The sequence below is a fragment of the Xenopus tropicalis genome, chromosome 6 (assembly GCF_000004195.4).
Source record: "Xenopus tropicalis strain Nigerian chromosome 6, UCB_Xtro_10.0, whole genome shotgun sequence".
In the NCBI taxonomy this organism is placed as follows: Eukaryota; Metazoa; Chordata; class Amphibia; order Anura; family Pipidae; genus Xenopus; species Xenopus tropicalis.
In genome coordinates, this window is record NC_030682.2 from 58932195 (window position 1) to 59076373 (window position 144179).

Here is a 144179-nt window from a genome sequence, read left to right on the forward strand (position 1 = left end):
GAACATTTTGTGACTTTTTCGTATTTTTTGCGATTTTTCGTCGCCGTTACGACTTTTCGTAAATTGTCGCGACTTTTTCGTAACCATTACGACTTGCGCGAATTGTCCCGACTTTTTCATAGCCATTACGATTTGTTTTCGTATTGAGGGCTCGTAAACTGCGGGCAAAACTTTCAGACTTTGCATGATTTTGGAAGCCTCCCATAGGACTCAATGGCACTCTGCAGCTCCAACCTGGCCCAAGAAAAGTCACGATACTGAAGCTTGAATGAATCCGAAACTTTCGTACTCGGCGCGAAGGCTACGAAAAAGTCGTAGCGCTACGAAAAAGTTGCGACAATTTACGAAAAAATCGCAAAATACCGATCATTACGAAAAAGACGCCTTCGGACCGTTCGTGGATTAGTAAATCAGCCCCCTAGTCTGGGCCCTCATACCCCCATCACCCACTCTTTACTTGACCCCCCTCCTCAGTTGTCACAAAATGCTGCTAAACAGGAAGGTAATAAAGTGGCTGGCCAGGTTGCCAAGGGCCCGGCATAGTCTACCATTGTTTTGCACTCTCTCAGGCTGCCTTGTGTCTTTCTGCCACTTGGGAGGATTGGTGGTAGAAAGTTGATAGGAACTTGCCAAATACCTTGCCTTCTCCCACATGCCAAGGCACCTCAGCTGCAGGGTCAAATGTACTAACCCCTACTATAATCTTACTGTTTTTATTTTGTTATTATAATTATCCTTTATATAGAGCTGAAATATTCTGCACCACTTTTTACAGAGACAATTATCATTATTCACATCAGTCCCTGCCTCAGTGGAGCTTACACTAAGGTCCTTATCACATTCATACACACAATAGGGACAATTTCTTATCAGAAGCTGATTAACCTGCTTTCCTGTGGGAGGAAACCAGAGTGCCTGGAGGAAACCAATAGTCTCACCGTTTTACATTTTACTTTAGTATATCTATACTTTTCTGTGGAGTTAACTGGATCCCATTTGTTACAAATAGTATTTTGCACATGGGAAGTCACATACATGCATTAATATCCCATACGCATAGGTATCTTAGGTCTAAAATGGCTCTGAACTAGTCCCTTGTTTTTTTTTAACATTGTTTATTCTAGCTTCTTTGATGTTTGGATGTCTTGATCTCTAAAAAATGAAAAGGAGGAGGTAGTTTCCCAAGCTCAAATTATAACCTTTGCATATTACCTCTTTGAACTAATTGTCTGACGTAGTTTGAGCCCAAACATTCTGGAAATGAGAAAGTCTCCCACTGCCAACTTCAACGCTAGGAAATCTCTACAATGAGTTATTTCTGCCTAAACTTTCTTCTGAGCCTTGCTGTTCCATGAGGAGGGCCCACTGAAACTTTGGTGATACTTGTCAAATAATAAATCTCCTTTTGCACAAAAATCATTGACCAGCTTAATATATTCAACAGAATTAAGCACCCCCTTTCAACTCACAATCTTTTTTCAATTCCTCTTCATTATTGGATAGCAGATCTTATTGGCTTGAGAAATGACAAAGAATTAATCATTGTCACGTCTCAATGAGATCTCTAGGAGACACACCTATTTCATTGTTGGTAATGTTGTTCTTTTTGCCACCCTCGTAAAGGCATCGACATTTAGGAGGAGTCTTATTCTCTGTAAAAGGGTACATCTTCCTTGTTCTCTTAGAAGAGAAACATTTCTTATCCAGCACGTCAAATTCAGATTTAAAGACTTAATCACCTCATGTATGGGGATACCTTACTTCTTTGCTGGTTTATACATCAAATGAGGTTGAAAAGTTGGTTCTCCGGTTATGTTTAAATTTCATGGCAGAAATTCATGAATCAATAGTGGACATGTTAAACATTTCTTCTTCAGAATCTATTTCACCCTCATCCTGGGAATTAGATCACTCTTAGAAGACAGAATATTAATTGTCTGATTATATTGATAGTCTGAGCTAAATTAACCATACAAGGCTCAGACACTGATGGGGTGTCAGTGATAGATTGATGAGAAAAGAGGTTAGAAGAAACTTTGGACAACACATCATTCGTAACTTTTTTCACCATATCAGACATGGATCTGTTAAAGGATTCCTTCATGCAGGTACTAAATATGTTGCTCAGAGAACTGCATAAAACGACTCTCATCAAAGCATGTTTGATACGCTTTCTTGTCATGTACAGCTGGTTTAGAGCAGAAACTGGATTTCCTTCTGGACTTGTGAAAAATTAGTCAATATGCAGGTTATTTACAGAATTAACCTTGAACTTGGGCCAAAGCACAAAACATAGACATCCATGATTCACCCACTGGCAGTGGATCTAGACTGTCTACAACTCATGGTCCGCTAAAAATAAGCAGAAAAATCATAAGCAACATGAAATGCATTTTAAATGTTATAGCAACAGCATTTACTGCAGTGTAGGAGGTAAAACACAGGCAAACTCAGGCCCAAAAAGGCGCACAGCATCAAGGGGGAGCAGCAGGGAATCAGAAAAACACTGGCTTTTTAAAAATGTGTGCCAAGAACAGGCAAAATTATGTCATCAGCAGGTTACTATAGTAATTTCCATGTGAAGTACAGGAAATGTGTCCAGGGTCCATCTGCTATAATTCCTGCTGAAGCATCCTTCTGACCTCTTGTTTTAATTCACTGGGAGAGCTCTACAATGCACCATTGTAGTTTTTGCTTTTTATTTTTCTTCCCCATTTTTATTGTACCCATGACTGTTGGTACAGAGTAGTGCAAATATATACTGTACAAGAAAGGCCATCTCCCATAGACTCCATTTTAATCAAATAATTCACATTTTTAAAAATGGTTTCCTTTTTCTCTTTAATAATAAAACAGTAGCTTGTACTTGATCCCAACTAAGATAGAATTAATCCTTATTGGAGCCAAAACAATCCTATTAGGTTTAATTACTGTTTAAATAATTTAATTAGCAGACTCCTTATCCAGAAAACCCCATGTGCCAAAAATATAAATGACAGGCACCTGTCAACTTGGTGTGTTCCTCAAAATAGTTTCCAGAGTTGCAACATTTGCTCCAGTTCTCCACTGGGGGTGCCACAACCCTTAGCATCAGGTCACAAGCAGGTGGGCAGAAATCATGTGATTTACAGTGTTATAAATCATATGATATGTCACAACTGAGGCTGAAGGAACTTCCTGTGGGACTCGTGTTATTCTTTGAAAAAGCTGCTTTCTGCTTTTCATCTCGTAATAATAAACAAGAAGTTATATATTAAAAATGTAGCCCACCTCCAAGACACTTGTTTTTTGAGGCACAAAGAATCAAAATGCAGTGAGAGGGGGAAGAAGGGGGGAGGAATACATGGCTGCCCAGATAGATGTGTGATTACACAGTAGTGTTTTGAAGAAGAGACTCAGAGGGCCTGACCTTTGTTTGTATAGAAGCTTCATTTACTTTGTTATTCTGAGGAACTACTAAAAAAGAAAGAAGAAAGTTGCACATCTTCCAACATTTGAAAAACTAAGAGAGGGACATAGTTAACTGTTTTGAGTAGTGGGGCGGTGCATATTTTAGCCACACCCAATGTGTAACCACACCTCTTTTTACATGTTTGGAAAAACAGACACAGTGGTGGTCTCTCGAGCATTTCATGCAGCAAGCTGGACTCCACCTACTCTCTAGGCAGCCATGCTTTATATTGTATGGGGAGTGAGGTCAAAGTCTCAGCTTGTGGGGCTTTGATGGGCTGACAAGAAATTGGGACAATAAAGTTGTTGCTGTTATGGCCTCGGTTAGCAATTTCAGTAAACTTTTTTCACTGAAGAAAAATTGTTCCCATTAATTTCCAGAGGAAGATGTGTTACATCAAGGCCAGAGTTGTAGGATCCATATTGATAAGCATATTAATGGCACCAACTGGCAGCTAAACCCAAGTAGCAGACACCAGACCAGCAGCCCCCACTTTATAAACTAATGTAAGGAGCAGAGCGTAACCCCCAGAATTTCCCCCCTAAACCCACTGCATACACTGATATGAGCAGTAAACCCCAGATCAGTGGCCCTGCAGAATGCACTCAAGTAATTAGCAGAACCCAAACTAGTGGCCCCCACTACATGCACCGATGTAAATAGCAGATCCCAGAATAGTGGCCCCCCACTACATACACTGATTTAAATAACAGACCCCAAACCTGTAGCCCTCTGCTGTATGCAATGATGTAAGTAGCATACCTCAACCCCTCCATATTAGTAGCCCTTGCTATGTGTATTTGCATATGAATAGCAGACCCCATATCTATGACCCCTGCTGAATGCATTGATATTGATAGCAGACCCCATACCTGTGGTCCCCACTACATACACTGATGTAAGTAGCAGACCCCAAACCAGTGGACCCCACTGGATGCATTGATGTAAGTAGCAGACCCCAGTAGTCAGACTTCAAATTAGTGACCTCCTTCCTATGTGCACAAATAAATGGCAGTGACAATTGAATAATGGTTTGTACTAAATGTAACGGCCACTTTCTGCTTCTCATCTCATAATAATATGTTATGAAATGCAGCCTACCTCCAAGGCACACTTTGTTTTGAGGCACGAAGAGTGAAATAGCAGTGAGTGAGATTGAGCAAGGGAGGAGGGAACAGGAGAGTCTGGCTCTGCTTCCCTATACGAGGGGGTGGAGGACACTTGTTGGAAGTGCCTGCTTGGGGGCAGAAAGGAGGAGGAACACAAGGCTGCCCAGATAGACGTGTGATTACACGGTAGTGTTTTAGAAAACTCCCGAATCTAACAAGGGAAATCAAAACAAGAAGCACTAATTTTCATTTCTCTACAATGTACGTTGGAGTTATCCTAACTGGACGGAGCTTTGTGGATTTCCTGATTTAAAGAACTAAATATTTCAGCACCTCCTTCCCAACCTGGCTGATCATTTACAGTGCTCCAATCTCCATTGCCTAGAGCAATTCCCAGTTCCAGCTGCTGGTTTAAGGTAACATGCTGTTGTTTAAAGTCATGCCCTAGGTTAGGTAGTGCAGGGAGAGAGACTCATGCCTCGGCAGGGCCTGACCTTTGTTTGTATAGGAGCTTCAATCACTTTGTTATTCTAGGGAACTGTTAAATTCCTGTGTGGAAAAGAAGGAAGAAAGTTGCATACCTCCCAACTTTCGAAGAAGATATTGGGCCCCCCGCTGCATGCGTAGATATGTGTAGCAGATACCAGACCTGTGGCACCTACTGCATGCAGAGATATGAGTAACAGAATCCAGACCAGTGGTCCCAACTGCATTTATTGATATAAATAGCAGACCCTAGACCTGTTGTATCCGCTGCATGCACTGATGAGGAAAGGACCAGTGGCAGCAGCGGCACACACTTATGTAAGTAGCTGACCATAGACTTATGCATGCAGTGGCCTCCACTGCATGCACTGATGTAAGTAGGAGACCTTAGACTAATGGCTCCCAATGCACTGCTGTAAGTAGCAGACCCCAGGCCAGTGGCCTCCCCAGCATGCACTGATGTAAGTAGCATACCCCAACCCCCCCTACACCATATGACTAGTCCTCCTATGTGTATTTGGATATGAATAGCAGACCCCAGACCTGTATCCCTGCCGCATATGAGGCCAAAGTAGTCAGACCTCAGATTAGTGACCCCTTCCTATACACACAAATAAATGGTTATCACATTCCTATGCCAATGGTACCCCAATATCAGAACTCAGATCAGAGGGGGGCATGAGGTAAAGGAGATGTAATCAGTGTGTGATCAACAAAGGAATGTGGCAGCTCCCCATGGTAATGAAATGTAAGAAGTTAGCCAATGTCTAGATAATGTGCAGGCAATGATCTATATAATCTATAAATCCAACAAAACAGAGGGGCATGCTATTTTATAATATAAAATACTTTTTAAAATAATACTTGGTGTTTTACACTATGGGAGCGCATTCCAGTTTTGTTTGCTTTATAATATGAAAGTAAGCACGCACCCAATACACTGACCACACCAGGTTTATTCCAACATTGCAACACACATCATATTTAGGATGAATCCGCTTCACTTTATGTTTTATTTGTGTCCAACAAAGGTTATTCTGCTTAAAAATACAGTGCATCCTGCAATGTTAAACCTGTTAATTTTTACATCTGTAGTGTGTCTCCTTTCATACATTTTGTGAACTGCACAAGTAATTTAAAGTAAGCTCACAATGACAAACAAGGCTATGGCAAAACAATGCAACAATGCTCTCTTTTTAAATTCTAGCACTAATTATTATGTAATATATAATATGATGTTTTCATATTATTTACATGCTCTGATTAAATATCATCCTAATTTGTTAGTTGGCAACTTCTGTAAAAATTTGCTCATTTGGTGATATTGCCAAAGGGCCAAGTAGTATCACTAACCTTCTATTGCTGATAAAATATCCATGCAGTTCAGGAAAGACAACTAAAGCCATATCAGTAGTCATGAGTGAATCTGTCCCATTTCGCTTTGCCGAAAAATTCGCAAATCTTTCGAAAGATTCGCGATACGGCGAAAAGTTCGCAAAACTGCGAACATGACGCACGTCAAAAAAAACCGTCGGCAGCAACTATTTTTTTGTCGCCACGGCTATTTTTTTGTTGCAAGGCTATTCTTTTGTCGCCTGCGGCTATTCTTTTGTCGCCTGTGGCTATTCTTTTGTCGCCTGTGGCTATTCTTTTGTCGTCCGCGGCTATTTTTTTGTTGCGCAGCTATTTTTTTGTTGTGCGGCTATTCTTTTGTCGCCCGTGGCTATTTTTGGATGCTCGACGAATTTTTCCTCGGCGAATTTTTTCATCGGTTTCGCGAAACAATCCGCCAATTTGCCGCAAATCCAGACTTGCTTACATAATAGAGCTGCGGCTCTACATTGGATCCTTGGAGCATTGCAGGCAACACTGCTAGTAAGATGGGTAATGCTGGTTCACACAACTAGACACACTGAACTATTTTATGTTTCATTTCTCCATTACATCACTGAATGGAAGGATAATAAATAAACTCTAGCAGTCAAATCTTTGGGAAACCCAAAGGGGCACATTTACTAAGCAATTATGAGATAAAGTTGGATTTTTTCTCACTTCTAGATAATTTCGAGATTTACAAGTGGGTTTTCACCAGAACTCGTTTTTTTTTTTTATTATTCCCAGAAAAATTTGAGTTGTTCTAAAATAACCCCCATAATTTGAGTTATTACTGTTTAGTTAACTTTTTTGTAAAATAAAAATTTAACAGGTTTGATCTGTTGAGTACCATTGAGTCCTATGGAGGCTTAGAATAGTCCCCTCATTGTTTTCCGTTTCACCCAGCTTCAGAGGGGAACTTAATCCTCTCACTGTTTTCAGTTTCACACCTTTAAAGGGGAAGTTAATCCCATAATCCCATCGCTGAATTTTTTATATTAATATTTTATTTGTGCTGTCTTTCATGTTCATTGTGACCAGGTCAAAACCCAATAAGGCACATTTACAAACACGACCACAACTACTCCATGCAAAAGCAGATGCAAAGTTATGTGTATATCTGTACCAATCATAACAGGTACCTGCACCGATTTAGCTCCCTTCACTCCCCTGTACTTGTCCTGAGCGTAAATGCATCTGCCAGCCTGCTGAGAAATAGTGCCTATTGATGCTAGAAACCCTGGACTGACCGCTACCCTCGATGTGGTGGTAATTCCAGGGTTCCCCCAGTAAATGTTGCTACTAACATGCTCCAACATGGTACTGATGTTAATAACCACCATGGTGAATTTGACACCAATGCCACTATCAAAATGCTATGCGCAATTAGTTCCTGATTCATTTTAAGCTGCAAGTTTTAAGGTTATAGTATAACTAGTGTACATTTTGGTGCTTTGTGTGCAATTGCATAGGCAAAACTGAGTTTTTGGCAGCAATGACTCTAGAATTGTAAGAAAAAAATGCTGCATTGTGCAAAAAAAAGTGGCAAATTGAATCTGAGAAATACACTTTGCATACTATGCTATATTTGTAAATAAGCCTTAATATCATTAATATTGTTTTATGATATTGTCTATTGATGTAACTTTATAAAATATTTTCTTTACAGGTCTCTATGTACTGTTTGCTACCTAGTGGACAGGCAGAGGGTAAGTGGTAGTAATCATTTTGAATTGAAGCTATTTCTTTTAAATAATTACTGTAGAACCCCTGTTTTTCAGAGGGAATGTGTAAGTAGTCAAAGGATATAAGCACAGGAATCAGTTTTCTTTGTAATACAATGTATATGTGTTAATGACAAGGTTTAAGTAGCATAAATGTGACTCAATCATCATGATACAAACACACTTATTTCAGCCGCACACCCTAAACTGTTCAATCCACTGCACTAGTGGTGCAAGTCTTCCGTAGGACTGGCAGGTCCTTATCCTCAATAGAACTTTCTTTGTAACGGAGCCGCACACACAAATATATGCAGTCAGGGAGCTTACCCATTTATTGTGACCACCTTGATCAACGTTTCGGGGGGGATACACCCTCCCTTTGACTCAATCATCATGAGACATCAACGCGGACCGAAAGGGATTTTGGTGTGTCTGGTCCCCACCCCCTTCATCTTTACCCTTCCACAGCCATGCCCTCATTCTGCCCTTAGCTGCTTTACTCAGGTGCATTTGGGAAGATAATGCTTTCTGGCAACATGCTCAAATACCATGTCCATTTTACAAATCACACCCTTACTCATGTTTCATGACAGAAAGATCACTTCAGAAATGGGCAGTCAGCACTCTGTCAACCCGACTTGCCAATATGATCACTGGAGAAATGGCCATAAAATCTCAGGTCAGAATGTCAGTAAGATCAGTCTCAGCCAACTCCTAAACCCAGACACACAGTCAGAGTGTTCTTTTCACCCAGACCCATCATTCAGTCCCAGAACTTTTGTGCAGGCATGCAGCCAGATGATAATCAAAATGAATAAACTAGCAAGTAGATAGCATAGGCACAGACAGGCAGGAAACAACAGAAAGGCCGCCTGCCCACACGCAGCGCTGGTTGCAACTCCGCAGGCTTGACGTGCTTAAAGGAAAAGTAACACTAACATTTTTTAAGTAAAAAAGCTATTCTACCCTGCACCAATAACTGCCCTATCCTGCAAACCACTTAGTATTTTAAATGCTTTAATAGAAAAAACCTGCTAAAACTTGGCTTCCTGTCAATTGAACTACGGCGATACGGCGAAGGAAAGCAGCAACCACTATGCGACAATCGATTGATCGAGCCTAGCCTTCTTTCTGTATAGGAAGGAGTCAGGCTAGACTGTCGCATAATGGATGCTGCTCCTTCCTTCGCCGTATCGCCGTAGTTCAATTGACAGGAAGCCAAGTTTTAGCAGGTATTTTCTATTAAAGCATTTAAAATACTAAGTGGTTTGCAGGATAGGACAGTTATTGGTGCAGGGTAGAATAGCTTTTTTACGTGAAAAAATTTAGTGTTACATTTCCTTTAAGAATTTGCCTGCTAATGATCTGCCCGAATCCTACTTGCCCCTATGCCTTTTCTATGCTTGGCCACCCCAGCCTTTTGTGACGTCATTACGACGTCACCATGCGTGACGCATCATCACAACCAGGAAGGGGAAGCTGGCACAGCAGCGGGGCCAGGCCCCTAAAACTAATGGGAAATCTAGCCATGGTGGTAAGGAGGGTGTGTGATGACAGAAGAGGGCCATAAACATTTTAAAGTAAACCTTTTTTTCAGTCTCTAAAATGACTCTATACACCCCCATAAGCAGCTTAATTCAGGTCTCACTGCTACTTTCTAGTCTAGAGTGAAGCTCCACCCCCCTCTTCTAAGTAAAAGATTAATTAAGTCAATTTCACCCAGTATTCTCATAAATTAGCCCTTGTTCTGTCCCTAAATTGTGAAACATCTGCTCTGTTTCCATAAAAATACTGGGATCCTGTGATGCCACTTAGAAAAAAGAAAGAGCATAAAAACTTAAAATTACTGTTTGCCAATTTTGACCACTGTCTTCTCCTAAATGAACCACTAATTTGACTCCACAACGTGAACAATCCTACCCTTGTTTATTATCTAAAAAAAATCTAAAAATAAAAATAATAAAAAAAAAACAAGCTAATTGTATCTTGCCATAGTTTGCACAAAAAAAGCTTTCCTTTTTGGTCAAATTGGATGAAAAGTTTTTTGTTCTAAGGGAGCAGAAAAAACAATCACTACAGACTGCCTCGAATAACCAGCAGTTTCTAACTGTGCAACACTGAATCCCCTCTGCCGATACTCGCCCCTCCCACAAGGCGGCTCCCTGGCGCGTCACGGCTCTACTACACACACTCTCGCGAGATGAGATATTTAACTTTGGTACTTACTGTCCGGCGGGATCCAACAAGCTGGATATTAATGGCGTTGCGGGACTTTTAAGCAGCGATCCGGGGTTGCGGGCTATGTTAAGAAAAACGGGACTGTTGAGCGGTATGAAGTTGCCTAAAGTTATTCTTTATGGTTGTAGTGTCCATTGTTCAGTTACAGTCTCCAGAATGAGAAAAAAAAGACATTCGACACCTTCATCTCCTAGTTCCTAAAAACTAAAATTGGAACTTCTTTCTCCCGTTAATTATTTTAAGTTAAGTAAAACATATCTGACATTTTTTTCCCTTGCATGTATTTATTAAAGAACAACGTTTGTATGTATTTAGTAAAGAACTACTTTGCATTTGCAGTCATTGACTACATTTATGTGTGTTTGGAATGGTTCCCTATCAGGATGTTGGCAAGTGATGTGCCCAGCCCAGGAGTGCAGTGGGTATTTGGCAGAAGTGGTAGGTAGCCATGCTCTGCGTTTCATGTGATTCACTTCCACTGTGGTTAGTGGCTTCTTTTGGGGCTGCAGTGGATAGCAGTGAAGCAGGAAAGAAAAGATGTGAAATAAAATTGGACCATTTGATATATTTTGATACTCTTTCATTTGCCTTTGGTATTTGGCTTTTCCAGACGTTTATGGTCCCTGTTGACCAAAGTGTATTTGGCAAAATTTGTATGTAGCCATGCTCTGTCTGCTGTCTGCTGTGTTTTAGCTCATAGTGATGAGCAAGTTGTCTCTTTTCGCTTTGCCAAAAAAATCGCGAAACAACGGAAATTTGTTGAAGTCAGTTTTACTCCTACTTTTTCCATATCGACTGAATTTTTTTCTTGCACCCATTGAAGTCAATTTCACTTTATTGTGATTATCCTTAAAGGGGGTTTTTGATTTTAGCACAACAAATGTTTATTTCTATGCATCTTTCCAATATAAGTTAATTAAAACATGTTCAGTAGGGAAAGTCATTTTTAATTGTAAAAGTATCTTTCATGCTTTTCTGGTTCTGACTCCTGAAATATTGTATCAGATGCCAGCTGATTAAGAGACCTGAAGGAAAACTGTCTTTTGCTACATTGTTTCAGGGGTCTAGAGAACAGGAAAAAGTAAACAAATACATTCACAACTTTAAAACACTGGAAATAATACATTCGTTCATACTGGAAAGTTGCCTAGACTTTAATTTTCTTTTATTATGCTAAAACCCAAACCCAAAACTGCAGTCCTAAGAGGTAGAATTTCAGTGGCTCTATGCTTGGTCAGCTGCTTCTTATGTGAGTGTAGTCACGCACAAGGGGAATGTAGTAAAAGACACATAGTTTGCTCCAGGTCTACAGATCTGTTGTGACCAGAATCAGGTTAGTACATGTATGTGAGGTGAACAATTTGTGTGGTTTCTTTCCAAGCCCTCCTGCAGTTGAAGGGCTTGCTTCCCCTATTTTTAGGTCACTTTTGATTAACCCACTTCTGTGAATTTGAAATATTGCAGTGTTCTCACTAGGGGATAAACTGTACCCCCTAATAACTACAGAAGAGTAAGATTAACTTACAAATTATTTCAAGAGGCCAATTTTTGTCAATCTGATCCCACCTTTGAAAAAAAAAAAAAAAAATATTCTCAAGTGACTCCTTGTGTCATTGCCCTAATGCATTCATAATCAATTTTTGCCTGCAAGCAGTGTCTGCCGTTGGCAGGGTAAGCAGCTGTCTGGGCATTTTAATCACTGTAGATTTTTAAAAGGACTGCAGCAGTGTGAAACACTTGTGTCTAGTTGACCTAAGAACAAGGGAAAATGAACCTGACAGAAGACATTGGTCTGTTTAATAGTTACAGTGGAAGCAAGGCATGCTTGCAACAGGTACAAACGGTTTGGCAAGGTGTTGACATAAGAGGCAGGGCTAGAAGAAGCAGATAAAGGTGAAGCAAATAAAAGGAATATGAATAGTTAATAACAGTCCAGTGTCAGCCCATTGTAAAGGTGATTTAGAGCTAACTCAGACAGCCGTGATCTATATATAAGGAAACTCACATTATTTAGGCATCTGGCGCAGATATATATCTGTGCCAGATGCCTAAATAATGTGAGTTTCCTTATAAGTAACAGGAACCAGGTTAGCCCAAAGCTAACATATATGGCAGTCCAACAATCCTGACTGATATCCTTGTACTATGGATGTCGCTCAGTTTGAAAATGTAATATGCCAATGCAATTTATCTACCAGTGTTTGGTGCATCAGCAAATAAGGAAATGAAGAGAAGACTCCGCTCCATTATATCCCTTGCAAGGGCTGTATCTATATATAAACACCTCTCCAGCCGGCGCTAGATGATGCCTGTGCAAAGCTTGTGCCCGAGCTGGGGGGTAAGGTTCTGAGGGTGATCACGGATGGGTAAGTGACATCACTTCCGACAACATATATGCCCTTCTGTTATTATTGTTAAGACTGTTGGCCTAAGTGTAGCAATAAACAGACAGTTGTACAATATTCATGGCCGGTGCATGTATGGCTGCCCTAAGGAATTTGAGTGTTCTGACAGGAAAAAGTTTGGGAAAGCATTACAAATGCTTTGCAAGTTTGTGGTTGGTTTTCTAAAAACTCCTATTTAGATTTAATATGCACAGAAGAAGAGGCCCATAAGTGTTCTTTATGAAATCAGTTTGCAACAGATCTTAGTGACTGTATAGTGCTACATATACTAATAGCACTAGTAATTAAAAATATATACATATATAAACACATACATATAATATATGCATACACATACATATATAAAAATGCTACATTTACAGAAATGTGTTTCAGAACATGGAATAACTTGTGCGAAAATCTCCATAGAGTAGTTAAAGATAACCCTTTATTTTTTCTGTCATTTTCAATAATTTGACCCAATCATGACTTTTTCCTCAATCTGCAAATATTCATGGCAGTTTCACAAAACAAATTGTGAGTGGCGAAATGTGGAATTTTGCTGCAAATCCAAGCCTTCCCTCATCACTAGTTTCAGTTAAAGGGGCAGTGCATCTCATTGTTCAACATGAGTTGAATGAATCAGTTGATTGTGGTCTGTGTGTGTATGCTGTTTGCGGATTTAAATGTATTTGGAGGAAAAATGGCCACTGGGTGAAAGCTGCTATTTGCTTTAGGAAAATGTGATGGTGCTGGCAAACGGATGGTATATATGCAGTACAAATGATGCCATTTGGGTGGGGGAGGCGTGCCCAACTGATATACATTGTAGGCAAATGTAGACTTTATATGTCCTTTAAGGTGGTGTTAACTGACTTACATTTACACATAAAAACACATCCATTGTTGGGCGGATCAAAAGGATTTGGCACATTAACAGGGAATTGCACACACATCTAAACGCACACTTCCACAATTTGGAATTTTACTATGTTATTTTTTGTTTTGCCTGAAAATAAATGTTTTATTGCCATTGCAAATAGCATGTTCGCTAATTGCATTATTTAATACTGTGTATGTTTGGTGATTTTGATGCATTTTAATGTTAGTATTTCCTTTTCAGTTCTGCATAGGCGTTGTTTGATTGTTTGTCTCCATAAAACTTAATTGGCCAATCAAAACTATCCAAACTGCAATTCTAACCGCCAGTTACATTAGCCAAAAAAAAAAATTACATTAATTTGAGTGGTTTTATTGGATTTTAGTAATGTTATTGCATTCTGCATTGTTCTTGATTACTTTCTGCCCATGAAAGTGTTGTGTGCTATATTATCATTTGGGTATCTCTACATGCTTTGGTAAATCGATGCATGTTGTACATCAACAACCCCTGGCATTCATAATTAGGATGTTTTATGTTGGTACATTAGGAAATGTAAGGTATATGATTGGGTAAAATGCAAACTTTTTCAGAAACTATTTTCAGAAATCTCATCAGAACTTCTAAATATTGAAAAGCTTTCAACTTGGTAGTTGGGAGTAGAAAGACATTTTTAACCATTCTGAATTGACAGGATGTGTTATTTTTTAAAATATATGGTATGCATGATATACATTTTGGGGTCTCTACATGCCAGTGGAAGGGTTGAACTTGATGGACTCTAGTCTTTTTTCAACCCTATGTGAATATAACTGTATTTAGAATGTTTCATTTTGGAATCTCATGACTTCAGGGAGATAAGACACTGGAAAGTGGAAGCTTTTGGTCAATTTAGGAAAGTTTTGCAGCTTAATAGCTTAGATTGAAAAGCCACGGTTACCTGTTTTGGATTCTACCAAATGTGTCTTTACCCTACACCAGGGGTGGGCAAACTACGGCCCGCGGGCCACATCCGGCCCCTTGGCCTTTTTAATCCGGCCCGCCGACGACGCCAAGTCTCATCACGCGAGACTTGGTGTCATTGGCGGGCCGGAATTAAACAGACTAAGGGGGCATAACGCTGACCTGGCCCTGCCCGCCCTGGCCCAGGGGTAAGTAAATGTGGCCCGTGAGCCAGAAAGTTTGCCCACCCCTGCCCTACACGTTGGTGATCCTATGCAGAGTGGGCATCGAACTGTTTCGTGGACCACTGGCATTCATATTTTGAATGTCTTTTCTTAATACCTAATGAAATGTGGCAGTGAAAAGTGAACATTTTGAGGTGATTTTCCAGAATCTAATTAAAAAAAAAAAAAAAAGATCTAGAATCTAAAAGTTCAGAAAAATATTTTAAAGTTGGAAATACAGGTATGGGATCTGTTATCCAGAAACCCGTTATCCAGAAAGCTCTGACTTTTGGGAAGGCCATCTCCTATAGACTCCATTTTAAGCAAATAATTGAAAATTTTAGAAATGATTTCCTTTTTCTCTGTAATAGTAAAATGGTGCCTTGTACTTGATCCAAGGTTATTACTGATCCTTATTGGAGACAGAACAATCCTAATGGGTTGATTTAATGTTAACATTTATTGTTAGTAGACATAATGTATAGATATCCAAATTATGGAAAGATCCCTTATCCAGAAAGCCCCAGGTTCCAAGCATTCTGCATAAGGTCCCATACCTTTACTGTGTAGGAAGACATATTTACCGGTGGAAAGGCCTATGCATCGCTTTGGTTTATCCAAAGTTGCTTGCAATAGAAAACTTTGCACAACTTCAGAAATCCAAAATGATGCGTAGGACTTTCCACCTGCGATTCTCTTTGTTTCTAGTGGAAAGGCATTTCCGAGAGATAAGTTGCTTACGGTAGCAGAAATCGATTGCAGGTGACTAATTTTTCTATGGAACTTTATCCTTGGAAAGCTCAGGTTGGTCTAGTTGAGCACAAATTAGTCAGTGTTTATAGCCCTAAGAACATAATAAGAGATGATGTTCTAAAAAAAAAAATCAGGTTGCAAAGCAGTTAAAACACAGCCAACCGGAGATCTGTGTTCCTCAGTGCCTGCAGCCCAATGAGGAGTGGGTGTGCAGGCTATTGCTTAGCTTGAATCTGTGGAACTCTTCAAAAAATACAGTGGTGTGAAAAACTATTTGCCCCCTTCCTGATTTCTTATTCTTTTGCATGTTTGTCACACAAAATGTTTCTGAGCATCAAACACATTTAACTATTAGTCAAAGATAACACAAGTAAACTCAAAATGCAGTTTTTAAATGAGGGTTTTTATTATTTAGGGAGAAAAAAAATCCAAACCTACATGGCCCTTTGTGAAAAAGTAATTGCCCCTTGAACCTAATAACTGGTTGGGCCACCCTTAGCAGCAATAACTGCAATCAAGCGTTTGCGATAACTTGCAACGAGTCTTTTACAGCGCTCTGGAGGAATTTTGGCCCACTCATCTTTGCAGAATTGTTGTAATTCAGCTTTATTTGAGGGTTTTCTAGCATGAACCGCCTTTTTAAGGTCATGCCACAACATCTCAATAGGATTCAGGTCAGGACTTTGACTAGGCCACTCCAAAGTCTTCATTTTGTTTTTCTTCAGCCATTCAGAGGTGGATTTGCTGGTGTGTTTTGGGTCATTGTCCTGCTGCAGCACCCAAGATCGCTTCAGCTTGAGTTGACGAACAGATGGCCAGACATTCTCCTTCAGGATTTTTTGGTAGACAGTAGAATTCATGGTTCCATCTATCACCGCAAGCCTTCCAGGTCCTGAAGCAGCAAAACAACCCCAGACCATCACACTACCACCACCATATTTTACTGTTGGTATGATGTTCTTTATCTGAAATGCTGTGTTACTTTTACGCCAGATGTAACGAGACACGCACCTTCCAAAAACTTCAACTTTTGTCTTGTCGGTCCACAAGGTATTTTCCCAAAAGTCTTGGCAATCATTGAGATGTTTTTTAGCAAAATTGAGACGAGCCTTAATGTTCTTTTTGCTTAAAAGTGGTTTGCGCCTTGGAAATCTGCCATGCAGGCCGTTTTTGCCCAGTCTCTTTCTTATGTTGGAGTCGTGAACACTGACCTTAATTGAGGTAAGTGAGGCCTGCAGTTCTTTAGATGTTGTCCTGGGGTCTTTTGTGGCCACTCGGATGAGTTGTCTCTGCGCTCTTGGGGTAATTTTGGTCGGCCGGCCACTCCTGGGAAGGTTCACCACTGTTCCATGTTTTTGCCATTTGTGGATAATGGCTCTCACTGTGGTTCGCTGGAGTCCCAAAGCTTTAGAAATGGCTTTATAACCTTTACCAGACTGATAGATCTCAATTACTTTTGTTCTCATTTGTTCCTGAATTTCTTTGGATCTTGGCATGATGTCTAGCTTTTAAGGTGCTTTTGGTCTACTTCTCTGTGTCAGGTAGCTCCTATTTAAGTGATTTCTTGATTGAAACAGGGGTGGCAGTAATCAGGCCTGGGGGTGACTACAGAAATTGAACTCAGGAGTGATAAACCACAGTTAAGTTATTTTTTAACAAGGGGGGCAATCACTTTTTCACACAGGGCCATGTAGATTTCGAGTTTTTTTTCTCCCTTAAAAACGTAAACCTTCATTTAAAAACTGCATTTTGTGTTCAATTATGTTATCTTTGACTAATAGTTAACAGTTTTTGATGAGCAGAAACATTTAAGTGTGACCAACATGCAAAAGAATAAGAAATCAGGAAGGGGGCAAATAGTTTTTCACACCACTGTATCACTCGGACCTGAAATTTAGTCTGCACTTTAAAGGGATTCTTTCATGATTTTTATTTATTTTATTTCTCAATTACACTGTTTATTTAGCAAATAATCCACTCTCCCATTTACAATTTTATTCTTGAACCAACAAATATATATTTTTTAGTTGTAATATTGGTGTGTAGGCAGGCATCTCATTGGCATTGTGCCTGATTCAGAAGGAGCCAGCGCTACACATTAGAACTGCTTTCAGATAACATATCTTTTTTCCTACTTCCGTGTAACTGGAGGAGTCCCAAGCCAGACTTGGATTTCTTACTTATTGAGTGCTATTCTGATATCTTTTGGGAGCTGCTATTTTGCTACCTTCCCATTGTTCTGCTGATCTCTATTTACTGATGCATTTTGAAAAAAACATGTTATCCCATAACAGTATACCTTTAAGGATCATCTTTATATCTATAAGCAATAAATTCATATATTCCAGCTAAACTGACAATACAGCTCCTCCACGACAGCACACCCAAGATCCTTAAATGCCTTAGTTGATTATATAACAATCCCAGAGTTGGCGCTCAAAAACCACCAGTGCATTAAAATCAATCAATCCAAAACCATTAGTGTATTAGAATTAATCAATTTATCTTTATTAAAAAATATATTCAATAAATAGGGAAATCACCGTGATACAGATTTAATCAAATGAATACAAAGTTAAAAATCCACAATAGATATACACATAACATAAAATAAAAGAAGAAAATCAATTCTATATACAGGAGTAAAAGGACAAAACCCTATATTTACACTAAGTAATTATGAGTTCACTTGATTGAGATAAATAAGAGGAAATGACTTACTTGAGTAGTGGAGGGGTTATCAATTCATTCTTATATTCTTATATGAAGGAAACTGCAACATGATTATACAACTCATTCAGATAAAAACGTTCCTTATGACTTCTAGTACACTTAACACAAAGGGCTCGCAATATCATACACAATTAGTAAATGGCATAAGACATATCTCCACTGCCCTATCGGTAGTAAGCGAGATATGTCTTATGCCATTTACTAATTGCTCCTTTTTTTTTTTTTTTTCCTTTTCTCCTCTCTCTCTTCTCACATTCTGTATTTATTAATCACTGGGTTATTGGAACACTAAAAATTAATGGTAGTTATAATTTGTTTGTCAAGCGCGGAGAAGGTTTGTACATATATCTTAGTTGATTATATGGCAGCATAATAGCTTTGCAACAGTCCATTTTTCTTGCCTGTATGTTTTGAGGTGTGGAAGCAACTGATGCAAGCATAGGAAGAACATACACTGATTGCAGCTAGTGCACTGGATGGAATTAAACCTAGAATCCAAAGTGCTGCAAGGCAGTAATGCAACCATTGCACCACAATGCTGTGGTGACAATTTGCCCGAAATCGCACCGGCGACTTACATTGTCGCCGGTGGGATGGCAACTGGCGGCAACTCGGGGAGATTAGTCGCCAGCGAACAGGGAGTTTTGTCGCGGGCGACTAATCTCCCCGTGTGCCAGAGCCCTAACTGAAGGAGTCATAACTTGGCTGAGCCGGACTTGTATTTTACTACTGAGTGCTGTTTTCATGTCTACCATTAGATGGGGCATTGGAGCATTTTTAGCAATGCAGGTGTCAGGTAGCTGTTATCTTGTTACCTTCCCATTGTTCTGCTGATCTCCCTAACACTATTATGATTATAATAACGGGGTCAGCCTTCTACCAACATATTGGGGCACATTCATTAAAGTATGACAGGTCCGATTACAAAAAAAATTGTATTTTTTCTAAAGTTTACAACTTTTGCTTATTTTCTGCAATATTTTTGTTAATTTGCGCAACTTTTTCGTACTTTGTGACAATTTACGCAACAATTTGTGCGACAAAATCGTATGTTTCGGATTCATTCAAGCTTCAGTATCATGACTCGCGAAAAAGTGGCGTTAAATAACGAAAAAATTGGCGAAAATACACAAGGTACGAAAAAGTCACAGAAAACACGAACGGTCCAATCGAACGAACGATTGATCGTGGATTGATAAATCTCCCCCATAGTCTTACTAACTGAGCATGTTCACTTGGTCTGCATGTCTGTGCAGGAGTGAAGCATTTTGGGAACTTTCTTTACAGAGGTCAGCGTTTTTTCTTCTGTTTGGCTTCTGATCTTCTGAACAGGTAAAATATGGGGAGACTTAAGGGCACTATTAAGACAACTGAAGGTATGCTTGCAGCTTGAGATTAACTCTTAACTAGCCTTTCCTTCTCCTTTAATGAATACAGGTGGAAACTTTTATTATTTTCTATTTATATAGCATTATTTTTTACCATATCAGTGCTTGATGTCCTTATTTTTCAATCGGTAATTTTCATAAAGGAGAAACCGCGCTTAGTAATATTCAGGCATTTTTGCTTTTTATGTCAAGCCATGGATTGACTTGTGCAGTGAATACATTGAATATTTCAAGCATGTATTTATACATACTAGTAAAAAAGTAAAAGCACAAACGCCTGCAACAGGAAGTCCATGTTGTGCAAGTCCACTTTTCAAAAATCAGTTTGGAATTTGTGGGAGTAAAAAAGCAATAGATACAAGAAAATGTCACTGTTGCGTTTCTTACATTTTTTCATGGAAACATTGACTAGAAATAAAACTGCATCTAAGTATTTTATAAAAACAGAGGCTTATGCAAATACAAGTTGCTAACTATTTATGTACACACCATGTTTTTTGCTTTAGGACCATGGAGCACATCGTGGAAGAATGCTATGAACTTGATCTCACCTATATCACAGAACGCATCATTTCAGTTTCTTTTCCAAGAAGTTCCTCAGAAGAGGCTTACATCCATAACCTACAGGATGTTACGTGCATGTTGAAATCAAAACATGGAGACAGTTATTTGGTAACTAGTCACCGTGAAAACAATAAATATTCATCACAAAGTGTCATGTGAATTTGAACATAATGTGCACAGTACTGGGGACAGACATATATATATATATATATATATATATATATATATATATATATATATATATATATATATATATATATATATATATATATATATTCTCCTCCAACCACAGTTGCTCTAAAAAAAAAAAAATTGTAAAATTAATGTTCTCTCAATTATACTGCCTGGACTTGTGCAGTAAAACCATCAACTGTAAATCATAAATAGTGGAAATCAAATGAGTTTTAATATCTGTTTTTACTCATTGATAAGTTTACCCCCTAAAAAATCTTACACAAATGACGAGAGAGCTGTTGCATTCCCCTCTGGCAAAATGGTGACTTATGTTTTGACCCTTATAAATACGGCCTTTCATTTCCAATCCTGTGTCAAATCAGGTTTTCTTAAATAACAGCCCTGTGAATTTGTATTTATCTGGGATATGTGTTTGGACATGTCCCAGATAAATACAAATTTATGTTATTTAAGCCAGATAAGCCTTCTAAAAAATATGCCCATGATGTAAATCATTTTCAGCAACTTAGGTGCACTCACCAATGTCAATATTTTCCTTTCAACACTTCTTACATGCCTTCTATTTTGGGATTGTATTCTATGACAAATTTCCATATGTACTATAATTTAATAACACACTGTTAATAAATAATTTAGGACTGTGTTACTTCTGAGTGAGCACTGCATCAGTCTTCTTCCTGCTTCTTTCTTTCTTCTTGGCAGGTGCAAATGTGCAGTAGAGTTAGAAGCCAAACTTTAAAGGGGATCTGTCACCCAGACTTAAAAAGCTGTATAATGAAGGTCCTTCCCAAATTAAACATGATACCCAAATTATTTTTTTTATTAAAGGGGACCTGTCACCCTAAGAAATAACTCCAAATTATTTTCTATATTGTTAGTTGAGCAAAATAAACTTTACTTACTCTATATAAATAATATAAATCTTGTTTCCTTCCGTCTTGGAATTACTCAATCAAAGCAAGCAGGCAGGCACCATTTTGTGGACACTGTTATTAAGGCAAGCTTTGTATCATGCCAAAATCTTGTTTATCTGCCAGAATGGAGGACCAGATGCCCATGCTCATGCACTGGCTACACAGTTAGATGAGGAGAAAGGAGGGGGAAAGTGTGATGTGCAGTGACATCTAAGTAGAGCTGAATGGAAAGCTAAAGTTATTGTCTACCCCGCCTCTATGCCTAAGGCATAGAGGCGGGGCAAGCAATATATGATTGACAGCTGGGATTTTTAAATGCCTTTATATTGGATTTGGATGTGTTAATATGAAAATTAATTTGGGTTTTATGTTTAATTTGAAAAGGACTTTATTATACAGCTTTTTATGTCTGGGTGACAGGTCCCCTTTAAAACATCCATACCTGTTATAAATGCTTTTAAACATCTCGACTGGCAATCATGTATTGCCTGCCCACCTTTATACCTCATTTTCTATTCAGTACTTCCTAAATGTTGCTACACTCTTCAGATTCCCTCTCCCTCCTCATGGCCTATAATTGTAGGCATCAGGTCCCCCATTCTGGTACATACAAAAGATTTTGTGATCATGCCAAGCTTACCTAATAACAGCGCTCACAAAATGGTGCCTGCCTGCTTGCTGTAATTGTGAATTTCAAGACTGAAGGAAACAAGATTTAGATAATTTATGTAGTGTAAGTAAAGCTTATTCTTAGGGTGACAGGTGCCCTTTAAAGGAACAGTTCAGTGTTTCTTTACTGACTGCTAACAGCTTAGAGAGCTGTATAGGAGGAAGTAAAGTTCTGCAAAGTTATCTGTCTGCTCCAGCCCTTATAGATTACATTTTTGCTATCTATATATTTGCTAACTATATTGAAAAACATTTTTTTAATTTGCGCTGTCTATTTTACCCAGTTTCATTTTTACACTGAACTGCTCCTTTAAAGGAGAAGGAAAGTCATTTTGGCATTTTACTGCCAATAGTTTTGCCACATTAGTGCCACCTAGAAAAATACATTTATTCTGCAGATACCATTACTATACCTGAGTAAACAGCTTTAGATAGCAGCTGCCATTTTAGGCAGCTTCCTGCCTGCAGTCTATCCGTTATAGCTGAGATCACACGTTCCTAAGGGAGGGGGAGCATGAGAGAGGAGAGGACTGAGCAGACTCTGGCCCCGGGAATTCCTCTCTCAGTTTCTGAGAGAGGAAGTCAGACACTGGAACATCATGTTTACAAAGAAAGACAAGAAATTCTGTGTTTCTTTTGTAAGTGCTTATGGCTGTATTTACATAGACCTTTCTGATAAAGCTTACTTAGTTTTTACCTTTACATTACATTACATTAACATTTATTTATAAAGCGCCAACATATTCCGCAGCACTGTACAATAAGTGGGTTACGTACATTGGACATACAGAGTAACATATAAAGCAATCAATAACCGATACAAGAGGTGAAGAGGGCCCTGCCCAAAAGAGCTTACAACCTTTCCTTCTCCTTTAAGCATGCACTGGCCCAAAACTATTAAAGAACAAAGAAGTGGAGAAGATGATTGTTTCATTGTGCTCACCATGCTAACAGAAAGACTTGCCCAGTGTATCCGAAACCCCCAGCGATTTAATCTTTTCTTCTCTTTTAAACATAGTCTTGACAGCTTTATTCTTGCATTGTTACTCATTATTGCAATGCTATAAATTGAGCCAAAGATCAGTAATGTTTCACCTTCTATGACTGCAAATATTTTTTGTTTTTAGGTTTTGAATCTATCCGAAAAAAGATATGAGCTTTCCAAACTCAACACTGAGGTAATTGTGTTTTGTTTAACCAATAGTTGTTAGAAATTTTGTAAATCAGATTTCTAAAATCAGAATAGTATACAAAATAATTTTTCGATGCATATTTTTGTGATATTCCATGTGGGATTTGCAGATATTGATTGGATGGAAAAATCTTGATTATTTAGAATAAGTTTTGTTTCAGGTTAGAACAAATTTCATTTTATCATAGAAAAATGTAAGAAAACTTTTCAATCTATTTATTTTGCATTTTTAAAGGTCATGGATGTGGGTTGGCCAGACTTCCATGCTCCCCCACTAGATAAGATGTGCACTATCTGTAAAGCTATGGAGTCTTGGTTGAACAGTGACCCTTTACATGTGGTTGTAATTCACTGCAGAGTAAGTACATTAGTTTTTTTTAACTTTTTGAAGCAGATTTAGCTGTAGTTTTTTTTAACTTAGGTTTACAATCTAAATACCCCCCCCCAAAAAAAAATTAATGTATTAAATGCCATAAATGTTTTTTTCATTAATAATTCAAACTTAAGCTGAAAATGGCTGTTTAATTAAAGCACAAGTATTCATTCTTGACACTTTCATATGCTTGATTGCCTTATTAAATGTGCACTACTCCAGTGCAGTAGGCACTTGGCAAGAGGCTTTCAAGTCACCATGGCTACAGTTGCTGATAGAAGAGATAGACTTCTGACTAATTTGAGGGAAATGGTCGTTCGTAATCCTGACCCATGTATAAAGGGCAGGCAATAAGTCTCACTGACAATAACATGCTGATAATGTCAAATTGGGTAGGTGGGCCATGTATGAGTGACATCTTGTTAACATGCAAGTTTTGAATGAATAGGTTGGGCGGATGTGACAATACAGGTCATATGTAACTAATAGTATGCACGATCTGTTAAAAGAAAGCTGAGCCATTGTAGTTCTTTATTTTAAAGGCCTTTGTGCCTATTAACTGTGACTTAGTAGCATAACACAATGCACAGCACTAGAGAACTTTGTACTTTCATTTGACAGGGACCAGATGTAAAATACAGTGCTCTTTCTTTACACCAACTGAAATGTGAAAAAGGAGGGCATGTAAGTGAATGCCCATGCCACATGTGCAATTGGCCATAATGAAAAAGATGGAAGTTACTTGTGAGTTTCCAATAGGCACAACAATTACAGCTATAGTAGCACATTGCCTGCATAAAACAATGTATTCGCATATGCAATGACACTAGAATTCTAAAATAAAAGAAACTAAAACCTTCATTGATGAAAATAAACATGGTAAATTGTGCCTCTTTTTGCACTAGATATTTTGCCTGCTTTTAATAAATGAAACCCAGGGCCTTATTTACTAAGAGTAGGCAAGGTACATATTGCACAAGAACCTGATGGCCTCGTTTACAAACACTTTAAAAATGAGCACCTGGTTTGTAATGCATTACAACCAATAAAATATTTGCTTTCATTGCTTTACATGCAGCTGGTTGAACAAAGCTAGTCATAAACTTGTTTCCACAGGTTTTTACGCAGGTGCAGATTAACCCCGTTAAGTAATTCATATAATCATATTCTATTTATTATGAACAACCTTGGAATTCAAAAGTCTTCAAATGTATAGCGTTTGTAAATATAGTATAATACAGTATAATAATCTTTTTCATTTTGGTAGGGTGAAAGGGGAAGAATAGGAGTTGTCATATCATCATATATGCATTTTACCAATATTTCTGCAAGGTAGGTTCAAAGCGATATGTTTTCATGCTGTCAAACTGAATCAGTCTTCAAAATATTTCTTATTGTTATATCTTTCTTATCTTTATATCTTTATAATATTTTACCAATGTTTTGCTGCAGTGCAGAGTTAAAAGATAAAATATCAATTTATTCTTACGGGAAATGCAAGTATCCCCCCACTTATGTCATGGCTATACAGTTTTAGTTATGTCTACAAATCTCCCCTTACTTTTCGTGGCTCATCTTGGGATCCCTTTCACTTGAAATCCCTTTCCAGTAGAAGCCATGATGTGAATTCCAACCCTGATGAATAAAACGTAGGAGACTGTAGATTGGGTGGTGGTGGCAACAACACTGAAAGTGCTGTTCCCTTGACTAAAATGGGAATGGGCTTTGGCATTCAGTGTATAGAAACCAGTAAGGGAGCATGACCTAGAAGTTTTGGGGTATGGCATGAAATCTTTGCTGCTGTGCCAGGCTCATGAGAACTCTTAATTCAATGTAGTAAGCACACTTATTTAAGAGAATTTAGAGCGCAGAAGCGCAGTAGGCAGTCATACCCTTTTTTTTTTTTTTGAGGGATATATATATTCCTGCCATGTCCACCTACAAGATGGGAACAAGCTAGCATTCTGCTTGGTGCCTTCTGCTCTCCTCAGCTAACTAAAACTAATTTTTGAGAAATTATCATTAAAGCGATACTGACACCAGAAATTTAATCTTTTTTTTACATCTGTCATAACATTGTCTTTGCAAGAACTTTATAATTTTGCCATTAAAGTATTTGCCTGATGCTTTTACATTCCCTGTCTGATCCCCCATGTTCCTCAAAGAGGGGGGGGGCGGCCATATTTGTCTGTTTGCATTGGAAGCTATAACTGACAGGCTGAGAAGGGACAGTCAGGTTGGCAAAACAGTCAGGTTTATGAAAAGCAAACGTCAGCAAAAAAACGTCAACACGACCTATAAGGTAGCTTTTTATGTATATTCATATTTAGAAAAGTAGTTTTTTCGTATCAGTAACACTTTAAGGCAGCACAAAATGTAATATTTAAGGAACATTCCTTTATTTATTTTATTTAGAGTTTTACAGGTATGGGATCCCTTATCCGGAAAACCGTTAACCAGAAAGTTCCAAATTACGGAAAGGCCATCTACCATAAACTCCATTATAAGCGAATAATTTAAATTTTAGAAAATGATTTCCTTTTTCTCTAATAATAAAACCGTACCTTCTAATTGATCCCAACTAAGGTATAATTAATCCTTATTTGAGGCAAAACAAGCTTATTGGGTTTAATCAATATTTAAATGATTTTTAGTAGAAATAAGTTATGGAGATCCAAATTACAGAAAGATCCCTTACCCGGAAAACCCCAGGTCCCCAGCATTCTGAATAACTGGTTCCATACCTGTATAATGTTTTTCTTTACTCTGTCCCCTTATTGTCTTTAACTTGCATTTGCTTAGTCTGACATTTCAACTGCTGTTCGGTTTTGGTATTTAGTTGTATATCAAAATGGAAAATGTATAAAAGAGCTTTAACAGATGAGTAAAAATTAAGATTAAAAATGTTGATTCTAAACTATTACAGATATGGGATTCATTATCCGGGAAACCCATAATCCAAAAAGCTCAAGGGAAGACTGTTTCCATAGGCTCCATTTTAATTAATTCAGATTTTTAAAAAATGTCTATGAAGATTCTCATTCATCCAGGTCATTATATACAGTATCTAGTAGAGTTAAGTCTAAAACAACTAGACTTTTCTGAGTTGTTTTTTTTTTTTTACTCATCTGAGTGGCTTTCGAAGTGGTGAGTGGAGTTCGAATGACTTGTAGGGAATTCCCGGGCATTTAAACCCTTGAGGGTTTCACAACAGTTTACACTTCTAGTCATGTACTTTGGAGGATTAACACCTGCATCAATCAGAATCATGGTACCATTGGGACTGGATCATACCTTCTTACACCTACAGTGGAGGAAATAATTATTTGACGCCTCACTGATTTTGTAAGTTTGTCCAATGACAAAGAAATGAAAAGTCTCAGAACAGTATCATTTCAATGGTAGGTTTATTTTAACAGTGGCAGATAGCACATAAAAAGGAAAATCGAAAAAATAACTTTAAATAAAAGATAGCAACTGATTTGCATTTCATTGAGTGAAATAAGTTTTTGAACCCCTACCAACCATTAAAGGAACAGTAACACCAAAAAATAAGTGTATAAAAGTAACTAAAATATAATGTGCTGCTGCCCTGCACTGGTAAAAGTTGTGTGTTTACTTCAGAAAGTCTACTATAATTTATATAAATAAGCTGCTATGTAGCCATGGAGGCAGCCATTCAAAGGAGAAAAGGCACAGGCACATAGCAGATAACAGATAAAACACTATTGTATTCTACAGAACTTATCTGTTATCTGCTATGTAACCTGTGCCTTTTCTCCTTTTTTCCAGCTTGAATGGCTGCCCCCGTGGCTACACAGCAGCTTATTATATAAACTATAGTAGTGTTACTGTAGCAAACACACCAGTTTTACCAGTGCAGGGCAACAGTGCATTATATTTTTATTACTTTAAAGTTCTTTCATTTTTTGGTGTTACTGTTCCTTTAAGAGTTCTGGCTCCCACAGAGTGGTTAGACACTTCTACTCAATTAGTCAACCTCATTAAGGACACCTGTCTTAACTAGTCACCTGTATAAAAGACACCTGTCCACAGAATCAATCAATCAAGCAGACTCCAAACTCTCCAACATGGGAAAGACCAAAGAGCTGTCCAAGGATGTCAGAGACAAAATTGTAGACCTGCACAAGGCTGGAATGGGCTACAAAACCATTAGCAAGAAGCTGGGAGAGAAGGTGACAACTGTTGGTGCGATTGTTCAAAAATGGAAGGAGCACAAAATGACCATCAATCGACCTCGCTCTGGGGCTCCACGCAAGATCTCACCTCGTGGGGTGTCAATGATTCTGAGAAGGGTGAAAAAGCATCCTAGAACTACATGGGAGGAGTTAGTTAATGACCTCAAATTAGCAGGGACCACAGTCACCAAGAAAACCATTGGAAACACATTACACCGCAATGGATTAAAATCCTGCAGGGCTCGCAAGGTCCCCCTGCTCAAGAAGGCACATGTGCAGGCCCGTCTGAAGTTTGCCAATGAACACCTGAATGATTCTGTGAGTGACTGGGAGAAGGTGCTGTGGTCTGATGAGACCAAAATAGAGCTCTTTGGCATTAACTCAACTCGCTGTGTTTGGAGGAAGAAAAATGCTTCCTATGACCCCCAAAACACCGTCCCCACCGTCAAGCATGGGGGTGGAAACATTTTGCTTTGGGGGTGTTTTTCTGCTAAGGGCACAGGACAACTTATTCGCATTAACGGGAAAATGGACGGAGCCATGTATCGTGAAATCCTGAACGACAACCTCCTTCCCTCTGCCAGGAAACTGAAAATGGGTCGTGGATGGGTGTTCCAGCACGACAATGACCCAAAACATACAGCAAAGGCAACAAAGGAGTGGCTCAGGAAGAAGCACATTAAGGTCATGGAGTGGCCTTGTCAGTCTCCGGACCTTAATCCAATAGAAAACCTATGGAGGGAGCTCAAGCTCAGAGTTGCACAGAGACAGCCTCGAAACCTTAGGGATTTAGAGATGATCTGCAAAGAGGAGTGGACCAACATTCCTCCTAAAATGTGCGCAAACTTGGTCATCAATTACAAGAAACGTTTGACCTCTGTGCTTGCAAACAAGGGTTTTTCCACTAAGTATTAAGTCTTTTTTTGTTAGAGGGTTCAAAAACTTATTTCACTCAATGAAATGCAAATCAGTTGCTATCTTTTATTTAAAGTTATTTTTTCGATTTTCCTTTTGATGTGCTATCTGCCACTGTTAAAATAAACCTACCATTGAAATGATACTGTTCTGAGACTTTTCATTTCTTTGTCATTGGACAAACTTACAAAATCAGTGAGGGGTCAAATAATTATTTCCTCCACTGTATCTGTTCCAGTCAACACCTAACTGAATACGTTCAGTGGAACCATTGTGATTGGATGTCTGTGACTGTATTACCAATTGGTTGGCAATCCCCAGTGATCAATATTGGTTTCATACAACCTGGGCTGTCCCAGGGTATTTTCAGCAGAGCACCATGCTACCATCTTCACTCCTGCCTGCAAGTATCCCTTGCTGGGTTTGTGCACAGTACAGTGAACATAGTAACATAGTAAGTTTGGTTAAAAAAAGACATACGTCCATCACGTTGAACCATAATGACTATATATAACCTTCCTAACTTCTAGCTGATCCAGAGGAAGGCAAAAAAACCCCATCTGAAGCCTCTCTAATTTGCCGCAGAGGGGAAAAAAATCCTTCCTGACTCCAAGATGGCATTCGGACCAGTCCCTGTGGTCTGTCAGTATTTACCATACTGTAGTTTATTTTGTCATAACATTTTCTAACTAAAAAGATTAAATAGATAATACATCTATGGCATAATATGTATTGCATTTTTTTCAGTGCTGACCAAGCTCTTGATCGCTTTGCCATGAAGAAATTTATTGATGATAAAGTATCAGTATTACTTCAACCATCCCAGAAAAGGTAGGTTAATTAATCTTAATCTATACAAACTAATAACGTGAAGATAATTATCTCAATGAGAGCACGAAAGTGATCCACTTGATATATATAACTTTCGGTAGCGGTAAATTCATTTTTAATTGTCTGCTATAAATCTTCGCTACCACGGGTGACTGTATGCCCAAAATGCTTTCCCATTGGCAATAATGTAAATTCATTTTTCCGCAGTCTTCCAAAGTTTCCTCACTAGGCATCCTCAGGTGACTTAATTTCAGTTCATTTCAGAGAGTTTAGCCACCCACAGTAGTGAGAATTTAACCGCGGGCGATTAATCTCCCCCTGTACCATCAGGGTAAAAGTCACAGGAGAAAAAAGTTTTTTCAAGATTTACTAAATCCAAATCAACAATTTGCCAGCTAAAACTTGCCAAGATTGTGCAGGAGTCCCTTCCCTTTCTTGAAAGATCCTTGAACTTTAGAGGTTTCGTATTTTTGATGCTGTTTTTTGTGCCACAATTCAAAAAAGTTTTGCCACATGGACTTTTTCAGTTCGGATTTTTTAGTAAATGCTAGGCATTCGTGGAAATGAACTTAGTCTAATTTTTAAAATTATGAGAAGTGTTAGATTTATAGAAAATCTGCCACTAAGTGTTTAAGAAGTTTTCTAGTCATCTTTTTGGTACGATGGTGCACCCTTGAGGAACTTGGAAGATTTTATGGCCTACTTAAATACTTTGCCTCCTAAGTTAGTATTTAATATGGAATGCCATCACCTAATTCTTTTTTGAATAGTAATATTATGGACATGAATAATACACCTCAGACTACCTTTTGTCAAAAAAGGCAGATAGGCAGGGCACAAGCAGATGGGGCACAAGCAGAGGGGGCACAAGCAGAGAGGGACCACGCATCCAGAGTTCTTACTATGTTTATCAGAAACTTCTGCTTATTTTCCCACAAACAATAATTAAAGTATGCTGTATACCATAGTATACAGTGTTTTTAGTTTAGATCCCCTTTAGCATAGATACAAATAATCAAAACATCTAATCTGAAAAAAAAAAAATAAAGAACACAACACCATTAGAGTGTGTGTTAAATATGTGATGACATGCCAAAATTCCTTAACAAAAGACTGATTAACACTTGGCGCAAATGTTTATTTAAATGTATTGCTGCACAGGAAGGCACAGAGTTCTCTACAAAAGTTCTGTACAAATGCAGTTTGCTTATTTGCCCAAAATGTTATGTTGGCTTCTGTGGCTGTGTTTTAATTTCTTTGATTTTATAACCATTTTTTCCTATTTGATTGTGTGTTTCATACATCTTAATTTGTCTCTCTTTGTGCTTGAAATAATACTTTTTTTCATTTTTATTTAAAGTAGAGGTATGGCACCCATTATCCAGAATGCTTGGGATCTGGGGTTTTCCGGATAAGGGGTCTTTCCGTAATTCGGAACCCCTACCTTAAGTCTGCTTAATTAAACCCAATAGGATTGTTTTGACTCCAATCAGGATTAATTAAATCTTTGTTGGGATTAAGTACAAGTGTACTGTTTTATTATTACAGAGAAAAAGGAAACCATTTTAAAAAAAATGTGAATTATTTGATTAAAATGGAGCCTATGGCAGATGACCTTTCCATAATTCAGAACTTTCTGGATAATGGGTTTCCAGATAAGGGGTCCAATACCTGTATTATACTTTTTTCTGTAAAGCCTTGATCCACATAATGGGGCACTTTTCATCACAGAAGAACTTAAAGGGATACTGTCATGATTTTTATGTTGTACTTTTTATTAAATTACTGTTTTAGTGCATTGTGCCTTATTCTGGCTTTCTACTCTGATGTAACTGAAAGGAGTCCCAAGCCAGACTTGGATTTTTTACTATTTAGGGTGAAGACATGCTAAGCTACTAGTAGCAGGTACTTGTCACGGCTGCTAAAATAGACGATGCTGATCATTTACTGATGATTGTGTCTGTGTGTGTTTTAGCAGAGGCAATTCTCAGTGTTGTCTATGGCAGGGTATTTTTTGGAGTTTAGTAGCCATGACAAGTAACTGCTACTAATTAGCTCCATGTGTCTTCACCCTTAAAGGAGAAAGAAAGGTTAAGTCACTTGGGGGTGCCAAAATGTTAGGCTCCCCCAAGTGATTTTAATCGCTAACCTTTTACCCCTGGACTGGTGCTCCTGTTAAAGGAGACATATTAGATAAATGGGGAAAACCCTATTTTTGTAGGCAATTATGAATAATATACAGTGCTGGTTTCACTTTGTGCTAAACATTAATCCTATCTGTAATCCTATCTGAGATTTTTTCCATTAGCTGCACTTGCTGTTATAACCTGCAGGTGACAAATTAAAAAATCTCAGTCTCAGACTGTCAGTGTCACTGACCAGACCACCACGCTGCCTCCTCCATCACACTTTGCACCAAAAAAACAGGGCTGCCACAGAAAATAAAAAATGGTACTGTGAGTTCATACTACTTTTCCTGCTCAGAGTCAGCAGCAATGGTATCTCATGATTCTTGACTAGTCTACTAGCAATTAGTAACTATCAGCACAGCACTAGTGGTAATCAGCACAGGAACAATTGTGACATGACTGCATAGTATTTGTTTCTGTCTGTAATATATACATACAAACACAATGATAAATATATGCTAATGTGATTGCAGCTATCATTTGGGCACGCATTGAATCACCACATGCCACCTGCCACTTTTTTGCCATTATTGCCATCTAATTAGCTAATTAGTAATAGCTTTACTGACCTATCCTTTACACTCACATACATAAATCATATATACCAACATCAGTACTAACTGTAGATTTTAGTATCACAATAGCCTTTGATACTATGCTTGTTCAAGAACTCATCCAGGCCCCTCTTACAGGCATTAACAGAATTTGCCATTACAAAATCACTTAGAAGGGCAAAAAGCCAGTACAGGCAGCACCATATTCTCCCTTCATTTGGGCTCCTGGTGCAATACACGTTGTCTGAATAGCCTGGCAGCCTCACTGTGGCTTACACATTCATTGCTGGCTTGTGTGCCGCCCTCCCGTCCTCCCTCCCATCCGTACTCCAAGGTAGGTGCCTCTCTCTGCCATTGAGCATGCTACCAGCCTGCCCTTCCAACTGTGTCTCCCAGCCTTTGTGTCTTAAAACTGTGTCTCCCAACCTGCGTGTCTTAAAACTGTGTCTCCCAGCCTGCGTGTCTTACTCAGCGCAGCCAACCTCTTACCCGCCCAGCGGCATCTCCGACCCCTGTTCCCCCTCGCATGCTCACCTGAAGCAGCCATTTTGTGCAATGTCTAAAAGCCCGCGAAGACTCGATAAGGCGGTCATGTGTGGCAATAGGATTCGGTTCGGTGCTGAGCACGGATTCTGCAGGAGAAGCTCTATTAACTGATGAATTTTGAAAAAAAAACTGTATAAAGCTGTAGATGAAAGCAGTAGAGATGTGTGTGTGTGGGCTTTAATTAATATGCTCTTTTTGATTTAGATATGTTAATTTTCTGAACGAACTTCTATCTGGATTGGAAAAAATGAATGTGATGCCTCTCTTCTTGCATTCAGTTATTCTCCACGGCATTCCAAATTTTGATTCAGCAGACAGTAAGTTTTGCTATACATAATTATTATAATGTGTAAATTTATTTTAGATTTTATATTACTAGTTTTACTGTGTCATAAAACTGTATTGCCAATTTTGTATGTAATGTTTAACATCAAAGAGATGATACTAAAGGAGATGATATTGAATAACAAATTACAATAGTGACACTACACTGTCCAAAACTGTACCTTGTCCAAAAACTACTTGTATTTTAAGGACCTAATATAACCATAGTCAGTTCTATATACAGGCACTTCCACATTCCTTTTATGTGGCCTTATGCCTTTATGGAGTTTGGATCACCTCTGTCCCTACAGACAGACACAACAGCATCAGAACAGAATGGTATTATCATGGCCAAAACTAATAGGAAGTAATAGTGAAACAAATAATTGTAAAAACCTTGTTTTGTCACATTAAGATTCCAGAACTTTTTTTGCTTAGAACTTCAGAAAATTACACTGACCTAAGTATTGACACCATAGCATACTCTTGGTAGCATACCCTTTGGATAGAAAAAACTGAAATAAAACTCTTTACATCTTTCTAATGACCGTTCACTCTAGTTCTACCAGGTTTCAAAAATGCCTCCCCAAATCAAGTTTCAGATCTCTCCACAAGTTATATCTGGGCTTATGCCTGGCCAGAAATATTGTCTTTATTTGTTCTTAGATGCTTTGTGTAATTGGCCTACTGGAAGACCCATTATCTATAGGGACCTAGCTTTCTGACACTGGGTTCAATATTGCGCTCCATAATGCCTTGATAATCGCCTGATTTTATGGTTGAACTCACAGATGTGTTCTTTTCTCTGAAGGGTTAATTTTTTTTCCAGTAAACATAGCGATTTTGTGCTTTACCAAAAAAAGTTCTTACTTTATCTTATCTGTTCACAGGATATTCTTCCAGAAGCATTTTTAGCTTGTTCTGATGTGTTTAGGCGAACTTCAATCTGGCTTTCTTCTCTTTCTCTGTCAGAAGCAGTGTCTTCCTGGGTCTTCTACCATAGGGCTTCCTTTAATTGAGTTGGCGATGGATGGTGTGAGTTGAAACTGTTGTACCCTGTCTAGGTGTGAAGGTTATCTTGAATCTGTCTGCCAGTTTAGAGTGCTTCACCACAATTGATTAAGATCAATGTATCTCTTTTGTGTCCAAGTCAAGGGACATAGTCTACAATTCTAGTGAACCTTAAACTTCTTCAAAACATTTTGTATGGTGGACACAGGAAAACTAAGGTCTCTGGATATGGACTTGTAGCCAAAAAAATTCTGTCTCTCACTTCCTTAGATAGTTCACTCCTTTTGCTTCTTTTTTTATGTGGTGCACATAGAGAGTTCAAACTGGTTTTATGTGTGCTTCTTGTATTGCAGCCACCTGCAACTCATCACTGGTATTTTTACTTACAAATTAAAGCCTGCTTGAAATTCTCATAATTCTTAAAACTTCTAAAAGGGGTCATTAATTATTCTTTTCATTCCATTCTAGGAATCCTGTGTCAGATAAGATTATTTTTCCATTTGATGAAGATATAATCTAACAATTTGCAATTTCTATTACTTAAAGTGATACCGACATATTTCTGTCAAAATAGGATAGGCTAAGATGCCCAGGAGTGTAACATGTTTTCAGAGGCTGTAGTACTGTTTACATTTTTTCTGGAGCCTATGGACGGACCTTACTGCCTCCAGCCAGCGTGATGGAAGAAAGCATCTCACTTCTTTGACTCTCTCTGCAGGTCATGTCTTCAGGTAACATTGGGCTGGAGGTGACTTGGGATATTTTCTTCCATTTAATAAACATAAGATGTTGGCAACTTTCATATTTAATTATTTAAAGTCATGCCGACACATTCCTTATACTTCTTCCACCTCCAGCCCTGTATTACCTGAAGACGTGACCTGTAGACACATCCGAAGGACTGAGGTGCTTCCTTCCAACATGCTGGCTGGAGGTGGTGAAATCCTTTCCTTGGCTGGAGAACAAGTGTAAACAATACTCCAGCCAATGTAAAGATGGTACACTTCCTGGCATCTAAGCCATGTTGTAGTGTCAATGTTAATACCATGGGCTGGGTGCAGCTTTGGGCCATGACCCACTAAAGATACAGTATTTGAAATCTATGTTTTATGTTTGAGTTAAAATAATATGGCTATTACATTTTTCAGCTGAAATGCTATTTATTCATCACAGATAAAAATGTATTCTTTTAAAGTTTAAGTATCTGTTTGTAAACTGTTATTTACGAAAATAGATATTTCTTTATACTACATTCAAAGGTGAGATAACCTACCAGAGTACCTTGGTATGGGATTCTGGCACAGAGGAGTGTAGTTCCCAGGTGTCCCCAGCCATGTGACTTGTGTTCTGATAAACTTCACTCACTCACTTCACTTATGCTTCCTGAAATGAAAGGAGCTCCATGTTTCTATGCTGCTCTCACTGCTCTGCTTTGAGCTAATAGAACTGCTGGTACTGCTCTGAATTTTAGCAAGTGGGTAAACAGGCAAATCTGCTTATTCTGCCTCACAATAATAGGCATTTCTCTGTGGCTAAAACTGCATAAAAACTGCATAAAACTGTCCCATGTGCCACCTGAATTAGCTTGTATAGTAAAGGAGATATAGATACATACATTGTACACAGTAAATAATTGAACAGTGACTTCAGTGAACAATTATTTCAGATCCCAAGTTCATTATATAGCAAGCAGCAGATATAGTGGCACCCAAAATAATACAAGCAAGATAACCCAGAAAGCAGCAAAGTAGCTTTTGACTTTTTTCATAGTTTTGCAGCATTATTCAGCACTAGTTATCGGAAAGTAGTTCTGTTGTGCAGTTCTGGCTCTTAAAGCTCAAGAACAGGCACACTGCACTGAGATGGCTGCCTACACACCAATATTACAGCTAAAAAAAATATTTATTGGTTAACGATATAATTTTAAATGGCAGAGTGAATTGTTTGCAGTGTACATAGTGTAATTTAGTAATTAAAAGCTACACCATGAAAACTAAAATAAAATGTATGAAAATAAAAAATAATTGGTGAACTTTGTATAAAATACTTGCGAAAAAAAAGCTTTAGTTCCTAGTTGTTGCTCTGTGCTGCAGCCAAATACAATTATAGAAATCCAAAAAATAGGAAAAAAGCTTCAGCAGGTTTGCTGCAAAACATTTATTGTGGGTAGTGGTAACACCTATTGTGGTGTTACCACTACCCACAATAAATGTTTTGCATTAAACCTGCTGAAGCTTTTTTCCTATTTTTTGGATTTCTAAAATAAAATGTACTGTTGCTCTGCACTTCTAAAGTTTGTGTGTTAGCGTCAGACTATATTTTATATAAATAAGCTCCTGTGTAACCGAAGGGGGTGCCATTTAGTCTGAAAAGAAAAGGCACAGGTTACATATCAGAAAAGATCTGTAGAATATAATGGGTGTAGATTTCTGTAAAGGCTCTGTCACAGGGGGCTGATTCTTGGGCCTGCGGATAAATGCAGCACGTGAATTCACTCCTATACCTAAGTTGACGCAATGGCTCTGGGTGCAGGCACATCAGTAAGATCTTGGGGGTGTAGGAGCGGATTCATGGGCTGCATTTTTCCCATGGCCCGAAAATCCGCCCCATGTATGCTACAGATCAGGCATACATTCTCTCAGGAACAGGAAACTATAGTTCAGGAAGCACCCGGAACCAATAAACAATCACACCACACAGGAAATGACATGTAGCAAAAGGAATTCTGGGAACAACATAGCTAACATATAATAGAAATCTGTATCAAGATTCAACACTTCATTAAATACCAAACAGAAAATCAAAAAATATTTTTTGTGTTTTTTAAGGGTGTCAATTCTTCCTAAAGATCTACATTGCCATGCAACCTGTGTATACATCAGGAATTTAGTAAGTAGTTTTTGCAGTAATTCACTTTTTGTTGAAAAATAATGTTCCTTTTGATAATAATGTGATAATAATAAAAGTGTAAATAAACTATTCTTAAGGTTTTTTTTTCCTCTAGCAGTATAGATGTCTACCTCATACCTGCCACTCACCACTTTTTTCCTGAAGCAGGAAAAATGGGATTATTTTTTAAGCATCTAGTCATCCAAAAAAATGCCATTAATTATCCCTGGTGTCATGTACACAAAGGGCAGGCCATAAATCTTTTACTTCAACATTTGCAGCAAAAACATTGTTTACTTCCTTCTTTACTGGCCACATGTAGCCAGATTAAAGTTCAACCAGAGTAAAATTTACAGTAGTTAAGAACTAGAAAAAATCTGTGACTCACTACAAGCCCTTCTAGGCACAACCCATAGAGTAAATGTTCTGGGCTCAAGATAGCTAAGTCCTATTTCCCTTAAGGCCCCCATATACGGGCTGATAGAAGCTGCCGATATCGGTCCCTTGGGCCGACTCGGCAGTTTATCTGCCCGTGTAGGGGCAGAACCGAGCGGGCTGGCCGACCGATATCTGGCCTGAAATTGGGTGATCTCGCCAAGCGAGCGGATCTTACTGTGTATGGGGACCTTTAGATGGCAAGGTGTGTTCCCCAACTTACTCAGCCTACACAATATCCTGAGCTACGTAAATACTTTTAACAATAAGTAATGATAATCCTGAAATAAACAATGTTCACTGTAACTGGTTGTTACAAAGATGACCTCAAACTTAAAACTATCTCTAAATAATTTTATGATTAAATAGTTTTCAAGATTTATGGAAGGGCTAAGTCTAAGGAAGGGGTATTTTAGAGCAGGGGTGTTAAATTGGAGGACCAAGTGCCTGTTGTAACATGGAAAGAGATTATTGGCCAGACAATTTGGAATTAAAGGAACAGTAACACCAAAAAATCAAAGTGTATAAAAGGAACTACAGTATAATGCACTGTTGCCCTGCACTGGTGCAACTGGTGTATTTGCTTTAGAAACATTACTATAGTTTAGTAAATGAAGCTGCTGTGTAGCCATGGGGGCAGCCATTTAAAAGAGAAAAGGCACAGACACATAGCAGATAACAGATAAGTTCTGTACAATACAATGGGGTTTTATCTGTTATCTGCTATGTAACCTGTGCCTTTTCTCCTTTTTCCAGCTTGAATGGCTGCCCCCATGGCTACATAGCAACTTATTTATATAAACCATAGAAGTGTTTCTAAAGCAAATGTGCAAATTTTACCAGTGCAGGGCAACAGTGCATTGTATTATGATTACTTAAAAACATTTTTATTTTTTGGTGTTACTGTTCCTTTAAAAACAGAGACATTTTCCCAGTGATATAAGGAAACTGCTTATAAGAAGGCTGCTTTCAGTCTTTAAATTATAACTCATGTATCCTTATCTAGGCTAATTGTTAAGGTGTTGAGGCTTAGCAATACAGTAAGCTTGGAGTGGCTATAAAATAAAGGGGGACTGTCATGAATAGGAGTCTGCTTCACTTGACTTAGCTCTGACAGGCAGCTTGTGTTCTGAGCAGAGAGGGGTGGGAGTGGTCCAACCATTCTTCACTGACATCTAAAGTTTAACCCGAGTCACTAACAAACATACAGAACTTTATTTCTTGGTTATTTCATAGAAAAACATGAAAGAAGCCACATATCACTTTCTAAACAGCAGCAAGCAAGTTGTTTAGTGCAAAGGCCCAGCAATTTAAAAAACATACATGCCAAGTGAGCTGGTAGGTGATGTGGAAATTGCAATTAAGCAATAACTTTAGGGCATCCACTGGCACATTCCCATAAAATTACAATTTTCCTTTTGCATAAACTTTAAATAAATGTTGTAGAAACAGTAACTTGTTCCACTGTTTGTGCAATAACATTGTAGTCACTCTTTATATGTATGCAAGCCAATCGATAACAGACTATATAGCCATTTTTTAAGAATACATGGTCTGACCATAGCAGAGTAAATGCTACAGACTGACCCAGTGGGCCTGATTAGACACAGTTGGCCAATCAAGTCTGAAAGCCTGACTAGTCAGTCTACAGGAGAGCTCTGACTGAGAGACATAGAGAGGTGTCTTTGAACCCAAGTTGCCTGTGCAGAGGTCCGGAATATTGTTGCAATTGATGTGTCACTGTCACTGGTAAGGAGAGTCTCTTTTATACACTCTTGTGTTTCACCTGTATCTGGCTATTGCAGGAAGGTAGGATTGCAGGATTGGCAGCTGATTTAAAGCTGGCTATACATGTAAACCTAGTTTTGTACGATTATCGGACCATGTGTGGGCTCTGAATTATCGTTCCAGTAATTTTTCTACTATGGCGATCAGTCAGGTTAGAAAATTTTGGTCGGCTAACAAAAAAATCTGTATGTATTGTTTATCGGACTATATCCTTGGGGGACCTTCAGTGGAAGTCATTTTTGTACGATTGGTGTCTGACAACTATTTCATGTTCAGAACATCCTCCGATTTGCGTTTTAGTGGCTTTGTCCTACTATTTCAGTCTGAATATTAGTTTCAGATCATTGCATTTAAACCTATGACCAATATCTGAATGTTCATCGGAATAAGACTAAAATCGGAATGTGTAGTGCTGTGTGTATGTAAATATAAAGGATATAAACAATAAGCTGCTTTACTGTTATGTACAAATGCAGCTTCATCAGCACCCAGCCCAGCCTGGCTCTATTCCTTTACTTTCCCTTTGCACATGTTTGCTGTTGAGGGGTGTGGCCTCATGACATGCCACAGCAAATCAGCTTTCACTCTGCTCTGTCACTCACACGTTTCTGCATCACTGACGCCAGAGACTCTTGAGTGGGGGGATGGGAGGCTGCTTCAATAATTAGCCATAACTTTGTAACGGTGCAAAATTATTAAAAGCTATAAATTGTCAAAATATTTGTCTAGACTTTATATTTCCAGTATTATAAAAACATTTTTCATAATTGTTCCCCTTTAATTATTTGGCTGATTTTAAATAATACTCTGAATTATAGGAAAATGTTTGCCTGTATTTAAAAGAATTATGTTAACACACCATAAACAGCATGGTAACCCAGATTTTTTTTACTGACACGAAAAACTACTTTTTAAAATATGAATGTACATATAAAGTTACCTATAGGTCACAATCTTTTTTTCGCTGATAGGGCTGCTTTTGTACGTAATTGTTACTAGAAGTTCCTAAACCAGACACTTTTGTCAACCTGACTGTCCCTTCCCAACCAGTCATTTATAGCTTCTAATGCTGACTACTGCTGCACCAATATGGCAGCCCCCTCAAAGAGGAACATGGCTGATCAGATAGGTAATGTTCAAGCATCGGGCAAATACTTCTATGGCAAAATTCTAAAGCTCATGCAAAGACAGTGTTTATTATCTTTAATAATTTTAAATAAAATTATTTTGTTTTGTTTTCCAAGCCTTGTTGGCCCAGAAAACCAGGGTAAAATCTATATTGAAATTGAACCAGCCCAGCTTATCAAGGGAGATATTATGGTAAGTTTATCTTCATTCTAATGAAACTTTTGGAGCCTAAACTTTGTTTGACAGGAAATAAAACACTGAAGGTTACACTCGAACAGAAGGAAATGTTTGTCTAAGAATAGACTAGATTACATAGAACTTGTATGAAACAAAGGTGAGTTTCTTTCCCTTAATTAATGGCTAACAGATTTAACCTGCTATAAACACCTGTTGAGACAGGTGGTGTATTTAGGACTGTATAAAACTGAATACAATACCTTTGGTAGCTGTCTCTTTACATTATAGTTTTACTGAACCATAAATACTGTAAATATATAAATTTTTAACAAATTGATGTCAGGGAACCTTGGAGTTGCCACAACTTACTTGCACCAAGTGAATCAGTTGCTAATTCCATTAACACTGTGCATCAAAGGAATGCCGTTTAGACCAAAATGCATATGCAAAAATATATATATAGTACACAGAGAGGAGCACACCCTATACAAGTCCAAATGCCCTTGGTGCAGGTCAAAAACACAAATATAATAGAAAAAGTGCCGCACACTCAGACTAGAGTGGTGTGCTGTTTGATCCAGTAGGCCCTTTTGTAATAGTGTCTTAATCATAATAAATGACTTACAAAGTTAGCAACCATAAAGATATCCTTGCACCATTCTTGCATAAAGGATTTAAAATATTGGCATGAAACTTTTTTTTTTAAAGGACATGTCATAAAAGAATACTTAATTCTAAGCAACTTTGCAGTATACATTCATTACATATTTCATATTTAAAAAAAACCTTATAACATTACCACCAGTATTCAGAACTGTCCATTAGCGATGAGCGAATTTTTTCGGCAGGCATGGATTCGCAGCGAATTGTTTAGCAAAACTTCCATGAAAATTAATTGTGGAAAATTTAGTTGCATGGAATTTTTTTTTTTTTGCGCGTCAAAAAAGGGCTCGGTCACGACAAAAAAAAGTGTGACAAATGCGTTTCACAATTTTTTTGCCATTTCACAAATTTTCTTGCTGTTTCGCAAATTTTATGGCAAAGCGAAACGGGACAGATTCACTCATCACTTCTGTTCATCATTACATTTACATATATTTTCCCTATAGTAACTTAAGGCTCTTAGGAAATAGTTGATGGAAAATTTAATCTTTGTGAATAATATTATAGCAGTCAGAACTGAAGCCACCCAAAAGGTGTATATAATGACCCACAAATGCTTCTCTTTATCAGTTATAACTGGAAAGATGCGGTTGTAGTGTTTGTACTCCTTTAGTCCTCCATACTGGGTTTAATTGTGGTAATATGTAGGGGGCACAACTAAAGCCATACACAAGATTTTAAAAGATCTTTTTGTTATCATAGGACCAAGCTTATCTTAAAATGATCATTTAAAAGTATGATTTGTCCATCAGTGAAAATGACTATTTTAAGTGATATTGTCTAGTTGAATCTAGTAAAACTACCTGCTTGGTCCTGCAAACAATTGGACAATGGGCAAATGTCATTGTTAACGCCAAAAATTTTCAAACCTACCTGTGCGATTTTCTGACCAATGTTTGATTAAAAAATCTCCAGATGTGCGATTCTTCGGTGCCCACTAACCTTACGATAATTTAACTGATTTGTTGTACTGAAATTGGTCATCAGGGAGAGAAAAATCTTAACGGTATGGCCACCGTTATGTTTTCAAAGTGGTTGAGGGTAGCAGGATTATTTTCCAAGCACAATGTTTTATAATTGCATTAAATGAATAGCTCAGTTGAGCTACCAAAATTTAATTGTATCTGTTCATTTTTATAATAATATTACTACAGTACATTTGTTTTGAGCACAATTCATGTTCCTAAAGGAATTAACACTATATTTTGCTCTCATTTTTGTTAGCCATACAATATATTTCTTATAAATTTGCCAATTAGCAGTTGTTTTATCTTTGCTGTTTGTAATATTTTATTTATTATTTTATTTTTTATGTATTATTACTTATTTATCCATTCTGTACCATGTCTCTTTTTAACTGGAACACAAATGATTGCAAAACTCACTGGCTCATCTAATAAGTAGCATATCTGTAACTGCCCAACAGACATTGTATTTGGTTATAGAAATGAATTAGCCATCTACCTTATGATAAGGGTTTATTCAATTTCACTAAAAGTATATAGCAGCATGTATTTCACAATTTGGCCACTAGAGGTCACTTTTTCACTAGTGTATGGGTTCTTACCAAGTCAGAATAGCCGATCTAATTTATATATGCTAATACGTAAGGCTCCATGTACTGAATAATTCTGGTGAAAGGAATATAAAGTGATTGTAAACCTTAATTATTTTCCTTTTATTAACAAATGTCATGTAAGTTAGATAAAGTTTAGCCCTTACAGTTCCAGAAGAGTTTGGCACTTAATTTGTATTAAACCTTTTGTTCATGTTGTATTTAGGGGCATTTCATAAGCTGTAACTTTTTCTTTAACTAGGAAAAAATTGGGGGCTTATTACAGAGAAACTATTGTCAAAATGAAAATATAGGTTAAGCTTCATGTAATGAAAATAAGAATCTTTCTAAATATAATATAATTTAAAAATTCTTTATCATTTCTAAAAAAAAACCTCATTACTATTTACTATAATATTATTCTCTAAATGCAGGGGTTGGAGCCAAATTTTGATGGATAGCTAGGTGTCCCTTTGCCCAGACCAAATAACCAACACAAAGCTGCACTGAGCAGTACCACTTTATAGGGAAGAATAACGTTCATCTGCTCAAAGCAGAAGACACATGTATCAACTCAAATAAATTAATTAGAAACATTCTTGACATTTTGTTTATCATAAAATAAGGGTGACTTGCTAGAATTCCTTCTGGATCTATGATAAATTAGACCAATTGTTTATTTTGTTTAGGAAAACTCAGCCTTAAAAATATGAAAGGAATCTCAAATTCCACTTCTCTTGGAAAATATAGGATGCTACCTAAAAAAAATCTCATACAGAGAAATATATAAAAAACATATTTATATGTGTGAAAATACAACTGCCATTATGTGTTTGGAAATACAACTGAATCCCTATATGCCCTAGGCATGCCAAAAATGTATAGTGTGTGTGTGTATATATATGTATATATATGTCTATATGTCTATATATATATATATATATATATATATATATAAATATATATATATATATATATATATATAAATATTTTTTAAATAATATATATTTAATATTTATTTGTGGCAGTGTGGGACTCAGGAAGCCATCAGAACAGCAGACATATGGCTTGTGCCGCAAGGGCTATTTGTTCCTGACCTTTGTATATTACCTTGTAGTGGGGGAATGAAGCAGAAGTGGATCAGCATCTATAAAAGCTGATGATCATCTACTGTACTCAGTAGTTCTACCGACTGTAGAATAAACATTCTAAGGCATATAAATTCCTTTATTCATAGATTGTAGATTCTACGATTTAAAGGATTAAAGCTAGTAAATGGGGAATAAGGCAAATTTAATTGAGATATTGACCAAAGAGTCCTGCATGTTCACATCTGACCTACTCTACTGCCCTCTCCTTTACCACTTTTTAATTTCTTAAAGATTGTACTACTTGAAGGATTATTTCTTTATCCACCACTTTTTTCCTGCTGATATAAATCCATTTATTGTGCCTGCATAGTTAACTAACTGTTACATGAATGAAATTACTTGCATTTTTTATTATAAAATTACCTCTACTTTTCTAAATGCTAACATTTAATTGTTCTTCAGTGATGAGACACATTTTATGATAAAAATGGAAATGTTATTTTTATTTATATATTTCAGTATTCTCATGGTATTTTTAATTATTAGGGCAATCATTATTATTATTGAGTCAAGATGTTGCCAGACTATATCAGTTTATTTGCCAATCCATAAAGCATGTTGCCTTGTTTTACAAACATTAGACTTCAAATTGTTCTAAGGGGTCCCAGCACAAACAATCCCTCCCACCCCACCTTCCTGCCTGCACCACACTGCTATTTTAAAGAAGAAGGAAACATTACTGTAAAAGATTGTCCCCAAATGATCCCTAGTAGCCCTGACTGAATGCCCTAAAATAAAGATTTTTGCTGTAGATAATAAAGACAGGAACTTTCTATCATCTTATCAAGATTCTTTTTCATTACTGTATAGATTACATAGAAATGGGAAGTCAATGACAGGCATTCTGAGGGCATGTACATATACACAGGCTGGCCATTTAATTAAGCTTAAATTGTTTCGGGGCTTTAATTTTCCTTTAAAGGTAGGAGAGTGGTCGGGGGGGTCCTACATTACAGCAGAGGGTCTGCTTTATAAGTAATTAGGCTACTGGACCTGTGCGAGTCTAACAGGGTAGACCTAGACCCCATGAACTGGATTTCTACCTGCTTGAACCAGATAAGTGATCTAACCTACAAAATGATTAATCAAATAAATATAATAAATGAATGATTAACACACTAATTTTTCTAGCCCTCTGCATCTCTAAACTCTAAAGATGACTCCTTTATCCACTAATTTGATGAAACAGTTTCAAATAAAATTTGTATTTGTTTTGTTCACAGCTCAAGTGTTATCATCCGTCTGTCACACGTGATCTTGTTTTCAGACTACAGTTTCATACGGGGGCTATTCATAGCCATCGGGTGATATTTTGCAAGGAGGACCTGGATCATGCTAATATTGGTGAGTTGTCTTTATTCAGATTTTTTACAAAATTTCTGGAATGCTATGACACAGATATCTTTCAAAGAGTACTTTTATGTTGCATGTTGCATGTAGGTTAATTCTGTATAGGAAACCAAATCCTATATGGTACAAAGCTGAAGTTTTCAACTATTTTTATCAAAGACCATAAATGCTCATATTGTATACCCTTTTGGAATGCACTGTATTATTCTAGAAACAAGGAGATTAGTATCCGAATGGGGAGTACATATTAAATACAGGGAACAAAGAGTCTACTCTTGTTTCACTAGAGCTATAAGCAAGCCCCACATATACAATTTTGCTACCTTTTCATTCTTTCTTCCTTTTTTTTTTTCCTTGGCACTTTTCTGACAAGGTTTCACATGCTACACTCTCTTGTGATTTCCAGGAAATCCCATCCATGTATTCTTCCTTAAAACTAGTTTTGTAGCATTTTATAGATTTCTAAAGAAAAAAGTACCCAGAACAGAGGCCACATGCAAGCCTGAAAGCAATGTTAAGATAGTTCTGACTGAATCACCCCAATTTGGCCCAACATGTGGATGGCCAAATTAGGCAAAGATCCTGTCATTTGGCGACTTTGCCAAATGGGAGGATCTTTTTGCATATGACCAGATTAGAAGCGACAGGGTCTGTGGATAACTCTTTCATTGTGAAAAACAATTCAAATCACTTAAGCAGTTAATTCAGTTAATATTTTTTTTTACTCTAGACATTTAACATGTAACTTGTACAATAACATGTAACAATTGCAATAAATTGTTGAATGTAACAGTGCAACCTTAAAACATTTATGTTTTAAGCTGATTTTTCCAAACAAATTATTTAGTTTGCCTTTGGACTTGTAAAACATAAAAATGTGTCCTAATGGCTGGATATTTTTTTTCTCATCTTATGTTTTGTAATCCGTGCAGACTTTTTAGTTCATATGACTGTGTACTTTTGTAATTATTATAAAGATTCTTTGTTTTGAAAATATGTGATGTAATTCAACTTCAAAGTCTGGTTCTGACTCTCAAGAAGGAAAGACCTTTGAAGAGACTGCACTTTAAGGGCATGGGCACACTGGGCTAATTCTCAGCCTGCAGATAAATGCAGACTGAGAATCAGCCCTTATGCTCAAATCGGTGCTCTTTTGTGCCTGCAGCTGGATCCACAGCATTGGCTCAGGTGCTGGCACATGGAGCAGATTTCTGCCCTAAAATGTGTATGAAAAGTATGAATTTTAGCACCAAAATTCATTGTGCTTGAGCATGGGCAATGCAGGTCCTTTCAGGCAGCTGTACCCTTACCTATTCAGTCCTCATCTCCCAATTGGGAACAGCTCAGCCTTTGCTCCTATTTCTTCTGCTTGGGTGCTATTCTCATATCTAATGGTGGCCTAATAAAGGCTTGTGGCTCTGAATACCACCCCTTCTCTGAAGATACATGTACTCTTGTATTGCAGCCTCAGCACAGCTCTATGAATTTAGGCCTTTAAGGACACATGAGGAGATTAGTCATCCATGATAAATCTCCTTTACTGCAGGCAACTAATCTCCTTCAAATGCTTTTCCACCAGCTAAAATACTAATCACCAGGGGGAAACATACATGATGGTGCAGCTACTTTGCCTATTATAAAATAAATAAATGCATGCTATAAATTAATATAATAATCCTATAATCTATAGCACTGGTTATTATGTTGCTTTGGTAATCAGCCCCCACTCCAGACAATAATGAATTCTGCATTCAAATATCTCAGCAACCTCTCTTCTTCTGCAACCTGTATTTCTCTAACCTCTGCTATACAAGGTTTTACTCATTAACTTTTTCTGCATTTTAATGTTAAGCCTTATTGTGATCCTTGCATCACTGTTTCTTTGGAGCTGTCTTTAGAGCACTGTACACATCTGCACTATGGTGATTACCTAGTAACAGGCTGCAAACAGTGTTTAATTACTGCTTGGTTAATCATCAGGGCAGTTCACCCTTAGCAAAAAAAATGGATTGGGTTGTCAAAATGTGTTGCTTGTTTATCCTGCAGTATCTTGCTTTGAGGATTTCACTAGGCAATGGCAGCCAATTCATAGCCTAGTGTTGCTTTATCGGTCATTACAATAATGCACATTTTGAGAGCAACAGCTGTTTCCTTATGGGAAATGCTTATCTCCTTATGTGTGCTGCTAGCAAAGTTGTGTTTATTTTCTGTAGATCTCTGAGCCTCTCATGCATATGAGTTGAGCAGTTTTGGCTAAAATCCTGTCTGCGCACCTCCTCCGCCCCAACTGCTAAATAAAAGCCATTCCCACATATCTAATAAAAGGCCAAAGTTTACCCATAGCAACCAATACACATAGCTTGCTTCTAAACAGGTGATAAGTCAATGCATTCCTCCTTTTGATTAGACCATTTGCACTTTTAAACATGACCCGTTTCTTATAATGTAGCTTTTCTCCTCACTGGAGAGAGATTGCAACTCTCTCTAATTTGTCCATGCTGTAGCCCTTTCTTACCAGCACCATACAGAAAATATAGCAGAGGCCTACCATAATTAGGTCTCTATATACAGAGACTGAAAATTTGGCATACACTACTTTAACAACTTACCTACTTGCACAATATTTGTACTAGCCCAAGAATAAGAAGCCTAGTGCCATGTAGTACTGCTTCAGTAGGAGGTGTATAGTTTATTGTGCGGAGGGATGTTTGGGCTGTGCTGTACATATTCCACTAAATGGTGCAAGTACTAGGTTTTTTTTTTTTTTTTGCAACACAGGAATTCACCTGTACTAAGTTTCATGTTGCTCAGCTATGTCAGTTTTGTCTCATAAATTGTGTGTGTAAGGCTAATGCCAGACGAGGCGTAGGGCGCGCGGGTGCAGGCACATGTAGTCGATATATGCATAAAAACACGAGACTTTGCATTGTCTCACGTTTTTATGCATAAATCGGCTACATGTGCCTGCACCCGAGCGTATCTCATTCATTCGGGTGCGGGCACATGTAGGAGGCGTAGGGCAGAATTTTCAGCAAGCGCTTTTCCGCTTGCCTAAAATATCCACCCTATGCCTCTTCTGGCATTAGCCTTTAAAGAAATGATTCCTCTTATTTTAAAATGAAACAATATATAAAATACAGTGCATTTTTTATTACCTCTGTAATAAATATATACATACATTTTACAAAAGTTACTCTTTATTATACATATGTATTTTTAATGACATTTTTCTGTTTGTAACTTTATTTATAGATGACAGATTCCCTGAATATGGGAGAATAGAACTGGTATTTTCGGGAGGTCCTGAAAAAAATCCAGGTAAGCAAAATATTGCTTGCAATCTCCTTGTTATATACTGTTTGTGATGTGATGTCAGCCACACATGAATAGACAGAACATTGACCCATTATGTCAGGCTAAGGTGATGACCTCCCCAACCACTGTCTGATTGGAGTTTGTTCAGATATTGATTGCAAAGGTTGGAAAATCCTATAAGAGGAGAACACCTTTCATTTTACAAATTACATGTATGAAATACCAATTTCATTGTGTACCACCTCCATCTTGTTTTAGGCTCCCAATTTAGCCCTACACCACCTTAGGCAGGCACATACATAGTAGATAACACTTCTTAGGGAATTCCGTGCTGTACATGCTACCAGGTATTTGGCATTTTCAAGCAATGATCACTTTCACAAAAGTGCACCAGTGAATTTAATTAATAATTAGTAGAAGGGCAATTTGGAGTGTTTTGCCTTTGCCCATTTTTAGGTAAGTAGCCTGTTGGAGCCTAAATGCTGAGTAAGGTGGGTAACACACAAATTGGGCTTGATAAAAAGCAGAAGTCATGTTAAAGGAGAACTATTTATTAATGATAAACAGGGAGATGCCAACATACAGAGCAATAGTAAGAGATTCTAAAGTCCTTACACCTGGCCAGTGGTCAGAGGCAGGCAGCAACAATCACAAGTCTGTATAACAGGCAAAGTAGGGGGCAGGCTAAAGACAGAGGGTACTCCAGTAAACAGGCTGGGATGAAATATCGGGAGATCCAACAGAGAACAGGCAAGGGGAACTGGAGCGGAGGAGCAAGGTGTGGAGCAGATAACCCAGCAGAAACAAGGCAAGAAATCACAGGACAAAGGAAAATGCATGCAAGATCAGGCAATATGGCTTAATGATCAAGCAACAAGGGTTGCTGAGAGCAGGCTTATAAAACCCCTTAATTGCAGATTGAAGCCACATGAGATTAACAAGATGAGTGGAGAAGAGAGAACAGCAGGGAGACCATATGGCTATACTACAGAATAACTAACCAGTGCTAAACCCATGAGTCCCCAGGGGGCTCAGAAGGTTAGTGCAGGTACAGTCCAATAAGCAGTCCAAGGTTCAATTCCCAGATCTTCCTGAGATCCATGTAGCAATAAAATGCTGGGATAACAAAATGCTCCAGAATGCCCCATGTATCTTAAATCTGCTATCACACTGCTGTTGCTGTATGCAAAAAGCAGCTACAGTAGAATATTAAAGTGATACTGACATGAAAAAACTACTTTTTAAAATATGAATGTACATGAAAAGTTACCTATAGGTCAAGTTAATCATTTTTTGCTGATAGGGCTGCTTTTGTGTGATTGTGATTGTTACTTGAAGTTCCTAAACCTGACTGTTTTGCCAACCTGACTGTCCCTTCCTAACCTGTCAGTTATAGCTTCTAATGCTAACTTAGTTTTGCTGCACAAATATGGCCACCCACTCATAGAGGAACAATGGGAATCAGATCAGTGTTAAAGCTTTGAGCAAATACTTTTATGGCAAAATGCAAAAGCTCATGCAAAGACAATGTAATGATATATTTAAAACAGTTTAATTACAGGTGTCTGTATCTCTTTAAGCTTGTGAAGCCAAAATAAGGAGCCAATAGCTGCAGACAGGGGGGAACTTCCCCCCTGGGACTAAAATTCTGAAACAGCACCTGCCATAGGGAAAAGCCATACATTACAGCCAAAATGAAAATCTGGTTGACTCAACATATTCTACCAAAATGTTTTATTCTTGGGTGTGTCCCTGTATAACAAATAGCATCAACTTGTGGCAATAAGTTGCAGATTCATGAAAATTCAAATTGTGTGGCAGTTACTAATTTTCCTTTTAGGAAAATATTCCTGCCAGTCGAACAAGTGCTGTAAGGCTTTGGCACAATCAATACAAAGCATTTCCTGCTATTGACATGCAATTTAGAATAATTTTTCTATGAGGTGGTATAATTCAATGGCTGAACTTAAACAACCTTATGAATCAATTTATTAAACTTTTTTTTGTGCAAATTTAAATAAATCAGTTCTCATCTGTGCAAATATTGTCTTAAATGAACAAATGTGTTAATCTGACCACAATAATATTTTATATTTTATAATACAGAAAACTTTTATAACAACCAGGGAGTAACAATTGACTACAATACCTCTGATCCTCTAATAAGATGGGATTCATATGAAAATACAAACATTGTCAGTGAAGGTCAGTTTGTTAATGTACTTGTTTCTTAATATAATTTACTAGCTTTAAAATTCTGGTATTAGAATTTGTCATTTTGAATATTTAAATTATCTGCCCGGTTACTCTCTGCTGCTAGAATATTTCAAGAATCAATTCAAGAATTTTGTGTACTAAAATTGTTTTAGTTTTTTATTTTGTTCATAAAAGGATATTTAAAATTCTTACTGTTAAATTGTTTCTGTTGTTTTTTTGCACATTTGTAAAACTCTGCTTCATCAAAATAAGTAATGTTCATAAAACGTGTTATTAGTATGTGCCATAATACGTAATTCTTAATAAAAAATTGCTATTTTAAGTACTAAGGGCTGCCCCCTAGGATACATGTTAAGTCACATCAGCCAAGGAATAGACCAAAGTTCTGTCTTTACAGTTAGACCCTTATTATTAGTTAGTGCATTATTTCTGGTCAAGTGATCGCTGAGGGACCAAACAGACCATCACAAAATGGTGCCTCAAGTCAAAGATATAAAAGTACAATATTTACTGATATGATATCACTTAATATGATATGATCTGTTGTGGAATTGTAGATTTCACAGATAGATGTCCTTGGTGTTAGAGATGTATCTTGGCTTTAAACCTCTAATTCCTTTTGAACACTAATAACTGGAAACCAAGAGGTGCTTATTTTAGTCCCACAGACTAATAGAATGTCTAGACCAAGGAGTTCGGGTAAGATACAAATAACTACCCAAGTATGGTCACCTTCAATTGTGTAAAAATCCGCTTTATGGATAAGACCTTGGTTTACATCTTTTGAAGGCACAGTTGTTCCTCTGTGGTACTAAATATTGAAAAATTCAGTATTTGTTTAGAATGGAGGGTTCTCTTCTTGCATTAGTTTTGTAGAGTTCTACCTCTTTGTTACCCCTTTACATAACTGCATTCTTGTTTTTACCTTTCTTTTAAGAATGATCAGAATGTGATGGATGGATAGCTGCATTCTAGTTGCATGTATAAACATGAAAAAAGGAGATAAAACTTTCAATAACAAGATTCCATTCCACACCGTTAAAGTAGCTTAGAAATTGCTCAAGCAAAGCATTCTTGCTAATACTGAAAATACAAGTCATTTCTACTCCATTTATACGATATAAACTGCCAAAGGTGGCCAATTTATTGAAAGTGAAAATTATGTTTGTCTTTAAAATTCTCCCACCTCATTGTTTAAGGTAGGGGAGGGCAAATGTGCTAAAAAAAAAAAACAAAACAACCCCCCCCCCCCCAAAACAAACACATTATAAAACTTAAAAAAAGTATTTTTTTAAATGAGTGAAAGATGAAAAGAGAAGAGACATGGGGCAATTTATGAAGAAGTGAAGTTCAATATAAAAAAAGAAGAAATGGCTTGAGAAAGCTGAGACGTGTTTACCTTACTCTGAAATTCCATACACAGAAGCTCCTTTGTGCCTATTTCTACATTTGTATATAAGAGTTAAGGCCCCCATACACGGGCCGATAGAAGCTGCCGATATCGGCCTGTATAGGGGCAGAAACGAGGGGCTTGGCCGACCGATATCTGGCCTGAAATTGACCAGATATCGATCGGCCAGGTTAGAAAATCCAGTCGGATCGGGGACCGCATTGGCTCGTTGATGCGGTCCCCGAACCGACTGCCCCATTGCTGTGTGCCCCTGTAGGTGGGGATATCGGGTGAAAATCTGCCCGTGTATGGCCAGCTTTAAGCAGAAATGTATTCCATTTTTACATAACGCTGGTCTGCGTAAAGTCTCTTGAAATCTGCGGTAACAATGTAGAAAAAGCAGTGCAAAAAGTCACATATACAGGTACGGCACCTGTTAGCCAAAATGCTTGGGTTGGCTTTTTCTGATAAGGAAGGGGTATTTCCTTAATATAGATGACCATACTTTGACTACTAAAAAATAATTTTAAGATTAAATAAACCTAATAGATTTGTTTTGCCACCAGTAAGGATTAATCATAATCTATAGCTGGAATCAAGTACATGGTAATGTTTTATTATTATTATAGGGTTAAAGGAATAATTTATAAAAATTTGAATTAGTTGATTAGTTATTCAGAAGGCTCTGGTTTATGGGAAGGCATCTAACAAAGAATCAATTTTAACCAAAAAATGTTTGTTTTTTTAACATTTTATTAAAGCTTTTTCTCTTAAGAAATACCAGAAATGCTTCTGTGTGAGTACAGTTATAGCAATATGTAGTTTATTTAATGTTTAAATCGTTGTACTCCAAAATGGTTGTCCAAAAACAGGGAATTTTATATTTTATTATACACTACAAGGCCAAGATCTGTTGTGCAGGCCACAAATCTTACCGTGACCATCACCCTTAGGCCCAGGGCTCTGTGCAGGCCAGTCACGTTTTTCCACTATCATCTTTGCGAAACAGTGTATAGACTTTATTTTGTGCAAGGGCTTATTATCCTGCTGAAACAGGAAAGGGTTTTTTTCCCACAAAGTAGGAAGCACCGTATTTTTAAGCATATCATTGTATACTGATGTGACATCTGTGTCAGCAATGATGGGTGTGGCTTAAAAACAATACCAATAATTAGATAGGCTTTCAACATTTGTTTCTCCATTTAGTGCACCCCTTTGTTCAGTTACTAAATTACAGTTCAGTTTATTTAAATAACAGCGAACTTCTGTACATGGTTTTACTTATTTAGGGTCAAATTATAAGTGTGTCATTTTAAATGGTTAATGTAGTAGTCCTAGCTAACTAACAAGGAAACTTCACTTTTGCTTCTCAGCCTGTAGTTTCATTCACTTCCTATCAAACAACCTGTATTGGCTGTCAATAAGGGCGTATCTATCATTTTTGTACAGAAAATTGTCATCAATTACATAGTGTGGAGATCGTGTAATATTCCAGGTTAAAAGCAGCAGTTGCTTAAAATGTGGTGATCAAGCAGCAAAGAAAATAAACAATTTTATAATACACCATTTATTTGACACCATTTTCCCCACAAAAATGGTTTAATTAGTAATAAGGCTCTTTTTGTGTGTTGGATCAGGAACACATCTGTGTTTTTTAGTTTGATTCCTGAATCACTAGGATTTCATTATTTTGCCACTGATTGAAAACTTGCAAACACATTAATAAATGTCACATCTGTGTGCATGTAATAATTCATTAGATGTGATCCCTTTGTATTCCATTGGCTGAAATTCAAAATATGCATGGGGACTGCAATGTGTGAGAGTTTTTATCTACATCATTGTTGGTTTGCACTAATGGGTGTTGGGGTACCAGGAATATCTTTAGGGGCATATTTATTATGCTGTGTAAAAAAACGGCAAGAAAATTCGGCACACATCGCCAGGCTTCGCCGTGTAAAAATAGCGTATTTTTTACGCGTTTTTTCTTCCACCGGAACTTATGGAAATTAATGGCGTAATATCCAGCGTTCAGACGGCGATCTTTTTCATTTATTTTACACAGCTTTTTACTCCGTTTTTTTACCGAATTAGTTTTACACAGCATAATATATACGCCCATTAGTGTGTTCTGGTGTTTCTTTAGTGGTTGTCTTCTTTCTTTAATGGCCCACAGTGGCTGGACTGGCTGGTCAGGATGCCTAGGGCATCTGGCCAGCTCAGCCTGGTGCTGCAGCTTGATCTGTAGAGCATTGTATAAAACGCAGTTCACACGTAACATTAGTCCTGAATATATCATTGTGGAAGCTTCCACACTGTTCACTTTAAGCTGGCCATACACGTGGCGATCCACCACACACCATTCAAGGCTGAATCGGCAGGTAACGAGGTAGAAACAATAGGATTTCTACCTCCTTCTGCCGATTCAGCGCTGAAGGGAGATTTTGGTCAGGCGCCTTCTAATGGCGCCCGATCAAAATTTTCAAACTGGTCCGATCGGCAAGTCGCCCGATATCAGCAGCTTCCTGCGATATTGGTCGACTCGCTGACATACCATACACGCACCGAATATCGTACGAAACGAGGTTTCGTACGATATTATCAGTGCGTGTATGGCCACCTTTAATATCTCTGTATAAAGCATTTTTCCGTAGTCCCATAGACCTCAGTAAAATGGCATCCTAGTCTTGAAGGCAAATTGTTTTGAAAGCCAGTGCTTGGCTATGTTAAGTAGCCAAATTTAAGCAATGAACCTTTTGAACATGGGAAAACACTTTTCTCTGTACAAAGTACGGAAAGGCAGACACACACGGGCTAATCAAGTTCATTATCTGATTCCTTGGCCAACAGGCCAAAAGGACGGAGAGAGTAAAGGAGCCACACGTGAAATGACAGGAAATTGTTCCAGTCATTCTTAGAACAATCAGAATAGTTTGAAGTGAGGAGGAGCTTCGGCACCATGCACTGGCTGTTATGGTTCATAGGCAAATAATATTTTTAAAGCTGTCTGGTTTCTAAACCAAGTATTCATAGTACATGGATATTAGTTAAAATTGTCAGTTGCTGTAAACTTATTACTGTACTAAAATGTATTCTGTATTTATTATTGGTACATACAGTCATATGAAAACGTTTGGGAACCACTCTCAGCCTGCATAATAATTTACTCCGCTTTCAACAAAAAATATAACAGTGGTATGTCTTTAATTTCCCAGGAACATCTGAGTACTGGGGTGTTTTCTGAACAAATATTTTTAGTGAAGCAGTATTTAGTCATATGAATTAAATCAAATGTGAAACACTGGCTGTGCAAAAAAAAAAAAAAATTTGGGTACCCTTGTAATTTTGCTAATTTGAATGCATGTAACTGCTCAATACTGGCAACACCAAATTGGTTGAATTAGCTTGTTAAGCCTTGAACTTCATAGGTAGGTGTGTCCAATCATCAGAAAATGTATTTAAGGTAGCGAATTGCAATTTTTGCTTCTGTTTGACTCTCCTCTGAAGAGTGACAGCAGGGGATTCTCAAAGCAACTCTTAAAAGATCTTAAAACAAAGATTGTTCAGTATCATAGTTTAGGGGAAGACTACAAAAAGCTATCTCAGAGGTTTAAACTGTCAGTTTGAACTGTAAGGAATGTAATCAGGAAATGAAAGGCCACAGGCACAGTTGCTGTAAAACCCAGGTCTGGCAGGCCAAGAAAAATACATGAGCGGCATATGCGGAGGATTGTGAGAATGGTTATAGACTAACCAAAGATCACCTCCAAAGACCTGCAAGAACATCTTGCTGCAGATGGTGTATCTGTATGTCATTCTACAATTCAGTGCAATTTGCACAAAGAACATCTGGCAGGGTGATGAGAAAGAAGCCCTTTCTGCACTCATGCCACAAACAGAGTCATTTGACAAGTTACAGAAAAATTGGGTTATTTGGTCATAACAAAAAGCACTTTGCATGGCAGAAGAACAACACCGCATTCCAAGAAAAACACCTGCTCTACCTACTGTCAAATTTGGCGGAGGTTCCATCATGCTGTGGGGCTGCGTGGCTAGTTCAGGTACTGGGGCCATTGTTAAAGTCGAGGGTCAGATGAATTCAACCCAATATCAACAAATTCTTCAGGATAATGTTTAAGCATCAGTCACAAAGTTGATGTTACACAGGGGTTGGATATTCCAACAAGACAATGACCCTAAACACAGTTGGAAATCTACAAAGGCATTTATGCATAGGGAGAAGTACAGTATTCTGGAATGGCCATTACAGTCCCCCGACTAGATCGAAAATCTATAGGATGATTTGAAGCAGGCTGTCGATGGCCATCAAGTTTAACTGAACTGGAGAGATTTTGTATGGACTAATAGTCAAAAATACCGCCATCCAGAATCTAGACACTCATCAAAGGCTGTAGGGGGCATCTAGAGGCTGTTACATTTGCAAAAGGAGGCTCAACTAAGTATTGATGTAATATCTCTGTTGGGGTACCCAAATTTATGTACCTGTCTAATTTTGTTATGATGCATATTGCATATTTTCTGTTAATCCAATAAACGTTGTCACTGCAGAAATACTACTGTTTCCGTAAGGCATGTTATATATTTAAAGGAAGTTGCTACTTTGAAAGCTCAGCCAATGATAAACAAAACCATGTCTGTCTGTCTGACTGTACAGTCGTGGCCAAAAGTTTTGAGAATTACATAAATATTGGAAATTGGAAAAGTTGCTGCTTAAGTTTTTATAATAGCAATTTGCATATACTCCAGAATGTTATGAAGAGTGATCAGATGAATTGCATAGTCCTTCTTTGCCATGAAAATTAACTTAATCCCAAAAAAACCTTTCCACTGCATTTCATTGCTGTCATTAAAGGACCTGCTGAGATCATTTCAGTAATCGTCTTGTTAACTCAGGTGAGAATGTTGACGAGCACAAGGCTGGAGATCATTATGTCAGGCTGATTGGGTTAGAATGGCAGACTTGACATGTTAAAGGAGGGTGATGCTTGAAATCATTGTTCTTCCATTGTTAACCATGGTGACCTGCAAAGAAACACGTGCAGCCATCATTGTGTTGCATAAAAATTGCTTCACAGGCAAGGATATTGTGGCTACTAAGATTGCACCTAAATCAACAATTTATAGGATCATCAAAAACTTCAAGGGAAGAGGTTCAATTCATGTTCAGGGCGTCCAAGAAAGTCCAGCAAGTGCCAGGATCGTCTCCTAAAGAGGATTCAGCTGCGGGATAGGAGTGCAGAGCCAGTGCAGAGCTTGCTCAGGAATGGCAGCAGGCAGGTGTGAGCGCATCTGCACGCACAGTGAGGCGAAGACTTTTGGAAGATGGCCTGGTGTCAAGAACGGCAGCAAAAAAAAACGTCAGGGACAGATTGATCTTCTGCAGAAAGTATGGTGAATGGACTGCTGAGGACTGGGGCAAAGTCATATTCTCAGATGAAGCCGCTTTCCGATTGTTTGGGGCATCTGGAAAAAGGCTTGTCCGGAGAAGAAAAGGTGAGCGCTACCATCAGTCCTGTGTCATGCCAACAGTAAAGCATCCTGAGACCATTCATGTGTGGGGTTGCTTCTCATCCAAGGGAGTGGGCTCACTCACAATTTTGCCCAAAAACACAGCCATGAATAAAGAATGGTACCAAAACACCCTCCAACAGCAACTTCTTCCAACAATCCAACAACAGTTTGGTGACAAACAATGCATTTTCCAGCATGATGGAGCACAGTGCCTTGAGGCAAAAGTGATAACTAAGTGGTTCGGGGACCAAAACGTTGAAATTTTGGGTCCATGGCCTGGAAACTCCCCAGATCTTAATCCCATTGAGAACTTGTGGTCAATCCTCAAGAGGCGGGTGGACAAAAAAAACCCACTAATTCTGACAAACTCCAAGAAGTGATTATGAAAGAATGGGTTGCTATCAGTCAGGATTTGGCCCAGAAATTGATTGAGAGCATGCCCAGTCGAATTGCAGAGGTCCTGAAAAAGAAGGGCCAACACTGCAAATACTGACTCTTTGCATAAATGTCATGTAATTGTCGATAAAAGCCTTTGAAACGTATGAAGTGCTTGTAATTATATTTCGGTACATCACAGAAACAACTGAAACATAGATCTAAAAGCAGTTTAGCAGCAAACTTTGTGAAAGCTAATACTTGTGTCATTCTCAAAACTTTTGCCCATGACTGTATATGAAGGACTGTAGTTTGGTCCAGTGCTTCTCTAGGCAGCATACCTCAGCCTGTCCCATTCTTTTAAAAAGCGGTGTATGAGAATTCAGACCATTGCATGCTCCAGTTCATAGAAGAGAGGGTTAACCACCCCTGCTGCCAGATTTAGCCACAACACTTTTTTTTTTTTTTTTTGATAGAGGTACCCAAGGGCTGCCCCCCAGGTATGGAAATGCATGTTAAAGCGCCCATGAGAATAGAGCCTTTACCTGTGAATGGTTCTACATAGAAATGCTTGAGTTAAATGCAATTTCATTGCTTAGTACACTAAGGTCAGCTCCTGCATTCCTGTTCGGTGAAACACATACAAAAAAATCTACGGTATGGGAGCACATTTGAAAATTTCCATGTGTAAAGCATCCCAAGAGGGGCCTCTTTATCATGCTTTGTAAAATGATTAACACTAGAAATATAGTGTACAATGCTGCGTAAAAAAAAAAAAACGCAACTTTATCAAGGTGCATGTTTTATTTTCTGCTGCCTGATCTCCAGATTTGATGCAATTATTGTATGCCACTTCAAACCTTTCCTAATCAGTTAAAGTCAGTGGGAGAAATTCAAGCGGCACGTAAGTGTGTAAAAAATGCGATGGATGCCATATTTTCACATAGCATTTTTAAACTGCTGCCTTCATTTACACTGGACTTTTACACAGAGATAAGGGATTGCTGAAAATACACAGCTTGATAAACACTGTTTTTTTTTTATGCTGTGATGCCTGTTGCGATGTGATTTATTTTGGTGCATAATAACTAGACCCCCAAGTTTTTGTATTTAGGGCATGGTCAAGTGGACCATTTGTAACGCTGCTCTCCGCCTGTGGTCTTTGATCAAGTGGATTTGCCCTAATAAGCATCACCCTGTAGCTGCACTGACGATCACAGCCTCTGCCTGCATGTAGGCACATGGCACAGAAGTGGAGGTCAACCCTGAAAATGTTAAAGCATGCATTTTCAGGCCGATCTCCGCTTCCACTCTGCTCTGTGTAGTTGCATGTAGAAGCTGTCAGTGCAGCTACAGGGAGATGCTGATATTGGGGCTTATCCCCTTTTCTCTGGCTGAATAAAAAACACAGGTGGAGAGCAGCGGAGCAAACACTCCATGTGATCATGCCCATGGACTGATGCCGCACAGGTCCTATTCTTGGCCTGTGGAAAAGTGCAGGCCTAGAATCTGTACCTACACTTTAAAAATCATATTCATGTGCCTGCACCTAGACCATGCTCCGGATGCAGTAACATAACATTTTTGAAGCATAGAGAAGTCGAACGGCATGATCACACAGAGCTCTCCACCTGCGGAAAAATGCAGGCCTAGAATCCATACATACACTTCAAAAATTGTATTGTTGTCCCTGCACCCGGAGCATGGTCTGGGTGAAGGCACATATAGTGGATTTCTGCGTTTAAATGCATACTTGAGCAGGCGCAATGGCTCAGGGTGCAGGCACATCAGTAATCTTTGTGAAGCATAGGGGGAGCATTCTCTACCTGCGTTTATCCCCAGGCCAAGAATCCATCCCATGTGGCATCAGTCTAAGGGCATGATCACATGGACCTCTCCATCTGTGGTTTTTATTCTTCACGCATCAGCCTTAAGCTCCATACCCATGAATGCTGCACACAGATAACTAATTCATGTCTGCCACGGGGTACTCACAGGGCAGAATGAGATCAGTTAACATGCTGCACTGTGGTTGAAAAAAAAGAGAACTTCTGTCTAAAATAAGTGTACAAAAACATTTAAACTAAGCATTTTTAAACATTTGGAAATTCCTAAATTGTTAAATATGGCCTGTCATTAAATGAGTTGGAAAAAATATAGCAAAACCTTCTGTCCATAGTTAAAAAACAAAGTGCTGCTATAGTTTTGCCCTGGCAGTAGATGGTGGATTGTACTGTTAGGCAGCTTCATAGTTAAATTACATATTTGGATGAGGTGGAGCCACAATGAATGAAGTAGCTTACAGACTCACTTTACATTTCTCCAGGGCTCCTCTCACCTCCCCCTTTTACTTCTTTCTTCCAAGAGTTCCTATTTCAGCAAACCTGATTAGATGTATTCTCCGCCCTTGTGTTTACTTTTTACTCAGTCTGGACTGTTCCGTTCATGAAATAAAGCCAGTTACTAAAAGCTGCAGCATTTCCAAACATTGCTCTTTAAGCTTTTTATGCAAATACCTTCAAGGATGCTGTCCTTTAAGAGGTTCCAAAAACCTCAATTCGTCTTGTAAGGTGAGATATTTCTGCATATGAAGGGTAAATCATTTTGCATGAGAGTTGGCAGAGGGGCTGCTGGAGCTGCTAAGTGAAAGGGGGGAGGAAGCAGGATATGCAAGGAATGTTTTAAAGACTAGCCTGATACACTGTTAGAGCTATGTCACATTGCTGAATCCTTTCTTTCTAGGGTTAAAAACAATGGGGGATTATAAAATACTTGTGTTGTTTTCACTGTGCTTGCTTTTCAGTGGTTACATTTTGCTTGTGTTTTCTTAAGTGCTGAATAATTGAAAAAGGGGTAGCTGAGAGGCATACAAAATCTCAAAGAAAAACTGGCATTTTGTTCAGAAGCCTTTTTGCAGGTTTTAGGATTTCATGATGTGATGGTTCTGTAACTTTTTTAATGAAGCACCAAAGTATTAATTAAAACATTTTGCATCATTTTATGAACTTTCAGCAAACTGCAACTTTACTAAATCATTTTTATACTTCTGTTTTGTCGTAATTTGGTATACATGTATTTATCTGCAAAAAGAGGCGGTTTCATACCAAGTTAGCAAAACTATCATTTGCAGAAAACATTTTCAGTAGATGAGTGGAACAGGCTCAGGAGGCCTTTAGCATTCCAGATGTAACAGCTGGAGCACCAGTGGTTTCCTGCCTCGCTGAGTACTTTGAAAAAGTTTTCCAAGCACTTACGTTTTCCTTGTTTATGCTTGCATTGTCGATAGAGATAAATTATAGAGATGTAGATGAATGTTTTGTGTTTTCATGGAATTTGGTTTTAAATGGGTGGGAATATATCTTGTAGTTTGTTCATTCTTAAAGTCTTAAAATAGAGAAGCAGCCATCTTTTGCCATCCTTTGTTTATTCAACATTAATTTTTGGCATAGGTGAAGCACTGCATTTGCAGTGAAGATGTTTAATAGCTTACATAGTAAAAGAAATATGTATAATTTTCATTTGCTGTTGCTGTTGTGATTTATATTTCTGCAAACAAAATGATAGGCCTAAGATAAGAAAATGAAGAATGCATGGAAAAATGCTTTTTCCTTTAAAGTTTAAATCTCAAGTACTATACTTACAAGGAAATGTTTAGCATACGCTTGGCTCCATCTTTTATACTGGCAAATTTATAAAATTATTTTCTGCTCCTTAGCATATTTATTAGTCTCTAAATGATAAAAAAGTAAGTTTGTAGTTCTGACTCTCCATCTACATAATGTCTTGTTGAACTATTTTGCTTTGTCTTGTGTTGAAGCCCAAGTTATTTATGGCTGTCACATGATTACAGCAAGATTTGGCAGAAAGATATTCATTAAAATGCATGGAATTGTTTCCCCTTGTAAAGTGCTGCCTTATTCATAAATTCCATTAACATTGTGTTCCACAACCATCTGTAAATTATAGCATTTTTTTTTAAATGTCTTTGTCACTACACGTTTATCAAAATCATCAATGAAAAGCCTAGAATGTTTTGAATGGCTGCATCCTGATAACCTAAAGTGATTACATACATAAAAAAAATTGTGTTTAGAATTTTGCTGTTTGTTCTGGGATTAGCTAATACATTTAAGTTTGTTTGCAGGAGAGTTTTTTTTTTAATAAATCTAAAAACAGATCATAGTCCCAGACATTCTTCTGAATTACCTAGTTCAATATTTAGGGCTCTGGCACACGGGGAGATTAGTCGCCCGCGACAAAACTCCCTGTTCGCGGGCGACTAATCTCCCCGAGTTGCCTTCCCCTGCCATCCCACCGGCGAACATGTAAGTCGCCGGTGGGATGGCAGACGCGGCGGCGCGATTTCGCGCAAATCGTGCCGGCGACTTACATGTTCACCGAATAAGATCAATATTTTCAGACAATTTGCATTTAGTCTTCATTTGTTTTATGTGTATTATAGTTTGTAAATTATGAAGCTTTTTGTTTAGTAGCTCTCCAGTTTGGAATTTTAGCAGTTATCTGGTTTCTAGGGCTCAAATTACCATAGCAACCAAACAGTGGAGTGAGTGAGACACTGGCAAACAAATATAAGAGGCCTGAATAGAAGGATAATTGATAAAATATAAGAATAATTGTAGACTGTCAGAGCAATAATTTGGGTGGAGGGCCCTTAAAGTCTCAGCACTGGTGAGCCCACGGTGCTCCAGTCTGCCTCTGGTCGCACTACTTTTCAAACATGCTAATTGTGTGGACTTGAAGTGGGGGGTTAAACCAGAAGTAAAGGTAAAATCACTGGGGGTGTCAAGTTGTTAGGCAGTGATTCTACACACCAGCCTAACTGTTTGCTGAGTGGCCAACATTTTCTTTAATTCTCTCAGGCATCCCCTGTTTGACTTTAAGAGAGGCACAGTACAGAACATTGTTTTGCACTGCTCATGCACTCGCCCAAGCCAAAAGGGGGGAAGATCAAAAATATGTTGTTGCATTAATCGGCAAACAGTTACCCAGGCTGGTGCATTTTTTTAGCAGGTAGGTGCCAAACAATATGGCACTCTCAATTTATTTTTAATAAAGGTTGTCCAGTCTGATGAGCCATAATGAGTATTTTTTCAATGTTGATTTTTTTTTTTTTTTTTTAAATGCTCTTTATATTAGTTAATGTTATCAACTGCCCTGACATTAAAGGAGAACTACACCACCCCCCAGTTATAAAAGCCTCATTAACTGGCCTGCAACCTAAAAGAGCAGAGCAGAGCAGCACAGCAGCGTACCTGGGCACCATCTTCTATTCTATTGAAAATGCTTTGGGTCTCACCACTGACATGGACCCTGCTTGAGCATTTGCAGTTGGGGCTAGCTGGAAATCAGCTTCAACTGCGCATGCTCCAATTGAGCACATCTGGGATATCATGTCTCGCTCCATCCACCAACACCTCGTTGCACCACAGACTGTTCAGGAGTTGGTGGATGCTTTAGCCAAGGTCTGGGAAGAGATCCCTCAGGAGACCTTCCGCCACCTCATCAGAAGCATGCCCAGGCGTTGTAGGGAGATCATACAGGCACATGGAGGCCACACACACTACGGAGCCTCATTTTGACTTGTTTTAAGGACATTACATAAAAGTTGGATCAGCCTGTAGTGTTTTTTTTCCACTTTAATTTTGAGTGTGACTCCAAATCCAGACCTCCATGGGTTGATAAATTTGATTTCAATAGATAATTTTTGTGGGACTTTGTTTATTCCCTTTGTGTGTATTGGAACAGAACATAAAAGGGAGGGAAAAAAAGCAAATTGGACATAATTTCACACAAAACTCAAAAAATGGACTGGACAAAATTATTGGCACCCTTTCAAAATTGTGGATAAATAAGATTGTTTCAAACATGTGATGCTCCTTTAAACTCACCTGGGGCAAGTAACAGGTGTGGGCAATATAAAAATCACACCTGAAAGCTGATAAAAAGGAGAAGTTCACTTAGTCTTTGCATTGTGTGTCTGTGTGTGCCACATTAAGCATTGACAACAGAAAGAAGAGAAGACAACTGTCTGAGGACTTGAGAACCAAAATTGTGGAAAAATATCAACAATCTCAAGGTTACAAGTCCATCTCCAGAGATCTAGATTTGCCTTTGTCCACAGTGCGCAACATTATCAAGAAGTTTGCAACCCATGACACTGTAGCTAATCTTCCTGGGCGTGGATGGAAGCGAAAAATTGATGAAAGGTTGCAACGCAGGATAGTCCGGATGGTGGATAAGCAGCCCCAAACAAGTTCCAAAGAAATTCAAGCTGTCCTGCAAGCTCAGGGAGCATCAGTGTCAGTGCAAACTATCCGTTGATATTTAAATGAAATGAAACGTTATGGCAGGAGACCCAGGAGGACCCCACTGCTGACATAGAGACATAAAAAAGCAAGACTACAGTTTGCCAAAATGTATTTGAGTAAGCCACAATCCTTCTGGGAAAACATCTTGTGGACAGATGAGACCAAGATAGAGCTTTTTGGTAAAGCACATCATTCTTCTGTTTACCAAAAACAGAATGAGGCCTACAAAGAAAAGAACACAGTACCTACAGTGAAATATGGGGGAGGTTCAATGATGTTTTGGGGTTGTTTTGCTGCCTCTGGCACTGGGGGCCTTGAATGTGTGCAAGGCATCATGAAATCTGAGGATTACCAAAGGATTTTGGGTAGCACTGTAGAGCCCAGTGTCAGAAAGCTGGATTTGCGTCAGAGATCTTGGCTCTTCCAGCAGGACAATGACCCCAAACATGCGTCAAAAAGCACCCAGAAATGGATGGCAACAAAGCACTGGAGAGTTCTGAAGTGGCCAGAAATGAGTGCAGATCTAAATCCCATTGAACATCTGTGGAGAGATCTTAAAATTGCTGTAGGGAAAAGGTGCCCTTCCAATAAGAGAGATCTGGAGCAGTTTGCAAAGGAAGAGTGGTCCAAAATTCCCAGTGAGAGGTGTAAGAAGCTCAGTGATGGTTATAGGAAGCGACTGATTTCAGTTATTTTTTCCAAAGGGTGTGCAACCAAATATTAAGTTAAGGGTGCCAATAATTTTTCCCAGCCCATTTTTGGAGTTTTGTGTGACATTATGTCCAATTTGCTTTTTTTCCTCCCTTTTTTATTCTGTTCCAATACACACAAAGGGAATAAACATGTGTATAGCAAAACATGAGTTAATGCAATACAATTCTATAATATATATATATATATATATATATATATATATATATATGTGACAAAAAGGCTTGTCTCAGTGAGACTTGTCTGTTGGATGGCAGGTATATAGCACCCAGGCTTGAGGTACTGGCTCCTTTAAATCTCCAGGGCAGGAGAGGCTAGGACCCTGAAGTCAGAGAATGCTGGAGCCAATTAGGCAACACCTGATGCATTTAAGGTGAGCCTGGGTGTGCAGCAAGGGGGAGAGCTTTTTCTGAGTGAGACTGTGAGGGCTGGACTGGTTACAAAGACCCCTGTTTCTGGGACCCCAGGAAAAGACTGCCGGGCATTGGCAGTGAGGTTTTCGTTATACCCTTTGTGGAAACTACAGTCTGGTGAGACTTTGTTTTGTTGAACTTTTTACTTTCAAATACCATGTGGTGGCATATTGTTTGCTGTGGAAAATAAAGCACAGGCAGGAGCCTGATCCTTTTGGTTGCAAACCAGAGTTGCCTGTCTCATCTTTGAAGCCCAGATTTCCTTCCGCTACCGGCTGCTACCAGCTAAACCCCCACAATATATATATATATATATATAATATAAAAACTGGAGATCACTGGCACTCATGTATGTAAGTTGAAGTTGCCTGGGTGCAGTCATCAAAGCAGGAAACAAAATTCAAGTAGAAAGAAGCCGCTCTCACAGGTCTTATATGCAAAAAAATATATCTTTTAATGTATGGTGAACTAGTTCACCATACATTAAAAGATATATTTTTTTGCATATAAGACCTGTGAGAGCGGCTTCTTTCTACTTATATATATATATAGACAATATGTGCACTAAGCTACTAGGAAATGTTCTACAATTTAAACAAAACAGGCATTGTTTGTCCATAGTTTGTTGGGATTACATAAATTTATGTTTTTCACCCCTTAGTTTATACCCTGATTTATAATTGTAATTGTCAGGCAAAAATTATCTCTAGAGCATGGTGTAAATTGCTGCTTTAATATCTGCACCTATGCCGTATCTCCTGGGTGAGATAGACTTCTCACATAACAAAAGGCCTCCCAAATCTATTATTTACATTGGTGTCTCTCACCCAATTCCTACAATCCCAACATGACCCTCCACACCTCTATTCTCTTTTCATTTGAAGGTCTGGGTACCTATCCCTACAGGCATTCTTCTGACATGGCCACTCTTCCTGACACCTTAAAGGACATGTAAAACCCACATGCAAAAATGTTATCATTGAACAGCCTCTTTGAAATCTTTCAATACCTGCCACTCTGGTTGTCCAGAGGTTAATAGTAAGGCTGCAGCATCTCGTTAATCACTTAGATTGCCTTCTCCTCCTGTAACCCACTCGGGCCCCCTCCCTCGGGAATATGCTTTGCCTGTTGGCTTGTGGGCATGCTCAGTTGTTCTAAGCTCAGATTACTAAACACGCCCCCCCAGGCTAGCAGCCAGTGAAGAGATGGCATTGCTGGTTCCCATGGAATTCAGCTCTAGCTGTCTGCTTCAAATTTTTTTCTCCTCTCTCTCTCCTGAGCTCAGCTCAAACAAAGCAGAACTTTTATCAGAGACAGTTCTGCCTGCATGAGCCTGTATTCTTGAAGAAACGTATGCTGAATAAGGGTCTGTGTGTGTGTATATGCTGTTTGCAGGTTTAAATGTAACTGATTATGTATCAGAAGGAAAATGGCCACTGGATGAAAGCTGCTATTTGCTTTAGGAAAATGGGATGGTGCTGGCAAACGGAGGGGATATATGCAGTACTAATGGTGCCATTTGGGTGGGGGAGACGTGCACAACTGATATAAATTGTAGGCAAATGTAGGCTTTACATGTCATCTTCCACTGTGGGGCAATTCACTACTTCCACACTTTTTTGACTTACCTGATAGTGTAAACTGGTCACGTTTGGGTCTTCAAGAACTTGGTGATCTTCTACCTGAGGCTCCAGTTGTATAGGTAGCTCAGTTGCTACATGCCTTTCAGGCACTATTTCATACTCTTTGTCCAGCAAAAGTCACAGTGACTCTCGAGGGTACCCTCTACTCCCCCTCCCCAAAAAACTCCTATCTATCCTATACAAGGACATTATGGATTGTCTCCATATTTGTGTTCTAGAACTCCTGCAGTAAGTAGGACACCCCACAAGGGAGTTAATGACCATCTTGTAATCGCATCAGAACGCAAATTGCTCTGTCTGGACAAAAATTACTGCATTCCTTTCAATTTCAAACTTGATAGGAACAGAGCAAAATCACAGAAAAAAAACTTGACTTGCTTGAAGGTTGAATATAAACTTATCATTTACTTCTGTGTCATCTTGACAAGTTTTAGGTTGCATTATTTTCATTTTAAAATTTTCATGATTTTTTTTTTTAAATACAGCCAGCCAAGTCATATAAAAATAATCAGACACTATATTTTTTTTTTTTTTTATACAAAAGTCTCCTTGGGGAAGAAAATCAAATATGATGAGATAATCGGGCCTGAAACCCACGGCATGAGGCTGCTTTTCTCTAGGAATTGTGTGGCCTGTAGATACCAAATTGGGCAAACTAGATTCCATTTTAACTGACTATTATCACTTCTTTGGAATCAAGATGGCAATGAAGTAAAATAATTTTGAATTTACACTGTTTAAGACCAATGCCCCACAAGAGATAAGTTGACTGCAATAAATATCTGCTAATGTGGGGCAACTAATCTCTCTGAAATGCCTTTACACCCACAACAAAGTAAATTGCCTGTGGAGAGGAATACACAGCGCTACATTCAGGAGCAACACTAACTTTGTTGATAACAGCGTAAGGAACAAAGTGTTATAGAGGATTGTTTAATATGTGTGCTTAAGCTAGGTGATATGTGAAACTTAATAGTTTGTGGATCTGTTAGGCCTCAAAAATCTTCATAGTATAGATGTCTTCTGTATTAGACTGGAGCATGCCTTTTACATACATCAGTGCATTCTGTGATCTGGTTATAATATATCTACATACTATCATGATGTCCTTTTGGTGTTTTTGTTTTAATGTTCTTCCTATTTAGGGTGCCATCTTTTCCCCTCTGGAAAGCGGAGCAGGGTGTGACGTCACTGGGCGGGATGGTGGTGCTTTGTGAGCGAGGCTGGGACATGGTGATCAGCATCAATCTAGGAGTCCTGCCCAGTTTTCCCAATTTAAAAAACCAGACAGGTAGTTTTGACTTGGACAGCCCTTCCAAAAACCGAGCTGTCTGGGTCAAAACCAAATGTAAGCAAATGGCACAGAAAATCTGCCATACTAAACATGCTTGTGTAATACAGCTACTGGACTTAAAAATAACAGAAACAAAGCTTGCTATAGTTCTAGTCATCTATAGCAACCATTCTGCCGGTTGCTATTATGTAGATATACTGGTTATCTGTTTAAAAATAAACATCATATGAGTTGGTATGGGTTATGGCACCTTGGCAAACTTTGTACTATTTATTTCATTCCTAGAGTGCAGCTAATGTAGTCACGATCAGCACTTTGGGTGCAAATAGAATTTCGTAGCCAAAAGCTCAACCTATGCCTTTCAGTCCCAAGACGTTCTGGCCAAACTTTACCACTCCTAATGTACAGAGTAATCATGTCCCCTTGCAAGCACCTTTTCCAGCAAAAACAACCATCCCCTCTACCATTGTAGTTGCACATCTCTGCACTGGAGCCCAAAACTGCACTGCATACTCAAGGTGAGGCATATGTTTTCATCCCTTAAGTCAGTGCTGTCCAACTTCTGCGGTGCCGAGGGCCGGAATTTCTCTTGCATATATGTTGGAGGGCCGCTAATGGAAGCTAGTTTTGGCCACTCCCCCATTTTAAACCACATTCACTTCGAACCACACCCATTTTATCACAATGGTCACTGCAGGGATATCAACCATCATTCATATGTTAAAGAAATATATTATGTCATATTAAGACACACTCTTAAATCCATATGCCTCATCCTCCCCTGTGGATAGCACAGCAACCCCCAGCATAAAATTACACACCTTAGGGACCATTTAATTTTATTTCCAACTGCTAACAAACTCCCAGAACAAACCCCTGCCAGGCTCACCTCCCACAGGCAGCATAGGGTAAGCAGAGTATGGCACACACAGGCAGCACTCTGCCTGTCCTATGCTGCCTGTGTGTGCCATACTCTGCCTGTTTGTGCCATACCCTCCCTGCCCTATGCTACCTATGTGCCATACTCTGCCTACCCTATGCTGCCTATACACAGGCAGCATAGGCCAGGTAGTACATACAATGAGGTGTGAAGAGGTGAACAATGTGAGTGATTACAGCCCGAGCCTGAGGTGTGAACACTGCAGGGGGGGAACAATGCAGAGATTAAAAGGTGTGAACAACACGGGATTAAATTTTTAAACAGTACAGGGGGATTACAGCCTGAATCTGAGGTGAGAACCATGCAGGGGGCCATTTAATCTCAGTACTGATACAATTTAAAGCTAACACAAAATGAAGTCATCAAAGCTGCCAGAGAGGTGGGGGGCCACACAGAGGGGGGTCGAGGGCCGCCAGTTGGACAGCACTGCCTTAAGTGAATGCCCTTTTTTATACAAGACAGCACTTCATTTGCTTTAGCAGCCACAGAATGACACTGCCTGGAATTAGGCAACTTGTTATCTACAAAAATTCCCAGATCCTTTTCAAGTAAGGATACCCCCAACACACTAACATTTAGGGGCAGATTTAATTTTAAAACTAAAAAGTCACCCACATTCTATTCATTCCTATGGGATTCTTTGAAGTGTGTTTATCAATAGGTGAAAGGTAGAACTCACTATTTGATAAATGCGCTTCTAAAAATGTTAAAAAGAAAAGAACCAAGGACTGACCCCTGCGCTACTCCACTAACAACACTGAGACAATTATAAAATGTTCCATTTTCCACCACTCTTTGTAATTTATGCTTCAGCCAGTTTTCTATACAATTTCAAATATTATGTTCTAGACCAATATTCCTCAATTTTATCATTAACTTTCTGTGAGGTACTGTATCAAAAGCTTGCAAAAGTAGATGATATCCACTGCCATTCCAGTATTGAGGTTCCTGCTCATCTCCTCATAAAAGGCAACTAAATTAGTCTGGCAAGATCTGTTGCACATAAAACCATGCTGGCACGAACTTATAGGATTGTGATTTGCAATCTATTCAAGTACCCTATCCCTTACTACCCCTTCCAAATGCTTTCTTACTACTGTCAGACTAACAGGCCTATAGTTATCAGACTGAAAACAGAATCCCTTTTTAAATAACTGCACCACATTAGCAATTCACCAGTCTCTCGGCACCATGCCAGACCTTAATGAATCCTGAAAAATTAAGTCAAGAGGTTTGGCAATCACAGTGCTAAGCTCATTTAATACCCTGGGATGAATAGCATCTGGTCCCCGACCTTTGTTTACTGTCTTTTTTTAAGTCTTTTTTGAATTTCCTCCTGAGTGACCCATGCATCAGTAGTTACTATATTACTAGAATGGGGTCTATTAAAAGGCAAGCCTTCATTAGCTGGCTCCTCAGTTGTATAGACTGATAAAAAATAAGAGTTCAAAATTTCTGCTTTTTCCCTGTTCTCATCACCCAACTGACCCTCCTGTGATAATAAGGGTCCAACCCCTTTGTGCTTAATTTGCATATGTACAAAATAATTTTTCCTAGTTGTAATACCCCTTTCCATCTCTAATTTAGCTTGCTTTTTTGCATGCTTTATTTGCTTCTTTGTTCCTGAAGTTTCAACTGTCCCAGCTAGCTTGTATGCTTTAAAAGCACGTTTTCTCTTACCAGCCTCGGCACTAACATTTTTATTCAATCATAAAGGTTTTGCTTTGTGATGCCTTTCCTTGTTTACAAGGGGAATATATTAATCTGTATGCCTGCTAAGCAATGTTTTACAGATGTTCCATTTTCCTTCCATGTTTAACCCTGTGAAAAACTTTTCCCTGTTGACACATTGCAGAGATGCCCTTATTCTGGCAAAGTCTGCACGTCTAAAATTGAGTGTTTAAGTTACTCCCTTATAGAGCTGTCTCTGTAACAGTATCTCAAAGTTACTCCCTTATAGAGCTGTCTCTAACAGTATCTCAAAGGAGAGCATGTTATGATCACTATGCCCTAAATGCTCACCCACACAAATGTTAGAGATGAGTTCAGTATTATTAGAAATCACCATGTCCAAAAGAAATTCATTTAGCTTTTTCTGACTTAGCCACCCCATTACTCCAGTCAGTGTCCGGATAATTAAAATCCCCCATAATAACAACTTGACCTAGTTTGTGAAGCCTAAAAAAAAAAAAAAACATAGAAAAAGTTATGAACCTTGCATTTTAGTAATAATTAAAAACCTAATTGTTTTCTTCTCTTTGTTGAATTATTTAGGGAATCGCAGAAACTCAAAAAAGTAGTAGAAGCTATTTTTAGTTCCCCTATTAATATAATCAACCATGAATATGCATAACATGTTTTTAGACAGCTATTGGCTTACAAATACCAATTCTCAGGGGATTTCAGATCCACTGAACTTTATAGAAAGTGGCAATTAACTTAAAATTGAGCACACTCATGTGAACTAGTGCCTATTATCCATATTGACAAACAAGATTAGTAATCAAACTTGTTAAAAGTCAAATTTAAGCAGTAAAAATGTATTGGTATAATGCAGAGACTGCTTGCACTAAGTAATTGGTGATGCCCCCTGTTGAGGTTTAGTGAAATACTCTCCACACTCATTCACTATTGCTCTGAAAGTAAGTTTAACCCAAGCACAGAGCAACAGTCTGTACAAATGGCACTCTGCACCTTTTGCAACGTTAAAATCAAATGCAAGGTGGAGAGCACAGCATTGAAAGTTGCACGCCAAGCAAACACTAAATAGGAAATTACATTCTGCCTGTTGTTTTAATTAAAATAATCCATATTTTCATATGGTTTTACCATTTTAAAGCACTAATTTGAAAATTGGGCTATGTTTACTGAAGTCACCTCTCCCTTAATTTATAAACTGCCCATTTGTTCAGAGCTCCCTATATACCTTTAAATAAACGAATATCTCCCTTATTTAAGCAGAAGCCTTAGAGCAGCCTATTATTAGGGGCTTCTCAGTGGAATGGTTATTAGATATTAGCTCTTTTGAGTCCGGAATTGGCAGGAGCTACCAAACTGTATCTGCTTACCTACCCTTCAGAGGGGTCAATCTGCCCTATGCTGGGGTCCAGCCTTGTACAGAAACTGTTTGGGGTATTGATATGATGTTCTTAAAGGGGTGGTTCACCTTTAAGTTAACTATTAGTATGTTATGGAATGGCCAATTCTCAGCAACTTTTCAATTGGTATTTATTATTTATAGTTTTTTATTCATTTCTTCTAACTCTTCACTGACCCCCACAGCAAAAAAAAAAAAACTATTGCTTATTGAGGCTTGAGTTTTTGCTACCTTTTAGTACTTATTTATTTTTCTATTCAAGTCCTCACCTATTCATATATCACACTATCATTCAAACCACACCCTGGTTGCTAAGGTAATTTGGATCCTAGCAACCAAATAACTGCTAAAACTTCAAACGGGAGAGCTGCTGGACAAAAACTGAAATAATTAAACTACAAAAATTAAAAAATGAAGACCAATTTCAAATTATCTCAGAATATTACTCTCTACGTCATACTAAAAGTTAACTCAAAGGTGAACAACCCCTTTAACCATTTAAAATAAAATAGCTGTTTAGAATAGGTCCGTCAGTAACATTTCAAAAGGTTATTCAAAAGTGATCTTCCTCTTTTATCACCTCACACACTGACTGTGATTATGCTTTCCTTCAGCTCACTTTACAAGTAGACTACTGTAGTATACATATTTAGTACAGAAATAATTTATTTATATATTTGGATTAATACAATACAACATACATTGTACGATTTTACATTTTCCTTTGATTTAGTCTTTTATTTTTCCTGCATCCCAGGCAAATAATTTTACCTTTAGCTGCATTCACATCTTTCAGCAATGTAATGCACCCTTATTGTGTAAGTAGTCCTACTACTGAGGGTGAAAACACACCGAGCTACGAGTAGCAGCTACTTTTTCACGGCTACTAAACTCCAGAAAATACCGTGCCTTAGAAAATACTGAGAATTGCCTCTGCTAAAACACATGTAGAGACAATTATCAGTAAATGATCAGCATTGTCTATTTTAGTAGCCACAACAAGTAGCTGCTACTAGTAGCTCTGTGTGTCTTCACCCTAACACTGTTAGGGCAGGGGTTCACGGGGAGATTAGTCTTCATTGTCGCTGATGACTAATCTCCCTGCAATGACATCCCACCGGCTAGAATGTAAATCGGCAGTGGGATGGCATATGCGTCGCTGCGATCTCCCGCAGTCGCCTGAAGTTGCCTTGAGAGGAAACTTTGGGCAACTGCGGGACATCACAGCAACGCGGGGCGACTAATCTCCCCTTGTACCCCTACCCTTAAGGAAATATACTGATGCAGTGGCAAGTTCAGTGCTTTCTTGGTTCTAACAGTCTGTTGGGCTAATTTATCAAGACTGGGAAATTTGCACCTGGCAGAATGAGAGATTAGCTTTTTGTCATCCAGCTGCAAGTAGGACAGGGATAGCAACATCAGTGACTTTTGAATAGTACATATGTTAAACAAATCAATGATTAATCAATGATTAACACATTGAGGAAAACCTAATCTGTTCAGAATCCATTGCATATCCACAGTGGAAGTGCAGTATTATCACAATGGCTGAACATATAGTTATATGAACTAGCAAAGTATTACCTGTTCTTCCTTGATAAAAAAATAAATATTTAAACAATGTTTAACAAAATGTACATTTTTATTCTTACAATTGAATTCTTCCTTTTTTCCCACCCTCAGGCTTCTCACACACACAGGGGCCTCTTGATGGTAGTTTGTATGCCAGAGTGAGAAAGAAGAGTACATCAAATGGAATTACTACCGTTGCTGGATCTGGTTTTCCTCTGACCAGGAGTCCTGACCACAGTGAACACTCTTTGTCTGTAAGCAGTGATTCTGGTCATTCCACTGCTTCTATAAAGAACAGAGTGACAGCCGAAAAATCTGGATCCATAAGCAAAAAAGGTTTAAGCCCACAAGAAAAAGTAGAACTGGATCAACTGCTGAGTGGTTTTGGAGTAGAAAGCACAATGTGTTCGTTAAAGAACATAGCTGACGGTCAAAGCAACTATGGTGGCGTTGAGAGAATGATCTCAGCTCGGATTTATGTAAATGGAGATGCCAAACTTAAAGACAGAGAAACGGACATTCTAGATGATGAAATGACAAATAATGATTTGAATAGTGTGGACAGCCTAGGTACTTTATCATCATCCGAGGGTCACCATTTTAATAATATTGGAAATTTCAGCTGTCATGAGAGTAGTCAGAATTCTTTGCTGTCTGATGGCTTTAGCAACAAAATTGGTGAGGATCGCCATGACGTATTAACATTGGATTTTGGTGTGCCTGTGGATTCCATGTATGAAAGATCATTTGCTGATAGACAACTAAAACCAGTTTATCTACCGCCTACCCAAGCCCCTGCCTATGCACAAAGTAACTACTCTACTCAGTCTTGGGTACGTCAACAACAAATGGTTAGTTCTCATCGGTACGGTTATTCGGCTGATAATGAACTTATGTATAACATGCATAGTTCTCTAGAGACTTCTAACATTCCCAATACACCAAAAGCCTCTGTGATTCAAAATAAGGGATTCCCATGTGAAAACAAAATAACAGGTACTTTGGAAACAGATTTGTCAGACTCTGTTCAAGACCAGGTTCCAAAGTGTATTGAACATATAATGCTGGAAAAGGAAACAATAAATCAAACAGAGATAACAAACCATGATTTTCCCTCTTCTCCTACGCTGGATATAGACCAGTCAATCGAACAGCTAAATAAATTAATCTTGGAGCTGGATCCAACATTTGAGCCCATTCCAACAAGAATAAATACAAGTTCTACTGTTGAAAGTTCCCTAAATGCTATTTTAAGTGGTGATCTTGAGAAAGATGGTATACTCCTGCAAAGTCCTTTAGAAGCAAAGCAAGGGGGTGACAGCTTCCAAGAAGGTAAGTAAAAGATTATTTTCATAATATTTACTTAATAGTACAATGATACATTTACTACCCAACAAAATGAGTTTCAAAAACCATAGCATATTTGCCCTGAGGCAGCTGCATCCCATACCAGGCACAGCAAAAACTTCTCTGGTAACGTTAATTGACGAAGTTTTGTTTTAGAAATTCAGCTGATTTTAATGCAGGTGCAATTGTCCTTACTGTACTAGTGATGCAGCCCCTCCTTACCCCATAGCAATGCAAAAATGCTAAGTGAAGCTTTTGTAGGGCAGTATTAAGACATTTCCCTCAGGGCAGCATGGGGGGCAGAACCAGCCCTTATTTTTGGATGTCCTATTTTTTAATAGGCCAATTTAGAGGATGTACCCAATCAGTTTTATAGGAAATCAATAAGGAGTTCTCAAAATCTGGCTATATATGTGTATATATATATATATATACCACTGTTTCAATCAGAAATGTTGCTCATTTAATGCAGAAAGTGCAGTTGCCCTCCTTGTACTAGTGATGTAGCAATGCTAAGTGAAGGTGTTAGAGGGGTGGTATTAAAAAGTTTCCCTCAGAGCAGTGTGGTAGGCAGAACTGCCGTTTGGTTTTGTATGGCAGAAATTACTTTTAAATCAGAAATTCGGCTGATTTAATGCAGAGTGTGCAATGGCCCTCCCTGTAGTAGTGATGCAGTCCCTCCCTATCTAATAGGAATGTAAAAATGCTAAGCGAAGGTGTTGGGGGGGGGCGGAAGCGGTATCAAGAAGTTTCCTTCAGGGAAATGCCGGGGGGGGACAGAACTGCCACAGGAGCATACTTGGTACCATGTATAACACGTCACTTTTAGCATCCCTTTAAATTGCTGTAAGTCAGTACTGGCGGGCCACGCCCCCCCCTCTGACTCGGACTCAGACTGTAGGCACACATGGGCAAGGTGGGGCAGGCAGAGTATGGCACACACAGGCAAGGTAGGGAAGGTAGAGTATGGCACACACAGGCAGCATAGGGCAGGCAGATTGTGCCATATTCTGCCTGCCCTATGCTGCCTGTGTGTGCCATACTCTGCCTGCTCTATGCTGCCTGTGTGTGCCATACTCTGCCTGCCCTATGCTGCCTGTGTGCACCATACTCTGCCTGTCCTATATTGCCTGTGGGAGGTGAACCTGGCAGGGGTTTGTTCTAGGCGTTTGTTAGCATTTGGAAATAGTCATTATATGGTCCCTAAGGCATACCTCCCAACTGTCCCGATTTTCGCGGGACAGTCCCACTTTTGACAGCTTAACCCTCATTTTTAACCCGGATTTTTACTGAAAAGTCCCTCGTTTCCCTTTGATCTCCTGCACTGAAGCTAAAAAAGATACAGATTTATTTAAAAGTAGCTTTTGGCAGAGAGCCCAGAAATCTTAACCAGCATCACCTGCACTTAGAAACATTGTTTCTCATTTTTAATTAAAGAAGTAGCTTTTGGCAGAGTCCAGAAAGGTAAAAAGGCCCCCCTGCACTGAGATACAATTGTAACTAATAAGCTGAACAGGTTTCTTGGGGGAACTGACACTTGCAGCTTAAAGGGCAATTTCCTTTTGATTTCCTTTTTCTATGTAGAAATAAAACAGAACCTTTTAATTGATCCCAACTACGATATAATTAATCCTTATTGGATGCAAAACAATCCTATTGAGTTTAATTAATGTTTTATTGATTTTTTAGTAGACTTAAGGTATGGAGATCCAAATTACGGAAAGACCCCTTATCTACCACCATTAATGTGGGTATGGTCTTAAAAGCTGTTGTGATTACATAGGTGTGGTTTGAAGTGGGTGCATTTTAAAAAAGGGGAGTGGTCAAAACTGGTTTCCATTATCGGCCCTCCACCTCCGCTTCCATTATCAGCCCTCAGTACCACAGAAATTGGACAGCGCTGCAAGTAATTGGTTGCCTATGTGACAGCAGGGAAGCAACTGCCAAGTGATTGCTTCCCACCAGTAACAGTGCAGCTGGCTATGTGTGAAAGTGACATTTTTTTGCATACAGAGTTTTATTTTGACACATATAATAATTTATTTTCAGGACTATATTTTTACACATGAAAACGCTAAAAATCTAAATAACTATTATAGGTAGATAGGTATGGGATCCCATATCCGGAAACCCAGTATCCAGAAAACTCTGAATTACTGGAAGGCATCTCCCATAGAGCCCATTTTAAACAAATAATTCTAATTTTTAAAAATGATTTCCTTTTTTCTCTGTAATAATAAAACAGTACCTTGTATTTGATGTTAACTTAGATGCACAAATTTATAGTGGTGGCTAACCAACCTGGTTGGGTTTATTTGATTTTGGTTTGTTTAAGGGATTTTTAGCAGACTTAAGGTATCATGATCCATGTTATGGAAACCCCCAGGATCCAAGGATTCTGGATTGTAGATCATATACAGGTATGGGACCTGTTATCCAGGATTAACTATATGTTAGTTAGGAATCATGTTCTGTGCAAGGTACTGTTTTATTATTAAAGAGAAAAAGAAAATGTTTTTTAAAATGGACGGATGGCAAAACTCTATATTACTGTGTTTCCCCATCTGCCAGGCTCCCCTCTGCTGTACTTGATAGCTAAACATTTCTATTTTTTTTTTTTTTTTTTCGTTTTAGTGCCTCCTTTGCTTACTGCCAAACTCTGTCTTTTCTACTGTTTTATTCTCTGCCACATTGCTTCCTTAAACCACTGAATGTGCTGTCTGTGCACATGCGCCACTGTAACCCTTCATTCTCTGTTGGGCTGTAATCTTGGGGGTATATTTATCATGCTGTGTAAAAAAAAAAAGTGGAGTGAAGCATTACCGGTGTTGTTGCCCAGGGCAACCAATCAGCAATGTCGGTAAATCAGTCGGTAATGTTTTACTCCACTTTTTACACAGTATGGTAAATTTACCCCATGAAGTTCTGTATTGAGGAACAGCACGTCGCTATGGCAACATGGCACACTGTTTACTGTTGGCTGTATTTTTTTGAAAGGAGGGCATTAGGGGAATCACTCCTAGTTTGTCTAGTTTGCAACGCTCGCTCTAGCTCATATATGTCAAACACAAGGCCCGGGGGCCAAATCCGGCCCACCTGGCTGTTTTATGTGGCCCTTGGTGAGTGTGTCTGACCATCCAGCCTGATCAATTTCCATTTTCCTCACATAGTAACTAAGACTAAGGACTATATTTATCATGCTGTGTAAAAAGTGGAGTGAAGCATTACCAGTAATGTTGCCCAAGGCATCCAATCAGCAATCAGATTTCAACAGTAAGCAAAGCATCTATTGGCTGCTATGAGCAACATCACCGGTAATGTCTTACTCCACTTTTTACACACTGTGATAAATATACCCCTTAGTATCTTACTAAGTATATTAATAAAAAATTTGGCCCGCGACTTAGCCTGTGTTTTAGATTCCGGCCCCCTTATGTGATTGAGTTTGACACCCCTGCAAGTCTAGCTGGTCTGTCTTGGTCTAAGTCTCAGAGCACAGCTCTATGGGAAGATGCGATCAACAACTCTGCACTTTTTTTTGAATGGGTGGTGGTGCTGCTTGAAAAAGGATGCAATGTACACTGATTCCAGAGTGCTGGAGTATTTAAGTAATTCTTTTTATATAAGGCTGCATGTTTACTGGGCTTTCCCTGTCCTTTAAACTATTTGATTAAATTGGAGTCTATGGGAGGTTTTCCTTTAATTTGAGCTTTCTGGATAATGGGTTTCTGCAAAACTAATTCTTGTACCTGTATGTTAATAGGTCATCAGTGTTCATCAAATTGACAGATGGTACCTTGTAATATGAAATGCGAGTCTTAAAAGACTGTACGATTCCCTGCATTTAGCAAAGAATTATTGTTGGCAGGTTTCAATTCCTTTTATGAATTGTCCAGAATATGTTTTTCTAAATATCAGGTCCCCACCCTTGATGCCCCCCACCAGCAAGGTGAGGTCCCTCTCCAGTTGTCATATGGTCAGGGGGGGCATGTACCTTCTTCTTCGTCATACCTAGTTCGGGCCCTTCATTAACTTGGCTGAAGTAGCTGGGCCCTGCACCCCCCAGTCCAAACTTGGTTACATGCTTGGACATCGCTGCAAAGGATTAAAAGATTTACTTGGAAATCTTTGATCATCTGGATAATATATTACACAATAAGTATAAGATGTGTCTTTTCTATTTTATGTTTACAGGTTCAAAAAAAGGCAGTGCATCACTGGCAGCTGCCAGAAAACTGAGTTTTGGGCAGTATGATAATGGTAACACAGACCCCCTGCAATACTGCAGTTATGGCTGGAAGACATCCCCTGAACAGATTGCCTCGACAAAAACCTTGCCCCTTATTGGACATTCAAAAGAGGTTTGTTTTTGTTTTTTTTAGTCCTCTTCCTCACCAAACATATGTGTTCTTTAACCCTTTAAGTGCCACAGGACGTAGAATCTACGTTCTGTGTATAAAAGTACCTAAGTGCCACATTCTACGTCCTGCTGCACTTCCGGTTTTGGGAGCGGAAGAGCGGCCCCTGGGGTGCGATCAGCCAGGGGCCCCATAGGAAAAGCCAGGCTTGTTGTTTATACGTGCCTGACATTTCCTGCTCCCTCTGCACACTCATCGATCACTTGAAGAAGCTGCAGCATGGGTTCCTCGGTCCCACCTCCAGAAGATCTGTGTGTCCCAGGTAGGTGTTAAAAATCACACATACACACACATATTACACTAATACACACTTATACTCACAAACACATACATTTTTTGGGGGGGTTTCACACATTCACACTTACAGCACTCACACTTACTTGCACACACACACATGCACACAAAATACATTTTGCCTAGTGTACACACACACTTATGCAATTTTGTGGATTTTTTTTTTATCGCATCTTTTTTTTCTTGCCTTAAAAAATGTTTTATTGCAATTGCGGATAGCGTATTCACTAACTGCGCTGCGCATTACCTTTTTTGTATTATTTTGGTGTTTTTATTACATTTTCTTTTGTGCATTTTTAGTTATGCATAGTCGATTGACTTTGTCTGTAAAACTAATTTCCCCAAGTCAAAATACTCAAACTGTGATTCTGACAGCAGATATCACTAGGAAAAGAAAAAATTGATTTTAGTGATTTTTTGGGGGGATTTTAGCAATTTTATTGCATTTTACATTGTTCTTTGTTACTTGTCTTTGCACATGGACATTTTGTCTGCTGTATTTCAATTTGGCTTCCTCTGTACACCACATAGTAAATCTATGCATATAGGGCATTAAACTGTTTAGTAGACCCCTGGTTTTCATACATGTTTTATGTTGGTACGTTACAAATTGTGGGGGTACATAATGGGGCAAAATGCAAGCGTTGTGACGATTTTCAGAAATGTTTTAAAAACCGTTCTGTTTAGCATAGCTTGGTAGTTTGTGGTAGAAAGATGTTTTAACCCATTCTTGTTTTGTCAGAATGTGTATTTTCAGAAAATATATGGTTTTCTAGGGTCTCCGTACTGTTAGGGGGTCTTATGGCACATAATACACATACCGGGTGCCAGGGGCGGGCCGACCGGGCGCTCTAGGCAACCGGTTGGCCACCAGGCCCCTGCACCGCGTACCCCCCCCCCCCCCCGTTTCGTTTGGCGCGCATGCACAGTTTGAGAGCGGGGCGGGGGCAATGGGCGATGCGAAATGGATCGTAGACTAGGGGTAGGTAGGAGAGGCTCCTGCCTGGCACCCCCCAATCATTGCGCCCTAGGCAGCTGCTTCTTCTGCCTACCCCTAGTTCCGGCCCTGCCGGGTGCAAAAACTGCACAAGCCGGAGCGTCATATTTGAAAATTCATGTGCACTGTTTTTATTTGCGTGCCCCTGTACGCCACACAGTTTGGCATTTATATTTAGAATGTTTTATGTTGATACGTTACAAAATGTGGGGGTACATAATGAGGTAAAATGCAAGCTTTGTGACGATTTTCAGAAATGTCATAAAAACCGTTCTGTTTAGCATAGCTTTGTAGCTTGGTAGTTTGCAGTAGAAAGATGTATTTACCCATTTTTGTTTTGTCAGAATGTGTACTTTCGGAAAATGTATGGTTTTCTAGGGTCTCTGTACTGTTTGGGGGTCTTATGGCACATAATACACATGCCGGTATCTTATATTGCAGCATAATCACTTTGTATGCACTAACTTCCTTTTCAGGTCTCTACATGCCAGATACATCGGTGATCCTATGCACAATGGGCATAAAACTGTTCAGTTGACCCTTGGCTTTCATATTTAAGATGTGTTTTCTTGGTACCTAATACTATGTGGTAGATAAAGTGGAAGGTTTGATGCAATTTTCAGGTATTTCATCAAAACTGCCAATTTTGGGAAAGTATTGCGACTCTGTAGTTTGGAGTAGAAAGACATGGGTACCCATTTTGAATTTACCCGAATGTGTACTTTCTGAAAATATATGGTTTTGGGGGTTCAATGTATCTTTTTGTGTATTTACCCCACAGAAAATGCAGTAAGCATGTTGAATTTTCAGTAGATAAAGAGATCTCCGGGGCAATTTGTATGTACTAACTTTTTTGGGGACTCTAAATTCCAGATAATATGTAGTAATTCAATGCACAATGGGCATCAAACTGTTCGGTGGACCCTTGGCTTTCATATTTAGGATGTGTTTTCTTGCTAAATTCAGTAAAGCATTGTTGTTTGGTACTTAGGAGTTGGAAGGCATGGTTACCCATTTTGGATCCAGCAGAATGTGTACTTTTCAAAAATATATGGTTTTCTTGGGTAAACCTAATGTTCCAGGATTTTTGGCTTTGGAATCTAAAGTATGCTATATTCTGCTGTAATGCTTTGAAAATTTGGTAATTTACTGCTGGGAGTTTTTGATCTATAGAAGTCAGAAATCTCCATAAAACTATACATATCAAGTATTGGCATGTTCTGGAGACATGAGGCTTTCCAAATCAGTTGAATTTTTGTCCATAAAATAAAATATATTTCTGGTATAAATCCCTATATCATGAAAAATATCAAATTTTTTTTTTTTTGTATTTCGAGCTCTAAATCTTGTTTCGGAAGTAGAAATACACAAAAACTCTGGCAGATTTGGAAAGATCAGGTTCTCCTGAAAAAAATAAATAAATATAAATATATATATATATTTTGCCTACCTAAACTTAACCCTTCCCCCAGTAAAAGCCCCTAAAATGAGAGGGTACAGAATGTTTACAAAACATCTGGCACCAAAAATGTGAAATTCTGCTGGCACTTAAAGGGTTAATATATTGGCACTCCCCACAGCTGGTAATATATATGTTGCAGTAAATTAAAAAGGGCCTTTTTATTCAAAGGTCAACCCAAAATATATATATATTTTGCCTAATAAAAGAAAACATAATTCTAAGCAGCTTTGCAATATACATTCATCAAAAATTTGCAATGGTTTTTGACTTGTGATTTGTATATATAACTGCTATTAGAAGTAGTGTTTGCCAGTCCTTTTCAATTCTCTGCCCTGGTGTTTCTGGCATTTGAAACAGCAGATTTACAGACCTGTCTTGCTGGAGGAGACTAAAGGTCCCCATATATGGGCCGATTGTAGCTGCCGATATCGGCCCCTTGGACCAATTCGGCAGCTTATCGGCCCATGTAGGGGCAGAAACGAGGGACCGGGCCAACTGATATCTGGCCAGATATCGATCGGCCAGGTTAGAAAATTCAGTCGGATCGGGGACCGCATCAGAAAACCCATTTACTAATGAAAAGTAATATGGACTATGTACTACTTAGTCTGTATGTACTACTTAGTTTTACTTGCACTACTTGCACATACTGTTACACATTGTTCAGTTAAATGTTTTACATTCTGAAAACAGTATCCTATCTTTCAGTGTTCAGCTATTAAGGGAATTGCATTGAATTTTTATGTTTCTGGAAATAAGTTTGAATAAAAGTACTTTTCTGAAAATGGAATGACTTTCATAGAACATTCAAAAACCCTGTTTCAATTTAATAAGCTCTGGGTACAGCACCTCACACTACTAGTATTAAAAGAGTGAGACTTCTGTTAACATTTGTGATGCCCTGCCACGTTCTAGTTTTAATTTCTAATAAGTTAAGGCTTTTAATTTAAACAATTTTTTTTTTATTTCTGTTTATCTTCCAGGGCCACACTCTTCATTACCAGGGACAGTATGATGAAGTAGATAATATCTTTTCAAGGAGTTCTCAAGGAGTTGAGACTGTTCCTCCAACACCTTCTTTTCCAGTATCACCAGACACACCATATGGTGAACTTTTATTTTCAAAAAATACTATTTTAGATACATATATGTCCTTTCTTGTTAGAAAACACCAAGGGGTCATGTCCCTAGTGGAGGGTAAAGTGCAGAAAAAAAGGCACCATCCGCAATGTTTTCTGCAGCACTGCACATTGAAATATTACGACAGGTATCTGAACTCCAGAATGGAGAGACCTGTGAATCTCGCCAATGTTCGGGGGCTTAGCCTTGTCCTGAGAGTATATGCAAAAGGGCTCCAAATGCACCGGACACAGCGGCTTGCTTAAAACTCGATTTTTATTACTCCATTTAAAAACAATACGCCTGACGCGTTTCGTGTAACTGTACACTTAATCATAGGCAATAGGCAATGTTTTGCCTATGATTAAGTGTACAGTTACACGAAACGCATCAGGCGTATTGTTTTTAAATGGAGTAATAAAAATCGAGTTTTAAGCAAGCCGCTGTGTCCGGTGCATTTGGAGCCCTTTTTCATATGCGTGATTTCGCCTTCCCCAGCTACAGGTTCGGGGCTCTGAGCAACGGTGAGTTCTTTGGTATTTAGGATTTCACATTGTGAGAGCTGATATGATGGTGTTGGGAATTTGACCTAGATCAACTGTGAGACAGATCAGGGGTTTATACACCCGGATCTCTCTTTTGTATTTGGTACGTTTTATTTATTTGATTTCCTGACATTTGAGACATTTAGGTTAAATTAATTGAGCCATTTCTAAGTTTAGGTTACTACCATTTCTTAGTTTGTAGTTTATTGTCCTGAGAGTACAAGCAACATAGAAAAGAATGGGTTCCCATACTGCAGAACACACAAAAAAGACTGTATGGGAATACAGATGAAAACACCTAAGTGGAAAAGTCCTAAAAATGATTATTATCCATTAGAATATATCATTATATTGAGATATCTTGTCTGGGTAGGTTTCCTATCACTATTCAAAAACATACAGGCAGGTTAATTTGCTCCAGATAAAACTGACCCTACTGTGTGTAAATGACATTTGGACATCCGATTGTAAATTCTTCTTGTTTCAATTGCAGTCAGAACTCATCTCAGTTATTCTCAGCCACATGAAGAAGGATATCATACACCCCATTTGACAGAAATACTTCATTTAGGTGGTGGTATGTACACTTAATATTTGTTGTTCATTTTTAGGGATTTGATGTTAAGACAGGATTATACTCTTAGGCACAGCTTTTTTACATTGTAACAAACTAAGTCTGGCCTTTTATATGTACTATGAGGTTAGAATGTAGATGGTATGGGGAGGTGGGTGATTATGCCTGCCTTCAGTGCATTCATTATTTTCTGTTAAATTATATTTCAGATACTTTCTCTAACAATTCATCTGTCTCTCAATGCTGTGCATAAATGTTAGATTTTTGCTGCCTAGGTGAATGGCTTGACATTTAGGGTGATGGCACACAGGGAGATTAGTTGCCCATGATAATCTGCTCTGTTGCGGGCAGATTTTCCACCAGGAATAATTTAAATTACCAGTGGGAAAGCTTGTATCTTTTTGTTTTTCCGAAGTTGCCTTGTCAAGGAAATTTCAGGCAAAAAATAATAAAGCAGGAAATTAAGTCATCTGTCATAGGAGTTAATGATACAGGACTGATTATTGAATTATTAAGCAAAATTGGTTTCATGCACAGAGCATGTAAACCGGCAGAAAAGAAAATGTGGAGCTTCTGCATCTTCTTAGCTGATTCTTAACTTATAAATGGCTGTGGCCACCTTGTTTAATAAAGTAGCCCAAAATATAATGTATACTATTTCTAGCATACATCTACAATGACCTTTAGTTCCCCTGGTGAAAAGTGTAAAAAAAAAAAAAAAAAAAAAAAGTACTTTTATTTGTTTTTTTTATGTCTACAAAAGTGACTGATAGTTCTTGCCGCATACTTTTATATTTTATACCTAAATATTGTACCATATAGACAAGTTAAATATTTTAAATACACTAGGTCTATAAACTTGTATATGGTTATAACAGAACAGTGTGTATGCAGTATAATTCCCTTTTGTATTTTTTTCAGTTTACCTTTTTTTTTTTTTCATCGGTTATAAGTGTAATTTTCTGTTAAATATCTGATGCTAATTTTGGGTGTAGATTTGTTTACTTGCCAAAGTTACCCTTAGATTGCAAGTGTAAGTTGGCACTCACTGCCACTCTCTTTCCGTGCCATAGTGTTGATAGTTTGAACAACAGCATTGTCTTGCTGGAGTTTTAAAACCTTCAGCAGGAAGATCTTTGTAGAAGCCATAATCTTTTACAAGCTGCATAAGAGAAAGGGTCAATGTGATTGCTCTGACAGGAAAAGGAACTTGTACTGCCCTATATGGCAGTAAAGGAGCTACTTATTTCCTCATTATATTTGTATTGTTGGTTTTTAAAGTGTACTGAACCTTCTGTATGCTATGCTTCTTTTCTCAATAAGTTTCAAGGCCAGTAATGCCATTCAGGCAGATTCCCTTGCACCACCCACTCCATTCTGTGCTTTTGGCCTACTGACCCTGCTTTGCATCCTGCTGTTCACAATGAAAATACTTCAGGAGTGAAAACAAGCAAATATGTACAGTATGTGCCCTGCATTAAAATCATCTGCTTTTTATAATGTGAAATAATACTGTGGTAACTTTGACTGCAGTAAGTATTGCAAAGAGCTTTTGCATGCATGGCGAGCGAGTGATCCTAGCAGTTAGTGGAACACCCATTACCTGGAAGGCACCAGTAGCAGAATCTAAGAGTCCAGTGCTCACTTACAAAAAGTATGCTTAAAGTCAGACCATTATTGCAAACACCATATCCTTGTCTCCATTATACATATTAATGTATAAAAGAGGCATTTGTGTGATTTAGGATTTTTTGTCTTCTGCAAGAAGCTTTTTTTGTGGTAAACTATTCGTGCTCATGTAGGTAGAGTTGTAACCCCTGCTTTAACCTGTAGTTAAGCCCTAGAATTTTCTGTCTGGCAGAAAATCTGTGTTGCACTGTATAACTGAATTTTTATTCTTTTTCATCAGCATGCTTCATTTTTCACTCTTAAAATGTGGCCCTTCTATCATATAGCCAAGTTGCTTTGTTGAAACTTACCTCTCACAGATAAAAACTTTGTGACCACCTTTATCACTGATTTTATGTATACTCACCTACTTGCTGCATGGCTGAGCAGCTAAATTGCATATGTATTGTTTTTGAGAAGACCTATAATGAGAGTTTTTGATCAACTTTCTAGATCAAATCCTGACTGCTGTAAAGCACTCATATTACCCAATAATTTTCTGCCTATTGACTTACAATATAATCACTCAAAAACACTTCTGCATGTGCTTGTTATCTAACAGACCTGTCTTGCTGGAGGAGCCTGGCACTTGCAACATTGTTCAAAAAGTAACAACCATTACCCTTGGAGAACTGCATATGCAGCTATGCAGGTGGCAAATGGAATTAAATACCCAACAAGCTGCCTCCCAAATGACTGAAGCTCTGCAGGAATTCTACTTTAATATCTAGTATTTAATCATTTCTTTTCCTGCTTTTAAAATTTAAGTGTACATTGGTTGATTCGTGTAAACTGAGTAATTATTACTTGCGCTATTTATATAGTTTGAGGGTGGACATTTGCTGATTGGTTGCAATGGGCTACTAGACAAGTAGTAAAGTTTGCATCGCTTATTACATAACCCTTTTGGCCCCTTATGAAATAAACCACAGAGTTTGCCTAATTTCAGTAATGCATAGCAACTTGTGATAAGCAAATCTGTTTTGCTTCACTGAAAAATCTCGAAGCAGCAAAAATTTGCTAAATGTATTCATTGGGCAATTCCCTGCAACTTTTTTTTCATACTATAACATATAATGATATAATAATAATAATAGCATGACAGATTTCGCTCATTACTAATAGAAACTAATAAGATTTCTGAATTTAAAGGAGAACCTCCCCCCACCAGCTATAAAAGCCACCTTAACTGGCCTGCCTCAACCCACCTCACCTCTCCCTTATCGCATAGTCTCTAACTTTAAAAACTGTCCCTATCGCAAACCCTAACCTAAAAGAGCAGAGTAGCACAGCAGTGTACCTGGGCCCCATCTTCCCTTCAAGTGAACAGTCTTCGGGTCTCACCGCCGACACGGACCCTGCTTGCGCATGCGCAGTTTAAGCTGGGTTGAAGCCTGCTAGCCCAACTGCCCCAGGTACGCTGCTGCACTACTCTGCTCTTTTAGGTTGGGGTTTGCGATAGAGACAGTTTTTAAAGTTAGAGACTATGCGATAAGGAAGAGGGTTGTTGAGGCAGGCCAGCTAAGGGGGCTTTAATAGCCAGGGGGGTGCAGTTCTCCTTTAAACTGGTGATTGTTAAATGCTTTCTGCTGATTGCTTATTATAGGTGAATAGAGGTGATCCCTCTTTTAGTACTGTAGAATAACTTACTTTATTAAATACAATATAATAATAATAAATCTAAGAATATAAAAGGCATTTTTACATGAAGGACAGCAGTGCAATTTAGGTATGCATAAGCTCATGGCTCTCTAGGACAAGAGGGATCTGCGATCAACCCTTAGAAAATGCAATAACTTTAAATGACATGTTAACCCCAAACATAATTTTTTTGCCTAATAAAAGAAAACATAATTCTAAGCAACTTTCCAATATCAGTTTATTAAAAATTATTAGTGCTTTAAAATTTATTTGTAAATATAATTGCTATAGAAAGCAGCCTTTCCTGAACTCCTGGTTGTTACTTTTCAAACAATGTTGCAAGTGCCAGGCTCCTCCAGCAAGTCAGGTCTGTAAAATCTGCTGGCGTTTGTTACATTGCAGGCAGACACTGCTTTTAATAGCAGTTATTTATACAAATAACTAAAAAACTAATACAAAAATTTAATGAATGTATACTGAACAGGTTGCTTAGAGTTTTCCTTTATTAGGCAAAAAATTATTTTTGGGGTTGACATGTCCTTAAAAGAAATGGACATCTATAAAAATGTGCCTATATTAATTATTTAATGATACTTCAGTGCAATTCTTCCTTGCTGGTGGTACCTGTGCAACATGATACTCACTGTGAACATGTGTTTCCTCAAAGCAGGGCCTCCGCCGCCCTGTGTGCGCACGCATTGTGTGCTTGTTTGCGTGTTCACACGTATGGGGGGGGGTACCTGTTTGGGGTGGACCAAGGCGACCATGTTGTCTAGGACGCCCGGTTGGCTTGGCCCGGCACTGCCTAGTGTGTACATATAAAGAGCTGTTGTTGAGACAGTGTTAGATGTCCCCACTAATAGGGAGGAGGAAAAATAACATTGACTGGAAGACTTTTTTTTTTGCTGCAAAAGTGCTGCTAAAGGTAGTGATAAATCTATTTTTTTAACTCTAATAGCCATTGTTTTTAACTGTGTCATCAGCACAAATCCAAACAGCATACAACAGAGCAGTGTAGTTAAGAAGTATTACAATAATCATATAGTTAATGACTATTATAATACAGTGCCCCTCTCTTTAACTGAGACAACCATAAAAAGTTGCACATTTTCTATTCTCATCCTTGTGTGCTGTTCAACTTCCTCAGATTTGACAAAAGAACAATTTACAGAGGAAATCCTTTTGTCAGTCTTCAGCATGCAGTTTCCGGGATATTAACAATTTGACTCCTAACCATACTGTAAGAAATCTGGATTGGTGTGAATCAGTTCTACAGATTGCAATGAAAACCAAATGGTACAAAACTAAATGTGCAAATCAAGGGGCAAATCATGGGCAATATGTGAAACAATGCTTTGTGTGTATGAGAGTCTCTGAAATAGAAAAATCTGCTGGGGTGGAGTTAAGAGAATGAGCGCAGGGAAAATCTCAGGCTGGCAGTGACAGCACAGTGCATAGTTAGACAATCACTGAATTATTTTCCAGCTGCACACAGTACACGCTAGCCTTTCTAAACTATGTGACTTCAGAGAGAAGCCTGCTTTGCCCTTGCCCTTCCAATACTGCTGAGAATATCCCTTTGCAGTGTGTTTATTTCAGAATGTTTAGGGGGAGGAGAAACTCTGAAAAAACCCACTATGAAGAGAAGCTCTGTAGCTGCATGTGTCTCCTTTACGCATACTGTTACTTGTCTGGCTGGCTGGCTGTGTGCTGAGAGTTTTAGAACAGAAGGAAACATGGATCTGCTCAAAGCAGCTACAGGAGTCTGCACTTTTTATTTCTGATGAGTTATTTCATGGATTTCCTTTGCTGAAATATCTTTGATATGCCATCTTCTTTTGGTAGGTCACTGTACATCTCTGTTCCTAACATTCGTCACTTTAGCAGAGTTTTAATAGTGTGTTGTGGGAATGTACAGAAGCTGTGATGTGGGATGAAACTTGATCTGTCAGAAGTATGTAGCGAATTCCTGTAGGCAGGCCTCACTGAACTAAAAAGGGCCATTTTTCTTTATTTTAACTATGTTGATTTCCCTTGACTAACAGATGGAGTTTTTTCCATCCCCAAAAACTGTACAGACAGTATTTTTGTGAAATATCTGTTCAAGCATTAGGGTTTATGAAAAAGAACTTACTATGGATTTCTAGATACACGTAAGGATTTTAATTAAGAAGGCATTTTAGAAGCTCTGAACAGTCATTCATTCCTTACTTTGAGCAAGGATTACAAGCATGCTGTTTGATCTAGCATACAAAGAGTTCTGAGGGTAATTTGTTACAGTTTTGTAAAATATGGACATTAAAATATAGACATTAAAACAGGGACAGGGTATGTTTATGTTGCTGCATGTATCAAGCAAAGTAGAACCTGACATGATAGGCATTGACTTACATTATTGGTAGTTTTTGAACTAAGCATCTCTTATATAATATTTGAAATGCTTTTTGAACGATTTTCAGGACAGATATTAGGTACTTAAAATGTTGCTATGGAAAAATCGGAAAAGTACTTTACTGTTGCCAGCTAATTGATGTTTGGGATAATGCCATATATAAACCATTGGAGTTGTTTTCTTTGAAAGTGTCAGCCTGCCCTCGCCATAGTTTTCTGCACTTAAGTATTTCATTTTGACCTGTGCCATGCTGTGTGCTGTCTGGTATATAAAGCAAATGAAGAAACCTTCTGCTATGAGCATCAGTCTTGTGCTGTCTTGATTCAGTGTTAGTCATTGTAGTGTTAGCATTAAAGGTGTAGTCATTCTAATGAGAGCAGCACCAACAAAAAAGTCTGACACCACTGAGGAAATATATACATTTCAAAACATTCTCAAAAAAGAAGCTTTAGGGCTCTGGCACACGAGGAGATTTGTCGCCTGCGTTTTTTCCCCCTGGCCCTTTGGCGACAAGTCGCCATGACAATACCCACGAAGAGATTTCATGCGAGTTGAGCTCCAGGCGATCTGCTACCCATGGTACACTCAACAGTTAACCACCCCTCATGTTTACTCAAGTCGCTCAGAAAAGGGTCTGTGTGCGATTTGAAACAGCAAGCGTTTTGAAGTAGCCTCGTATGTTTTGACGCTGGCGATTTCCATTGATTTAGCATTGGCATCTTGTCGCTCGTCTTGTCGCCAAATCGCTCTTTTAAAAATCGCCGGCGCAAATCTCCTTGTGTGCCAGAGCCCTTAGGGCTCTGGTACACGGGGAGATTAGTCGCCCGCGGCAAAACTCCCTGTTCGCGGGCGACTAATCTCCCCGAGTTGCCTACCCCTGCCATCCCACCGGCGAACATGTAAGTCGCCGGCGGGATGGCAGACGCGGCGGGGCGATTTCGGGAAATCGCCGAAAAAGCCTCGCGAGTCTTTTTCGGCGATTTGCGCGAAATCGCGCCGCCGCGTCTGCCACCCCGCCGGCGACTTACATGTTCGCCGGTGGGATGGCAGGGGGAAGGCAACTCGGGGAGATTAGTCGCCCGCGAGCAGGGAGTTTTGCCGCGGGCGACTAATCTCCCCGTGTACCAGAGCCCTTAGGGTTAGTTTCTGATATGCTTTGTATGCTTTGTCGACATGAACAGCCTGGGCAGTGAATCCTAAAGACAACAGCTTTGTTTGCTTTGTGTCCATGCTTTTTAATTATAGTGAAACACAGTCTGTTTGAAACAGACAGGTCAGAAGCCAGGTCCTTGTGCCATCTGCAATGACATCTAGTGAGACCCATTCCAATATGCTTCTTTTTAAAGCATTTAACTAGTTTTCTGGTATTTTACTGTTTTTACTGTTTTTTTTTAATAATACATTTTGCTGACTAGGTCTATTGAGGGCCTTTCCAGTGTCAACAAGCAGTTTCAGCCAGCTATAGTCACACGCAAGTGCTGCAGCTGACACCTGTATGTCGTACTCAACGAGAGGGGTACATATGTGGGACATAAGCCTTCACTTTGTCATTTATTTCAAACAGATTCATACTTGCACAATTGGAGAAAGAGCTGTAGGTAAATACTCTAATGTAACTGAAATAACGAAGGCCTGGTTAATCTATGGCGTGGGATAAAAAAATTAACTTGAAATGAAAATGAACAGCTGCTAAACAGGATTTCTGATTCGGATCTTAAGGAGGGAAGAGAGTTAGGCCATTTTGTCATTTCATCAGCAGGGAAATGTAAGCAGGTGCTTTAGCAGCTGACTACATTCCTGAGATGAGTACAGTCTAGCTGTGGCTAAAACAAAACAATTATTTTTATATGGCTAGATGTATGCCTGTTTATTTTTACTGAATTTCATTTAATGTTGAAAGAGGTAAAAATTGAATAATTTATATTCTCTCTCAAATATGCTTTATAATCTTTACATCAATAAATTGTCTTAAGTACTCAAAATGTAAAAAAAAACAAAAAACCCTAGATTATTATATTGAGCTGGTCTGTTAATAAAATAGACCACTCTTCCATTTTTTTGACACTTTATATGTTTCAGTAATATATGTGCTATAAAGTTATCATGACCGTTTCAAAATCAACACAACTGCTGCCAAATTCCAAAAATCTTATATTACTCTGACTGTATAACTAAATTATACCATATCAAAATGCTGCAATTAAAATGTAACTGCCCCATTTCAGTTTGCTGAAAAAATCAGCATTTTATCAATGAGCATTTTTCCTCATTCATCTTGTCTCAAGCCAAGTGCCCTGGATATCTAGTATAAATAAACCTAAAGCAACTGGACTTGTTAAGTAATCATTGAAGACATTTCACTACTCATCCGAGCAGCTTCTTCAGTTCAACTGACTGGTATGCAACTCCATCTGTATTCTGCTGTCAGAAGATGTTAAAAAGTGCAATGATAGTTTGTAACCTGAAGAATAATGCTTGGCATTTACTGCTATGTTGTAGTTACTATTAATAAACAGAATTGCCGTTTACAGCCTAGGTAGAATGTGAATTATTGTTCCATAAAGGGACATTTTTCTGACCAAGCAAACATGGCCACTGAAGCACAGTTTTCCTCAAAGTGAATGTTGTAAGAAAAAATCAAAGATAGCCTGTAGATGGCATGGCTGAGCAGACTATATTTGTTGATAATATATTTAAGTATGGTATTTTGACATAAAAAAATGACAGCTGTGGTGTGTGTGAAATTGGATAGGCTCATGAATGGATAAAGATTGCCATATATGTGCTGATAAAAGCTGTCCATGGTCTGAGTCAGCACCTTATCGACCCCTGTATGGGGGCCCTCAGCCAGGCCTGCCTAACCAACATCTGCCCAAAAATTGGCCAGATATCTATTGGGCAGGTTTAAAAATCCCAGTGGGGGTGGGGAGGAGCTAATTGGCAAATTGTTTATGCTTGTCCTGATCCTGATTGCCTGTATCACATCAATGTGATCCAATATTGGGGGAAAGATCCACTCATTTGACAACCTCGCCAAACGAGTGGCTTGTGAGCAACATGCTGCTCACAAGCCACTTTGATGTTGCTCCCAGTGGTCTAAAAGCAGGTGGTTATTTTTTAATTTCTGACTTGGAGGCAAATTTGGAAAGCATAAAGACTGTGTACTGCCAAACACAGTCTCCTGTAGCCTGCCAGGCTACACTGGGCTATCAAATAGCAAATCAGATCCAATCACAGCCAATTATATTTCGATGTGGAAGTGCAATTATGCAAATCTGGGAATAGTGTGCTGAAAGATTGGAGGTTTGTTTTTGTAAAACTGTGATTCAGATTTTCTTTGGTATGTGTTTGGGTAGGCATGAACTATTTCTTATTGGTCTTATATGTTGTGTAGGCAGCTGGGTATATTTAAAGTGGTTTTAATTCTATGTATATGTATTGCTGTATTAATTAGTGAAGGCTAGTTCACAAAATACAAATAATGCAGATTGCATAATACTGGCATACTACATTATTATAATAAATTGGGGAATGGTTTATTTAGGGAATTAACACATTCCATTGATTTTTATGTATTTTGCTCTAGATACTTCAAATTATAGTGAAAGCCGTCACCAGACAGTGCTGGAATCTGTTACTTCAAGTGACTTAAACTCTTCCTTGTGTATGACTGAAATGCAGAGACCAACAGTTCCAAAGCTGTCCAATGCTGTGTTCTCCAGAAGAGATGACTGGTATGATTAACTAAACTAAAATTATGTGTTTATAATACATTTTTGCCATTGACTTACATTATGTTAAAATATTGTCCTTATCAGAGCCATTTTTTTTATTTTTAAAACAAGGTGTAAAATTTTGAATTATAAGAACATGAATTATGCTATCCACTTTACGTTACAACAGCAATTTCAATTGGGCACACTGGTCAGTACCGTTAAATTCTTCTCATTATGGTTGGGATTTGGAGACCATTTATGATTTGCTAATATAGCAACATCCAGATAAGGTTTATTTGCCAGCTTAGCCCATCAGCAAAACAAGTGTATTGCAAGAGAATCAGTGCAGAGTTGTGGCATGTATTTGTGTGAGGGAAGCAGGTTAATTAAGGGAACAAATTATCTACCTTACAAGGAAAGCAGTGTTACCTTAAGAATGTTCTCCTTAGAACAGTGACCCCCAACCAGTGGCTCGTGAGCATGTTGCTCCCTAATCCCTTGGATGTTGCTCCCAGTGGCCTCAAAGTAGGTGCATATTTTTTAATTCTTGACATGTAGGCAAGTTTTGGTTGCATAAAAAGCAGATTTACAGGTATGGGATCCCTTATCTGGAAACCCGTTATCCAGAAAGCTCCGACTTAAGGTATGGAGATCCAAATTACGGAAAGACCCCTTATTCGGAATTCCCTTGGTCACGGGTCCTGTACTGCCAAACAAAACATCCTGTAGGCTTCCAGTCCATATAGGGGCAACCAAATAGCCAATAGCAATCCTTATTTTTCACCCCCAGGAACATGTTTTATGCTTGTGTTGCTCCCCAAGTCTTTTTACCTTTGAATGTGGTTCACGGGTAAAAAAGGTTGGGGATCCCTGCCTTAGAAAGTATATAGTTTAGAGCAACACTTCTTTCATTCAAACCCCTAGTTTTTTTTTAAAAAAACTTTTATATTTGATATTATTTAAAAGTGTTTGTGTGTTGAGTTGGGAGTCTGTAAATGAATAGTGAAGTTAATGGATGCATAAGTTTACTTGATAATGTTACTGGGAATCTGTAAGTGACAAGTTTTCCTGGAAACTGGAAATGTACTGTATGTATAGAAACCCTTTGATTTAAAAGCTTTACCATTTTCTAAGTTTGTTCATCCCTCAGGCATTTTTTTAGAATCCCTTTGAATCCCTTTGAATTAAACTCTTTGGTTAAATATGGATAAAAGTTACACCCAGGTTATAGTACAGGTATGGGATCCCTTATCCGGAAACCCGTTATCCAGAAAGCTCCGAATTACGGAAAGCCCATCTCCTATAGACTCCATTTTAATCAAATCATTCAGAATTTTAAAACTAATTCCCCTTTTCTCTGTAGTAATAAAACAGTACCTTGTAATTGATCGATATAAATAATCCTTATTGGATGCAAAACAATGCTGATGCACACCAGGAAAATTTCATAAAAAAAAAAGATACCGTATATACTCGAGTATAAGCCAATCCGAATATAAGCCGAGGTACCTAATTTTACCTAAGAAAACTGGAAAAACGTATTGACTCGAGTATAAGCCTAGGGTGGGAAATGCAACTGCTACTGCTAAGTTTCAATAATCAAATAAATAAATAGATAAATAAATAGATAACTTTAGGGAAAGAAAAATGCTACAGCAGCAGACAAAAGCAAATTTAGGAAGGCTAAGGAAGCTGCCATACTAATTATCAAGTACTTGGACCCCAGTGTACAAGTCCCACCACAGTACTACAATAGTAGTTACAAGGGCAAAATAATTCTTGATGCTGGACTTATTTTTGCTATTTTCTCACCCCCAGGTACAAGGTGCAAGGCTGAGTGGCTCTGTACTTAAAGGAAAACTATACCCCTGAACATTGCAGGTCTTATATCTTATATCACATAAAACAGCCCGTATATAAAATGTTGTTACATATAAATAAATAATTTTCATGAAGAATATACTATAGGTTTTCCTATAATATGGAGCATTGCGGTTAATGGGTTTCTGGAATAGGTTTCTCAGTAGTATACACCATTGGATAATCCCATATAGAAATGCTGTCATAAGGTACTAAAGTTTACCCTTTTATTCTCATAAGGCACTGTGCTCAAATTAAAGGAACAGTAACACTAAAAAATGAAAGAGCTTTAAAGTAATAAAAATATAATGCACTGTTGCCCTGCACTGGTAAAACTGGTGTGTTTGCTACAGTAACACTACTATAATGTATATGATAAGCTGCTGTGTAGCCCCGGGGGCAGCCATTCAAGCTGGAAAAAAGGAGAAAAGGCACAGGTTACATAGCAGATAACAGATAAGCTCTGTAGAATACAATAGTGTTTTATCTGATATCTGCTATGTGCCTGTGCCTTTTCTCCTTTGAATGGCTGCCTCCATGGCTACATAGCAGCTTATTTATATTAATTATAGTAGCCTTTCTGAAGTAAAAACACAACTTTTACCAGTGCAGGGCAGCAGCACATTATATTTTAGTTACTTTTATACACTTTCATTTTTTGGTGTTACTGTTCCTTTAATGTCTAGGCATCCCTAGGCTATAGCCTAGGGGCTCAGTGTGATCATGGGCCCATTGTACTCTCTCCGAATCTTTATTAACACTTACTAATGCACCTGCATGGGAGAAGGCAAATTAGGCAAGGAAGGAGCGCTTGTACCACTGCGCACAGAAACATAGTAATAATATTTATTTACATTACTTGTGTAACGCGCTCGGCGCACCCATCTCCCCCTGTGAACGGACGTGGGTCCTTAGCTGAATGTAAGCCCAGTCTGCGATATACGATCGTAAGGGCCTGTGTGTCCTTAAGCGCGCGCATGCTTGTAAGTCCGTGCGCGGTGTCTGAATGGCAGCCCAGTCTGCGGTGTAGGATCGTAAGGGCCGGTGTGCGCCTGTGTTCATGCGTGTGCGTCCGTAGGTGCGCGCGTAAACGCACGGACGCACGTCCGCCCCAGGGGGAGGGGTGCGACCGAGTTGCATCTTCGGAGGGAGGTAGGTAGTGGGGAGGTATACTCGAGTATAAGTCGAGGGTTACTTTTTGAGCACATTTTTTGTGCTAAAAAACTCGGCTTATACTCGAGTATATACGGTACTTATTTTATTTCGATCTAAATAAAATAAGTATCTTTTTTTGATGAAATTTTCCTGGTGTGCATCAGCATTTTTTACATATTTACATTGTTTATCTGATTTGCACCAAGGTTGTAATCCCTATAAAGTGTGTGCCCGGGTGCTAATGCAAAAAAATACAAATACAAGTGCAGTAGAGGCCAGCACTCACAGGACTTAAAAATAACATCATCAGAAAAAATAAAGGTTTTACAAAAAGTATTCCAGCATGGTTTTTTATTGTCCTACATTTCAGTTCCAAACAGGAACTTTCTTCAGGGAAAAAGATTTATATAATAGGCAAAAAGGTAATTGAAAAAATGTATGACTATATATGCTAGTACTTACAGTCAGAAAGCAGCTAGTATTATTATTATTAACATTTATTTATAAACAGGGCTGCCATCAGAAATCACGGGGCCCCGTACAACAAAACTATCAGGGCCCCCCAGAGGCCTAATGGTTAAAAACCAGAACACATATTGGTGGCCATGGGTACCGTGTAACCAACAAGAGGGAGATGTGACAACAGCAGTGCTAATGGTTATGGCAAAAGGGGAGACTGGGGGAACTGTTGGCTATGTGGGCGACAAATCTTACGAAAATACCTCTCCCTTCTTACACATATTTCAGCATTTATGCTGAATTGCCACAAGTAAGGTGTTTTATATGCTGTGATGTGAATGTTAGTGAAGGGAGTGGTATTTTCAGAAGATCTGTCACTTGCACATAGCAACAAATCTCGTCAGCCAATTTCCCTAACACAAAAAAACTCAAACTGCAGATGATAAAAAATGTACGCTTATACTGCTGCGCCACTTGCTATGTACCCCTATACTTCTGCGCCACTTGCTATGTACCCCTATACTGCTGCGCCACTTGCTATGTACCCCTATACTGCTGCGCCACTTGCTATGTACCCCTATACTGCTGCGCCACTTGCTATGTACCCCTATACTGCTGCGCCACTTGCTATGTACCCCTATACTGCTGCGCCCCTGCTGCCTTGCTATGTACACAAGCAACATAAGGCTTGGATATATAAAAAATGTGCAAGCGCAAGAAAATTCTGCTTACTTTCTTTTTGATTTTGCTGTTCTCTGATTTCTGCTTTGTTTTTCTGTCCTGCTTTCTTACACTCCTATGTTTTTTCTTCTTCCAGCATTTCAGCTCATATACTACTTTTCGTCTCTTTTAAACTTTTTGTCCATATTTCACACCTTTCCTAACTTCTTTGTTTTTCTCTACATACTCTCCCTTTCTGTTTCTCCCAATCTTTTCACTCTCCCATTCACCATATTTTTCTGCCAAACACTTTTTCTTACCCATTCCTTGTTTTCCCCCATGCTTTTCTCTATGGGGTGGGCTCGGCCAATCCAGGCTGCAGAGTGCTGGGCCAACCGGGCTGGGGCTGTCTGGGCCAATCTGGGCTGCTGCTGGCTGGGCCAATCGGGTTGGGGGCGGGCTGGGCCAATCTGGGCTGCTGCTGGCTGGGCCAATCAGGTTGGGGGCGGGCTGGGCCAATCCGGGCTTGGGCGGGCTGGGCCAATCTGGGCTGCTGCTGGCTGGGCCAATCTGGTTGGGGGCGGGCTGGGCCAATCCGGGCTGGGGCTGTCTGGGCCAATCCGGGCTGCTGCTGGCTGGGCCAATCGGATCGGGGGCGGGCTGGGCAAGCAGTTCTGGGGGAGGGCAGTGCAACGATCTTGGCTAAAGCAAGATCCTAGGTTTAGCTGCTGACAGCAGGGGGGCCCGGCTAATAAAGGTGAGTGCAGTAGAGCCGGGCCCCCCCTTAAGAGCCAAAACTCATGGGGCCCGGGACGATTGTCCCCCCTGTACCCCCCTGATGGCGGCCCTGTTTATAAAGCACCAACATATTCCACATCGCTGTACAATATGTGGGTTACATACATTGGACATACAGAGTAACATTTAAAGCAATCAATAACCGATACAAGAGGTGAAGAGAGCCCTGCCCAAAAGAGCTTACAATCTACAAGGTGAAAGGGTTTAGACACAAGGTGTGGATAGTAATAGAATCATATTTCAATGTATAAATCAACAAAGAATCTTAAAAATGGGTTGCATTTTTGGAAACCTATTTACAGTAAAGACATAGAAGATCAAGATAAATTCATAGAAGTGCTAACTTAACATAAAAAGCTAAATAGGGGATAACACAATCAGAATGTTCAAAATGTATATAATGAATTTGGTACTTTATATTAGATTTTTTTTTTTACCCAATTATTGGGTATGTGCATGGCTTCTTTTCTGTAAAACATTAAAAGTCTATTATGTTTTACAGGTTTGCAGTTATTTATTTAAAGGCTTTTAATGCTAGCAGTGTAGGTCCTACCTTTATGGCAGCTGCTAATTAGCAGCACTTGGGCTATTGGCACACAGGGAGATTTGTTGCCTATGGTTAAATCTGCCCTTCCATAGGCAATATCCCAAAATGCTTTCCCAATGGTAGAGCAGATTTGTTGCCCATGGTAGCACAGTTGATAAATCTCCCTGTTTGCCATGGGCTTAGGGCTTGTGTGCCCTCCCTTTCGCCTAGATTCCCTGTTGTATTGTTTTGTTACCTTTTTTCTTACTGGGAGTCAGCTTTTAACAGTGATGGGTTAACTTAAATTTAGCTGCAGGTATGGAATCCATTATCCAGAAACCTGTTATCCAGAAATGTTATTTTTTGCAATAAAACTTGGTGGAAAATTTTGCTCGTCACTTTTTATTAGTTTTAATAGGTCATAAGGATCACAGGATCATTCATGAACTTGTGAATGATAAGATTTTTTATTTCTTTTAGAAATAACAAATTTTACCAAAAATAGGGCTGTGGTACTAGTCTTGTAACTATATATATTTATATACAATAGTCCCAATTTAAGGTTTCTACATTTCTTATAGCATGAGTAGTTCTTTGCATTTATGGTTTGCAGTAATTCAAAGGACCAGTGGCAAGAATATTTTTGATTTTGTCTTTGCACTTTGCAGCATTTTTCACATTTTCTTGGGTACAAACTAATAGTGGTTTTCTCAAAAATTTTGGAAAAACTATTGTAGTTTAGAGTTGAACAAACTATTTATCCATTTTGAAGTCTTCAGATTGCATAACTTTACACAAACAACTTACAGTTCTATGATACATAAAATACTGGCAGTTATTTTTTCTGATGACACAAAAGATAGGCATGGAGATATGTCTCTGAAGGGGGTGGGATATGCCTGGTGAGGTCACTTGGGGATTTGGGGTATGTATAGTCATGTCACCAGAGATGAAAAAGAACTTTTCAAAACTGCCACCCACCCATGGCTGCCCTTGAATTTATGGTCTGAACCCTCCTCTTCCGTGGGTTTCAGGGCAAGTCCTACACCAGTAACCTGTCATTTTACAATATATAGTTTGTAGGGCATTGTTTTGACCTTGCAGCCTAAAACGTATTATTATTATTAACATTTATTTATAAATCGCCAACATATTCCTCAGTGCAGTACAATAAGTGGGTTTCATACATTGGACATACAGAGTAACATATAAAGCAATCAATAACCGATACAAGAGGTGAAGAGAGCCCTGCCCAAAAGAGCTTACAATCTACGTATCTAGTGCCACTGTGTATTTTTTATCTGTACAAGGAAGCAGGAATCATGCATATTTGGAAGTGGCAAGCTTTGAAGATATGGGCTTTCAAGATATGTATTTGTTATTGTGGGGATAAATGAAACATGTTCTAGTTAGACTATTATTGTTAATAAAGTACCTCAGGTCAGTCTTTGGTCCATTTCTTTTTTTTTTTTTTTTATTTATGAACAATCTTTATTTTGGCTTAATAGGTTTCGTCTTACAGAGCCAGGTATATAAACTTAACTAAACCAAATCTAATAAAGTGCACTTTTTGGCATCAACCTTGATATAAAATAAAGTGTTGGAAAGAATTCAGAGACAGTGCAATCAAGAAAGGCTTAAACCTGATAACCAATAGTTTTGTTTTTTCCCTCAATCCTAATTAAGTATGTAATTATATATACTGTTACAAAAGTGGAATTATTCATAAAGATAAGCACATTTAGAAAGCTAATGTTGTCCTGAAAAGACAGAAAGATTGTGATTAGAAATGCTTTTGTGTTTCTATCTTTTTATTACTCTTACATGTTTTAATGTCTTATGACCTACTTTCTCCTTCTTTTCTGATCTTATATTCTATTACACCCTTTTCCTGACCTCTCTATTTGTTTCTCCTTTACTGACTTTTCTCTTCTCCTTTCTTTTTACATGTCTTCCTCTGCATTTTTCTCTCTGATATGCTCCCTAATTTCCTTTTATTTTGCTATTTTTCTTCTGTTCTGCCTTATTCCTCTTCGTGGGAAGAGGGATCACTTTAAAATATTTAAAATACTATATAATATATTGCATTTGCTGCCTGGGTACCAAAAAACCTTTTATTACAACTAACAATATGAAATAGAGTACTTAAGTGTATATGATATTTCCCACTTTTTTTGCGATATTAATGTATGTGTTTGCACTGTGATTTCTTTTTATGTTACATTTATGTTATGTTTAATTGAATTTAGTGTAATACTATTTGTTCTATTTTTTTTAGTTCTTTGGATAATGAAAATTTCTGGCTAGAAAATTCCCCCACTCCCTTGTTGTCCTCACAGCCATCTCTGAAGAGCAGATCTCAAGTGAATTGCCCGCTATCAACAGAATATCCTAATCCAATGGTAGAGAAATCAGTACTGACTCAGGAAACAACACTTAGCCTTGAGGCTCTTACAATATGCAATCCAGAATTTGCATCATCAAACTCTCAAGATATCCTTGCAAACCCACATCTATACTTGAACTTTGATGGTACTGGTAATAACCTGCCTTTGTTGGATGAGAGACATGTAGCATTTATGTCCAGTACCAAGGGTTCACCAAAAGTTGGAAGATCAGCTGACTCTGCAATTAACAGCAAAGAACAAAGAAGTCCATTCCTACAACGTTCAGGAAAAAAAAAATATTCACATCCTCCTCTTCCAGAGAAAAAAAGAATATCTGAAGGAGAACATTCATTTGGTTCTATCTCTCCATCTTCCAGTGGTTTTTCAAGTCCCAACAGTGGTAGTACAATCAGCATTCCATTTCCCAATGTCCTTCCAGACTTTTCTCAAGTAATAAGTGAATTTCCAGTTTCAGGTAGGTAATAAAACAAACTTGTATATTACCATGGGCATTCCTTTAGAGCGATGTTTTTATTCTGAATGTTCCTTCTGAGCTAAACTTTTTGTTTAGGTTTGCATCTTTACTCAAAAATTTTGTTAATTATCTGATATACATACACCCACCTGTAATTTTGAAATTAAAAATGTGCCTTTTGCTACTAACCTATGAAGGGAATGGGGAGGTAAAGCTTTTTTTTTTTTTTTTTTTTTTATAGCTTCCAGCCATTGTTCATCCAAGAGGGTTGGCAAGTCTATTTGCTTTTTCTGCTTGGCTTGCATAAATAGGAATTGGATAGCAGACTTTATTTTGTACAGTTTTAACTTAATCTGTTTGGGTCTGGATCTTTTGCTTGAAGGAAACCTAAACCCTACCCCATTCTCAGCCTCCCCTTCACTGCCCCCCTCTAAACTCCCTCCCCGTTTAATATACGGTGGTTGAACTGCAGAGTATCTCAAGTATAAATTTATAAAAGCCATGTCACAACACATGCTCACATTATAGAATGCTCTGAAACACTCTTATCAGTAGTTAGCTCTGTTATCTCTAAAAGCAGAACAGGCAGAGGGGCTTAGTTGGCCAACACAACAAGGCCCCTCAGTTACGCAAACACAATGGGTGGAGGCATTTTAGGCCCCCCTGTCAGGCAAACTCAGCAAATCATATTTCAAAACCATCTAATATCAAATGATACAAACAAGATGGAGTTAAGAAAACAAGATGGTTTCTGTTTTCTTTCACAATCTCTAGGGTTTTTATGTTTTTTTATTAAAAACTTCACAAGAAAGAATTAACATAACTCAGACCGATATGCCGGCCAAATATTACAACTTACAACCAAAATTCACCCCCAGTCCACTGGCCAAATGTCCCGATGAACTTGACAAATGGACAAAAGTAGTCTCAGTCCAATGAAGAGTCTATGCCTTTGCCGTCACAATCTCTAGGGAAGAAGTGGATAGGCTGCTGGTGGAACCCATTAAGGTGTCACATTCATACATGTTGTGTCAGGGTTCACTAACAGATGTTGATTCCAACATCTGTAGGCTGAGCATTAACTCTGTTCCCTAAAATAAAAGAAAATACCTTGCAAACTAATTAAGGTGGTTGTCTGATCCTTGCTCCACCAATTTGATCACAATAAACAAATAGAATAGCTTAATGGAAATACTGAGAATGTCTGTCATTTGATCCCATAATCATGCATTCTGTTTCCAACTTTGTTTTGCAGAAAATTCTTCAGATAAGCATATGACAGTGAAATTTGTCCAAGATACTTCTAAGTTTTGGTATAAACCAGACATTTCAAGAGATCAAGGTAAGATGACCTTTGCTCATTAGTATATATGGTCAAATCAGTCTGTCCCAGATCCCAACTAATTGGTCCAGAGAAAGGCAAAAAACATGGAAAAGGAGACTAGGTGCCACTCTATCTACTCTAAGCTTGCAAGAGAATACAGATACTTAAGGTGGCCACACGTGTGGTGATTTTCGATCTTTCGTGCCACCATCGGTTGCACAAAACATCGTTCAATCCGCCACTAACGTTCAGGGCTGAAACGGCAGATAAGGAGGTAGAAACAATAGGATTTCTACCTCCTTCTGCCGATTCAGCCCTGAAGGCAGATTTTGCTCAGGCGCCTTCTATGGCTCCCGATCAAAATCTATTAACCCGCCTGATCGGCAAGTCGACCTATATCAGCAGCCTCCTGCGATATCGGTCGACTCGCTGACTTGCCATACACGCACCGAATATCGTACAAAATGAGGTTTTGTACAATATTATCGGTGCATGTATGGCCAGCTTTAAAGGAACAGTAACAACAACAAATAAAAGTGGTAAAACTGCTGTGTTTGCTACAGAAACACTACTATAGTTTATATAAGTAATCTGCTTTGTAGCCATTGAAGCTTGAAAAAAAGGAGAAAAGGCATAGGTTACATAACAGATAAGCACTGTAGAATATAATGGGAGTTTATCTGTTATCTGCTAAGTAGCCTGTGCCTTTTCATATTTGCATTGGTGCCCCCATTGCCACACAGCAGCTTTGTTTATACAAACTATAATCGTATTTTTGGGGAAAACACTCCAGTTGTACTAGTGCAGGGCAGCATTACATTTTATAGCAATTTTTGCTGTTACTGTTCCTTTTAAATTGTTATCCCGTTAAGTAAAGGAGGACTCACGTTCTAACATTGCACTGAATAAAGATGATCACTGCCCGGTGCATTGTTTGGGTGATAGCATATATTTTACAAGTTGCTGTGGGATACTGCCCTGGGGCAAATGAGTGGGCATGTTTGTAAAACAGCCCTAGATTGAACCACTCTGTGTGAATCTGGACCATCAGTTACAAGAACAAAGACAAGTAGGAGTAGCAATAAACACCAGGGATTAAAAAAAATCTATACAGGCATCCGGGTTTAATAGACTCAGTGTATAGATGTCTGTTTTTGATTGTATTGGCTAAACCTATAAAAATATTTTGCTATACTGATCTTTGCTTTTTAAGCTTTAGGCTAATGCCCCACGGAGAGATTACTCGCCTGCAATAAATCCCTACTACTGAGGGCAACTAATCTCTCCAAAATTCCTTTCCACTGGCAACATAGTGAATCACCCAATGAAAAGGCATTCTCATCAACTCATTTTTAAAAGTCGTGCAGTTTCCTCCTGCAGGCAACTTTGTAAAATTCAAAAAGAGATGTGTATGCCTTTCCACTGGCGATTCCCTTTGTTGCTGAAGGGAAGGCATTTTGGAGAGATTAGTCATCCGTGGCAGCAGAGATTTATCTCAGTTTATTGCTCCACGGAGTGATTATTCGCCTGTCAGAATATACCCCTGCCTCTGTCACCACCTCCATGTGATTACATTTTGAGTAGCACATTTAGAATAATAAGAGAATATCTTGAAAAACTTCCCTTAACGTGTGGGAAAAGGGTTTGTGCATTTTAGGGTAGCTTCAGCTGGATGCTTTTTAAAATGGAAAAATTGGATTGAAAAGAAGAGATCTCTAGAGAGACCTAATATGCATGTATGTAAAAATATCTTATAATAAAGTTTAAATTAATAATTAAGAAATATTTAAATCTGTCCATGAACTTTACAACTACCAGCCCTTAATTGCATTCTTCTGAGACCACAATCCCCTCAAATTCAGTAGAATGTTTAGGAATTTCTTTACTCTTACAGAATAAAATTGTATGTAATGCATCACAGCTGGCACCACATTCAGAGAAATGTGAAGGGCGCCATACATGGGCAGATTTAAGCTACCGAATCAAGTCCTTTAGACCAATGCGACAGCTTATCTTCCCGTGTTTTAAAAGAAGTTTTGGCGGTTTTGAACAGTCAAAAACACAGCTGTCCATATAATGCTAAAAGTTCATTAAAAAGTTAATTTTACTTTGTCGCATCAGTTGTTATATAAATATGATTCCTGTCTCTCTTTAGCTATTGCAGTTCTAAAGGACAAAGAACCTGGCTCTTTTATTGTAAGAGACAGCCACTCTTTCAAAGGAGCTTATGGCCTTGCCATGAAAGTTGCTACTCCTCCTCCATCTGTATTGCATAGTAGCAAGAAAGGTATTGTTTTTCTACTACTCTTTTTATTGTACTGCCATTTCCATTAAGTTTTTTTTTTATTACTGAAGTAGTAGAATAGGTATTCTGTCATATGAATTAAATCTAAAGCTCAGTAAATTGAAGCATTCTGAATCCCCCACTGCGAAAATGCACACAAACATCAGACTGCAGAGAAACAGATGTCTCCAAATATTATAAGGAGTTTTCATGGTAAATAGTTTAGTTTAATAGTATAGTTTAAAAATTTGTATTGTAGTACTCCGTATTAAGGTATGTTTCAATTAAAGTTAATATCTTGTGTGTGTGTATATATATATATATATATATATATACATATACATATATACATATACATATATACATATATAGATTATGTTAAACTTGTTAAGATACGGACATAAGTGCTCTGCTTTTTCTCTGTCTCTCTCTCTCACATACACACACACACACATATTTTTAGATATATAATTCACAAGAACCATGAATATTTTATAAATTATAACCTTTTAAATGGTGCTTATAGATTTCATCACTTATAATTTGTGCTTAGTTTTAAAATATGGTGGTATTAGAAATAACCTCAGAGTTCTATGGCCTGTTATGGAACTTCTCTGTGACTTTTAAGAGGTGCATTATATAGATATATATATAAATACTGTATATTGATATACATTAGGGATTCACCGAATACCGGATTCTGTTCCGGATTCGGCTGAACCGAATCCTAATTAGCATATGTTAATTAGCATTCGGAAAGGGTTAAATTGTCAGGTGAAAAAAAAATAGGCTGCCGATTTTTAACCCCTTCCAATCCTAACTAACACATGTTAATTCGGATTCGGTCCGGGATTCGGCCAAATCCTTTAGAGTGGGTTCAGGGGGTTCAGCCGAACCCAAAAAAGTGGGTTTGGTGCATTCCTAATATACATACACACTCATGCACTTTGCATTGAAATATTTTTAACAACACTGCAGCTTTATAACCATACCTTTTGTATGCATATTATAAGCAAACTTTGTAGAAAAAGCCAGCATTATCATGAGCCCTTTCCAGCAATGCATTATGATATAATACTCACCAAGTGAAAAAATATAGGGTGTTGTGTAATTTAAAATTATATCTGAAAAAATAAACTTTCTTTTCCAGGTTTGGATTTGACAAATGAACTTGTCAGGCACTTCTTGATTGAATGTGTTCATAAGGGAGTGAGATTAAAGGGATGTCCAAATGAACCATATTTTGGTAAATATTTTGTAATTTGCTTATAAAACATATAAGTTATCATGAAACAATTTATTAATATGCACTTACACAGTTACATTCACTCTAACATGTTCTGATATAAGTTATTCAGAAATGTCTATGAAGATTTTCATTCATCCAGGTCATGGTATATCTAGTATAAATAAATTTAAAGCAACTGGACAAGTTGCAACTAAGCCCAACGGGAACACCAAAAGGAATAACCGTCCTGAGGCAGAGAGAAGGCGCAATATAGTCATCCCATATGTAGCAGGAGTGTCGGAGAAACTCAGGAGAACAAACACCACATCCCTGTGTTTTTCAAACCTAGCAACACACTGAGACAAAAACTTGTACACCCAAAGGATCCAACACCAAAGGAAAAACAAAACAATGTTGTATACGCAGTCCAGTGTAGCGAGGAGTGCACCGACCTTTACATTGGTGAGACAAAGCAACTGCTCTCCAAGCGAATGGCTCAGCATAGGAGGGCGAACACTACAGGCCAGGACTCTGCTGTATTTCTACACCTAAAAGACAAGGGACACTCCTTTGAAAACAGCAACGTCCAAATTTTGGACAAAGAAGACCGCTGGTTTGAAAGAGGTGTAAAAGAGGCCATTCATGTCAAAGTGGAGAAACCATCCCTTAACAGAGGCGGGGGACTTCGACACCATCTGTCTGCTACATACAATGCTGTTCTAACATCTGTACCCCGGCAGTTTCAGAACTCTTCACACATCCATTCATGCAACTCCAAAAAGTAACACCTGTTTGAAGAGTTGCATGATACTTTGGTAATCCTTTCAAAGTAACTCCACAGCATTCACACCTCTGTGAGTTTCAGATGTCACCTTTCTGAAGAGTTACAAAGTGCCATTGTGATTAGTGGAAGAGTATATATGCTGAGGACTTCCCATACCAGTCAGTTGAACTGAAGAAGCTGCTCGGATGAGTAGTGAAACGTCTTCAATGATTACCAAACAAGTCCAGTTGCTTTAAATTTATTTATACTAGTTATTCAGAAATATTGTATGACTTTTTCCCATTGGGTATCATGGCATACTGGGAGATCTAACTGAACTGCAGTTGTAGTCACATGTGCAAATGTGTCACATTTCTGTCTTACACAGAAACCTAAGTATTGCTAACATTGATGCCGTTTCTTTCACACAGGTAGTTTGACAGCCCTGGTTTATCAACATTCCATTACTCCACTGGCGCTACCTTGTAAATTACTTATACCAGACAAAGGTAGGCTCATTTAAAATATATATATTTATCTTATCAAGATAATGAAAAAATGCCCAGACAGACAACCTAATATACTTTGAAGAAATCAAGTCACCACTGTTCTTCATGACAGAAGATATCTGTCATGACGAACTGTGGTGACTTGATTTCTTCAAAGTATATCAGGTTGTCTGTCTGGGCATTTTTTCATTTCATCAATATTTATACAGGTTCCAAGTACTCTTAACTGAATGCATGTGTGCATTCCAATTAAATCTGACTTGATGTGTGTAAAGCTAAATGTCAAATATGCCTTTATGCTGAACCATGCATTGCTGTGGTGTTACCTGTAAGCAATGTGCTGGATTAGGCATCTTCTCAGAACAAGCCTGCAGACAGCATACATATGAGGTCTAGACAAGATTGATAAGGTCCAGTGACAAATGAGAAAATATAAGGCATATGTTGAATTTGGAGAGTCAAAAAGGTAATGTCATACACTGGAACTCAAAAAGTCATGAAATGAATTTACAGGATTTGTCCATGACAGTAGTGACATTAAAACACCACCCAAGTTCTGGACCTCCTCAATAGCTCTTCCAACCTTTTATGGATCTGACTACATTCAGCAATATAGATTTTTGGAAGTTTGCTAAACAGGGTTCCTTTTATGGCAATGCACTTCCAAAGGCTACATCATGCTAGAAAGGATTGCCAAAGGCACTTATAATAAGAAACCCATGAGCTAGCCAACATAAAATTTGCGGTTTATTGAAGAAACTATTCCAAAAGAAAAACCTTATAGATAAGGCTCATTTTGCTGGATCCTTATCATGTCTACATCTTATTAAGGTCTACAGATTTGCTGTTAGTAATCGGTGCAAACCCCAATGACCTAGCAGTCCACTTGCCTGAGGAGATGCCCTATCATGCAGATTGCTTAGGGGTAATATTACACTACCGGATGACAGGCTAACATTTTGTTGTTTGGGAGGATATAATTCATTTCCTCATCTCATCATTTTTAACCCCCCCTCAAAAAAAAGGAGAAACTAACAAACCCAAACACAACTATAATATAAACTTTGTGTTTGTGCCATATTCCACATAGCAGAACAACAACAATGATTATTTTAGCCAACTGTTAGAGGAGGGTTTTTTTGTTTTCTTTTTTTTTTTTTATAAATACATTTTTGAAATTGTTATATTATCTTATGTTATTCCTTTGTGTAAATGGTACTGTTTCTCAAAGAGAAGTGTTTGAACATTGTGTAATTGAGTTGAAATGTTCTTATACTGGGATTCTAGATAGCTCTGTTATAGTTTATATTGCGCAAGGACAGTTATGGAAATGAATCTTATCGAAACACCATTGGAAAGTAAAGAATCTAAGTGGTTTCAGTTGGCCATATCCAGATTAACAACACAGTCTGCAGTGAGAGAGTGCAGTAATACAGAAATCATCAAATTCAAAGTCTGGGCTTTCTAGATGAGCACTAAATAGTGCATATTATTATGTGGCAGATGAGCTGAAAATTATCTATGCTACTATCTGAGGATTTGATATTTTGCCCAACAACCAGTGATTAACTTGAATCCTACGCCTCCTGTCTAAGCATAGAGATAAATAGGCAAGAAACTTAAAAAGGATAAACGCTTTTCACATAAGCAAACGAGAGACTGAGTAAAAATTCTGTAATGCAGTGAAATAGCCTACCATCAGTAGTGTGTCTCAACCCCTTCTCTTTTTCGATTGTAAGCTCTTTTGGGCAAAGCCCTCTTTATCTTTTGTATCAGTCATTGGTTGTTTTGTATGTAAATCTGTATGTTCCATGTATACACCTATTCATAGGTGTTCATAATATGTACATGTTAATAATAATTATATCACTGCTTAACAGAAATATTTTGAATATCTCTTTCATTTATAAACGGAGAAGCCTGTCTTATCCTTCTTTCCTTAAAGTGCTTTGTCATAGTAATATTAACAACTTAAACATTAGGAGTTTTTGCCAGTTCCAGGAACTGTCAACTGCATGGCTATAATCTATTATGTGCCAAATATACCCAGATATGCCCTGATCAATCTCAAACACACACATGCTGCATCAGTTTGGGTCTTTATCACATACTTTAGTTAGTTCTTTCTAAGGCTGTTAAAAAGTTTAATTTGCCGTAAGTTAACAGTTTGTTTTCATTTTAGATCCACTGGAAGAAATTCCTGCAGCAACACCCCAGTCAGCTGCCAATTCTGCTGCTGAATTGCTGAAGCAAGGTGCTGGTAAGTGGTGAATTGAACACTCTTTGGCATCTTATTGCAAAATCATGTACTTTTTCAGGTAACAGCCACACCAATTAATTAATTTAAAGTCATCACATTTTAATTAAACTGATTTCTCACAGAAAAATCCCATTTACGTTAAGGGTGCCTTACAAAAAAAAGCATCTTTCCTGCCTTCCCCTGCAGTCAATTTTATTTATTTGTTCTATCTACAGGAGAATGCAGGAGTTAAAGCAGCTTGGTTTTTTTCAATATGTTTGTACTCACTTTGCTGCAGGGAATCGGCAATAGCAGGTGGAATGCATTATTTATAATTGGGTTTTTGGAAAGGTATGCTAAATGGGTCATTCGTTTTTTTCAATATGTATAAGTGTTTAGAAGCATTTTGCGCATTGTTTGCAAAAATGTGGGTTACTCTATCGATGAACCACATAGTACAGGTATGGGATCCATTATCCAGAAAGTTCTGAATTACAGGAAGGCCATCTCCCATACACTCTGTTATCAGCAAATAATTCACATTTATAAAATTGATTACCTTTTTTTCTCTGTAAAAAGTAAACAGTACCTTGTACTTGATCCCAACTAAGATGTAATTTTTCCTTACTGGAGGCAAAACCATCCTATTGGGTTTATTTAATGTTAAAAAAAAAATTTGTAGACTTAAATGTAGATATCCAAAGTACAGAAAGATCCCTTATCTGGAAAACCCCTGCTCCTGAGCATTCTGGATAACAGGTCCCATGCCTGTAGTTATAATGGTAGGTTGGAAAAAATATAAACAATATATTAAAATGTTAATTTTCTTTTATTTCCTCTATTATTGCAGCGTGCAATGTTTGGTATCTCAATTCCGTGGAAATGGAGTCACTTACTGGATACCAAGCTGTGCAGAAGGCTTTATCTATAACACAGCTTCAGGAGCCACCTCCCATCTCAACTGTAGTCCATTTCAAGGTGTCTGCACAAGGAATCACTCTAACTGATAATCAAAGAAAGTAAGAAAAGAATCCATGTTTATGACAATCTAGTATGTAGCTGCTCGGTGCTTGATGACCACCATTACTCCATATTATAACTTTGGTCAAACAATCTTAAAGCGGACCTGTCACCCTAAGAAATAAGTCCAAATTTTTTTCTATATTGTTAGTTGAGCAAAATAAACTTTACTTACTCTATATAAATAATATAAATCTTGTTTCCTTCCGTCTCGGAATTACTCAATCAAAGCAAGCAGGCAGGCACCATTTTGTGGGCACTGTTATTAAGGCAAGCTTTGTATCATGCCAAAATCTTGTTTATGTGCCAGAATGGGGGGCCAGATGCCCTGGCCCATGCACTGGCTACACAATTAGATGAGATGGGGGGAAAGTGAGATGTGCAGTGACATCTAGGAAGTGCTGAATGGAAAGCTAAAGTTATTGTCTGACCCGCCTCTATGCCTAAGGCATAGAGGCGGGGCAAGCAATATATGATTGACAGCTGTGATTTTTAAATGCCTTTATAATGGGTTTGGATGTGTTAATATAAAAATGAATTTGGGTTTCATGTTTAATTTGAACAGGACTTTTATTATACAGATTTTCATGTCTGGGTGACAGGTCCACTTTAAACTACCTGCCCAGGCCGACATCTGGTCCGGGATTGGTCAGATATACAATATCAGACAGATGTGAAAATCCTCTGGAAAATGTACTCCATCAGGCTATTTATACATGCCTCTGCTAAATTCTCTGAATAGTAGAATAGTCCATGTACCTTTTAAGGAGAGCTGGCAAAATGAGTGAAGTTTATTAATAATAATAATAAAATGCAAGTGCTAGAGGGGGGAGCAAATGTGTAGTACTTAAAATGGAAGCATTATCTAAATACACACAGAAGCAGCTAGCAAACTATATTTGTTCTTCCATCATTTGGAAGCTACAACTAGAACTGCTCCGTGATACCCACAACATAAAGAAGTCTGACAATTTCATATGGGAGGTATGCAGTACAGCAGGAACTAACAATGACAAAAGAACATGTGCACAGTTGAAACAGATCCTCAAATGTTGTAAATTATTGTGCATCTCTGCTGGGATTGACCAGCATTGTGTCCTACAGCAGGTTACAAAATCTTTGGTCCATATACTCTCTGCAACATTGCAGAATGATATGGCAGGTTACGACATACTGGCTGACTACATATAGCCAGTTGTCTTTCATTTGAATTTTCAATACTCCATTGTGGATCTTTAATACCTGCTTATTTTGTCTTATGTGTTATAAACATGAGGAGATATTGGCACAGAATAGGGCCAAAGTTTGTTGTTTTCAAAATTGTTATACTCCATAGTGATTCTCTTTAATATAATGGGACATCTGCAGTATACAATAATGATTAAAGGAATATATGTCATTTTAATTTTAAAAAAACATCCACTGATAAGAGTCTGTTAAATGCAATGCCTATTTTTTGTCTAGGGAATTATTTTTGCTCTAAATAAAAAAAAAAAAAATCAAAGCTTCTTTTTTATGCGCTAAAAGTCTATTTTTCTCATAGGTTGTTTTTCCGAAGACATTATCCAGTAAACACTGTGATTTTCTGTGCTCTGGATCCACAAGACAGGAAGTAAGTGGGGCGTATTTTTACAAGTGAAACTTTTACACGCCCTGATTTAAAGTTTCCTTTTATTTTAGACTGTTTTTTTAAATCTCCACCAATACATAATCAATATAGTATTGCCCTGATTATACATTTTCCCATATTTTGAACCATTTTTTCTAGTTCCATGAAAAACATTGTATTTTAACTTGTCTCTAACTTATTTCTGTTATTTTAGGTGGACAAGAGATGGACTTTCTGCAAAGTAAGTGGTACATTTTAAGGGGTGGTAGGTGTTTGTTATTAAGGTCCAGTATTACAAATTAAAATATAATCGGACCTAACATACTATATTTCTGTCCTTGTTTTTGAAAGTAGAAAGTGTGGTTTTACTTGCAGTATTAGCTCAATTGTGCTCAGCCATCTTTGTCTGTTGTTTCTTTCTGACTACAACAGGTATTTACATTTAATACACTCACCACTGGTTTAGTTAAAGGAGAAGGGAAGTTACTTTTTCAGTAGGCAAGGTATTGCATGTATTCTGCAATCTTTTTGTAGTCATTAAATCTCTTCTTTTCCATGGACCAAAGTTTACCAAGCATTGCATGTTCCATTTTAGAAAAAGATGATGCAAGCCAAAGCATTTAGTTCTTTTTGTTTTTTTCTGCTATGTGTACCAAATGATTACAAAACACAGCAATAACTTAGGTTATACTTAGCTTTATTGATGAAAAACCCAGGAAAAAGCCAATTTTTGGCTTGGATCAATACAGCATATCCACAAACAGGTAGTGATGTGAAGAAAGAGCCCCACGGAAACACGAGTGAAATTTCAAAGAAAGATCCCTCAGATGGGTGCAAGAGCACAACTAAAAGGTTCACAAGGCTTTAAATACAAAGAAATACAGAAATTACCAACTGCAAAGTTCTCATAAGCAGAGCAGCCATTTAGAGTTACATATTTGCTTCCCATGCACAGATAACAAGAGAATGACTTTATCCATTGCTACTTTATGCCCTTCTAAAGTTACGTCTGGGGGGTTTTAACTGTAAATTTATGCTATAATTTCACAACCCTAACATTTCATTACAGAAAAGTTAGGCTTGTACTGCAAGAGAGACTGTGCTTTTTTCTTTCCATATTAATCAAGGACAAGAGAGCCCCAGGGGGAGGCAATAAATTGGGAGGAAGTATAGTGTTATATTAACTTTTCATATGTCTTTGTAATTTGTGTGCATATAAACTGGACACTATTGGCAACACATTTAGAACTGGCTGGATTTGTGTGAGTTGTGGTGAGTTTAACTTATTGAAATTACAGTAAGCATGGGTCTGTATTTCACATTGTGGCTATAAGATGACCTTTGGTAGCTGCAATGTATGGGCACAGGGGTTATACATATACTCTGATGCAGGCACTGACTATTGACATGTACCTTCTTATGGTTACCTTCTGGATACAATATGAAGTGTAGGCCATGTCATTGCTGGATATTCATGCTCATGAATGTAGTGTGTATAAGTTCTGTGACCTTTTTCCTCCTGTCTCGAAAATCATACATAGGGGGATGCTGAATTACACAAGCACTCATATACATATTGTCACATGTACCATTTGTTCATGAAACACACATTAGCTCACACACAGTATCTATGCATTACAGGGATTCCTTTGTGAACACTGAATAAATATATTTTAAGAAACAATAAAGAAGCTGTCATTTGTTTTATGATTACTCATAAATCCAGAAATCCTCCAACTATTAAGCTACAGATGATGACTAGATGATATCCCTCTATATTTGAACAGATACTGAACTCCAGTGCAATAATAGATAATCAAGCACAGACATGCCGTTAATAAAACCCTAAAAAAGATTTTGATTCTGCAGTAATAAAGCCATAAAAGAAGATATTTATTCCAAATGAGAAATTGGTGGTGGTAAAATTAAGCTATTACGATTTATACTGTAAACAAAACCTTAATTCTACATTTCTACAGTATTTTTACTTGCTTTGAATTAAATCATATCTGTTTGACGTCTGCTGAATTGATCTTTTTACCTTTGTTCATCCAATCGCGTGCTTTCTATTTCAGAGTTTTTGGCTTTGTGGCGAGGAAGGGCGCGGGCAACCACAACATTTGTCACCTCTTTGCAGAACATGACCCAGAACAACCTGCTAGTGCCATCGTAAACTTTGTGTCAAAAGTCATGATTGGCTCACAAAAGAAAATGTAAAAACTCTTTCAGGAGATGTTGGTTGGGGACTGAAAAATGGTACCGTGAACCATTTTCTTTTTAACATGCAGTCTAAAATGGACCTTAAGGAACTTACAAGGCTGAAACTATTTTTAATCTGATTGATATTTTTCATTTGGTGATGCCTTACATTAACTACATTTTAAGTAAAAAAACAAAAAAACTTATTTAGCTTTTCAGGATTTTTTGAGAAATTTGACTTATCAAGCCAATGCAGTTGTTTGGGGAAAATTAAGTTAATATCTATTTTCATATTTAAATAGCACTATGTTTTTTTTTAACTACAATTGCTATAACTTTATTCATTTTATGTACTCTAATATGTTCATTGACCAGGATTGGAAAACAACTCTGACATTTCTTCTCAAGAAATTGGTATTCATATTGGAACCAGAGCCATCTCGGGTTTTTCTTTTTAGTTAACAGATGCTCTTCACTCTATTCTTTTGTACTTCATAGGTTTTACAGAAAAATATACTTATGGTAAACACTAGGTCATGAGTTGTATTCATTTATAATTTCTGCATATTAGCCATTTATTCTTTTAATAAAATGGAGGATTAACCCCACTTTTTATTTGGGTTTAAGCATTTGGAAAGTTAAAGTATGTCATTCTGAAATGTTACGTGCATGTTTTTGGGGGAGCTTTGATAATGAGTTGTTGTTTTTATTAATATGGTAACAGAGGTATATTTTCAGTGAAGGTATCCTGTGTGTATTGAAGGTAGCTTTGGTTAAAGCAGTAATGTGCTTGAATTGCCCAAGGATTTCAAGGAAAATTAATTGAGAATTCTTTAATAGAACATCATTAAACAGCATTTTTATGTTTTCACAACCAAACATAGCTGATGTATTGTAATATCCTTTGATTGTGTCCATAACCGAGTCCTAGAACCCATTAATATACTGGATGATCTTGCGTGGGCACCACAATTGCCTTTCTCCAAGTAAGCGTGGAGACACGCTGTGGAGCTCTTCAGGCAGCCTGGTAGCACACTGCAGAAATCCACCTCTAAAAACCCTCCTCCCAAGATTCAAATCCTTACCCACAAAATCCAGCTGAAAAGCTGTAAACTTTAACCCTTTGCAGACCATGGGGTTTCTTAATTTTCTTTGACACTTGGCAGTAAAATCCATTCCGAGACAAACCCTGTAATGTAAAATATACACCACCAGAGCAATAGTACTTTTTTGTTTTTTTTTTAAGCTGGTTAGGTTTTGCTGTATGTGGCATGTGAAAGATCTATGTACAGTACATTTGCAAGGTGTGCTTCTCACTAGGCTTGTAAATATGTAAGTTTGTGGAGAAAACCCAGGACAAGCCACCACTGTAGTAATTCTTCTTTTTTAATACTTGAAACAGAAAAGTGTGCTCAACTTTTCTCCTGCTGCCGAATGGTTTTGGAAATATTAAATGCATCAGACACCTTTTTCACCCACCCTGTCAGAATATTGTACCACCTCATAAAATGTGACACTTAATGGAATCCAGTTTAAACTAATATACCATTGCTCAACACAAGACTGAAAATATTAGCATTAATGTGAGCCTGCACTAAGCTATTCTTCCAAGATGCTGGCTAACAGCTAACATGGATATATGGGTATTCACATTTATACCATGTGCATTGATTATAAATAAGGCTTTCCAAACAATGCAAAAACAGTTTCTTAAAACTGAAACACGCTGATGGCAAATTACAATTGATAGACTGGAAAGTTTATTAGTTACTAGTTAAGACTAAGTGCAGCTTGGCTATGAGGGGAAAAACTAAGTTCACTCGCTATAATACTATTTTGATGTAGATTTAGATCTCCTTAAGTGAGATGGCTTAGTTTGCTGTAATTAAATAATCTACTTGATGAATCTAGAGTATGTATTGACCTCTAAAGTGGCCTTGTGGACAAAATGGTTTTGTTTCTAACCCAGCTAAAATAGCTTCTTTTAATCTCTGTGTGACAAAGTTGAAAATCCTGTGTTTTTGTTTGTATCTTTCTTTTCTAGCTCTCTTATAATAACAGTGTAATAATTAAAGTACTTCTGTACCCTTTTCTGCTGAATTGTGCTCCGTACAGGAGAGCAGCTATGTACAGGCTACTAGAAGATTTATGTTTTTGCCTCTGTTAATGCTTTGTATCGAGTTGCCCTTTGCATTCTGCTTGCCATGTCCCTGGCCACTAGCCCAGCAACCCAGTTGACATTTTACCACTACAGGCGGTCTGATAGAGGTGATAAGGACTGTTGTGGGCAGCCAGCCTAAGTACGACACTGTCTGTAATAGCTGCACAGATGATATGAAAGAAAACTTCTGGAAATATACAACTCACCATTTAAACACACTTATTTTACTTACATTTATAATTCTGTATGTGAAGCCTTCTAAATTTTAACTTCTACATAATATGCAAAATACAATCAGATCAATTTTTCTCTTCCACCATTGATCATAGAAGATTATTTTTATTTCAATGCTCAAATGTTTTTCTTATACTTGTGGACCAAACTGGGGAAAGTTTCTTTTTAAACGGGCAATATACCAACCTTTTTCATAAGCTCATTCAGTTGGGCGTATGTAGAAATAGTACATAAACAATATCTGAATTTCATTGCATTGCATTGTACTGTGAGCCTAAGGGTACCTGGTCCCAAATTGAGAGACTATAATGGTTTCCTTTTAATCTATGAATATGTCTGTGTTAAAAGTTCAGATCCATATGCCTAATTAGATGAGCTCATATCAAAGAGGAGGCATATTTCTCTTTTAACTTTGACATGCTTTTATGGTGTGCACATTTAATGGTATATTACCATATTTTGTATGAAATATTTTATGATGTAGTACATAAAACTATAAATTTAATAAATGTGTATCAGAATTGATTTTCATACTAAAGATATATTGATGACAGCACTTCAGTTTTAGTTTTTATCAGATTGTATACATATATACTCTGTTTGTAATATTATAAACAACATGTATTGCCTTTAATAACGCTTTTAAATTGCACAGCTTTATTACACAGTGTTAATACATATAAAGCAAAATATTTAAAAGCCATATCTATTCCTAATTACTCCAGTGTATTTATCATTCTACTGTAATGTCCTTTATAAAAAAAAAAACAAACCTTTTCTATCTTGTATAAAATGTATTCATTATGTAAAATGTCATGCTCGACACATCTGATGTATAGCCACTTGCCTTTGACATTTCGACTTGGCTTTATTCAGACTATCATAAACTGTGAGTTCTAAACAATATTGTTTTTATTTTTTTGTATAAAATTAAGAATCATGATAATAAATGCTATTAATACAGATCTGGATTTATTATGCAGAAATGCTTATTCTACTTCGCCTGAAAAACCAGCATTGAAGAAAAATTACTTGGTGCCTTTATCTAAACAGTTTTTGAAACTATACTATGCTAATAGGGAAATGCTATTGTTATCGTTGCTTGTAGTGGCAACTGAAAATATCACATGGAAAGGATGTGTTTATCTATATCATCAGGTTGCTCTGACTAATGCATTCCTTCCAGTGTTATCTGTCTAAAAATGAAGATTTTCCAGGCTTCATAATTGTCAAATGATTCCCTGTTTTTACTCACACAGTAAAGTTACATAACATTTGCTGCACATCATAATGTCCCTTTAAACAGTAAACAAAAAAAGTTCCCAGCTGCACTCACCTTAGGCAATTTTCTGTGGTGCAAAGTCTCCTAGATATATGGCAACGCCCCAACAATGTATAGAGGAAAGCAGAAATAGAGACTGCACTCAAACAAATTTTGGCTGGGGAGCTTAGCCCATTTATTCTGCCAGTGTACCACAAAGAATCAACATTTCAGAGGGGGGGGCACTTCCTCCCTTCATCAGGGAGATTCTTTGTGGTACACTGGCATAATAAATGGGCTAAGCTCCCCAGCCAAAATTTGTTTGAGTGCAGTCTCTATTTCTGCTTTCTCCTTTAAAAAATAACACAAGGTTAGGGTTATGTCATAACACATAATGACAATGCTGAAGACATGACATATTTGAAATAATACAATCTTTTATCATTTGGTAGGTGTTAGTATATTACATCACTTCATCTGGGGAAAAGAAAATTCCATATTCTAAAATGGAGACAAACATGTATACAGTCAACCGGACAATAGCTCCGTAATTCACTGACCTGATCACTGATCAGGAAGGCTAAAAAAAATCCATCTGAAGCTGATATAAAAAGAGCAATCAGATCACGTGTCCCTATTGTAGTATGGTTAAAAACACACATGTCCATTGAGTTTACGCCTGTATAAAACCTGTAACTGCTAGTTGATCCTGAGGAAGATGAATAACCCAAATTAAAGCCTCTCTAATTTTACCACTGAGGGACAAACAATTCCTTCCTGACTCTAAAGGTGGCCATACACGAGGCGATTTCGCTCATTGTGCGATGAACGATTATATCGACAAACGATCGTATGGCGATCGAGTTCCCATACGATATGCCATCCACGAGCAACGATAATTCGGGAAAGATTTCGTCGCATCATTATCGTAAAATACGTACGATCGTACATCTACGTACGATCGAATGTCGTTGACTTCCGCTGCTGGCAATCGTGACATGCGCAGAGAACAATCGTTGAAAGACAAATGTCTGACACTCACACCAACTGGCAGATTTTATCGTTAAACGACCAAAATTTTTAAACCTGGGCGATCGATTTTGGGGACGATAATGTCGGCTCGTTTAGTGGGACGACGATCGTTCGTACACCACCAACTATACGATAACTTAACGATAGCATCGGATCGTTCGGGAATCGGTCGTTTGTAAGTAAAAAATCGGTCCGTGTATGGCCACCTTAAGGGCCCTGACACACAGGGAGATTAGTTGCGCTGCGACAGCGGAGATTTGTCACGGCCCTTAGAAGGAACAGCCCCTGGATCAATTTTGTTTTCAGAGCTATTTTAATAAACCCATATTTGCTCCTTTACTAAAAGCCATCCAATCCATTCTAGAAGCTATCTAATGTAACTACCAATACAACCACTTAAAGAAGAAGATTCCACAACTTCACAGCTCTCACAGTGAAATCTATTTTGGAATATTGGTTGCTGTGGGTTATTGCACCTGGGCAAGCATTGTGCCATTTACTAAATATAGGGATATTTTCTTGTTTATGAAACTACAACTCTCATAACCACCTCCCACACATTTTCTCAAACTGCAAGAATTTCACTAACTTACTGATTATTGCAAAACAAGCATGACTTTCATTCCAGTCAGTCAGTGGTAGTTGACCCTTTCAAATCTTTCATTTTACTCAAAAATCCTACAGCAGAAGTTTGTGTTCTGATAATTTCATTCCATGGTGCGAAAACCCCAAACTAGTTATTGAATGTAATATGTTTTAAAATAAGCTCTTAAGACAAATACTGAAATATGCTCTTTGCGTAAATATTCATGCCCTATACTTCAGTATATGTTTTGAGGAATGTACAGTCCATAATTCTAGACTTTTTTTCCAGGTTGTTCAGACAAGTCAGAGGATGTTTTTACATTTAAATTTTCAAACCCCACAGAATTTCCACAAATTTGCCATTGTAGGACATACACCCTTTTGTTTCCTGGTGGTGCTTGCATTATGCTGTGGTGATACTTTTTATCAACAGGGTTTCTTGTTACAATAACCCAAAGACTGGTTGCTATATAGTCGCATGGCTCTCGGAAAGCACCAAATACACTGATTTTTCTCTAGGAACATCAACAATTTCCCAGGAAATTATCTTGGAACCAATGCACAGACCACTGAAATTTCAACCAATTGAAACAAACGAAAAGGGATATGTTTGCAGTCTGGAATCAAGTGCATAAGGTGTATTAATCCATTTTTACTCTGACTCTGACAAACTTACCTTTAGTAAAGAACTTGAAGCGTCCCAGCTCAATATCGCTCTCCTATTTCTACCACTTAGAAACAAAGAGAACATTATATCTTCAGTTACAGGTAACATTCTCAAGGAAGGAAGGGTTTCAGTAATAGATTTCACATTTCTGATACAGGGGAAAACAATATTACCAAACTTCTCATTGGTTAAAAAACTTAAACCAGTTGGACTCCCTATCTACCTACAATTCTCAGCTTAATTTAACTATCAAAATGGAGTAATCTAAATCCTAAACCTCTTCTAATGGACATGACTGCAAAAACAATGGTCCAACTATGTTCATATGGAAAATTCCCCCAGAACCCTTTACAAATTGCACAAAACACCTTGATAAACTTAAGGTGGCCATACACTGGCTGCCGATTCTGCAGCTTATCTGCCCATGCATGGGCACCCCCGAAAGGCCTACCCGACAGATATCTGGCCTAAAATTGGGCAGAGCTTGATGTGGCAGGTTTGATTTTCCATTGGATCCGGGGCTTCATCGGCTCATTGATGTAGTCCTCTATCCGATAGCACCCAATCATAGCTCTTGTTTGACAACCCCCTGAACTATTGTGATGCTTGTGTTGCTCCCCAAAACTTTTTCCATTTGAATGTGGCTCACACCTATAAAAGGTTGGGGATCCATGCCTTACAGTAATACTTTACTTACCTTACTTATGCTTGTATGGATTCTGCTTGTTCATTCGAAGTGTTGTTGTTGTTACCAAAGTAATAAAATTGGAAAAAAAAAGACTGGATGAGGCAAAATACTGGGAAATGCTGCAAGGGAATCTGTTTGCAAAAGAAAACTGATGTTTGGGTGAAAGTTCATCTTTCGGCAGTGCAGTGATTGCAAACAAAAGGTGAATGTCCTACAATGGCCCAGGCAAGGTCTGATCTCAATCTAACTGAGAATCTGGGGCTGTTTTTAAAACTGAGGTGCAGAAGTGATCTAATTCAGCTGCCTGAAAAATGGGCCAAATCCAGGGTTGATGTTGGGCACCAAGATGGAGGGCAAGCTGAAATCCAGGTGATTATTGCACTTTATGGGTTTGCAAAATTCCAGGAAATTGGATGTCTGAAAATGGGAGTGCGAAAACAAGTGCAGGCACACAGCAAAAGCTAAACAATTATGCAATCACACATCCCCTAGCAAATATGCAGTGCATCCTGGGAGTGTTTATTTAGTAGTATTCATACCTTCCGTGATCTTCTGGCACAGTTTCTCTGGGTGCTGGTGTTAATGCCCATCTAGTACCATGTGCCACAGGTCGGCCCCATCTTTATGTACATGCATTTTCCCTATTAATAACATTGGCATCAAGCATCATTTTTAGCAGCCAGTCCAGTAAAATACCAGCTAGGTGGCAGCCCTAGTTAGAGTACTGCATGTGTTTCTAATTTAAGTAATGTTGGGCTGCAGATTGCCATGCAGTAGATCCCGGTTTGTAATGAAAACAGAACATCAGAAAATCATTTAGTTTTAAATTAATCTTGCAGAAGTGCCTGTTGTGTATTTAAAAGAGAAGGAAAGATGAAATCCAAAATGTTTGGCACCCCCCAGTCATTATAATGATTTACCTGATACCTTGGGCTGGTGCTCCTCTTAGCAGAAAACTGCACCAACCAGGGGTACTTCTGAATGTATGTGGCCCCTTCTCACACCAAAAGTGCAGAGGTTGAATTAAAAATAATTTAAACAATAAATAACCCCAATAGGATTGTTTTGCCACCAATAAGGATTAATTTTATTTTGGTTAGGATCAAGTACAAAGTTCTATTATTAGACATATAAAGAAAGTAATTTCTAAAACATTCAAATGATAAGTTGTGTATAAAATGGAGATGACCTTCCTGTAATTTGGAGCTATCTGAATAACGGTTTTCCAGATAACTGATCACCTACCTATATATCATTTATATTTATCTAATTCATATCATTTAAAAAGTGATCAGTGAAAAATATTAAAGCATCCACTACTATTAGTGCACATCATCATTTATGTGTATAGTGCCAACAAATTAAGCAGCGCTTTACATTTATAACTAACAGAGGTTACAGGGTTAAAATAGGATCAGAGGCCCCTTCACACAAGAGCTTACAATCTAAAGGCTAATATAATTGATAGTCCCCTGTACTTATACACTATAATTGGCTGAGCCCAGTTCTCATCACTGCAATGAAAACAATCCTTGACCTTAGTTTAGTTTTGGCACTGACTAAATTGATTACCCTCTCAGAGCATGGCGCATACCATCAAAGCAGGGAGTTTTATTGGTGGCTATTTAGCCATTATAGTATCTTTCCTTCTGTGGCGTTAATGATTTAGCTGCAAGGATTTCCTAGCATATAGTGATCCCTAAACACAGAGCAAATTAACAGCATTTAAAGCTTTCCCCTATACATATATTGTTATTTCTCACTAATCTTTTAGCTGATGTTTGCTTTCTTTTTATTTGTGCATAAGGTTATAAGAATTGCTTCTCTTGCGCTACTCAGCAATCACCTGTTGTGTTCTTGCCTTGCCTTACTGGCCTTTTGTACTTATGTTATTGGCTGGACTGCAATGACACCATTGGTTTTTACAAATATCATGATCTCTTTAATTCTATTAATCTGTAAGTTACCTGTTATTCTGCCAAATTACTGCCTTTATTTAAAGTTGCAATTAGTGTAAATTGGTCCCTGCTATTTCACACAATCCACCTTATCTCAGTAAATCCCTTGGCAGGTCCACTGGTTTATATTTAAATTTGTTCTGACTGTATCTCACCTCCGGCCATATATCATGATATATATACAGTATATCATAGAACTGGGCACCACCATAGATATTGATACTAATGTATGTAAACAAGATGCACCTTAAAAAGTAAGAGTCTGGTCGTAGATTGCATGTTCCTGGTCAGGACTGAGGGATGGAGTCAAAACCAATTTATTTATGGAGTGTAGGGATAATGGGCCCTAATATATTTTCAAAATTTTAATTTTTTTTAATTCTTGTTTTATTTATTGGTGGCCAAGATGATGAAATGATTTCTGTTACACAAGAAGATTGTAATGATGACACAGCAGTTATCCAATCACATGATGAGTGACTGATTTGAGTGTTCCAGAGTAAAAGTTGTTCCAGTTAAAGGATAAACATGTTCCTGAGTCAAACAAGGCAAGGGTCCAAGGTAAAGACCAACCATGTGTAATGCTAATAGCACTAATAGTAATGTTCCCTGCCTTAGGGGAGTAGTACATTTCCAATCCAGGACAGTCATTGATATTTGACCTTTCAGTACGCAAATCACTGTATTAGAGAATGTGCAAAATGTATTGCTACTTTATAGAATTTCTTTTATTGCTGATATACAATATACACCTTTATTTATTAAGCATTTAACCTTTAAATTATTATGTCTCTAGGATGAGTAGTGTTTATTTCTTTGAGGCCACCGAGAAATAAAGAAACTAAGTTAAAAGAACTCTCCCCCGCTCTCTCCAGGCCATTACCTAGGATTATAGTGTTTTCTTCTTGCTAGGTTCACAACTTTGCCAGGAGCACAATATGGGATCAGTTGGAGCCCTAGCAGCCAATAGATATAGTAGGGCTACCAACATTACATTATATTGTAACATTGCTGTATATGTTGATCTAATTTATTTCAGGGCTTGAATAATAATTGTACTTTATTATGATTTACTTATTACTATTGCAATGCAGCACAACACTTTACATAGATTGTTTATATCAGCTGGATCTTAAATCTAAAATCCATGCCACACACAGGGGGAGATTTATTAAGACACGAACGCTCCGAGCGTACTTTCGACATTTTTTACTTACGCCCGCGCAACTTTTTCATGCGCTTGTGCGAACAATTCGGAAAAGGTTCTGCCGCTGTTTACAATCGTTCGGTACGAAACTTTTGTGACTTTCGGATCACCAATACGATATTATTGTGACTAATACGATTTTTTATTAAGCATTTTCGTGATATTTGCGATCTTCAGAAATTATCGTATCCAATCAGAATTTTTCCAATTCGGGATTCAAACTCGTGTTTTAATGAATCGGCCCCACAGTGTAGTTAGTTTTATTAATCTACCTGTACGTATTTAGACTGTGAAAGCAATTTACGCAAATACAGGGAGAACATACAATTTCTTGGCATGACTATATAATGTGGCGCAATTATTCAAAAAGGAATCCTGTTCTCAGCCTGAAAACTAAAGGCTTTTGAAAGGGGGAATAAGGGATAGAGATGCTTGAATAAATTGCAAATCACAATACTATAAGTTTGTGCCAGCATGGTTTTATGTGTAACAGATCTTGTCAGATTAATTTAATTGCCCTTAAGGAGGAGGAGAGCAGAAAGCTCGATGCTGGAATGGCAGTGGATGTCATTTACTTGGTCCTCACAGAAAGTTAATGATAAAATTGAGAAATATTGGCCTAGAACATAATATTTGTAATTGGATAGAGAACTGGCTGAAGGATAGAGTACAAAGAGTGGTTGTAAATGGAACATTTTCTAATTGGACCAGTGTGGTTAGTGGAGTACCGCAGGGGTCAGTCCTTGGTCCTTTGCTTTTTAACTTGTTTATTAATGACCTGGAGGTGGGCATAGAGAGTACTGTTTCTATTTTTGCTGATGACACTAAATTGTGCAAAACTATAAGTTCCATGCAGGATGCTGCCGCTTTGCAGAGCGATTTGACAAAATTGGAAAACTGGGCAGCAAACTCGAAAACGAGGTTCAATGTATGCACTTCGGTAGAAATAATATAAATGTGAGTTATACACTAAATGGTAGTGTCTTGGGGGATCCTTAAATGAAAAGGGTTTTTTTTTGTAGATAACAAGTTGTCTAATTCCAGGCAGTGTCATTCTGTGGCTACTAAAGCAAATAAAGTGCTGTCTTGTATAAAAAAGGGCATGGACTCAAGGGATGAGAACATAATTTTGCCCCTTTATAGGTCCCTGGTAAGGCCTCACCTTGAGTATGCAGTGCAGTTTTGGGCTCCAGTCCTTAAGAAAGATATTTATGAGCTGGAGAGAGTTAAGAGACGTGCAACTAAACTGGTAAAGGGGATGGGAGATTTAAACTATGAGGTGAGACTGTCGAGGTTGGGGTTGTTTTCTCTGAAAAAGAGGCGCTTGCGAGGGGACATGATTACTCTGTACAAGTACATTAGAGGGGATTATAGGCAGATGGGGGATGTTCTTTTTCTCATAAAAACAGGAATGGAGCTTTCATTTGAAGCAATGTAGGTGTTTTTACACGGTGAGGGCAGTGAGGTTGTGGAATGCCCTTCCTAGAGATGTGGTAATGGCAGATTCTGTTAATGCCTTTAAGAGGGGCCTGGATGAGTTCTTGAATAAGCATAGTATCCAAGGCTATTGTGATACTAATATCTACAGTTAGGGGCATATTTATTATGCTGTGTAAAACTAAGTTGCCGAAAAAACGGAGTAAAAAGCTGTGTAAAATAAATGGAAAAGATCACTGTCTGAACACTGGATATTACGCCGGATATTACGCCAGATATTATGCCGTTATTTTCCATAAGTTCCGGTGGAAGAAAAAACGCATAAAAAATTATGCAGATTTTACGCCGTTTTTACTCCATTCTTACACAGCGAAGCCTGCCGATGTGTGACGAATTTGCTCGCCGTTTTTTACACAGCATAATAAATATGCCCCTTAGTATTGATGTTGGTATATATAGTTTATGTATGTGAGTGTATAGGTAGGTCAGTATAGATTTGTGTGTGGGTTTACTTGGAAGGGTTGAACTTGATGGACTCTTTTCAACCCTATGTAACTATGTAAGCACAGCAAGGCAGTAATACCTGCTCTACTGTGAGTAAATTCAGTTATCCCTTCCAGCTAGAGTCTACGGTTTTCACACTAGATACAAGGGTATCCGACATACACTAATATTTCTTTATTATTGTTAAATACATCAGAATACCAAGCATTTCTATGGTACAACGCAGAGTCCATGTGATTTTACAGAATTTTTTGATAAAAGAAACTGTCATCCTTTCAGCTGTAGCTCTATGAATGACAACTACAGCTATGGGACCTGTTATCCAGAATGCTGGGGACCTGGGATTTTCCAGATAAAGGATCTTTCTGTAATTTGGATCTCCATACCTTAAGTCTGCAAAAAAAATATTTAAACTTTAAATAAACCCATTAGGGTTAATTATATCTTAGTTGGGATCAAGTACAAGGTACTGTTTTATTATTACAGAGAAAAAGGAAATTATTTAAAAAATTTGAATTATTTGATTAAAATGGAGTCTGTGGGAGATGGGCTTTTTGTAATTTTGAACTTTCTGGATAATGCACCATATCTGTAATAAATATAAATGACTGGAAGGGTTTGTTAGGATTGTACTTCAAGTTACTGCAATACATTTATATTCGGAAGATCTTAAACAGGTCACTGATAGCAGATGTTGTTGACACAAACTGATGCACCGCAGCAGCATCAAGGCATGACTATTACACATTAACACTTTGGTTGCGTAGTGAGATTAGGAAAGAATTTGTTTTTGACCTATCAAAGCATGTTAACTTGGCCAATAGACGTCACATGTTTATTGTCTGAAACTTCAAACGCATGCTCTGAAACAACAACAAAAAAAAAGAGTTTGGTCTGAAATCTGTGCCCTTTCTTATCACAAGTTGTACCCTAGAAAACCTTAAATAAAAGGTGACATTGTGGCAATCCCAAAGAGCATTTCATGCATATGGAATGTAATTTCTCAGCTATTCAGGAAGTAGTAAATCAAAGCTAGCACTAGTTACATATTTTCTTAGGCTTTGTTTTGACATCTAAACTTGCTCTATGCAGATATGACCAGTTAGCTGCCTGGGTGTAAAGGGAAGGCTTGAGGGGGCGTTATGGTTAGTGACCACCCAAAGCAAAGAAACTGCAGTCATAATCACACTATGTTTTACAAACATTTCCGCTGGATTAACAATTAACCAGAAGTAAAACATTAATTAACTAGTAAAGCATGTATATATGAAGAACAGCATTAAACGGAAACAGAGATATCTTAAAGAGATTTTAGTTTCCCTTGATGAATCATTACATCTAGAGAGAAACTAATATTCAACATTGTCTGACAATGATGGCTAGGGAGAACATCTCTTGCTGTAGTCTCCTTGCTACTCTGCTGTTCATAGCAGCAGCAATTGTGGTGGCAGAGCCGCTGCATTGTGCCCAGTGCACTGAAGAGAGGCTAGCTTCTTGTCCATCGGTGCCAAATGATTGTCCAGAGCTGGCAAGGGAGCCCGGATGCGGCTGCTGCCTGACTTGTGCTCTAAAGCGGGGAGAGCCTTGCGGAGTGTACACTGCCAGGTGTGGAAAAGCTCTCAGCTGCCACCCAAAGGCAGGAGAATCTCGACCCTTGTATGCACTCACAAGGGGGCAAGGGATTTGTATGGATGCTGAGGATCTCAAGAAACTACGGGCTAGTGACGCTGCAGGTGAGTTTATACTTTTGCTATAGATTCTTTCTACATCAGCCATAAAAACAATTTGAGACAAAGTAGGATGCTTGAGCGACTGATGATGTTTATAGAGCTTAATCATGTTTTTTTCTTAAACTTTTATAAAGAGCGTTGCCAATTTTTGTGGAAATAAAATATTGACAAGACTTTCTGTGGTTTTAATAAATGCAAATATGAACAAAAGCAATGTCTAATAAGATTTACTTCTGTTTTAGCCTGCGTTGCTTGTATCTTAGAGAACAATGAAACCGGAAACTATGTGCCGGGAGTTTGTTTGTCCTGTTTCTAAATCAGAGCAAACAATGTTTCACACTTCTGTGTACAAGGGATTGTAATGTTTATATGTACTGATTGGATTACTAATACCAGTGGTAACAATTGTGCACAATATAACATTATCCAACTTTCTTAGTACATTTCCTAAAAGAAAGTAAGTGTCAAAGAATGTATGGGCTGGACAGTGTGCATTTTCAAGGAGAAGGTATAGGTGCATATGTTAAACCAGAAAGGTGTTGTGCACTGTAGTCATATTATCAATTGACATATCAAAACATTTACTGTGTAATGTTATCATAGTGTGTTTGACTTAATTCTGTGATATGGACTGTAAGAGCAAGGCATTGCACCCGTAAAATCAATGTTTTGCTTTGTAAATGTTAAGATATTGATGTATTTTTACTGAGTTCTAACCATTTTTAGCTCAGTGAAAAATAATGTCTGAGTTTTATTATAATAATTTCCAAACAGTACACACCATCATTAGATCTAGCTTTAAGAAAGAGAACCAAAAAGCCCCAAGCATTTCTGCTAGCCCTTATATTATATTACTATAGTAACTGAATAAATCTGAGGTAAGAATGTAATCTGTTATTTAAAGACATAAGCTGGCCATACAATGCCCAGATTTGACTAGGCAGTTTGGCCAATTTTGACCAAAATCCTAAACCATCAGGGCATGTATGGCCAGTTAGGGAGGTTGTTTTGGCCAATAATCCTGTGATCCTGGCAGATCAAAGACAGAAGATTTCCATTGGTTGGCCAAAAGTCAATGAAGAGCTGCAGCTCTAAGGCTCCACTTGCACTCCACTTCCTGCAGTTGTGACTGTTGACTGCATTTTCTACAATGCAAAGCTCACCATAAACATCTGCGCATTTGGCCAATCAGTTGTAGTACCTTATAGGTTGGCCCCATGTTTAGTCATTTATCAAGCAACTGAGATATAAGCATTGATAGCTTGAACAATTCAAGCAAGTCAAAGTATGTTATGAATCATTGTTAAAACTGCCTTTGATTCCCCATAGAGCTCCTTTCAAAGTACGGGTGCTTAACTCTGCCACTTTGTCATCTGCTGCTTAATGACTCTGTTTGTTGCCAGCTCACACCGCCTTCGCACACTTAAATGACCTCTCCACGTAGATGTTTTTGTGACCTATAACCTATTTTCTGTAATCATTTGGGTGAGGGATCAAAGTCACATAGCATGGAACTCTTTGAAATTTTAATCAATAACATGGTTGTACCTAACACAAATTTCTGTTACTCAAGCTAGATTTACTTACAGATACCTAGATTTATGGGACTTCACTCCTAGACTTCGCTCCTATCAACAAAGACCCCACTTTTGTGACTGATAATAATATTGCCAGTTTTGCTATATAAACTACTCATATATCAAATGTTTGGTACTGTTGACTACATTCCTGAGGCATCCATTGCATTTTTAGTATATTAATTTACATTCTGCAGTCTTTTGGCGTTCTGTATATTCTTATTAATAGGTGTAGTAAATCTTATTGCATATAAAGAGTTACTAGTGTAGATATAACTACCTACATCTGCCTTCTCTTTAGATGGAAAGGATTACACAGAGCATGAAAACGTAGCTCCAGAGGTTTCAGACATTTCACATGACCAGATTCCACCATTTCTTCGATTATTTCCCGAAGGCTTAGACAAACTTGATCCATGGAATGCTATCACCGTGTATGAGAAGGCAAGAAAGTTGCTTGAGCGCAGGAAATGGAAGGAACATCAAGTAAGTCTTATTTTCTACCAGGATACAGGAATGTTTTTGGTCTTCAATTCTTATTTATCCTATAAATGTATAAGAGAATAACAGCAGGGAACCATTACATGCATGTTTTTTTTTCTTTTTAAATATTAAAGATATAAAAGATTTTATTTGGGAAATAGGCTTTTTTGTTGCTTTTTACATTATTGTACATAACTGATAGGGATATGTTTCTTGCAAGCTAGGTGTTTCTGTAGATTTCTACCATTTACTTTACCAGTAATCACTGTAGTCAAACAATTTTACTTTTTTCCAATTCCTAAATGTGTTATATTTTATTGTCTTTTGTTTAGGGTCCATGCCAGAAAGATCTTTACAAAACTATGGATAAACTGGTGAAGGCTCAGCAAAGGCCAGGAGAAGATGTGTTCAAATTCCATATTCCCAACTGCAATAGAAATGGTTTCTATCACAGCAAGCAGGTACCATTTTCTTCTCAACATCCAACCCAAACCAAAAGCAGGATTAACATTTAGTCAAGGGTTTTTGAAATGAGAAATATAGGTTACATATGGGACACCTTTGTAGGAATGGTACCTAAGAGACATTGTGCTCTAGAATAGGTTGATTTAGAAAAGGTAGTGAAAGGATCAAGGGCATAGTTAATGAAGTTTTATAATTGAAAGTACAATAGCAATATACCCAGCTCCAGGGGCAAGCAATGCAAAGGCCACAACAGTTTGTGCATGACAGCAGTAGTGTGGCTGGACATAAACAGATGGTGCCCACTGTGGGTCTCATAGCAGGTCTGTTACACACTGCTGCCATGAACAGCAAAATAATATAACATTTTTGTAATTCTATATTGATCCATTACTAACATAGCATGACTTCAGGGGGGGTTGTTGTCTGTTCAACCTGAGATATTTATCATGTTAAATAGCAGAGACTGTGCAAAAATGTTCCTGTTATTCAGTCATAATGCAATTGCTTTAAAAAATTCTTGTTTTTAAATATGTTTCAGTGTGAGGCCTCCCTAGATGGCGAACGTGGAAAATGCTGGTGTGTCTTCCCCTTAACTGGGAAAAGAATTCCTGGATCCCCTGAAAACAGAGGAGAGTTGAACTGTCAGCAGTACCTTAATGTTCAAGAATAGAATCAACTCTCCAAACCTGGACATATTCTTTCCAAAATAAACCTCAGTGTAAATGTACTTAACTATTTATTCTAAAATATGTTCTTTTGCTTACTTTGTCTATTTTCATAACTTTATTTATAAATGTAATATTAATATTCACTATAGTTATGCTTTTTTTTTTTATAAAACATATACATTGTAAAATCAAACATTATATATTTCAAATAATACCTATAACCATTTGAGTGAAAACATTGAAATTGTATAATTGTACATGTTTTCATATACAGTATTTGTTTTTTATATTTGAATATCCTTGTTGTTGTAAGATTTATAGAAATTTTAAAGATTCTACAAAAGATAGAGAGGAGGGATTATATCTGGCTGTCACTGAGTAACAGAATTTCAATCTATAAAACTAGTAATTCTGTATGTACAGGTATAGGGTCTCATATCCAAAATGCTCAGACCTGGATTTATGCAGATAGGGATATGACAGTCCCTTAATTTGGAGCTTTCTGCATAATATATATTATACCTGTAGGATTCTCTCTATTGAGTAGTTTTCTTATGAGTGTTGTTATTTATTCTTACCACCATAAAAGTGGTTTTCTAACTTTGCTGCTAATACAATATCTACAAAAGGCATTGACTACAGTTCTAAAAAAATATAGTTTAATAACATGTCTTCCTTTCTTGTGTTGGTATGTATTGCATGCCATACAGAATCATCTGGTTTTATCAGTTTGTTTATATGCCTTCACTCCATTTAATAGGCATTTAACAATAATACACAACTCCTTAAACACTTATTGTGCAGAAGATGACTGGGTTGCTATACCTTATTTTTAATACATGGCACCTATTAAAGGTACATATACATTTACATTGGAACCTATTACCTGCTTTATAGCAGAACTTTGAGTTCAACACTCCCCTTAAGTTTTTAACTCAAGACGAGGTTACAAAAAAATCAATAGTTTCACATGTATCCATGACAACAGCGTAGGAGCATTCACTCCACATCTTACCTTGATTGTTAGTCTACACCCCATTCACTGATCTGTGTCCCCAAAGTGGCTAGCCCTATAGTCTGGGAACCTGTGGTATATTCATTATTATGCTCTAGGGCATGTTGTATATATTTTTAAGAGGTGTATGTGTTATAGAAGATGGTAACCCTGTTTTTATCTGAGTCTGTTTATGGATTTATTGTACTGGATTCTCTGTTTATACTTTGGATATTTCTGTTCTTTATATATATTTCCTGTTGTAAACCAATAAAATTGTTTGTATACGTTTGTGCTTTGTTTTGCCTTATTTTAGCTTAGTAAATGAAACCAAGTATGATACAGTTGTGTCTTTTATAACCTTTGGGAAACATTTTCTCCTAGTATAGCTAGAGTAAGGGACGTAATAATGCCACCCTTCCAACTAAGAGATGAAAACAGAAACTTAGGGATAGTAAAAAATTGTCATTAGTAAAAAAATAAATGAAATACATTAACAGTCTTTATTTTTTTTTTAACCCAAAACATTTATTGAGCTGAACAATTGCAAGAACCGTGTAATTATGGTTTTATACAAAATGCATAATGTATATACAGTATTTATAGTTTGTCACACATATGTATGTTAATTTTGTTCTCTGGTACGGTTTGTTCAGGAACTTTGTTTTAGAAGCCCAATAAGAACAAATTCACAAGCTATAAAAAGCAAGGCAGAAGATAAAAAACAACCCGAGGGGATTGTGAACAGGGTAATGGCTTATATCCAACCCATATGAAGAATTTTTAATTTCTAAATTATGGAACTATGAAAAATGACTTACAAAGTGTCCTCACATATCTTTTTTACCACCACTAAAACTAACATGTCTCTCATGCACTAAGCAATTTTTCCAGTGATCTTGTACTTAGATTATTAGAGCATTTTTCCAAAGCACAGTTGTATTCAGTAATTTACACCAACACCTGTAGGTGGGATATCTGCCATCTACATTGGAATGGTATTCAGTGGTATACAGTAAAGTGAATTGTGAAAGCTGTTATTCTAGACAGCAGAGGGTCTAGATTTTGCCATATTTTACTTGTGTCCCTCTTGCTTTGGAAGTAAGTTTAATTAATGATTTGGTGACCATTTGTTTACATGCCCTAACAGGTGGAGCATCCAGTGCATGGCAGTATGTTTCCTTGTTTAAAATAGTATTGAGCAGAATCCCTTTCTGCATTATTTAGACCAGTGCTGTCCAACTTCTGTAGTGCTGAGGGCCGGAATTTCTCTAGCATACATAGTGGAGGGCAGCTAATGGAAGCCAGTTTTGACCACTCCCCCTTTTTAAACCACACCCACTTCAAACCACACCCATGTTATCACAAGATCTTTTAAGACCATGCCCTCATTAACGGTGGTAGCGCAGCATAAACCCAAATGGTTGGTGCTCACTGTAGGGATATCAACCATCATTCATATGTGAAAAAATTACATTATGTCATATTAAGACAGACACTTAAATCAAGTTACTTACTAGTAGACTGAGGATTTTAGCCCAGTATCTGGTTAAAATAGGACAGGCCCACATCATATGATAAAAGATTGCTAGGGAGATCTTACATCGGGGGCAGGGGGGGGGTCAAGTAACCTTGCTACAGCATGCAATCGTTTGTCAGATTGACAATTTAGGGATAATATTCATATGTTGGAAAGATGGAATCTACAAAATAGAAAAAAATCACCCAAGTATTTAAGACCTTGAGATGGCCAAAATATCAAATCTGGGAGCTGACAGAAATGCGGAATGTATGAATTGCCTCATAGAGGAAGTTTGAATGATAGAAGTGGAGAGGTCATTTTGTGGAGCTTGAGAGCTTCTGTCCAAAGTTTATATGGAACAAAGAGTATGTAAGGTAAGTTTGCAAAGTAATTTGGGAAGTTTTCCAGAGATACCAAAATAAGGGCTCGGAGTGTCATGTTTGGGTTATATGGATCTGGGAGGAAGCACCAATGGAGGTAGCATATTTGGGATGCCATATAATACAAATGTAAGTTCAGAAGCACTAGACCCCCTAGGGTGCTGCAAATCTATTCAATGATACTCGGGGACATTTGTTATTCCATAGAAATGGCAAAAGAATTTTGTTAATATCTCTAAAGGATATGACAGTAAGGTACACTGGTACATAGAACATGTAGAAATGTAGGCAGGTATATCATTTTAAAGATATTTATTTAACCCCATTGGGTCAGAAGCAGTTTAGCACAATTGGAGAGATATGTCAGGAAACCCATTTGAGAGAAATATCAGGTTGGAGTGTTGGACGGTGGGGGAGGGTGGGGGTTATCCCAATGAACTACTTACACCATAAGCTTATGCTGCATGTCTCTGCAATGTTTTTAATGAAAACAATAAAAGTGACTTTTTTTTAACAACTAAGTAAACCAGTGCTCAGCAATTACTTGCTTTGCAACAATGCACTGAGATGGCTGCCTACAAAACCACAAAAAACTAATTTCCACAAATGTCTTATTATATTATTTATATAAAGATATGAATTGGAAAAAACACAAATAAATTAAAATGTAGAAGGAAAACAAAACCACATGAAAACCTCAAATGTTTAGTTTTCAGAAAAAAAAAATATATATTTTTATATTTTTTATTATAAACTTTTACAAGCTCCCATTGGCTGCTATGTGACCCTGACAGCTTTTAAATGGTACACTTTTGTCTTTTTCTGTATTTGTTTCACTTATTAATCAGGAGTTTTTGAGTAATCCCAGATTTTTAGTGCTAAAAACCATGATTAGAAGAAATTCCGGGGAGATTAGTCGCCCGCGAACAGGGAGATTTGTCGCGGGCGACTAATCTCCCCGTGTGCCAGAGCCCTAAGTCTACTAAAAGATTATAAACATTAAATCAACCCAATAGGATTGTTTTGCTTCCAATAAGGATTAATTATATCTTAGTTGGGATCAAGTACAAGGTACTGTTTTATTACCACAGAGAAAAAGGAAATTTGAAAAATTTGAATTATTTGCTTATAATGGAGTCTATGGGAGACGGCCTTCCCGTAATTTGGAACTTTCTGGATAATGGGTTTCCGGATAATAGATCCCATAACTGTTTTGCCAAAGTTTGCAAATCTAAAATTTTATATCATAATTACCCCCTCAAACAGTTGTCTCTGCAACATAATCTCAAGGTAGACCACGTTATGATCGCTGTTACATATGTTGTGGAAATTTTAGATACCAAAGGTCATTTGAGATAATCAGGTAAGGTTTATTTGTACATATGTGGGTTCTGAACAAAGCTAACAGTCAGAACTACGGAACAAAGACAGCATTGGGTTTTTGTAGACTTTGTGACATGGTAGCATATAACAAAAAACATATGAGCATAGGTGTTACTAGTTTACCAGTGTATATCAGTGTATAGACATATCTGCTCACAGCACAGTAAACAATGAGCTGCTCTACAGCCAAACAGGTGGCTCTGTCTTCAAGGCTATGGAGAACAGAATCCATTCAAGTCAGGGGGGAAGTCTGTGGGCAAATCCACACACATAAATGTATTCCGTATCACCTAAATGCACACCCACACCATTGTTAGACCTGGGCTTCATTTTTCTCACCTATACTGGCCAGCTTGTATCATACACCAATGATACTTTTCTTAGTAACCTTAAGTTCAGCTGAAGTCTTTACCCAAAGGTAGTGATTCCCCATGTGCTGCTGTTGATCATTTCTTTAGTGTATGGCTTTAATTCTCACTTTACATAAAGACAAACTCCTCTGCCTTTTTAATTTTTTTTGTCCCTCCTAGAAAGGATGTAGCCACCTACATTCATAGCCCAGATATGTTTCATCCCACCAGGTCTCTGCATTACAAATTATAATGCCATTTTCTGTACATGCAATTAACTCCAGCTCTCCTCTTTTGCTATTATTTAATGTAGAATTAGATCTATAGTTTCTGTTAGTTGGCGGTTCTCTTTGGAACAGTGGGATCTTCTTAACAGGTATGTTATGTACCCACTTACTGCATCCCTGTGACTCCATTCTATCTTTTTCTAGCTAGCTTTCCATAATGCTGTAACTCCCACCCCTCTTGCCAAGTTTAAACATTGCGCCAGCCTCTTAGCCATTCTTTCTCCTAGAATAGTGGACCCCCTTCCATTAAGGTGCAATCCCTCAGGAATATATAGATTTTTGCCCAAGGAAAAATCAACCCAGTCCTCTAGGAACCTAAATCCATTTGGGGCCATTAACTAACAGTCAGATTTTTTTTTCCAATTCAGATTGTTTTAGAGCTAAAAGTTTCTGAATCTGAAAATACTCCAGCTAAAACTTGTCAAGATCATGTAGAAGTCAATAGCATTTGTCCCTTCCCTTTACTGGAAGATCTTTGCTTCGAATTGGTCTTTGTGCAACAATTCAAAAAAGTGGAGGTTATGTTGCGACAATTTGAAAAAGTTGCAACTTTTCAGCTACTCTTTCCTGCATGTCATTTTTTCAGTTCAGACTTTTTAGTAAATGTCAGCCATTTGTTGAAATAAGTTTATTCAAATTTTAAAACAAAATTAGAAAAATTAGACTACTTAGACAAGCTAAAATGGCAGCTGCTATCTTAAACAAATAGGGGGTGCTTCTAGGTCTGTTTACTTAGGTATGATAAAGCTTTCTGCAGAATAAATATAGCACTATTGTGGCTAATCTATTGGCAGTAAAATGCCAGCATGCCTTTCCTTCTCCTTTAAGATCCCAGATTCCTGAACAGCTTTACAGCCCTTGTTGTAAAGTAAGTCCTATTGGTGATTCTGCCCCCTCTGAGTTAAGCCACAGAGTTGGTGTGTAAAATGATGACTCCCTCAAGTACCAATATATGGAGAGGAGTAATGATTTAGTATCATCTTATAGACAAACAGTTTTGATCAATGTTTTAAAGGAGAAAGAAAGGTAAAAGCTAAGTAAGCTTTATCAGAAAGGTCTATGTAAATACAGCCATAAGCACTTACAGAAATGCTGCACTGACTTCTCTGTCAAAAAAATTCTTGTGTCTGTAATTCATGTGCCAGAGACACGCAGCTCTCTGCTGTCTCCTCCTCCCCTTTCTTGAGAGTAGAAATAGTTCATTATAGTTTGCTACCAGCTGATCAGAAACCCCTGCACTACACTGATGAGCCCCAAGAAGGCCAAACCCGGTCTGTAGTTGGGAATCTGATCAGCTATTGTCCTGGCTTCTGATTTAAACCCAGCGAGTGAGCTTTAGCCTATAGGATAAACGCATATAAATAGGATTTTCCCAGGATTCCTTGTGTTCAGATGAAATGAAAATACAATTGAAATAGGATTTTGCTAAATATTTCTAAACAAACTGGTGAACATTTCTACTTCATGCAAGCCATACCATTTAGCCATATTTCAACTTGAATGGCTGCCCCCTTGGTTACACAGCAGGTCTTTATATAAACTATAGCAGCGTTTCTGAAGCAAACATGAAGCAAACACACCAGTTTTACCAGTGCAGGGCAACAGTATATTATATTTTACCATAAAACAATTTCATTTTTTGGTGTTGCTGTTCCTTTTATCACCACCAATTTGTATTTTATTAGCTGAGTGAGAACATAGCAACTGTCCAACTTTGCTCTCCCTATTTCGTTTTACAAAGATTGCAGTGTTATTTTGCCTGCCAAGAGACAGGTCCTGTTATAAGACTTCTAGGGCAAATAGACAGTAAATCACCACACAAACACACCATAAAATAATTCACAGACTGGAATCCAGCATCTAATTTTATTTCTGTGTTTTCACAAGCAAATAAACAAATCAAATATCACTTTATTATTAGAACCTACAAGTGAATCAAGCATCAAAAGTGGAACTGAAAACGACTAATGCATGTGCTTAAAGTCAGTTCTATTTCTTAAAAAAATATGTTTGCTTTTCATGATTTTTTGACAATGCGCACATAGCATACATCATGCATTCTTATATTGTGGAAAATAATGCCATTATAAACTTTACTCCCAAAATAGCTCTCTTGTAAATCCAAAGAGTAGAATATCAATTATAAAATAACTATTTTATCATCATTATTGTAACTGTATCATAAATCAGGAATACCACAGAAGTATTAATATTGCCACTCATGTCCATCATGTTTAAATTATTGCTTTTGAAGACCAATATACTGTAAAGAAGCAAAGCATGTTACATTTGTGTGGACTTGGAAGTGCAAATAGTACCGGATCATTATATAAATTTGCACAACACTTCTGTGCCCAAGCTGTAGTGCTATAGCCACAAGCCCCCCCTTTACCATACACATTCTACAGGTTACATGCTGTGCATATCATTAGAAATGTTGGTAAAACTGGACATAACTGCTGCAGCACACACACAATAATAATAAGTCCTATACAATAAAGTGCCCTCCGATACCTATGTACCCTAATTACAGCACTCTGATCTTGCATATTCAAAGAAAAATAATCAGTATTAAAACCAGCAAAAAAATGATCACATTGTTCCCCAATTTAACAGAAAAATGTTTACCATATCAACCACTTGGCAGTTTTGTACAACAGAGGTTATACAAACATTTAAACAGCTGCAAAACAGTCCCAAGCAGCTGCCTGATGGTTTGCTATTAACAGAAGTCGGTTAAAATCGGGAAAGGTTTGATGTTTTGGAGGCACATTGTAGGCACAGAGAACAAAACTCTTACAGAATGAGAAAAATTAAGAGAAAGACAAGTATTGTAGCTAGATACAGCCACATATAATTAATACAGATAGTAGATAAATAGATAGATGAATGGATAGATAGATAGATAGATAGATAGATAGATAGATAGATAGATGATTGCTGAATAGATGGATAGATAGAAAGATGGATAGACAGACAGATAGATAGATAGATAGATAGATGGATAGATAGATAGATAGATAGATAGATAGATAGATGATAGATAGATAGATGATAGCTGAATAGATGGATAGATAGAAAGATGGATAGACAGATAGATAGATAGATAGATAATAGATAGATAGATAGATAATAGATAGATAGATAGATAGAAATTGAATTTTATCCACTCTGCAAGATGTCTTTAATGTGTATTTTTGTTTTAATTGTGCAAGCAGACTGAAAGTCAACATGTGAACCAGTAATGTTTTCTTCCCTATTTACAACATAACAGTAGGCATGAGTGGCATGCAGAAGAATCAGATAGAATTGAACATATGTCATTTTTAAAAATCATTTATATTCATGCATATGTAAAACCCTTGTTAGAAAAATGATTGATTCGTATTTTGTGTGTGTGTTTCTTCTCTGTACAGGCTTACATGCAGCAGCCTGCAGTCCCTACAAAAGTTTCTTTCAAGTGAATTTACACCAAGGCAGACATTGTCAACACTGTACAAAATAAAATATAATTAAGGCAATTAAATATAATCTTATCACACACAGAAAACATCTGTACATATATATATATTTGTAACAGCACAGCAATAGAAAAATCTCATTAAAAAGTCTGTATGGCTAAAAAGGACTCTAGCTAAAATCCATACAATTTAGATATTAAAAATATCTCTCTGTGTTTGACACTCTCCCTGGCAGCATAACATCATGTAATGATAATTATGAAAGTGAATTTGCCCTAGCGAGTATCACTGGGCCCATGCATCATTGTGCAGAGGTACAGACACTGTGCATTATGAGCTCAACAGAACATATTTACTGAAATAATTCTAAATATAGGAATGTATCTTAATTACATGGCATGTTTTGTTGCCAGCAGTATATTGATTTTAGCCTGTTAAAAAACTATTAAAATATTGAGTTTTAGTATCATCTACACAGTTGAGAAATAAATAATGGAATGCCTTTAATGTAAATAAACTGATTTAAAAAAAATGTACAATATCCTTCCAGCTTCATATTTTAAGCCATCTTGACTAAACTCCAGACACACATTGGCACCATGTTTTTGGGGACGGTGGACCTTGGAATAATCTTTTGTGTCTGTCATTCTAAAGCACAAATACCCTGCCTGGCATACTTACATTTGTACCTGACCATGAATGTCACGCTGGCAGGCCTACTAAAGTAGTTAACTACAGGGTATGGACAAAAACTACTTGCCTAAATATGTAATGCTGACTATAACATTTGATGAAGAAGGACCAATGGTTTGGGGCTAACTTTTTAGGCCCTGCATTTCAGTTAAACCATTGACATAATTAAACTCTTGCCAATTACATGCTTCCTACTTTGTGGGAACAGTTTGGTGAAACCTCTTTTCTGTTTTAGCATGATAACGGACCGATGCACTAAGCAAGATCCACAAAGAACTGATTTGATAAGATGGGACTGGAAGAACGTGATTTGCCTGCATAGAGATCCAACTTAAACACTTGTGGGATAAACTGAAATACAGACAGGGAGCAAGGCCTGATCACCCAGTATTAGTGTCCAAGCTCACTATTGCTCTTGGGGCTAAATGGAAACTCACCTCACCAATAATGTACCAGCAACTAGTGGAAAGTCTTCCCAGAAGAGTAGAGCCTGTTATACAAAGCTAATGGAGGAACAACTTTAAATTAATACCTTTGGTTTTGGAATATGATCTTGGATTTTGAATGAGCTAGGTAGCTAGGTGTTCACATTCATATTTATGTTATATTAAAACATAACTAATGTCTGCTCACTTGCAGATAGAAAGAAAATTGGTTGACTAGTTGAAAACATCACTAGTCTGGAAACACAGGTAAGACCTGTTACCAACTAAGTGTTCTTCAGTTTAAGAATACAACTGTATTAGTGGGGATATTGCTTCAGCCAGTCTCCGGCAGAAAAATCATTGTGCTCTGTCTGAAATATTATGCCAAAAGAAAAATTAATAACCCCTCACAAGGTTCTGAGAAGGGACGAGTCACTGTTTATGCAGATACCAGATACATAAGTGATCAGTGTCAAGTCAGGGGCTTTGTTAATTACTGTGTGGTTTGTCTACACCCTTATGCACAGAATACTGCAAAGTTTAGGTGCTCTATGTTAATTTGTATATGTGGTGGGCAAGCTGAAGATAAAGCAAATTAAGTTGTTGGTGAAATGTTTTTCTTGGAGAATGGCAATATATAAACTTTTAGATGATAGGGAAAAAAAGTCAGGCTGTACAGATGGTCTGAATGAATTTCTTCATTAACTTTGTGATACAAATAAAAATCACAGCCTACTTTAAATCAGTAATGTTCCATAAAGTCCTTAATTTTGTTTATTAATATTTGGTAAATGGCGTTATGAAGTTTTTGTCATGCTATACTAACTTGATCAGCTTTTTCTTTTTCTATCCCTGAACCAGGTTGGCTACCAAATCTACAGCACCAAAATCATCCTGACTCCCAACAGTTAGCTTTTCCCTGCTTAGTTTCTAATTATTGCTTAAAAAATCATATAAGAAACATATTCTGCAAGAGATGGTTATGGTCACAAAAGAAAGAACAATTGAAAAGGGTCATGCATGTGAAGTACATGAAGTAGAAAATCACCCACTGCTTTAGAAAATAAAAATACCAGTTACACAAAGGAATCTAAAGCAAAAAGCCAGACATACTGACAAACACAGAACAGCAAATAGCAAGCAATCAATCAGGGGCCATTTACACACATAAGCGCAGTATGCAAAGTAAAATTTCAGAAGAAATTTATGTTACAGATAATACAGCATTTTTCTCACAATCCCAGTATTGTGGCAAAGAGAAGAGTTGCATCTGCCGCAGACCCAGACTGTAAGCCCCTGTATTGTTCCCCTGTTCACACCTGAGACCGACTGTAGAAGCAGTGCTGGCATTGTGTCAATGTATGTACTGCAGTACAAACTGTTCATCATAGAGTGGTCATGATAGGTTTCCCTGTCTCCTTCCTTACTCATCCTGCCCTGCCTGTGTGTGCCATACTCTGCCTGCCCTATACTGCCTGTGTGTGCCATACTCTGCCTGCCCTATGCTGCCTGTGTGTGCCATACTCTGCCTGCCCTATACTGCTTGTGTGTGCCATACTCTGCCTGCCCCATGCTGCCTATGAGTGCCATACCCTGCCTGCCCCATGCTGCCTGTGTGTGCCATATTCAGCCTGCCCTGCTCTGCCTGTGTGTGACATTCTCTGCCTGTCCTGCTTTGCCTATGTGTGCCATACTCTGCCTGCCCTGTTCTGCCTATGTGTGCCATAATCTGCCTGCCCTATGCTGCTTGTGTGAGCCATACTCTGCCTGTGTGTGCCATACCCTGCTTGCACTATGCTGCCTCTGTGTGCCATACTCTGCCCGCACTATGCTGCCAGATATCCCCATATAATCATTTACAGAAAGCACAAAACAGTAAAAAAGATGACTAGGACAGCAAGATGATTTCTTAGTTTAGAATAAGCTTTCATTGTGAATTGTATTTTGAGTCTACAGTAAACACTTGAATACATTGCATGTATTCATTCATACATCCTAATATCTTCATAAACTAGTCCGCACATTTTAATACTGAACTATTTAAAATGAGTGTTTAGTTTTCTTTGAAATTACATTATAATCAAATTATCATATTTTCTATATATCTATTAATAATTATCAATCATTTCTACAGTAAACACTTTTTATCAGTGCAAGTATAGGCTATATACTTGTATAACAAAAAACATTGCCTTTGTTGTCAGTCTCTGAATGCACATGTAGCAATTCAAAA

At 38.0% G+C, this 144179-nt stretch overlaps 2 protein-coding genes across 3 annotated transcripts; both read left to right on the top strand.

Moving 5' to 3' along the window:
* The first annotated feature begins 4750 nt into the window (after positions 1-4750).
* tns3 (tensin 3) lies at positions 4751-119154 on the top strand. Of its 2 annotated transcripts, XM_031904453.1 has the most exons (28): positions 4751-4976; positions 8090-8129; positions 20193-20358; positions 23156-23206; positions 23456-23578; positions 24861-24925; positions 29455-29538; positions 33032-33144; positions 36991-37051; positions 40519-40594; positions 45172-45292; positions 48551-48616; positions 50720-50818; positions 74238-75458; positions 79668-79834; positions 83628-83751; positions 84802-84885; positions 94170-94317; positions 102036-102619; positions 103875-103961; positions 106099-106230; positions 107378-107473; positions 108650-108727; positions 110910-110987; positions 111817-111985; positions 113530-113598; positions 113810-113836; positions 115671-119154. In XM_031904453.1, the coding sequence occupies exons 3-28, from the start codon at positions 20197-20199 to the stop codon at positions 115810-115812; spliced, it is 4227 nt and encodes a 1408-aa protein (XP_031760313.1). In that variant the 5' UTR covers positions 4751-4976; positions 8090-8129; positions 20193-20196; the 3' UTR covers positions 115813-119154. The 2 variants fall into 2 exon arrangements, with proteins under 2 accessions (XP_031760313.1, XP_031760312.1); XM_031904452.1 differs by lacking the exons at positions 4751-4976; positions 8090-8129 and adding an exon at positions 10334-10473.
* Positions 119155-128833: 9679 nt separating this feature from the next.
* igfbp1 (insulin like growth factor binding protein 1) lies at positions 128834-133736 on the top strand. Its single transcript, NM_001033946.1, is given in 4 exon segments — positions 128834-129261; positions 131137-131321; positions 131651-131779; positions 132322-133736. Coding segments are annotated over 4 exon segments (804 nt in total). The 5' UTR covers positions 128834-128903; the 3' UTR covers positions 132454-133736.
* Positions 133737-144179: the final 10443 nt, after the last annotated feature.

Bases quoted from the DNA above. Each gene is read 5' to 3' on its own strand.
- tns3 (XM_031904453.1), top strand. From the start codon at position 20,197: ATGGAGCACATCGTGGAAGAATGCTATGAACTTGATCTCACCTATATC. The intron at 23,207-23,455 runs GTAATTGTGTTT...GCATTTTTAAAG, and splicing joins TTTCCAAACTCAACACTGAG to GTCATGGATGTGGGTTGGCC. The intron at 110,988-111,816 runs GTAAGTGGTGAA...CTATTATTGCAG, and splicing joins ATTGCTGAAGCAAGGTGCTG to CGTGCAATGTTTGGTATCTC.